This window comes from Cupressus sempervirens, chromosome 7 (assembly GCF_028749045.1).
Source record: "Cupressus sempervirens isolate cs-2001-9-10 chromosome 7, ASM2874904v1, whole genome shotgun sequence".
NCBI lineage: Eukaryota > Viridiplantae > Streptophyta > Pinopsida > Cupressales > Cupressaceae > Cupressus > Cupressus sempervirens.
The window spans coordinates 865,247,720-865,391,898 of NC_143124.1; the positions used below are offsets into that span (position 1 = coordinate 865,247,720).

At 33.2% G+C, this 144,179-nt stretch overlaps 1 pseudogene across 1 annotated transcript; it reads left to right on the top strand.

The window, feature by feature from the left end:
* The first annotated feature begins 116,678 nt into the window (after positions 1–116,678).
* Positions 116,679–120,558, top strand: LOC149550208 (delta-selinene-like synthase, chloroplastic; annotated as a pseudogene). Its single transcript, XR_016354511.1, has 9 exons — positions 116,679–116,838; positions 116,919–117,100; positions 117,625–117,740; positions 117,920–118,167; positions 118,208–118,298; positions 118,412–118,502; positions 118,918–119,275; positions 119,908–120,159; positions 120,260–120,558. The product of XR_016354511.1 is annotated as a delta-selinene-like synthase, chloroplastic (transcript).
* The last annotated feature ends 23,621 nt before the right edge of the window (positions 120,559–144,179 follow it).

The window sequence follows — 144,179 nt, forward strand, 5'->3', positions numbered from 1 at the left end:
GCTAGTGCAAATTAGATATTGGCATCATATTCAGAAGGTAAAAAAAAATCCCAAATCATCTTTTCTTTCATCAAAATCAGACATCTAAGGTGAAATCTAGAGTCAACTAATTTTTAGAGGAGCGACAGTGGTGATTTAGGAAAAATAATTATAGAGGTGATTTTCAAATAGTGATATCTCCTCATGCAAACTCCTTTTTCTAAGAATTTTTTTTTTTTTTCGGGTTGAATTTTTTGATTTACACATTGGTGCAAAATGTTTGAGATCTTTGTTCCTGAATTTTTATGCAAGTCATAAATCTCAATTTTTGTAACTTCAAATGCTTAGTATAGGTTCATTTGCACACATAATCAGGATCCATTTTTTTTCAAAGTGCTTAATTTTTCATCTACTTTCTAGATTTGCAATCAAATTATAGGCTTGTGTGGAAAAAAATATCACTTTTAGAAATAGGCCCTTTCTTTGCATTTTATTGCTTCAAAATTATTGTATTTCTAAGATACATTGTAAAGTTCCAAATTTGAACTATCAGAGGAGGTTGTAAAGAACAAAAATTGGAAGTCCACTAAGTCAATTTTGACAAAGTAGCCTATTTTAATTGCACTATATATAAAGAACCAAATCACACATTAGGGGGGTGTTGATTGATTATTTTTTCATTTTGGGGGGTGCATACATACATTGATCTCATGGATTTTTGTTTCACATGTCAGTTTGGTGTTAGATCGACATTGACAAAAAGAAACTATCACAAATGGAGTGCCTTAATTATTGATCATCTAAGAAGAGAGCATAAGGAAGTATTTCCTTATCTATGTTCCAAAGAACTGTCCTCTTCCATTGATTTTCCACCTGGTAAAATAATTTTAGATGTCATTTTCTCAATCTCAATGCTGATGGTTTAGCTATCACTAGAAAGGTAATTGAACCTTATGATGTTTGGATGGGACTTTATAAAGCATACAAAGATCCCACAATTCCTCCATTTCTAGAGGACATTCTACTTCTAGTCACTCCAATTATATTACCTCCAACTCTAGATGAGATCACACATCCTAATGCTCCTGTGGATTCTACTGATACAATTCTAGCCACCGACGCTCCCAATTTAGTATAGTAGGAATTACCATGTCTTCCTACTTTAGCTTCATGCGATGACTTCCTTCCAGACATTGATGATGAGGGAGACATCATTGATGACATCAATCTTCTCTTTGTTGAGGAGACTTCTTCACTTGTTGCGACAACACATTTTTACCCTCAACCACTTGATCATTTTGATATGATTGTGGCTTCTTTACATCAATTGGAGGAGGAATCTTTCACTTATGAGGTGACATATTAGTTTGTGGAATTGTACTCTAGTTTCCTCAGAGATCATATTTTTTGAGGATTCTTCCCACTAGTTGGGGAGCATTCTCTACCACACCTATGGCACCATTTCTTCCTACAAGGAGGAACATCATTCAGCCTTCATGGTGCAACTTCTTCATTCATCAAGGAGCTTCTTTCATCACTGTGCATTCATTATTGAGTGGAGGTGACATTGCTTCTCTTCCCATATCTTGCTATCAGGATGATTCATTGTTGTTGGAGTTTGATTCAGCATCGTACATGGACATGTTACCTTGTTTGCCACCTTCTTGACTAGATTGGTTCATTGCATCTTTATTCATCAAGGATTTGTCAACATATGAGTAGAATTTAGAGGCAACATCCACAAAATACTACATATTGATCCCTCTTCCATCTTCCTATCCATAGTGGGAAGCATACTTACAAATTACTTGGTGTATCTTCTTCCTAAAGGGAGAAATGTTGTCTGTAGGCACTAGATTCTTTTTTTTTCTTCAAACACTCACCATCAAGAGATCCTTCACTAAGGGGGGGATTTCATGGAGGGATTCTCTATTATATATGCATGATGTATGTCAGAATGGGGGGGGGGGGGGGGGGGGCGGGGTGGTGGTCTTGATTACTCCATTCATACATGCATCTTTCTTTATCATTCTTTTTGGAGGAGGATTTTGCCTCTTTATCCATTTCTAGAGAGATTGCATTGCATTGTATTTATAATTGGCTACCTAACATGGCCTAGTATTTGGGACATATTATGCATTTTATCATAGGGTATGTGCAAGATCATGGTGTACCAAACTATGGCCTTAAGTGGCAGTGAAAAATCAACAAATCAGGGTTATGTCAACTTGACACATAATATTAAAGTGGTAATGGACTTTGTATCAAAAAGTTGTAAGAAGATAATCTATAGAAAATTGAATGTAGTTTCTAAACTACTAGGACTTATGAGGAGAACAAAATAATTGATTGGTCAAAAGTTTAGATTTTAATGCAGTACTAGAAAAATTTCAAGGCAAAAATAAAAAGTAGGTGTATGTCTAACCACCTTAATCAAAATGAAATGATAATATTTTTTTATTATAATTATCGATATAAAAAGTAGACTCATGCCCAGATGTGATGCATGTTTTTTAGTATTTTTATTCCAAATAAATAACTAAATATGAATTTTCTACCAAAACTTTTTTCAAAAAAAAAAGCTCTCATGTCTGACCACCTTAACTAATAGAAAAATTTACCAAATTTATATTTTTAAAAAAAATTCTTATACATGGGAAGCATAGAATGTGACACAACTTTTAGATTTAAAAATATTTATATGGTTTGAAAGTTATAGCTATTTTTCAATCAGTATGTCGATCAACACTTTACAATAATCTTCATTGAAAATTAATTAATAAAAACTTATCAAACTCAAAATTTGATAGCAATTATATTGATGGAATCTCGAGAGTGATATTAAAAAAACCCTTTTCGTTTCATTCAATTTAGAGAAAAATAACATTGTCAGATGGCTACCCGAAGTCTAAGTGTCATTGAAACCCTCCTCAAACACATCTTTTGGGTTGACTGGGTAGGCTTGGTAAATACCAGGCCTAATGAGATATTGGATTTTAAATTGGATATCCAATTTCAAATTAGATATCGAATTAGCCTCGGTAAATTTAAACTCCTTTTTGGTTAATTTTTTGAGGGAATTTCAAAAGTGAAGTTTTTTAAAACATTAAATTTGGAGGGAGACAAATTTAAAGGGAAGTAAACTTATGAGAAGAACTTTACACAATTTTAGAGGAAAATATATTTCGTGAATGTGTGAACATTAATATTATTATTATAATTATTATTACATTATAGTAATATGTATGATTATTATTAAATATAATATAGTTCTAAATATAATATACTGATATATATATCACATATATTATTATTACTAAATATAATATAGTTCTATTTATACAATATAGTGTTATATCATATATATTATTATTATTAAATATATATAGTAGTATTATATGACAAAAATTATTCTATATAATGATATATATTGTTATTATTATTATTAAACCTATAATCTAGTAACATATATGATTATTATTATTCATTAATCTAATAATATATTATTATTATATTAAAATATACAATATAATATAATTATTAAATATAATACTATCTCTTTGACCCATAAGAAAGATTCTAATATGTCCCTAGGGGTTTTAGGACCCCTAGGCACATATGTAATCATTTATTGCGTCGAAGGGGGTCATAGGTCAACCTGTGACCCCTTTCGACCCATATGAATAATTCTAATACGTCCCTAATGGTCCTAAGACCTTTGGAGACATATGTCATCATGTAATGGGTTGAAGGGGGTCATAGATCAACCTATGACAACTTTCAACCCATACGAAGGATTCTAATATCTTTGTAGGGGTCCTAGGACCCCTAGGGACATATGTCGTCATGTAATGAGTTGAAGGGGGTCGTAGATGAACCTATGACCCCCTTCAACCCATAAAAAGGATTCTAATATGTCCCTAGGGGTCCTAAGATCCATAGGGACATATGACATCATTTAATGGATCGAAGGGGGTCATAGGTCAACTTATGACCCCCTTCCACACATAGGAAGGATTCTAATATGTCTCTAGGGGTCCTAGGACCCCTAGAGACATATGTCATGATGTAATGTGTCAAAGAGGATCATAGGTCAACCTATGACTCCCTTCAACCCTTACAAAGGATTCTAATGTGTCACTAGGGGTCCATATGTCATCATTCAATGGGTTTAGGGGGGTCATAGGTAACCCTATGATCTCCTTCAACCCATATGAAAGATTCTAATATGTCCCTAGGGGCCCTAGGACCCCTAGAGACATATTTCATCATGTAATAGGTTCAAGGGGGTCATAGGTCAACCAATGACCCCCTTCAAGCCATACGAAGGATTCTAATATGTTCCTAGGGGTCCTATGACCCCAAGGGACATATCTCATCATTTAAGGCGTCAAAGGGGGTCATAGGTCAACCAATGAACCCCCTCGACCCATAGGAAGGATTATAATATGTCCCTAGGTGTTCTTGGACCCCTAGGGACATATGTCATTATGTAATGGGTCGAAGGGAGTCATAGGTCAACCTATGACCCCCTTCGACCAATCTGAAGCATTCAAATATGTCGCTAGGGGTCCTAGGACTGCTAGAAACATATGTCGTCATGTAATGGGTCGAAGAGGGTCATAGGTTACACTATGACCCCCTTTGACCCATATGAAGGATTCTAATACATCCCTAGGGGTCGTAGGACCCTTAGGGACATATGTCATCATTTAATGGGTCGAATGGGGTCATAGGTCAACCTATCACCCCCTTCGACCCATACAAAAGATTCTAATATGTCCCTAGGGGTCGTAGAACCCCTACCAACATATATTATTATTTAATAAGTTGAAGGAGGTCATAGATCAACCTATGACACCCATTGACCCATATGATGCATTATAATATGTCCCTAAGGGTCCTAGGACCACTAGGGACATATCTCATCATGTAATGGGTCGAACGAGGTCATAGGTCAACCTATGACCCTCTTCAACCCATATGAAGCATTCTAATATGTCCCTACGGGTCCTAGGACCCCTAGGGACATATGTCATCATCTAATGGGTCAAAGGGGGTCATAGAATGACCTATGACCCTCTTCGACCTATGACCCCCTTCAACCCATATGAAGCATTCTAATATGTCCCTAGGGGTCTTAGGACCCCTAGGGACATATGTCATCATTTAATGAGTTGAAGTTGGTCATAGGTCAACCTATGACCCCCTTTGACCCATAAGAAAGATTTTAGTATGTCATTTAGGGTCATAGGACCCCTAGGGACATATGTCATCATTTTATGGGTCACATGGGGTCATAGGTCAACCTATGACCCCATTCGACCCATATGAAGCATTCTAATATGTCCGTGACCTATGACCCCCTTTGACCCATACAAACGATTCTAATATGTTCCTAGGAGTCCTAGAACCCCTAGCGACATATCTCATCATGTAATGGGTTGAAAGGGGTCATAGGTCAACTTATGAACCCCTTTGACCCATACGAAGGATTCTAATATGTCCATAGGGGCCCTAGGACTCCTAGGGACATATGTTGTCATGTAATGGGTCGAAGGGGGTCTTAGGTCAACCTATGACCCCCTTCAACCCATATGAAGGATTCTAATATGTCCCTAGGTTTCTGAGGACCCGTAGAGACATATGTCATCATGTAATGCGTGACCCATATGAAGCATTCTGATATGTACCTAGGGACCCTAAGATCCCTAGCGACATATGTCATCATTTAACGGTTCGAAGGGGGTCATAGGTCAATTTATGACCCACTTTTATCAATAGGAAGGATTCTAATATGCCCCTAGGGGTCCTAGGACCCCTAGGGACAAATGTCATCATGTTATGCATTGAAAGGGGACATAGGTCAACCTATGACCTACTTCGATCCATATGAAGCATTCTAAGATGTCCTTAGGGGTCCTAACACCCCTAGGGACATATGTCATCATGTAATGGGTTTAAGGGGGCCATAGGTCACCCTATGACCCCCTTTGACTTATATGAATGATTCTAATATGTCACCAGGGGTCTTAGACCTATGACCCCCTTCAACCCATATGAAGCATTCTAATATGTCAGACCCCTAGGGACATATGTTTTCATGTAATGTGTTGAAGGTGGTCATAGGGTACCCTAGGAGCCCCTTTGACTCATACGAAGGATTCTAATATGTCCCTAGGGGTCTGAGGACCCCTAGGGACATATGATATCATTTAATAGGTCGAAGGGGGTCATCGGTCAACCCATGACCCCCTTCAACCCATATGAAGCATTCTAATATGCCCCTAGAGATCCTAGGACACCTAGGGACATATGTCATCATATAATGGGTCGAAGGGGGTGATAGGTTACCCTATGACCCCCTTCGGCCCATATGAAGTATTCTAATATGTCCCTAGGGGTCCTAGGACCCCTAGGGACATATATCATCATTTAATGGGTTGAAGGTTCAACCCATACGAATGATTCTAATATGTTCCTAGGGGTCCCAGGACCCCTAGGGACATATGTCATCATTTAATAGGTTGAAGGGGACCATAGGTCAACCTATGACCCCCGTCGATCCATATGAAGCATTCTAATATGTCCCTAGGGGTCCTAAGATAGCTAGAGACATATGTCATCATGTAATCTATCAAAGGGGGTCATAGGTCAACCTATGACACCCTTCAACCCATATGAGGCATTCTAATATGTCTTTAGAGGTCCTAGGACCCCTTAGCACATATGTTATCATGTAATGGGTCGAAGTGACCTATGACCCGCTTTGACCCATACGAAGGATTTTAATGTCCCGAGGGGTCCTAGGACCCCTAGCAACATATGTCATAATTTGATGGGTCGAAGGGGGTCATAGGTGACCATATGACCCCATTTGACGTATGACCCCCTTTGACCCATATGAAGCATTCAAATATAGTCCTAGGACCCCTAGGGACATATTTCATCATTTAATGGGTTGAAGGGGGTCATCACCCCCTTCGACCCATAGGAAGGATTCTAATAAGTCCTTAGGGGTCCCAGGAATCTTAGAGACATATGTTGTTATGTAATGGGTCGAAGGGGGTCATAAGTCACCCTATGACCCCCTTCGACCCATACAAAGGATTCTAATATGTCTCTAGAGGTCCTAGGACTCCTAGGGACATGTGTCATCATGTAATGTGTCAAAGGGGGTCATAGGTCATTCTATGAGTCTATGACCCCCTTCGACACATATGAATGATTATAATATGTCCCTAGGGGTCCTACGACCCCTAGGGACATATGTCATCATGGAATGTGTCGAGAGGGTCATAGGGTAGGGTGTTCTATGACCCTATTTGACCCATAGGAAACATTCTAATAGGACCCCTAGGACCCCTAGGGACATATGTCATCATGTAATGTGTTGAACAGGGTCATAGGTCACCCTATGACCACCTTTGACACATATGAGCAATTCTAATATGTCCATAGGGGTCTTAGGAACCCTACAGATATATGTCATCATGGAATGTATTTAAGAGGGTCATATGTCACCCTATGACCCCCTTCGACCCATATGAATGATTATAATATATTCCTAGGGGTCCTATGAACCCTAGGGACATATTTGTCCCATATGAATGATTCTAATATGTCCCTACGGGTCCTAGGACCCCTAAGGACATATGTCATCATGTAATGTGTCAAAGGGGGTCATAGTTCACCTTATGACCCCCTTCAACCCATATGAAATATTTTAATATGTCCCTAGGGGTCCTAGGACCATTAGGGACATATGTCATTGTGGAATGTGTTGAAGGGAGTCATATGTCACCCTATGATCCTCTTCGACCCATATGAATGATTCTAATATGTCCCTAGGGGTTCTAGGACCGCTAAGGACATATGTCATCATGGAATGTGTCGAAACCCAATTTGACCCATATGAATGATTCTAATATGTCCCTAGGGGTCCTAGGACCCTTAGGGACATATGTCATCATGTAATATGTGGAAAGGGATCATAGGTCATCTTGTGACCCACTTTGACCCATATAAACTATTCTAATATGTCCCTAGGGGTCCTAGGACCCCCTAGGGACATATGTCATCATAGAATGTGTCGAAAGGGGTCATAGGTTATCCTGTGACCCCTTTTGACCAATATAAATGAATCTAATAGAAATAATATAGTAAAAATATAATAATATAGTAATAATAATATTATATATTTATAGATTATATATTATATCTTTACATATTTCATAACTCAAATTACTTGTATCACTCACAAATTTATTTTTTCCCTCTAATTTCTGTGCCTTTTCCCTCCAATTTTTGTGTCGCTGGTATTAGATATCTGATTTGATATCGGATATCTGATATGAGATTTGATATCCAATATGAGATTGGATATCCAATCTCATATCAGATATCTGATCTCAAAGCGGATATCCGATAAGGCTTGGGCCTTACTTTCCAAGTTTGGTACTTGGATAGGTGGAAAAAAGTCAGAGCATATTTTGAAGCGCCTTTAGACGTGTTCAAACTCTATTTTTTTCACATCGCCACTTTTTGGCACACCATGATCCTGCACATACCCCATAGCTTTTGTGAACTTAAGTGAATTCCCCTAAGTTGCATTTAAGGGGGGGTGTTAGTGTAATAATTATTATTTACACCTTACTTATGTTTACTTAGGATAAATGCATCATTTTAGTATTTCTTAGGTTAGACACCAAGGAGGTTGCATACTCATATGAGTTGTCATGTTGATAACACAGGAGTAAGAAACTCCAATTTAGCACATGGTGTCTACAATATAATTTTATGTGACACATCTATTTAGGCTTATCCTCTCATCATCACACTAACTCATGTGCTTAATGGAGGATAACACATTCCTAGTGGACACATGCTTAGTTGTGGACCTTATCATATTGCTAACTCCTAGACATTCTAGATGCATCATAGAGGCCTTTATAATAGGAACCTCTACTATAATATCAATCAATTAAAATGAATTGAATATCATATTGTTATTTTGATCATACTCTACTGGTTTATTTTGTGCTAGTTATTGTGCTTCTTGCGCTTTGGTGAATTTTTCCCTAAGGAACATTCTTACACCTAGGGCATGTCATTAAGTTTGTTTTCATTATACTAAATGTAATCACATATCACTTATGTTAATAATATTCCCCTTTTCATGTTGTGTTCATTTTGTCTTGGGTTGTGCCCTCATCAAGTTATATCAGAGCTAGTTTTCTTGAGTGTGTAAATAGAGTGTCGACTATGAGGTAGTTTGCACCAAGACTATGTGGTTGTGGATTTTGATATAGCAAGAAGATGCCTCCATGAAGGGAGCATGGTGGAAGGGTTAGAGTTATTCCTCCTGAGTTCAAAGCTCTCTAGAGAGAAGTTCAAGAATTGCAAGAGGAGATCCCTAGAGGGATGAATATTGTGGTAGGTGACAAAAGCGAGGAGGAAAATGAAGAAAAAGGAAATATTTTGTAGGAAGGGGAAGGATATGGGGAAGCCCTAAACCAAATGGTGGAGAATATTTTTAGGGCCATTTCCAAGATGGGAAAAAGACCAAAATTTTATTTTAGCATGTTTTTGGGAGATCTAAAGTTGGATGAGTTGATCGACTGGATCAATGAGCTAGAGGAATATTTTGAGTATGAGGATAATAGGGACCCTGATAAGGTTAGGTATGATAAGGCCAAAATGAAAGGCCATGCCAAAATGAAAGGCCATGCCAAAATCTGGTGGTAAGAGATATAGTTGGAAAGAAATAGAGGAGGAAAAGAGAAAATAACAAGATGGGATCACATGGTGGACAAACTAAGGAGCAGTTCATTCCTATTGATTACAAGCTTGATTTTGTCAAGAAGATGAAAGGGTTAAAGCATGTAGGAAAATATATCGAGTAATACACAGAGGAGATTTACCAAGTCCTTATTATGGTAGGACATGTGGAAGCAAATAAGGAGAAGGTTTCTCATTACATTAATGAGTTAAGACCTAGCATTTAGGACTTAAGTCTAGTTAGAATGACCAGCATTTAAGAGGCACACTAGTTTTCCTTGTCAGTTGAGGAGAAGTTAGAAAAAAGGTTTAATGCAAGGAAAAGAGGGTGTAGTCAAGGAGGAAAGGGTGGTGGCAGGTCATTTGGAGATTGAAATGAGAACTAAAAGAAAAAATAAAGATGTGGGTACTAGTCGAAACTAGAGGAACGAGGGTTTTAATTGCTCCCATAATCAAAACTTTAGAGATCGGAGAGGAAGAGGTATAGGATGTGGACAAGGTTCAGGAAGAGGAGGATTTTTGGGTACCTATTTTCATTGAAATGAAGAAGGTCATCATGCCTACAAACACCCTCAATGCTGAGGAAGGAAAGATTTGGGAAGTGATGGTCGAGCAAGGGTTGCTCATGTGAATGATGATGCACAATCATCACATTCAAGGATGTAGAAAGAGGAGAGGTTTTGGTTAATAAAAGGGTCTTGCTAAGTGGTGAGATTGAACCTTGACAAAGGAGGAGTTTGTTTTGTACTAGCTACAAGTGTGTGGGTAAATGTTGTGACGTGAGTGTTGATGGTGGGAGCACTAACAACTTGGTGTCAGGGGAGATGGTCTCAAAGCTAAAGTTCAAGAGGGAGAAACACCCCATCCCTATTGGATAGCTTAGGTGTAGAAGGGTCATAGGGTCCTAGTTAGTGAGCAATATTTGGTTTTCTAGGTATGATAGTCATACAAATACATACTCTCTAAAAAAGGATGGAGTTCACCAAAAATTGAAGCCCTTAATAAATGAGGGTGAAAAGGTATGTAGTAGTGCTAGGGTATGTCTTGTTGATAGAAGAAAATTTTTGGATGGCATGAAACATCAACACATGTGTTATGCTTTAATTCCTTGAAATGATAAGGAAGGTAGTAGTGAAGTTCCCATTGAATTTTTGAGTCTATTAAGTGAGTATGGAGATGTCATCTCTTATAATGTTCTACAAGGGTTGCCGCCAATAAGGCAAATCAATCATCAAATAGATTTAGTCCCTGGAGCTAGTTTTCCTAACAAGGCCACTCATAGGATGACTCCTACTGAGACTGAGGAGCTAAATAGAAAAGTCTAGGAGCTATTGAGGAAAGGTTTAATTTGAGAGAGCCTAAGTCCATGTGCAGTACTTGCAGTGCTAGTACCAAAGAAGCATGGAGAGTGGAGAATGTGTACAAACTCTTAGAATATAAATAAAATAACCATTAAGTAACAATTTAATTTTCCAATGATGGATGATCTTATGTAATACTTGAGCAGAGCTTAGTACTTCACAAAGATAGATCTCAAGAGTGGCTATCACTAGATATGGATATGAGAGGGATATAAGTGGAAGACTACATTCAAGACCATGGAAGGCCTATATGAGTGGTTAGTCATGCCATTTGGAATGGCCAATGTGACAAGCACCTTGATGTGGCTTATTTTCTATTTGGATGATTTTTTTTTTAGTATTTCCTTAGATGAACATTTATTGTACATTTATAGTGTCCTTGAAAGGTTGAGGAAAGAGAAATTGTTGATTAATTTGAATAAGTAGTTGTGTCAAAAAGGAGTTTGTTTATTTGGGATTTTTTGTATTAGCTAAAGGTCTCAAAATGGACCTAGAGAAGGTGAAGGTCATCTTTGAAGGGCCTACCTTAAGGTTTTCCATTGGGGGGGAGGTCATTCCCTAGTTTGGCTAGTTTTTACAAGAAGTCCATTTGGAATTTTAGTAGTATATGTGCACCCCTAACTGAAAAAATGAGGGGGGATAGAAAACAATTCAAGTGGACTATAGGAGCTACAAGGAGTTTTGAATTTCTAAAGAAGAAGGTGAAAAAGTAACCTGTGTTGGCACTTCTCAATTTCAAAAAAGTTTTCAAGGTGGATTGCAATGCTAGTGGCAATGTTATTGGGGTTGTGTTGAGCCAAGAAAGTAAGCCTGCATATTTGAATGAAAAATCGAATAATGAAAAGAAGAAGTATTTTCTTTATGATTAGGAGTTCTATGCAATAGTTTAGGCCTAAAAGAAATGGAGGCATTATTTTTAACCAAAAGAATTTGTGTTGTATATTGATCATTAGGCATTGCAGTACCTAAATAGCTAAGGTAAATTGAATTAGAGACATTTGAAATGGGTAGAGCTTATGCAAAGCTATACATTTTTATTGAAACATAGAAGTAGAAGGTCTGATAGGTTGTAGATGCATTAAGTAGGAAACTATTATTGTTGACATAAATTTAGGTTGAAGTGGTTGGGTTTGATGAACTCAAGAATTTGTACCTTGAGGATCCTAACTTTGCAAAGCCTTGGAAGGCTTGTAAAGAACCTGCTACTATAGATAGAACCATGTGCCTAGATTACATGATCTAGGATGGTATGTTGTTTAAAGGAAGCCAATTGTGGATTCCAAGAAGTTTCGTGAGGGAGAACTTGATCAAGGAGAAACATAGTGGAGGGATAGTAGGACACTTTAGTCAATAAAAGAGAATTTCCATTATTAGTGAACATTATGTTTGGCCTCAACTATCGTAGGATGTAAAGAAGTTCGTGCATATTTTTTGAGTATGTCAAACAGCCAAAGGATTTAGTAAAAATACTAGACTTTATCATCCATTGCCTATTCCATTGAAGTCTTGGGAGGACATAAGTATGAATTTTGTGCTTGGATTGCTGAGGAATCAAAGAGGTAATGACTTCCTATTTGTGGTGGTTGATAGGTTCTCAAAGATGGCACACTTTATACCATGCTACAAGACTCATGATGTAGTGCACATTGTAGATTTATTTTCTAGAGAAGTGGTGATGCTACACGGTCTCCCAAAAAGTATCATTTCTGATAGAGATACTAAATTTGTTGGGTATTTTTAGAGGACTTCATGGAAGAATTTGAAGACAAAATTGAAGTTTAGTTCTGCACATCATCCACAGACTAATGGAAAAAAAAGTAGTGAATAGAAGTCTAGGAAACTTGTTGAGGTGTTTAGTAGGAGATAAGCCCAAGGGATGGTATTTGATTCTACCACAAGCATAGTTTTCTTACAAGAATTTTGTGAATTGGAGTACTAGTGCATCTCCAATCTAAATTGTGTATGGGAGCAGTCCAAGAACTATACCAGAGCTAAGGAAGATGGAGCAGGGAGAAAAGACAAGTGTTGATGCAAAAGAATTTTTTGAACATGTTAAGAACCTACATGAGGAGGTATGTGCCCATATTACCAAGATGAACTAGCAGTATAAGGGTAGAGCAAATCAAAAGAGAAGACCTAAGGAGTTTCAAGTTGGGGATCTTCTTATGGTATACTTGAGGAAGGAATGATTTTTAGTGGATACCTACAACAAGCTAAAAAAAAATTAAAAAATTGGTTCCTACAAAATTTTGAAGAAACATGATTCAAGAAATGCATATGAGGTGGATTTACTAGATGGTATTCACATTTCTCAAATTTTCAATATTGTAGACTTAATAGAATGTCATGATGATGGTGTAGAGGAGGAGTTGATGTTGGAGCCATGTCCAATTCCTACTTCTAAGAAGGAAGAGATTGAAGAAACTCTGGATAGTTGTGTGGGCTAGAGTACCAAAAATAGATAGTATGAAGAATACCTAGTAAAGTGGAAAGGATGACGAGTGGAAGATTCAACTTGGATATCCATAGAAGAGGTTGCCCATTTGGGTTTTCCTCTACTAGCTATAAAGTGACAGGGTCACTTTTTGATCTACCTGAGGTGTCTAATATAGGAGCATCTAGTGGTGTAAGGGAAATCATTTATTACCCAAAAATATTCTTATTGTTAGTCTTTGTTTAATGTGTCTTTATTTTTGGATATCAATTTTGGTCAAATAGATATTCCAACTCGCATAGTTCCATTATTGGTTTTTTGGGTTAGTGTTTTTGAGCACCTGAATATGTGCCAATATAGAAAATATGTTATTTTGTAACTGAGCCATAATTATGATGAGTGAGAGGGTGTAATTTGGAGGGATGATTATAATTCTAATTTTAAGTGCTCCAAAACAAGAACTAGGTCAAAAGGCTTTATGGTTTGAAACTTATTACAATTTTAAGTTGCCTAGAGACCCCCTAAGAGTGCTTCAAAGTCATATTTGAGGCACTAAATCGCCTTTTATGGGCCCAAACCTGGGAGATAATCATTGCTCATTCATAAGTCTATAGAGAACTCGGAGGGCTTCCCATAAATGTAAATAGTTCATCAATCAAAATCTTGGATCAAAAGTTATGCCTCTTGGAAAAGTGTCTAGCATTTCTAGATTCTTCTAATTTTAAACCAACTTTGATTTATTTTCTAGAACCTTCATTTTTGGTGGTGGATACCAAATTTCATATACTATAATGTATTCCTAACCCTACACCTAATTTAGATTACTTAACATAATTTCTAGCATTGTAAACGTAGTTTTGGTGGAGTTTGGGAGAAGGTACTATGAGGAGGGTTTTTCTCTAGAATCAGACAACATTGTAAGCCCCTAGGGAATGTCATTGAGTCTATTTTCATTATAATGAATGTAATAGCATATCACTTCTAATAATAATTTATCCCTTTTCCTTTTGTGTTCATTTTGTCTTTAGTTGCGCCCTCATCATTTTCCTTCCTTTATTCACTACTTGAGGTAGCTTAATATCAAGCTCTATTCTTTCCTTATCCTCATCATATGTTTCGAGATATATAACTTTTAGATCCAAAAGATCATTCAGTAGAACCTCTATGATATCCTTGGTGTCATCAATGTTAACCTCATACTTTAGAGGATTAACCCATGCCATTCTAGGTCTAACTGCCTGAATGTATACTTTTTCACAATCCACCATGAAATACATATTGTCCTTGTAGTCTTCTACAAGCTTCTTAGAAATCCTAAATCTATTATTCATTTTCTTTTCTAATATTTCAAAGTATTTAACCATAATGTATTCAAAATTTTCACCCATCTCTAGGGGCAAGTACGGATTTGTCTCACCTTTGAGGGTAACTTTTAGGTTTTGGCAAGACCGGGTCTGGTCAAATGCATTTTGGGGGGACTGAATCTGACTAAAACTACATGGCACTAACTATATGCCAAGTAGCGTGGACACCTCCCCATGGGTCCGGCCTGAAGGTATCTAGTTGAACTAGGTTTGGCTAGATCCATTATGACCGAAACATCGTAAATTATATAATCCACAAAAAGACAAATCTACCTATCATTTTCATCATACGAGCTTGGGAGAACTACAAAGTGAGAAGAGCTATATGAGACATTTGGCTAGATCAAGCATGTTAACAATTCCCCCTAGTTTTTTAATATGTTTTAAGTTTTATTTTATGTTAGAAATATGGGTTTTAATGTGTATTTTTAATGGCGATTGTTTTAAAGAGTTCAATTTTATTATTATTATTATATGTTTATATTTTTAAGTACATTAATATTAGATGAAGTTTAGAAATTGTATTCAAAATTAGTAAAACTTAGAAATTAATAAAGAAATTGTAAAATATTATTTATAGAAAATAGTAGAAATTTATATAGAAAATTTAGAAACGATTATAATAGTTAGAAAATTTTGTAACTTTATAAAATATTACAAAATTTAGAAAATAGTACAACAATTAGAAACTTTTGAAACTTTAGAAAACAATAGAAAAAAATTATTAAATATATAGAAAATTAGTTAGATGTAAATTAGACAATTTAAATATTTTTCTTTACATTTTATTACAAATCATTAGAAATTTTTATAAAGGTAAAGGTGTCAAAACAACTATAAGTTGGTAACTAAAACCATCAAATTGAACTAAATTAGACTTTACCTCTTACTGTGAACACAAATAAATTCTAATTGAAACCTTAACATTGAACCTTAATTAAGAGAAAAACTTAACATTAAATGTAATTAAATCACAACATTAAACCTAATCAAATTCGAACTAAACCTCTCACATTTAATTAGATTAGACTCTAACTTCTATATTGAACTTTAAATCCAAATATGTTGACCTAAACTACTCTCTAAACCCTAAATTTCTCTCTAAACCCTAAACCACTGTTTAACCATATAATCTGAAAATCTCTCTCTCTCTCTCTCTCTCTCTCTCTCTCTCTCTCTCTCTCTCTCTCTCTCTCTCTCTCTCTCTCTCTAAACCACTCTCTAATCCCTAAATTTCTCTCTAACCCCTAAACCCATATCTCTCTAAATACTCCTAAACCCCATCTTTGTAGACCCTAAACTACTCTCTAACTCCTAAGCCCCCTCTCTCTAAACCCTAAACCACTCTCTAAACCCTAAACTACTCTCTAAACCCTAAACTACTCCCTAACCCCTCAACTGCATCCCTCTAAACCCTAAAATAATCTCTAACCCCTAAACTCCATCCCTCTAGCTCCTAAACCCCATCTCTCTAAACCATAAACTGCTCTCTAACCCAATTTAATCCCTAACATAACTTCATCTCTCCCACCTTATCTATCTATCTATCTATCTATCTTATATATATATATATATATATATATATATATATATATATATATATATATATATATATATATATATATATATATATATATATATATATATATATATATCATAACCTCATCTATCCAACCCTAACCCATTGTCCCTAACATAACTTCATCTCTCCCCTCTATCTCTCTCTAACTCCTAAACCTCATCGCTCTAAATTGTAAACCACTCTCTAACTCCTAAACACCATAACTCTAAATCCTAAATCACTCACTAACTCTTGAACCTCATCTTTGTAAACCCTAACTTCATATATATCTCTCTCTCTATCATAACCTCATGTATCTCAACCCTAAATCACTCTCTAAGTCCTAAACCCCATCTCTTTAAACCCTAAACTACTCTCTAACCCAATAATTTGTAAACTTCTTATCTAAATTTGATTTGTACCTATTACTAAAAAAAAATGTAATGTAGTTAACATTTCTTTATATGTTGTACAATAGGTTTGTTTAGCAAGATTAATTTAGTGTATTTTGATTCAAGTTGTTTATATAATAATGTATGTATGTATATATATGTATGCATGTGCAAATATCTATTATCATCTATCTAGTTTTGTTTGTTTATATCTTTCATCATTATTACATCATTATTGCATCGAGGGGTACTAATTCCTAGAGAGGCCAGTGTACATGGTAATCCTCATAGTGGTTCATCCCATAGATTGACTACTAGTACCTAGGATGGGAAGACATTATTCAATGATACTATTCAACACTTATATAGTGCACTTGATACTAATGATCAGAGTCTATAGGCTTCAACTACCCTACAACATAAGGATAAGGTGATTGTGATTAGAGATGAGAATATTAGCATGATGCACACTGTCGGGCATTTTAACACTTATGATAGTGTTAGTTTGGACACTTTTATAGTGCTCTATCCCATTCTATTAGTGGTGGTTTGCAATGGAGGGAGATAGATGAGATGGTCTCAGTGGAGAGTGTGAAGAACATGTTCCCACATTATCGACCTTTGAAAAAGGTCAAAGGGTACCATACTATGAGGTGTATTGATCTATTGATGGCACCTTTCATGTATCCTCATTAGTTGTCCGTACATCACATGTGGCCCCAAAAAGATGAATTCCCCTTATATTTTTGCAAACAATTGTTTGCATAATTTCATCTTCATTAAGAGGTTGAATGCACTGATATCCCTAGGCATACTGTGTAGGGTCAGCACAGGTTTGCAAATAAATTCAGACACCCAAATGCTCCTACACCAATTAGTAAATGGGAATTGATTGGTCCAAACCTTTTGGTGATGCCAAAATGTTTGGAATTAGCTACAACTCAAGATAGAGTGGTAGATCATACACACAAAGATGTGTATGAGAGTATTGCCACTATTGCTACCCAGGTGCATTAGATGTCTTTTAACTAAGTGCACAAATACATGACATGGTAATGATTTGCATCTACAAGTGGTCACACTGCTACATAATCTTTATGTGACGATATGTATCATGGGCTTGACATCTCATCTCCTATAGATGTCTTTGTAGAGTCTACAATGTATTGCTTGAGGGTTATGAGTACATGTTTGTCCACTGATCTACTTTCAACCTATCAAGCTATGCAATTGTTGACTAGACAACCACTTAGTGTGGTGCCATCATATGTGATTGGTATCATCAAAGGATATCAGAGGCATAGGGTGGTTAGAGGTAGGAGGACATATATGTTGCAGCTATAGCTCCACCACAGACCACTTATATGTCATATACATCAAATTTGATTAGTACATAACAATAGTATACCTAAAAATCCACGTTGCTGAAGTGCACACTTTACAAATGCTCCTGCTCAACCATGCTCTCCTTTTCCATGACCACTTTCAAAGAAGTTCTAAAGAAACATAACACTTTTTCTTCCATGTTATGTTACAAGCTAATTGAATGCTTTTTCATACTTAAATTTCCCTAGGAAAAAAATTTTAAAAAATTAATCAGTAATAAAATCTATATATAATTAATTGTTCCGTTAATTAAATATGTGCATAAAATTTTAAAGTTTAACTTTCAAATACACTTACCAGCACAACCATCAAGCCAAATCCAATTTTCTAAAGCATTCATCCCATGATTTTTGAGATCATCAAAGAACATTCCAAAACAATGAGCTAAATAGCTCCTACCATGAACCCTATCATCACTAAGATAAAAATAGACCTCCTTGATGATAATGTGTTCATCTAGATTGATACTTTCTACCCCATCCACCTCAAATTGGGCATGTCTATAGGAAACTTAAACAAAAATTTTAATTTGATTTGAGTGATCATATTTATCTTGAATTTCAAATTCTGGGGAAAAAGTATAGTTTATAGAGAAGTCTACAATTGATAGATTACATCCTAGTGGAAAACAATTTTTTGAATTGCAAAATTGTTTTGCTTGCCATCTTGCACCATGACAATGCTAGATGTGTGGATAAATCATAGCTCTAAGTTTATCCATAAAATCACCATACAAAAAATTGCTCTCCTTCAAAGATATTTTTTTTATTCTTCTCCATTCCTTGTTCGATAGATCTCATACTCAAATCTATTCCACGCAACTGGTGTTGAAACATCAATATTGTCCATTTGATATGGAAATTTTTGTAACCCTCCACAATTTGTGCAAGCATTTTTTATGCATTTTACATTGAATTCATCTGACTCTTTAGCATTATCACATAACAAAGACTTCGCAAATTGTGTTGTGCTTCTAGGAATTATCACATTTGGCTTAAGTGTTGCCATAACTTTTCTAAAAGATTACAAATAAATATGAAACTCAACATGATTTCAACAACAGCAAGTTTCATGTACCATATTTATGCATACAAAACATGGGCATAACCTCTCAAACATTCTTTGGAAAATTTTCACTTTTGAAAATTCTTTTTTGAAAGCTTCAAATAATTCACTTTGTGTTTTGTCTACAAAGTGTTTTGGATGTGCTATTTTCATACCTATCTCTTGGTTAATGCTTGATGTTGCATGTCGCGCCATTTGGCCGGATGGCATTATGTTTTCCTCGCAACATGATGCTGGCAAAGGTGGTGCAATTACTCTCCTGTCACCTTGCCTTCATTCTGCTATTATTTCACACGGTACTAACCCTATGCATAGAATTGTTTGGCTTTTCCTTTCTATTAACAATCACTCTTTTGGAGTCATTAATGTTTATGCTTCCAACAATGCTATTGAAAGAGCCTAGTTGTGGGCTTGGCTGACTGACAATTTGCCTCCAGCTACCTGGGTCATGTGTGGGGACTTCAATATGGTTGAAGTGGCATCAAACAAAGAAGGCATTCTACCTTTTCATTGGACAGCTAGGGAAAGAGCAGCCTAGTACCACATGCATAATAAATTGGGCAAGTTTGATCCCAACACTAACTGCCACTAGAGTAGTGGGGTCTGGCACACTTGGTCAAACTTTTGAGCTGGCCCATATCGTATATTAAAACGTCTTGATTGTGCCATGATTTTTGCGCAATCTTTTTTCTCCTTTTTTGAGGATCGAGATTTTCCTGTCATTCCCCTATTAGATGTCACTTTACCCAACCACTATCCTATTTATTTTGGCATTACTTGGCAAACAGTTGTCCCCAAGGTGGCTATCTCTCAATTTTACCTCAACACATCAGTGTTGATGCATGCTTCTGCCATCTCACATATCCTACGTGTCTGAAATTTGGAGCCACGTCCACACTCTCAAATGGGATGGATTCAATGGTGGAATGATTCCATTTGTAGAATTGCATGATTCCTATGCATCTATGGGTGTCAAGTCACCATTTTCAGAAAAAGGGCTTATGCAGCTAACAACCTTGCCCTCAGAAAAGCTTCTAAAGGCTCTCACTCTTAACACCTTTGATACAGATTTGCAAGTTCATCTTGCTAATATTCGACATAACAAGCAAGTTTTTGAAAACTATGCTGCCCATGGAGCTCAACTCAAGGCTCGTCTCCACTGGTTGAAGGTTGGAGACAAAGCCTCAAAGGAATTTTTTCATGCTATCTAAGCCTGTCATACCAAAGTTGGGATTCAGAAACTCAAACATGGAACGATAGTTCTATCCAGCCTCGATGACATCATGCAAGTGTTCATTCATCATTATGAGAACATCTTTGGTTCGCAGGGAAATTTGGTTGCCTAGGATGAGGCTCTCTAAAAATGCATCGTTTTTACTACCAATAGCCTTGCGGGGGAGCATCGTGCTTTCTGTGAGCAACTTCTTTCCCAGAAAAATCTTAAAGAGGTTGCCTTTTCTATGACAGATGAAAAATCCCCTGGGTGTGATGGATTTCCCTGTGAGTTTTACAAACACCTCTAGGAGCAAATTGCCCCTAATCTGCACAGAGTCTATCTTGAAGCATATCATTCTAAAAGCTTAGGAGCCATTATAAATAAAGGAAATATTAAATTCACACCTAAGGCTAGTAATCTGGAGGACATATGCAATTGGAGGCCCATCACCCTTCTGAATGTGGCTTATAAGATAATTGTCAAGGCACTCTCTCTCAAAATCAAGCACATGCTGCCTCTAATTGTGTGGTTTGAGAAAATTGGCTTCATCAAATCCAGATACATTCTTGATAAAATTATTGTTATCTGGGAAGGGATGGAATAGGCTCACAAATCCAAACAGAAGGCTATCTTTCTAAAGATAGATTTTTCCAAAGCTTATGACCACATTAAATGGCCCTTCATACTAGCCATGTTCAAGGCCCTGGGATTTGGCCCCAACTTTATTCAATCCATGGAGATGCTTTTTGGTGATGCTAATGCGTGCATTACCATTAATAATTTTCAGTCTAAGGCCTTTGGGCTCTTTCACTTCATTAGACAAGGTTTCCCTTTGGCTCCCGCACTTTACGTTCTTGTTACTGAAGGGTTTGGGTACCTGCTTGCTCATTCTACTTCCTCAGGATTGGTTCGTGGTATTACCTTGCCTGATTCTACTTCCCATCTTGTCAATGGAAATTTTGCTGATGATTCCTTCCTTACTCTTATTGAAGAGGAGGAATGCATCAACAATGCGCTATCTTGTTTGGAGACTTTTTGTCCAGCCTCTGGCTCTGCCATTCAATGGCATAAAATGCTCTGCTACCGCTAGTATTTTTTGCCAGCTCCTCACTAGTTCAAATAGTTTGAGTGGAAATGGTTTGCTCACAGTGAAGTTTTTCATTTTCTTGGCATCCCTTTTGCCTTTCAGGCTTCCCCTGTGGAGCTTTGGAATGTTGTCCTTGCTAAGATTGTGAAAAAGTTGGATTACTGGATTACCAAGCCGCTCTCTCTTGCTGGTAAATTTTAGATTTGTTCCAAGATTCTGGCGGCCACCCATGTTTTTTATTCTTCTTGTTGGGCTCCTTCCAAAGCTTCCTATCTTAAGTTGGAACACCTGCTTAGAGATTTCCTCTGGGCTTCTGGTTTTGATCATCATGGATTTCATAGAGTCACTTGGGAATCTTTTTGTCTCCCTAAAGAATCTGGTGGCCTCAGTCTACTTTCCACTCATAAACAAGGCCTTGTGCTTTTTTCCAAGTGGATCATTCAAGCTATTACTAGAGATAAAGCTTGGAAGATTCTGGTTTGCCATTGCATTTCTTCTGGCTTCCCTATCAACAAACCTGCATGGAAGGGGATTGGTTTTCAAACCCTTCTCATTATGCATGATCTTGTTGTCATATAGGGCTCATTTGTTATCAAGAGCATCTGGAAAGCTTGGGAGGCTATCAAGCCCTGGCTTCATTGGGTTGGGGATGAATTTTGTAATGGTCTCTCCTTGAATCAACATAATATTTGGTGGTCTCCCCTATTTTCCATTTAGGGTATCCCTCTTGCTCAGACCCAAGGAGCTAGTGCTCTTCATTTTTTCAAATGTGGCATTAGAACTATCAAAGATCTCTTTTCCAGAGTCACTATGAGTTTTATGACCTGGGAAGACATGCAGGTTTAGTACCACCTTGTCCGTGTAGATTAGTAGACTTTTGACCTTTTCCTTTTCTCCATCCCTGTGCATTTGGTTCACAAGGTTGGAATTTAGTCTGGTCGTCCTTGGTGGCATGACTAGAAGTGGTTTGCTGACACTCCTTTTTCCAACTACAAGCCCAATAAGGGATACCGATGGCTTTTGCCCCATCTTCTTACTGTAGACACGCTCAACAAGAGATGGCATTTGCAATCTTCACTTTCTCAATGGCAAAAATGCTTTGATACCATCTAGTATACTATTACTGAACCTAAGATTGCCAACTTTTCTTGGTGCCTTGCCTTCCAAGGTCTTCCCCTAGGGCCTCAACTCAAACACATAGGGGTTCCTGATCCTAGATGCCCTTTTTGTGGTCAGCCTGAGTCCTTTCTGCATATTTTATGGTTTTGTAAATGTGCGCAGAATTACTGGCACTAGATTCATGATTTTTTCAAGCCCTTTAGGCCCGAACCATTTTCATGGCACATGATCTTGTTGGGTGATTCCCCTAGAATTCCTAGAAAGTACTCCCAGATTTGGCATACATTTAGGATGGAAATTTTGTTTACTCTGTGGAAAGATAGAAATTTTTTTTTATTCACACACAACTTTTTGGATGTTAACATTGCAATGTACACTAAAGCTTGTAACAATGTTATTATGCAGATATAGGTGCAAGCTAACAAAGTTTCCCTGGAAGTTGCTCACCTGTAGGAGTTGCTCAACCACTGGGGCAATGCCCCTTGCATTGTGGCTTGAGTACCTCTAGATGCCTCGACAGACACCTTGACGCCTTATGGCCACTAACAGCGGTGCCACGCCTCAGGCCGCTACTCTCACACTTTGCACTTGCAAGCCTCCCGCCACTACTATCCCGGTGGTGGGGCTGGTAGCTAGAGGTTCCACTCTACCTCCCCACCCTGTGGTGGCTCTCGCTGGTCTCTGCCTCCTCCTCCTGGTGCTCATCGCAATAGTGTTGGCAAGTGGTCCCGCCTGGCTCTGGTGATTTCTCCTCTATAGCCTGAGGTCAAAGATGTGGAGGCTTCCACTGATCCCCCTACTGCTGTTGCTCCTGATGATGACTGGTCTATGCCCAGCCCACCCCCTAATCCAAGAAATGATTGGGGTTTTAATGACAAAGATGATCCTCCCCCCTTGGTTGCCACTGCTTTGGTAGCCTAAGGTTGCTATATATGTTTGTTTTTGATGAATAGTTGCTTTTTTTTGCTGGTACCATGTGTTTAGTTCCAGCTTAGGCCACTTGAACTCTCTCGCGGGGTGATCTTGTATCCCCGGCCCCTTTCTTGTGAATTGTATTATAAGTATATTTTTTAATAGAACTGGACTATTCATAGGAAAAAACCCTTAACAATTTAAAAATTAAAATTTACCTTTAAAATAAAAGAACCTATTTTATTGAATTAATAAAAAATTAAACAGGGTAAAAGCATAGATCTGTGTCACCATTTGTGATATCAAAACCTATTTTGGTCAAATTTCATTTCTCTATCAAAACTCAATTTTATTAAAAAACTAAAAATACCCTTTTATAGATATTAGATTCAATATCATCATTATATAAACTTTTGAGTGTTTTGATTAGTTATAATATGTTAGAATTTAAAAATATTATAAGTCAATATTTCAACATTTAAGAAGATGCTCAATTAAAAAAAGGGAAAAAATAGTAAATCATACCAAAAAAAATAAAAAATTATATTTATCTCTAGAGGAGAGAGTCCTCTTCATGAATATGTAATTTTTTCTCAAGAAGGTGTAGATTTGATTAGAAAGTTTTCATGGGAGGAAAAAATTGTTGGCTTCTGAGAAGGTCAAGCTTGAGTACTTATAACAAAGAAAATATAGATCAAAAATAATTATTTGTTTTTTCGTGCACTAGATATACATGTCATCTATAAGATATTTTCAAATCAAAACAAAAAAAGATGATTTGCATTTTATTTTTTGATAGGGACTACACCCTATATTTTTTATAGTTAAAAAAGGGACTTCAAAATAAAAGAAATGAACAAATTCTTACTCAAAAAAAATTTAAAAAATGATAGACATAAAGTTCATCCAATTCTACACATTTCATTAGTTTACATCATTTTCAAATTCTAAACACAAATACCATTTTTTTTGTCATTAATGTTGAACTGTCGCATTCTGATATCACATTTCTTCATAAAAGGTGACACAGGTTTGTGCTTTTAACCAACAATACATTTGAAATGCGCCCATGCATGTGACCTTGCATGAGCAATTTTTTTCTTGTACTGAAAATTATAAAAACACACTATTTTTACTTTTTAAAATTTTAAAAAAATAGCATACAAAAACTTTATCCTTTTATATACATTTCATTGGTTTACACCAACTTAAAATTCAAAATAGAAATATGAATTTTACATTGTTGAAGTTTAACACTTTTTTTGATGTTAGCCTTTTCCTTTATAAAAGGGTGACACATGTTTGTACTTTTACCCCTCTGCTATATACTCATTAATCTGATACAAAATATGAACATCTTTCCTCCATACTACTATATTTTTGGAAGGGAAAATTTTCTAAACAAAGAAGAATAAACATGTAAAAAGGAATCTGAACTTACATGGATTATTCTTTGATCCTCTAATGTTTTCCATATTCTCATTGAATTTATTCAATAGTAAGTCGGCAAGGTCAAAGGATAGGTTATTCTTCACAACCTTATATGCAAGATTGACAACTTCATATGATATTTTTAATCTACTAGAATTATAAATCTTGTGCATGATTACATGAATGCCAAACTTTAGCTCCATGTCTATTACACCGCTAATCTTCATAAATCTTCTATCCCACTGGGCAAGAATTCACTTTTCCACTTTGACCTGACCTAGGGTTTTGGTTATCTTCACTTTATTAAGCATTAGGATCCCAATGATTCTATGAATCATTTTCTTCATTATTGAATATATTGCTCAAACCATAACTACCCATTGTGTACATGGCTCAGAATATATCTCATCCACTTGACCTAAAAGTCTCTTGGCATATGAGAGATATGGATCAAGACCTTGGTTTCCAAATGTTGATGTTCAAGTTTAAATTCATCATCCATACGAAGTTCCTTGAATTCTTCATTCATCATAGGGTTTTGAGTTCTTTGATAGAACACTAATAAAAGGAACAAATGTCATGCACGAGTAATACCTTAAGCAGAATTTGTGACTATGCACTAGTTTGGGCAAGCACCTCTACAATTGTTGGACTCAACATGAAAATCAGTTGCCTTGCAATAAACTCCATGAACCAACATTTCAAAACCTTTCTTTACTTTGATTCTTGAAGATGTCATGCTTGGTAGGGTTTCTGAAAACTTAAAAAATTCTTGAACAACAAATGCCCAATTTTCTCTGGGGCTCTAAAATTTCTTTGCACTAATAGCTCTAGAAATTTGTAGGCAAAAAAATGCCTTCAATCTCTTTATTTTAACAAATATTCCTTGATCAATCAACATTAATACTTTGTATGTCACACTTTCTTGGTGATGAGCTATCCTCCACTCAATTTATTCATTAATGCTTGGAAGCTATCTACAACTCGGTAGAGTCACCATCACTAGGTAGGAACTACCATATTTATATATTTGCACAACAATATAAAACCCAACCTTTCTCGGTGAGATCTTATGACCCGACCTATCTCATTAAGGTCTCCTTCTTTCCATCCTACTCAGTGATCCTTTTGCAACATGAATGCTGATTTGGATCTTTCTTCTTGCTAGCTGGAACTATTGTTAGATTTTTTCTTTTAAATAGTAGCTCTAGTAATCTCCATAAGGATCTAAGTCTAAATGATTGAACCATCCAACTCATTAACTTGTGTTTCATTTACTTCATGATTTTGGTACCCATTGTTGCCTCATTTGTTTTATAATATTATCAGCTTTGGCTTTCTTTTCATCTTCAATTCTACTTGTGTTCATACAGTTCTTCGCAAGATGTCCAAGTTCTGTATAAATAAAATATCTTTTTTTAGTATCTCTTTTTCTCATATGATGTTTCACACATTTTTCTCCAATGTACAAATTTGTTATATTGGATTACATTGCTTTGTTTTGCACTCTGAAGATTTGTGTCCTTCTTTCTTGTAATTATGACATTTACCTTCAAACTTCTAGGTTTCTCTTTACATTCACTTGCTCTATGACCATGCTTATTGCAACTGTAACACTTTCCATTGAATTTTGCTTTACCATTACTCCAACATTATTTTTATGTATGACCTATCTTACCACAATGATTACAAGTAGGTCTTTGATTCTTTTGAGTTCCTTGCTGAGATGATTCACCTTCTTCTATTTATCCTATTCTAGGTTTTCCTTTGTGTATATATTGACTTTTTTCATTCAATTGATTCATGCTTTCCTGAGATTTTATCATTCTTTCATAGGTTTTCTTTTTATTGCTGAGATCAATCTGCAATCTTTATTTCTCTAATCTTAGATTCATAAGTTCTTCATTTGCATTAGTGAGATGATTAATGTAGTCTACTTGCCAAAGGGATAGATGGTGAATTTCATTGTTCTTTTCTTCTATCTCTTCTTTGGCTTTGTCTTTTTCTTCCATGACTTCACATAATCTAACTAATTGGATTTCTTATTCTCTTTTTAGCTCTCTAACTTCTTCTTGAAGATTACAATTCTTTTCTATTGTACCAAATGAGGAGACATGAAAATACTATTGGAAATATAATGTAGGCAAGGTTACTAAGAGAGGATGGGTGAATTAGGAACTAGTAAAACTTTGTCTTACTTCACCAATTAATCCTTAATTTAATATTCTAATCTAATTGCATGCATGAAAGAATAGAAGAAAATAAAAATTCATAAATCTTTCACACAAGATATGGTGAACGAAAAACCTTCCAATTAGAAAGTAAAATTGGGGTGGCCATGATACTCACAAGCTTAAGTACTATAGTATAAAATTAATCTATTAAGGCTTATAGTTGACCACTTCTAGTGATTTTTCCTGCTAGGAGCAATATGGACTATGAGGTCCACCTTGTGAAAGGATTTACAAACATACAATGAAGTATGAACTCAGTTAGAAGATATAGCAAAGACTGTTAAGTCTACCCTTTTAAAGGATTTGACTAATGCACCTGTTAGGATGAACCAATGGTGAATCTCTGGTCTGCAACTCTAATTTGCTGGTTCAAATTCCTTGTGTTCCAATGATCACATGACTGTGATAGATAAAAAAAATTGTTGTCCCTTATATTGCTTGTAGCCTTCTTTAATTAGTAATCTTCCTCATTACATCTCTTCACATATGTCTTATTTGGATATCATACAATGTATTACATTTATGCCAATGAAAATCACAACTTACTATAGTTAGATACAATACCAATTTCATAATAATTCACAAAATCAGCCCAACTGTTGTAACTTGGGTTTTGAAGATAAACTCGGTGATATTTTGATACATGACAAACGCTATCAATGCTTGGAAATCTTTGGCACTCAGTTGAAATTGAAGCTCAATCCATACTTATCACTTCCAAATAGCTTGAACTTGGTCAAAATTGTGTGACTTGGTGAATGCTAAGAAACTCGGTAGCAATTGGATCACTCAGTTGATAGTAGATGACTCAGTCAACACTAGATCCACTTTGTTAACCCTATGTGCTTAGTAGACATTGTTGGACTTGTTTAAAACTATAGAGCTCAGTTAACACTATGATCTTCTTCACCTCGACAAACTAGCTCAGTAGCCTCTACTATGCTTAGTTTGCACTAAACTTTCTTTCTGAAGCTCAGTAAACACTGTGTAGCTTGAAAAACACTACAAATTGACTCAAGTGTTTGGTAGACATTTTATCTGACTGCTTAGCTTGGGAACAACTGAATCAGTTCGTTAACACTTCAAACTAAATGATAAGCCTGGTAGAAACTATAGTTCTTGGTAGCAATGTAAGCAATTGACTAAGTGTTGAGTCACTCATAGACAAATTGACCTTTATGTCAACAATGACAATATCAATTGAGGATGAGAATCAGCTGGGAGAATTGAGAAGGTTAGGTTGCAACATTGATGCTAAAAAAATGGCTATATGGTGTTTAGCTCCAAAGCATCATAAGCCTACCCTTATTTAAATCAAAGAGACCCTAGGGGGGATGTGAAATTTTGGAATGTGCACTCTACCTCTAGTAGCCAAATATATGGAATGAAAACTTTAGTGACACTATTGGGAAAGAAAAAAATGGATATTCATGAAGCACAATCGCAAGGAGTCTATGAGGGGTATATCAAAACCAAGAGGCATTATAAGAAATGAATTTGGGTAAAAGTACAAATTTGTGTCACCATTTAGGCTGACTTATCAGAATGATTGAATTGGATTAAATTTCTATACCACATATTTTTTCTCAAAGATATGATCTAGATAAGTTCATTCTAGCTAAGATATATATGGTCTCACACTATTCTTATTGGAAATGTCTATTAAATGCATGTTTCATACTATTTCATATCCAATTACTAAAGAAATAAAATTATTTTAGAAATTTGACATTTCAATAACTCTTACTATTTTCTATAATATTTCTTTAGTAACATATAAACACCATTTTATAGAACTCAAAGTCAAGAATATTTATAGTGTTTTAATTAGATATAGTATATTATAATTAAAAAATTATACAAGCATTAAAAAATATGTCAATTTTGAGAAAGAACAAATATTAAATTATATAAATTTTTTTTTAAAATTATATGACATTCTAGAGGAGAGAATCCTCTTTTAGAATGTATAATTTTTCTTCTGGTTAGAATAGATTTGTTTTGAAAAATGTAGTGGGAGATGAAAAATATCAATTTTATGTGAGTTGAAATTTGAATCATTATAAAAGAGAAAATATAGGTCTAAATTCAATTGTTTTTTTTTTATTATTCTAGCTATATATGATATCTATAACATAGTCTAAGATCAAATTTACATAATTTTATTTCCATATAGTTTTGTGGTGGCAACTAAACCCTTACTTTTCAGCATTTTTAAGCAGCTAAAAAATTATGTATAAAAATTAGGAAAACATATCTATTCTTATTCAAATTAATTATTAAAAATTATAATCCTAAAATTCATCCATTTCTAAACATTTCAGTAGTTTACTTGATTTTCAAATTCTAAATAATAATACCAGTTTTATGTCAATGAAGGTGAACAATTATATTTTATTAGCCTTTTCCTTTACAAAAGGGTGAGACAAGTTTGTGCTTTTACCCAAGAAGACTTATGTCTTGTAATAGATAACCCTCATATTGGAAAATGAAATAGTTTTTTTAAAGAACGCTATCAAATCAACTACAAAAATTAGAGGCAAAGGCATCTAGATAGAGGAACAAGCATCTAAGATTGAAGACACATCAAGTCAGGTCATGATAGTTGATGAAGAATATTTGGAGTCAAGAAAGGATATTGAAATTGGAACCATCAAGAACTTGTTGGTTCACAAAATAAATGCACTAAAACTTGGCTTTTAGAGTGTACATAGGAACTATTTTGTTTTGCAAGGACTTGAATACAAGTGATTAGAGTCAATTGCTTTGTTATCTACTCCTTTTACCACACGTGGTCCTTACACTCTATTTTTCAATAATCTTTTACCTTTTTTGGCACAAAAGAAAGATCTACCAAAAGTGGTGATTATAAATACCAAGAAGATGAATAGCAAGGTAAAGAATTTGAGTGACTTTTCTATTGGCAAATTGAAATTGATTTAGAATAAAATGAAAACGATTTCCATAGGAACACCTAATTTTGTGCCTATAATTTTGGATAGTGGTAGAGTAGTTAAGGACTAGATGGAGTGGTCATTCTCTTTTCATAGCATTTTGAGCCATTCTATATTTCTAGCCTATTCTAATGATGAAGCAAGTATAATAGTAGTATATGATTTAATAGATATTCTTCAAAAGTTATATGCTTAAATGTAAATGATAATTGTAGAGGTAAAGGCAATAATAGATGCCTCTTGGAATTGAATGTAGTTAGAGATTGCACCTAGCTTGATGTAGACACAAATATTGCTATTTTGGAAGTCTTGCAAACATAAAGGCCATAAAATCTGGTGATATTGATTAACCAACTTAAAGATGTAGTTAAAGGTAGAAGGCACAAAGGACAAAGAAAAGGAAAGGACCGAAATGTGAAGTTGAAGACCAACAAAAATATGTTCAAAACACCTACAGAAAGTGCCACCTACCAATTTTGCAACTGCATTTTATTTTGTGTTCAAATTAAAATGAATATTTTCAATGTAAAAATATAATATATCTTTGTATTTTATTTCCAATAATATTTTGGCATTTGTCCTCCCATTTGAAGCTTGTTGCAGTCCTTTCTGTAAAAGGATTTCCAAGATGTGGAGTGATGGTTTGAAGTTTGTATAATATTAGTGTTTATGCTATTTTGCAGTTAGTCCAGTTAGTCTTTGTGTCAATTTATGATGTATTCAACTTTGCATTCTAGGAATAAAAATGAATCTTGAATGACAATATTATCATATCTTGAGTTATTCTTGAGTTTATACGAGTAATGTACTATTTTCAAGGAAGATTAATACAAAGGAAGGTTCTACAACATATGTGTCACTAAGTTTTGTCTCCATTTACATATATTTGTAATTTTGGACTTGAATGAACAAGGTTCTTTCACTTTAATGCAACTTGGATGGGTTGTGTATCTTTTCATTGATTGATTTTAATTTGAGTTAAGTAAAATTTTTCATGAATTGATAGTGTTTCTAGTATATGGGAGGGATATCATAATTTAATTAAATTCAGGGTTAACTACTGATAATTTTAATTGCAAGGAAATTAACTAGGTCAAATTTTGCTAGTGTGACTCTATTTAGGAAATGGATAAGGCACTAATCATCAATTTAGATGCAAATTGATAAGTTCATGTGGTTTCACAATGCACATTTAAAATCAAATCAATATTAATTTTTTAGTAATGAAGAATCAAACCATTGGTCATTACTTATTTGTAATAGTATTTTTCTAAATTATAGCTAGCTATTGTAATCAAGGAGTCATTACTAATCCAAGAAGAATTGTTGACCATTTTCTACTTTCTGCTATAAGGTTTTGATCTAAAAAGAAAAGTGTGAATGAAGTAGTTTTGAAGAAGAATATCTATCTAGTCATTTCCATCCATAAGGTGCACCTACCCTGGCCCTATAGAGCCTAAAGTGTAGAGAACCTATATACTCTTTTAATATTGGTCAAGATCTGAGATAAATTCAGTTGAATATAGGAAATAACTAACCCTTAGATAGAGATTTTTTCTTCTACATGTTTCTATTAGGTCTTTTGCAACCTAGTAGTTTTAAAACACTAAAATAATGGTGAATCTACTAGGGTACCTATGAAAGAAAGAACTTTGAAGTTATAGAATCTTTGATGTGAGTCACATATCTATAGTCATATTTTTGTTATCCTATAAACTAATGCTTTGTTATTGGTTAATTTTGAGTGACAAACCTTGAGAATTTATAAATATCCTAATACCATAGAAGTCATAAAACATGTAATGCTCTTGCATGTGCCTTATTTTCCCAATAGAGTTGCATTCTTGAAGTATACAATATTAAATAAATTTGGATTGGGTGCCTTTGTCAGATATATTTTTATAAAATATTTCCCATAAAGTTTTGTCTTTTAGCCATTATAAAAGTTATTTTCCCCTAGTGGGTGGTGACTCAGTCTTAGGTTTTGTTACTAGTTCTTTTATTAAAGTGAAAGATGGCTGATAGAAGGAAAAATATGAGAGCTTATGTGAGGGAAAACATTTTTATCCCATTGTATACAGAGTTACCAAAAGGTGGTTAAAAGAATTGGCCTAAGAAGAAAAGACAAAGTAGTCATTCCTGGAAACCTAGAGATAATTTCCAATTTAGCTTATAGTTGACAAATAATTCTTATCCCATAGCTTGAAATCTAAGAATACCAGCCTTCTAGGAAATCCTTTTGTCACACCTTTCCATGAAGAACATCCCTATCAAGATAATATTTTTTCATCTATGGGGAACACTATTTTTAAATCTAGTGATCTAGGAGGAATAAATTAGCATCCTAGACCTAGAATTGTTCAATCTAATTGGCCAAATCTTGGGCAAGATCCATACATTGAGAGAAATCTAAAAGATTCAGATGATCCTGTAGAATTTGAAGCAAGAACAATAGACCATGATGACTTGCTCACCAAGGTAGAAGTCCTTAGAAAAAGGGTTGCTAAAGAAGAGGGCAAACACATCCATTTTGGAAAGGAGAAAGAAAAAATTACCATGAACACTTTTATTGAGAGAGATAATTTTCTTAGGAGAATGGTTGGTCTTAAGGAGAAAAACAATAAGTTGGAAGAGAGATTTTCCAAAGTGCATTCAGATGTATTTGAAGATGTTGAAGATTTGACATCTAAAGTCTATGAATAGGAACATCTCCTAAAAGAAAAAGACTAGTCATAGCCCAAGTCCAATCTTATAGGCCTATTGAGCTAGAAGTCATAAACCTAATAGTGAAACACCTTGATAAAGGAAAGAAAATTTTTTTAAGAATACAGATAAATGGGCCCTAAGTCCTTCATAGAAAATCTACAACTCTTTTCATGACTAAGCTAGATCTAGATTTAGAGAAAGCAAAGAGGGAAAGGGAAGAATTGACCAAAGAGCTTGAAAAGGTTGAGAATAAAGCTCAAGCAACTAAGGCTAGAAGTAAAATATAGTTTATTAAATCTAATTATGCCTTAACATTTTGGCAAAATATATCTTCACAAGACATGCCCTCTTTTCCTACTTGTGAACTAGAAGTCACTAGCGAAAATATATCTTAGTCAGCTCTTGCCACATCTTCTACTGTAACTAGTCAAATACTTGTTGCTTAGCAAACTCAAATCCCTATCCAAACTCAAGCAGCTAGACCAAGAACATCTAATGTTGCTATTTTTCAAATAAGGCCCATTTATATGGAGAAGTATAAAAAAATGTTCTTTGTAGGTGTTCCTGGCTTTCCCCATCCTATTTCCAGTGATTTGCAAGATAAGGCCATAAATTTTTTTAGGAAACAATGCCATTATTGGTGAAGAGAACCTAAGAAAATTTACTGGTATGCTCAATGATTATAACCTAGAGAATGAGGATGTAGTAATGAATTTTTGTGTACATTCATTGATTGAAGATGCTAGTGATTGGTTTAGGAGATTGTCTGATCATAGTATCAACTGATTCGTGATTTTGACAAGCTATTCAAAGAGTAGTATGGTGATAATACCAATGTTGGGTTTATGTTGACTAATGTGAATAACATTAAAAAGAGCCCAAATGAGTCTACCTTTGACTTCAATGTGATATTTCAAAAGGGAATGCATAAATTATTCCAAGTGATGAAACTCGGTGAAGATGTGTGTCTCACTACTTACTTCAATGCATTTGAAGTAAGATGGCCTATACCCTCAAAGATAAAGATCCTAGGATGTTAATAGATTCTTATAAGATGGCTATGCATATTCAGAATAATATAAGAGCCTCTACTAAGTTGGGAAGAAGTGATGACATGAAATTGTTTAATCAAAGAAAAAACAAGAAAGAAGGTGAGAAGCCTACTACAGGTAAGAAACCTAAAGAGAATCCAATGGGTCAAGTTTTGAATCTTCTAAAAAATATGAATCCACCAACATACAATGAAAATAAGCCCAATACTAGTGAGAAATCCCCATTCAACAATTATTACAATAGGAATAATAGAATAAAAAACTTTCCCTATACCATTCAATGGATGGATGGGAAGCCTGTTGTTCCTCCTGCTAAGAATACTAGTGAAAAAGGTACACCTAATGCTCTGTAAAAAAAATCTATCAACATCGTTGATGACCCTCAGTAGTCTATGATTTTTCAATTACCTCATGTACAAGAATATTTTGTTGTTGCATTATCATTTGTTGTTGATCAAGAAAAGAATGAAGAACAAATTGGTTATGATGGTGGTGTGCAAGATGTTGGATGCTATATGATCGGGTCCTATTATGATAATGCTTTTGAATGTGATGATAATGATACTAATGTTCATGATAGAAGACAATTCCATAACTCACTACATCAGCAAATCTTCTCAAATGAAGATGAAGAGGATGGCACAACTTGTAATATGGTGTCATAAAAAAACAAAGTAACCCTAAGAACACCAACGAAAGAAGAAATTGAGCAATTACTATAGACATGGTTGCTCAAGTGCAGAAATGAGGTATGATACACAAGATTGAAGGAAACAAGATGTTTGGTGTTTTGACCAAGAAGACCAGTCCAAAGAAAATAGAGATTAGTGAGCCAAAGGATAAGAGAAATATTAAGGTTAAGAATATTAATAAGAAATGAGAAGACAAGAAAGAAGATAATGCAAAATCTTTATAAGTTTAGAAAAATGACAATAAGAAGGAAAAGGGATCATTGGTAATTACTACTATGAGTGATAAATAGAAAAATTAGAACAATCCAAGTTTATCTAACAAGAAAAATGAGGTAAAATGTATGTCAATTGATAATTCTACTACTCCTCCTATTCATATGTTATCATTATTATCACAAATCATAGTAAAAGTTCCTTTATTAGAATTATTAAGAAACCCTAAGAATAAGAGTAAAGCCATAGCATGGGCCAAGGTGTAGATAGCAAGATCAATCGAATGTAATACAAAACAGATCCCTAATGAGTCCAAGAACAAGTTAGAAACTGAGGTTGTTGTCTCCCAAATTCCCCCTATGTATTTAGATGATTCAATGAATCAATGTCTAGGAAGTGTGGATCCCTTCTTCCTCGGTATTATTGTAAATGGAAAACCTTGAAGAATTGAATGATTGACTCTAGAGTGTCTAATATACTCATTCCTTTTGAGCTAATGAAGGAATTAGGACTAAAAGTGGATACTCCTTAGTGTAGGAGTTGTGCTATGGATAAGAGGGAAGTTACTATCATAGGGACAATTAATGTGATTCCTTACAAACTACTTAGGTATCCTTAAAAGGAAAAAGCCATGAGTGTGCTAGTTGTAGATACCCTACCCTAGTATGACATGTTATTATCTAGAAAATGGAGTGTAGCAATGGGAAGAAGTCTGCATTGTGATCTATGATATGCGACTTTTCAAATTGATAATAAGTTGGTAAAGGTGATTAGAGAGCACAAGACTATCTATATGATTGAGCAAGAAGTTGAAGATGATATGACATGCTTTGTAGATACTAATATAGCTACTTTTAGGGAAGAAGTGTTGGTACTAGATATAGATAAAATCAAGGCACCTATTGCAAAGGAAGTGGAGTCAAAGTTAGAGAAGGGTGACTTGGGGATGATGTATTTTGATGGAGCTTGCTACAAGGAGAGATCAGGTGTAGGTATTATTTTGATTTCCCTTGATGGTTGCACTTATAAGTTCTCTTTTATTCTGAGTTTTCCATGTACAAATAACATAGTAGAGTATGAGCCCCTATTGTTGGAATTGAAATTAGCTCATAAACATGGAATTAAATGATTGTATATCATTGCTGATTCTAAACTAATTGCTTCTCAAGTTATAGGATTATTTGTTTTAAAGAATAAAAGATTGAAGAAATATAGGAATGTTGTATGGGATATGATTGAATGTTTTGATTCTTTTGGGATAGTTTGGAAGGTTAGAAGTAACAATAATATGGCAACCTTATTGGAAAATATTGCTATAATGCTAGATGATGTAACTTTTGATGGTCTATCAAAGGTGAAAATATAGACCAAACCTTTAGTCCCTGACAATATCCAAAATTGGCAATTCTTTGAAAAAGACAAAGGTAAAATAAGATTTCTAAATTTTGAAGACCTATTTTGGGGGCGAGAAATTGATTGTATAGATTATGTAGTATTGGAATTATGTTAGAATAAGTGAGAGGGGGGATGAATCAATTATTCAAGGTCCAGATATACAAAATAAGACTTTTTCACAATTTAGTGAACCCATAAAATATTCATACCCATGCATGCATTCATTGTGTATTTACTAAAACTTATAAGTTACTATCAAATCAACTTGCAAAAAAGTAAAGTGTGAAACACAACACATTCATCAACAGACTTGACACAATGATTTACATGGAAACCTAATTTGGGAAAAACTACTAGTAACATGATAGTCCTTTTCACTCTTTTGAAGTGATGCCCTATGAAAGGCCAACTCTGTTAAAGGTTATCATACACACTATTAAATGTGACCCAATTAAGGGATTTCAATCACCCTGTTAAAAGTGAGCCAGAGGAATTTAGGCCATTCAATTGGAATACCACCCTATTAAAGGATTTTCTCATCATTGTTAGGTAAACCTTAATCCAAAGGATTTACCCTAGACTAATATAATTATTAGAGAGTAATAGTAGAGCTTTGATCTAATACAACTTACAACATCACTTGCAGATTACAAATATATGTTTAGTCCTCAATTCTTCTTGGCTTTCATATTTTGTAGCTCTGACAACTTGTTCACCCTTCAAGCATTAATCTCCTTTAGCCTTCTTTCTTGGTATGCCATTGCATACTCTTCTCTTGTGTCACTTGATGAAGAAAAACCCTTGATTCCTTCTCCTCCTAAGGTTCTTGCACAGGAAACCAACATCTCTAACTCTTTTGCTTCATGACTAGACATTCCTATATAAAGGAAATTAGAATATTTTCTTACTCGATATTCATTGTCTAAATTAGGGTTTTGGATGGATTAGGTAGGATACAATGTATCTACCCCATATCTTGTCTATTATAGAAACTCCTCATAGAATCCATTTGAATTCACCTAAAAGTGGTTTATATCAAATTTGATGACACCAACTCATCAATCTTATCTTCCTCTTGGTTCACAAGTTCCAAGAAAATAAACTTTTCAGCTTAGATTTGGTGAGTCTTCAATCTTTATCATAATGTAGCAACTCGACATTATCAATCTTCTAATGCTTAGCACATACTATGTTACTCAACATCAATTGTAAAATCACTCCGTATCAACTAGATTTTACTGGTGCTTGGCATCAACTAAAATTTACTCGGCATCGACTATCTAGCTTGGCATCCACTAGAATTTTCTTTCACTTGGCTCCAATTGTTTTTCTGCTTGGCTTGCACTAACTTTTCTCGGCACCTACTATCCACTTGATAAAGCTTAGCAAACAAACTTTATTTAACTTACTCTTCTAAACTATTTAAGTGTAACCATCATTTTGTAACCTTAAGTATATCACCAATAAATTATGTCATCATTGTCTTAACTAATCCTTTTACTTCATTACATATTCATAACTCAACCTCTTCTCTACGTGCTTTTTTAACATCTTGTTCATCAAATCATCTTGATCAATCAACTAAATTATAGTACTTGAATATTATAATTAATTGTCTTACCAAAAAATAGTAGGTTTGACATCAGTGACAAAACAATGATTTAAACACATAATCTTCTTTGACAATCTCCTTCTTAACAATCTCTTTTCCAATGATCTTTTCAATCATATATCAACAATCTCCCTCTTTGGCATTGATGGAAAACCAAACCAATCAACCTCTATCATCAAATGATGAACAACTTGTTCAACCAAACTAACTAGGTTAAGATAGTAAGGAAATAGCAAACAAAGAACTTGTATACCTCTTTCAACGACTTCAATTTTTTGATTAGGTTACAAATTCTCTTCCCTAAAAACTCCCTCTGAGCTCCTTCTTGTATCTCCCTCTTACTCGGTAGATTAGGATTTCTCCCTCTCTCTTTTTTCCTCTCTAATCAATGTCTCCTTCTTTGTTCTAACTTGATTCTTGATATTTTTCTCCCTCTCTAATTAGCATATTAGTTTAAGACTTTCTTCCACTTTTCTCTTGCACTTGATTAGTAAAACTCTTCTTGTGATGATGATCAATTTAATGTACTTTCTCCCTCTTTGAAAATAATGCAAAACACTTATACCAAATAAAAATGGTCATCCTTAAAATATGTAGATATAAGCTTTGTAGATTCCTCATTTTCTCCCTCTATCACCTTACTTGTAAATGATTTGAAGTTTCACATCTATGATTACTTTAGGTAGTTCCTAAAGTAAGATCCACTGCATCAATTTGTATTACATGAACATTACCTTGTGTGATGTAGGGCATTACTTATGTTCCTTACATAGCCTTAGATAGAGGTATCACCCCTAGTTTATCTCTTAGATACTTATGAGCATCCTAAGGTAATGGTTTTATGAGGATATAAGCAATTTGCTCCTTTGGGTTAACTTATTCCATCTTCACCTCTTTGTCTTGAACTAACTCTCTTACATAGTGATACTTGATTGTAATGTGCTTTGTCTTTGTGTGCATCACTAGATTCTTTGATATATTGATAGCACTTGTATTATCGTAATAAACTATCACTGGTTATGTGATTTCTTACTTCATTCCTTTGAAAATTTGTTTGATCCATATAATGTTTTTGTAGTTTATAGTATCAACAACATATTCTATTTCAACATTAGATTGGGAAGTACAACTTTTTTTCTTTCTTGTCCATGTAACTAATCTCTTGCCTAATAAAAATGCTCCTCCTTTGGTGCTCTTTTTTCATCAATGTTTCTAGCCCAGTCAACATCAGTGTAGGCTCTCAAGTCAAACCTTTCATTCTTCTTGTAGTATAGACCAAACTCTTATATTCCTTTCAAGTATCTCATTATTCTTTTCACATCCATCAAGTCAATCTCTTCGGGATTAGCAGAGAATCTTGCAACTATCCGCATAGCTAATGCAATATCAAGTCTGCTATGTACTACATATTGCAATTTTCCAATCATAGACTTGACAGTGTTTGAATCAGCTCACCTGAATCATCATTCTTTGACAACTTGTATCCTATCACCATAGGTGTACTTACTGGTTTGGAATCCTCTAGTCCAAATGTCTTCAATATCTCTTTGACATACTTTGACTGAGTGATGTATATTCCATACTTCATCTAATATACATGCAATCCCACAAAAAAAATGATTTCTCCAAACATAGACATTTCAAATTCTTGCTTCATCTACTTTGCAAAATTGTTACATAAAGCATCTTGTCCTCTGAATATGATATCATCAACAAATATTTCAGATAGAAAAATACCTCTATCTTTTTCTACCTTTATGTACAAATTGCTATTGTCATTAGTCCTTTCAAATCCAATCCTCAAAAGATAAGTATGAAGTCTCTCATACCATGCTCTTGGTGCTTGCTTCAATCCATATAGGGCTTTATGCAGTCTACATACCATGTTCTTATTGTTATCATTAACAAATCCTTCTGGTTATTCTATGTATACTTCCTCTTCTAATATACCATTAAAAATGCAAATTTGACATCCATCTAATAAATTTTGAAACATTTGTATGCAGCATAAGCAAGCAGAGTTCTTACTCCATCCATTCTTGCAATAGGAGAAAATGTGTCACCATAGTCAATTCCTTCTTCTTGTGCATATCCTTTACAAACTAATCTTGCTTTGTTTCTTGTCACTTCACCATTCTCACCTAGCTTGTTTCTGAATACCCACTTGGTGCCAATCACATTCTTGTCTTTTGGTCTATGAACTAGACTCCATGTTTTGTTCTTCTTTATCTGGTGAATCTCTTCTTCCATGGCTGTGTACTATTCATCATCTTCTAATGCATCTTTCACTATTTTGGACTCCTTCATGCTTACAAAACACGATTCACTTCTCAATCTATTTCTTGTCATTGGTCTTGCATCTTTGTTTCCAATGATTTGATCAGTAGGGTGATGCCTTTTGACATATTTAGACAATCTTGGCTCAGCTCTTGTTTCTACAATTTGTCTTTCAACTTTATTGTCACTGTGTACATCTTTTTCAGGTATCTTAGCATCTCTTTCATGTGTACGGATCTTAGATTTATAATGTGCATTTTCTTCATTCTACAACTCAGCATCTAAATGACTCGATTCCTGAATGTAACTCGGCATTCACAAAATGTGATGCAAGAGTTACTGAGACTTGTTCTTGGTTTTTAACTTGATTCTTAGCATCTTCTTTAGTAGGAATTCCTTCGTAGAAGTATACAAATGATATGTATTCTTCTAGTTCTTTCATAGGTTCAGCCCCATGTACTTTTTAAAATTCATCAAAATTCACATTTCTAATTTCCATAATTTTGTTAGTGTTAGTACTTAAAAACTTATAGGCTTTTCTTCTTCTGGAGTATCCAAGGAACATACCTTCTTCACTTTTTGCATCAAACTTTTCATTCCTAACATCTTTAAGTATATAACACCTACTTCCAAATACCTAAAGGTATTTCACATTAGGTGGATATCCATACCATAGCTCAAAAGGTGTTCAATGAGTACCTTTCTTTACTTGCATGTGGTTCAAGGTATATATAGTAGTACATATAGCTTCTCTCTAGTATTTCAGAGTAACATTCTTCTCCATCATAGGTGTTCTAGCACAATCCATTATAGATCTATTTCTTCTTTCAGCAATTCCATTTTATGGAGGGGTCCTAGGTGCAGATGTTTGTCTTTTGATTCCTCTGTCATTATAGAACATCTCAAACTCATTCGAATTGAATTCTCCTCCTCTTTCTGATCCCAAAAATTTTAGACTTTGACCTATTTTTTCTCAACTCTTGCCAAGTACCACTTAAATATTTGAAAAGCATCACATTTTTGTTTTAAAAATATGATTTTCATCATCCTAGAGTAATCATCAAAAAATCACATTATGTACATATCTCCTATGTAACTTTGCAAATCAATTGGTCCACACAAGTCAATATGAACAATCTCTAGTATTTATTTAGAGGTATAAGCTTTACTCTTAAAGCTTGACTTTGACATTTTGCCTAGTTGACATTGTTTGCACACTATAATATTAAGTTTCTTCAACTTAGGCAATCCTCTAACTCTTTTCATGTTACTGATACTAACCAAATTATCAAAATTAACATGACATAATCTCTTGTGCCAAAGCCATACATCATCAAGTTTTGCAATAAGACAAGTAGCATCCTCTATATCTAGATAGAATAGATAACTTCTAGTTTGATCATCTTTTCCAATCAGTTTCCCATTTGTGTCATATATCTTGGTAGTTTTGTTTTTAAATTCAACCTTTCATCCTAGATTATTAAATTTTCACACACTTAATAGTTTATAATTTAATCCTTCAATATATTAAGCCTTGTCACATGAAATCTTGTTTGTGAGTTTGATAGACCCTTTTCCTTTTATCAAACATCATGCATCATTACTAAATCTTGAACTATTTTTATCATAAGAAGTTAAGGTAATGAACTTACTTTTGTCTCCAATCATGTAATGTAAGCATCCACTATCAATGATCCATATATCATTCTTGTTTACACAAGTCACAAGTGCAGTTGTCTCATCTTCATTACATTCATCCTTCGTTGCAACATATACAACTTCATCATCATGTTCATTAGAGTCATGTTCATCAACAATGTAGAATGACTTCTTGTCTTTGTCTTTTTAATCTCTACTATCATCTTCTATTCTATTTGTGTAGTTGTTTCCTTCTCTATAGTTCTTCTCCAGTGTACATCTTACAACAATATGACCAACTTCATTGCAATTGAAACAAATGATGTGTAACTTACCTTTGACCTTGCCTTTACCTCTATGAAATGTCCTTGCTAGTAGTGTTTCTAATTTTTCAATGTCTTCCTCATCCATATTATTGTCACTAGATGCTTATTTTATCTTTCCTTTCTTCTTCTTCTACTTCACCTCCTCAGAATCCTTCAATAACAACTTAGCTTTGAAAGCAGATTCAAGACTCTCTAGCTTGTAGTTGTCAAAGATAGATAGCTCAAAAGAAGTGAGTCTACCTTCCAAACCTTCAAGGGTTATATCATTTTTTGGAATACATCTCAACTCTTGGATTGCAAAAACTCTATTGGCATAAACATGCAGCAATGTTCTCAAGACCTTACTTAGCATAGTATCATCATCTATATGATCAGTAGCTCCTCTTATTGCACTAAAAACTTCCTTTATCCTAGAAACATATTGAGAAATATTTTCACCTTATTCCATTCTCATATCATCAAACTTATCTCTGAGGGTATCAGATTGGGCTCTCTGAACATTTTTGTCTCCTTCATAAATGGTGGTCAGAGCATCCCACATCTTCTTGATAATATTGCAGCCTTTGATATCATCAAATTTGACATAGCTTAGAGAAGAGGTAATCTTTAACATCACCTGATTCTATTCCTTTTTCTTCTTCATATCTTCAACAATTAGGGCTCCTGTTGGATCAACATGTTCCACTATAATGGTAGATTGTGCATGATCTTGAAGCTCTCCAAGGTGTAGCTTCATGAAACTTTTCCATACAGGAAAGTTATCTATGTTGATCTTGGGTACTTCTCTTTTAGACATCTTAATCTTTGTGCTTTTAGTACCTTAAAACTAGTCCTCTTAAGTAGATGGCTCTAATACCAATTATTGGAATTACTTTAGAACAATTGGGAGGGGGGGTGGCTGAATCAATTACTCAAGGTCTAGATCTACAAAATAAATCTTTTTCACAATTTAGTGAACCCATAAAACATTCATACCCATGCATGCATTCAATGTGTATTTAAGAAACCTTATATGCTACTATCAAATCAATTTGTAGAAATGTAAATCATGAAACACAACACATTTATCAACATGCTTGACACAATGATTTACATGGAAACCCAATTTGGGAGAAACCACCAGTAACATGCTACTCCTTTTCACTCTTTTCAAGTGATGCCCTATGAAAGGTCAACCCTATTAAAGGTTACAATACACACTATTACATGTGACTCAGTTAAGAGATTTCAATCACCTTGTTAAAAGTGAGCCTTGCTAGAGGACTTTAGGCCATTTACTTGGAAGAAACCCTATTAAAGGATTTTCTAATGATTGTTAGGTCAGCCTTAATCTAAAGGATTTACCCTAGATTGATACAATTGTTAGAGAGTAATAGTAGAGCTTTAATCTTATACAACTTACAACATCACTTGCAGATTATAGATCTCTATTCAGTCCTCTATTCTGCTTGGCTTTCATAGTTTGTAGCTCTGATAGCTTGTTCACCCTTCAAGCATTCACCTCCTTAAGCTTTCTTGCTCGGTATGTCATTGCAGACTCTTCTCTTGGGTCACTTGTTCAATAAAATGCATTAATTCCTTCTCCTCCTAAGGTTCTCACACATCAGACCAACCTCTCTAACTCTTTTGCTTCATGACTAGACATTCCCATATATAAAGGAAATTAGAATATTTTCCAACTCATTATCCATAGTCTAAATTAGGTTTTTGGATGGATTAGGTAGGATACAATGTATCTACCCCATAGCTTGTCTATTCTAGAAACTCCTAATAGAATCCATTTGAATTCACCTAAAAACAATTTATATCAAATTATGTGCCACCGGCTCATCAAGCTTATCTTCGTAGTTCACAAATTTTAGGAAAAAAAACTTGTCGGCTTAGATTTGGAAAATCTTTGATCTTTATCATAATGTAGTAGCTCAACATTATCAATCTTCTAATGCTTAGCAAATGCTTCATTACTCGGCATCAATTGTAAAATCACTCTGCATCAACTAGATTTTACTGGTGCTTGGGATCTATTGAAATTTACTTAACATCAACTATCTAGCTTGGCATCTACTAGAATTTTCTTTCACTCAGCTCCAACTAAATTTCTACTTGGCTTGCACTAACTTTTCTTAGCACCTACTATCCACTCAATCAAGCTTGGCAGAAAGACTTTATTTAACTTATTGTTCTGAACTTTCTAAGTGTAGCTAACCATTTTGCAGCCTTAAGTATATCATCAATATATCATGTCATCACTGTCTTAATTGATCCTTGTACTTCATTACATAATCATAACTCAACCTTTTCTCTAGGTACTTTTGTTACATCTTATTGATCAAATCATCTTCATCAATCAACTAAGTGATAGTACTTGAATCTTATAAGTAATTTTGTTACTAGAAAATAGTAATTTTGACATCAATGAAAAAATAATGATTGAAACACATAATCTTCTTTAAAAATCTCCTTCTTAACAATCTCTTTTCCAATGATCTTTTCGATCAAATATCAACATGTAGAGAATATTGATAGTAAGGCAACTATATTTGGACAAGATGTTATGCAATTAAAAACCAACAAGATCCCAAAAGGTTTATTTGTTTTGGAGATTGTCTTTGACAATCACGATAGATCTAAGGTGGAGAAAAAAGAATCTAGTGCTAAGGATCTGGAAGAAGTGAATCTATGGACTATTGAAGCACCCAAGAAGGTATATATAGGAAAGAAATTAGCCCCTAAAATAAGGAAAACTTTGAATGAATTAATGAGAAAATGTAGACATGTGTTTGCTTGGTCTTATGATGCCTTAAATGCCTAGAGAGAGGATCTCTTTTAGCATGAAGTCCCATTGAAAGGAGCCAAACCTTTTAGACAAAAAAAAAGTCCTATTAATCCAACTTTGGCACAAAAAATGCAAGAGGAATTGGTAAAGCAAAGAGATGCTAGAATTATTGAGCCGATTAGGCATTCCTCTTGGGTGTAAAGTTTAGTTCCTATGAAAAAGAAGAATGGTGATATCAGACATTGTGTTGACTTCAAAAATTTGAACATATCATCATTAAAAGATAATTATGGATTGCCAAAGATGGAAACCACACTGCAAAGAGTCACTAGATCAGAACTGATGTCCATGACGAATGACTTCTCAAGATGTAATTAGGTAGTTATGAAAAAATAAGAACAAAATAAATCAACATTTACAACACCTTGGGGTATGTATATTTATAGTAGAATGCCTTTTGGCCTAACCAATATTCATTCTACTTTTCCAATAGCTATGGATGTAGCATTTCTAGATATTATTAACAAATTTTTAGTAGTATACTAGGATGATTTGATAGCTTACTCAAAAGATGAGAATGATAATTGGATGTAGCTTGAAAAGGTATTCATTAGAGCTTTAAAATTTAGTATCTCTCTAAATCCTAAGAAATGTGCATTATTTGTGACTAAGGGTAAGTTATTGAGCCACATAGTTGGAAAAGAACGAGTTAGAATAGATCTAGAGAGAGTTGAAGCTATAGATAAAATTTAGAAGCCAATGAATGTAAAGTGTATCTAGTCATTCTTTGGGCAAATATATTTTCTTAGAAGATTTGTCACAAGTTTTTTTGAGATAAGTAGACCCATTTCTAAGATGCTAAAGAATGGTCCAAAGATCAAATGGGATGAAGAACCCATCATGGCATTTCATAAGATAAAACAAGATATCAAGAATGCCCCTATTTTAAGAGCTCCAAAATATGAAAAGGCTATGAATATATTTCCCTTTGTATCTTTTCACATAGTAGTTGTTGTTTTATTGAAAAAGAATGAGGATGATTTTGAATAGTCAATTGCATTTTTCAATAAATTTTTGCAAGATGTAGAGTTAAAATTTGATATAAATGAAAACAAGAATTATGCATTGGTCAAAGTTGTCTGGTGATATTCTTGAGCTAGAAATTCATGGATAGTTCTTGAAGAGGTGTTTTTGTTAAAACACTTATTTTTCCATGAACATCCGCCTAGGGTTTCTTGTACATTCTATAATTTTTGTAAAGACTTTGTAAGTCCTTGTATGGTCTACTTTTCCTTGTTATTCTATTATTTTCCCCTACTTTATTAGGTGTTGCTCTCAAAATTTATCATAAGTGTCATGTATGTAGTCTGCTCTAACCATAAATTATGAGTTCTTGCATGGATATAAGTTATCCATCATCCCTAGATAGAGCCACCAATGGCCTAAATTTTTGACTATGAAAATTTTGTGATTATTCTATAATAATCAAGAAAAAATATGTTCAAATTGTTTATGGTTTCTAAAAAATGTGTTATCCCTCATAAAAAACCCAAGGCAAAATTTTATGTCTTATGTCTTGTTGAAATATTTGTAGGTTGACATGCAAGTACTAAATAGGTATAGGTGAAAGTGTATTGCTTATATAGTTATATCCCTAAGTATTTTGATCAATTGTCACATTATATTTCATGCCTCTCTTATATTTTAAGTTGGATTTTTGTGAAATTCCTTTAATTGCAACATCACTCAATTTTGATACTAACCATGTTGACGAATTGTCTATCAAAATTTTCTGACATCATTCTATAAGGATGAAAAATTGTCTATCATTAGTTCATCATATCATCCAAGTAGTTAGTGCTAGCATTAAAGTTAAGGGTGTAAAGGAGTAATATATGGAGACTGTATGATAATATATGGAGCATGTATGACTATACGTCAACTCAGGCTTAAAAGAATTCAAGTCATGATGGTTTGAAGGGCATAAATAGTAGCAACACCAATTAAATTTTAAGGTTATTGCATGCTTGCAAGTGGTTAGGATAAACCTATGGTTAAGCTAGCAAGGTTGAAAAATCTTTAAATTGTACCATTGTGAGGCTATTTTTTGAGTTAAATATTCAAGTTGTGAAGCAATGATAGGTGATAAAACAATCTTGAGTTAAAAAGCTATTGCATGGTCACATGGTTGAGCCATGTAGAAAGATTGTAAGGTATGAAACCACAAAAAGAATTTGATGGTTAGAAGAAATAGTCTTCATAGAATCGCAAGGGTTTGAAATGAAATGAAGGCTTAAGTTGTAAAGGTGTGGAAATCTAGCATGCAGTTAAGATTTGAATCATCACAACATTACAGGAGCTTATGATTGACCAGAGGTTACAATAGTGGAGTGGCAAAAGATTGAAATTACATTGTCACAAGGTTTAGCTAAAGTTAAGATTTTTTGTTATAAATTTATGAAGTAAAGTGGTTCTTAATGTAAAAAAAATGGTCACAACATCACATAAGTAAGAAAGGCTTTATATCTGACAGATGTGAATGTTTGAATAGTAACCTAACAATTAAGGTCAACAGAATCATAGCATCACAAGGAGTAAAGGCTAGCTCAAGGTTAGAGCTATGAAATAAATAAGATCTCATGATCGCATCTTTGTAGGTCAAAAGTTGTGAGCATATAAACAAAGAAAATGTTAAGGTTAAAGGGCTTGCAAAATATCAGATGGTTTCATAGATAGTTGAAAGTTTGAGTTGTGTTGTTGCAAAATGAAGTAATAATTAAGGAAAATGGTTTAGTGCGACATCAAAAAGTTATAAAAAATATCATGTCTAGTGGTTATGAAGAGGTGACAAGGATAAGATTAGAAACATCACATCACTGCAAGTGACACAAGTGATATGTTCCAAATCACCGTAAAGTTGTGAAGTAGTAAACAAAGAGGTCATATCTAGACCACAACAGTCCAAAAGATAAAGTGGTGAGAAACTGTGAAGCAATGATAAAGAATAAAATAGGTGATCACCATTTTTCAAATCCATGCAGTCAATGAATAAATGAAGTTGCAAAGTAGCAAACAAGAGCAAGCACAACATCATAGGTCAGACATGGCAGTTAAGATAAAGAGAAGCAAAGTTGTGAAACATTAGAAAGAGCCTTCTTCGCATGATCATAACCAAAGATAAGGGAAGACAAAAAACCATGGTAAAGGAGTGACGAAAGAATTATCACTTTATCACAATGCTCAATTTTAAATGCATAAAATATTTTTCTATGACCATCTTTGAGCTAGAAGGAAAGATATGAGCTAGAAATACAAAATATAAAAAAGAAAAGATTTTTGTCAGCTTTTCAAAGATTGATAGGTTTGGAAGTGTGATGATTTAAATGTAATTAATGCCATGATCATGTTGTGAAGATAAATAAATTATAAAAGGCACGAAGATTTTCATCACCAATTCCATAGTTGTTTGAGTTTTTACATTAAAATTTGAGTTGTAGAGTGATTTTGAGTGATTTGCTAGCATAGAACATACAAAGTTGATTGAATTTTTTTAGAGAAATGGCTAATAAAGAAGCTAAATTGATTGCATAGATCCAAATTGAAGAATCAACATTACAAACAAAAGTCTTTAGTTCATTTGTAGAACAGTGGATACACATTCTACCTAGATCTACCAATGCACAATCTAAGAATGATCATGTGTTCATAGATCCATTTTTATTTTTTAGAGAGGGAAAGGTTCCTAATAGGAATGCATATGAATTATTTTTGTTAGACTTTTACAAGAACAGAATCGAGAAAGTCCTAGTTTGTAACCCTTGGGTTAGGAATTTGGGAAAACTAATTACGCCATAAGTATTTATGGATGTCGACCTAGTAAAGGTGTTAATAAAGTGTTATAATATAGTTAACAAGTCATTGCATAAGAGAGATAGAAGTATCATCTTGGCCCTAGAAAAGGAGACATTCATAGATGCATCCAATTTGGGAAGCCCAATTTCATTGCCTATTAAGATAGATGAACTAAATGACAATTTCAAGAGTTGGAAGAGATTTTATATATATAGGACAATGACAAGACACATCCCTCTATCTAAAAAAGAGAAGGGGGAAATTCCAAAAAGAAAGAGATAGAAAATCTTATGCCTCTTGAATTCTTTCAAAGGTATTTTCATAATATTATGATTCATCTCAATAAATTCCTAGGTTCAGATGGAACCATGAATGCACTAGGATGACATTATGTCATGACACTTAATATTCAAGACCCTGACACAAATCTTAGGTATGAGTATGTGAAATAAAACATCAACAAGATCCATGATGATATCATTGCTACATAGTAGGGACAATTAGAGAAATTTAAGTTCCATCATTATTCTTTGATCATGAATTTGATCATCTTAAAAAATGTTCATTTCTTTGATCATAGTTTCTTCAAATGCATAGAAGAATGGGGAGAAAGGTTACCAATACAAAGGTAGATGCAAGAATGGCAAAGATTCTACCGATATTCAAATGTTATTTCCTTTTATAATGACTTTGTGCATCCTATTTTGAAAATAATAGAACTGGTTAATGAAAGAATACCTAGAAATGTTAGGAAGATTCTTAAGCCTAGAGTGTGTTTTGATGCTGGGAAATAATTGGTGCATGATTGAGGAAGTGTTTTTGTATTTGAGGAATATATTGTCATTAGAATATATGGATGCCCTTAGTCACCTCACATTCTACCTAAATATGTCCCAAAGAGACTAGGGTCTGTACAAGTTTTTTGGCAATTGATCTCATTAAATAGGTAATATTTAGGCAAAACTATCAAGAGAGGGATATTTTTGTTTAGATGTACTAAAGTAGGAAATTTAGAGATAGTTAAAAATGTCATTGAGAAGACTAATGGCTTTTTGAGAAGCTACAAATTACCAATTGGACCAGGAATAACATATGACCCCTCCAATGTAGTCAGAAATTCCATAAAGAGCATGAGGGGATATACTCTACCTCCTATGAAACCTCTATGGGAGGAGCATGTCATTGTTGACATAGTAAACGAGGATATCTATAGAGAGACAATGATCAAATACATAGATGTTCTAATCTTTGAGTGGTAGATAAAAAGGGTATATCCATCCCTTAAAAGATTCTATCTTGAGGAAAATTATTGGTCAAAATGGGACAAATGTGAGCAAAATTTTGATGAAATATCAACACAATTTATTGAATAAATAAGAAGAAATGTTGACCCTGATTATTCTGATGGATACATTTTGGTTGAAGTCAATGATGATGAAGATGATCAACCTGAGAGTTAAGAGTGGACAGAGTAGAGGAATAAGAAACAAAAAATGGTTAAGATTCCACAAAAGGCTCAACAAGAAGCCTTGCAAATTTTTCCAAGGTGTAGCATGTACTTTGATGATGTCAAGAGAAACTATCTAATAGCTCAAGCTACTAAGGATGAGCAAAGGGATGAGAAATTGTAGCTACAGGCTCAGATGATCGATAATAGGATCATTTAAGAAAATGAATTTATAAATGATAATAACTTCATCAAAACATAAGAATTTAAGAGTTTTTTGTTAAAACTAAAACTAAATGAGTTATCTTTACAAATGAAACCAGGTGACTCTAATGAGGTAGTTGTTGCATTAATAGAGAAACTGCAAGAGCATGATGCTACTAGTGAAACCCTCACTGTAGAAGAAGTTATAGATCTAGTGAGGAGAAGTGGTATGATTGTCTTCCTACGATGGGATATCTATTCTTCTTTTCTATTAGACTAGATGAGGGGACAAGACAAGACAATCTCATTTAAAGATGAGAATCAACTAGGAGAATGAGAGGGTTATGTTACAACATTGATGCTCAAAGAATGGCTATATGTCCAGAGCATCAAAATCCTACCCTTAAGGAAATAAAAGAGTCCCCTAGGGGGAATGTTCTATTTTGGAATGTGCACTCTAGCTCCAGCAACCAAATATATGGAATAAAAACTTCAGTGGTACTATTGGGAAAAAACAAAATGGATGTCCTTGAAGTACAATTGGATGGAGCCTATGAGGGGTATATCAAAACCAGGAGGCATTGTAAGGAAGAAATGAAGAAGACTTATTTCTTGGAATAGAAAATCCTCATATTAGAAAATGAAATAGTTATTTTAAAGAAAACTATCAGACCAATTACAAAAAATGAAGACAAAGGCTTCTAGATAGAGGGACAAGCATCTGAGATTGAAGGCACATCAAGTCAAGCCATGACTATTGATAAAGAATATTTGGAATCAAGAAAGGAGATTGAAATCAAAACCATCAAGAACTTGTTGGTTCACAAAATAAATGCACTAAAACTTGTCTCTTAGAGTGTACACAACTACTATCTTATTTTGCAAGTAGCTAAATACAAGTGTTCAAAGGTAGTTGCTCTGTTATCTTCTCTTTTTACCACATGGGGTCCTTATGCTCCATTTTTTGATAACCTTGTACCTTTGTTGTTACAAAAGAAAGATCTACCAAAAGTGGTGATTATAAATACTAGGAAGATGATTAACAAGGTAAAGGATTTGAATGGCTTTTTTATTGGCAAATAGCAATTGATTCAAAATAAAATGAAAGCAATTTCCACAAGAACACCCAATTTTGTCCCTACAATTTTGGATAGTGATGGAGGAGTTAAGGAATGGATGAAGTGTTCATTCTCTTTTGACGACATTTTGAACCATTCTAGATTTTTAGTATATTTTATTGATGAAGCAAGTATATTAGTAGTATATGATTTGATATATATGCTTTAAAAGTTAGAGGCTGAAATGTCAAAGATAAATCTAGAGGTTAAGGCAATAATAGATGCCAAATGGAACAAATTCCTCAAGGAATTGAATACTATTAGAGATGCCACCTAGGTTGATGTAGACACAGATATTGCTCTTTGGGAAGCTGTAGCAAACATAAAGGCCATACCATCTGGTGACAATGATTAAGTAGCACAAAGGTGCAGTTAAAGGTAGAAGGGATAAAAGATAAATAAGATGTAAGAAAAGCCACAAGAAGTTGAAGACTAACATAAAATGTTCAAAACACCTATAGAAAGTGTCACCTATTGACTTTGCAACTACTTTTTATTTTTTGTTCAAAGAACAACTTTTTTTAATAATGTAACAATATAAAATATCTTTGTACTTACTTCCTAATAATATTTTGACATGTGTCCTCCCATTTGAAGCTTGTTGCAATAATTTTTATAAAAGGATTTCCAAAATGTTGAGTGAGGGTCTGAAGTCTATATAATTCAAGTTTTTAAATGGTATTTTATAGTCAGTCTAGTTAGTCTTTGTGTCAATTTACTTTGTATTCAATTTTACATTCTAGGAATACATATGAATCTTGAATGGAAATTTAATCATATCTTGAGTTATTCTTGAGAGTTTATACCAATAATGTATTATTTTCAAAGAGGATTAATACAAAGGAAGGTTATGCAATATCTATGTCTCCAAGTCTTGTCTCCATTTTCATATATCTGTAATTTTGGAATTGAATGAACAAGGTTCTTTCACTTTAATGGAAATTGGATGGGTTGTATATCTATTCATTTATTTCTTTTAATTAAAGGATTTAAGTAAATAATTACATGAATTGATAGGGTTTCTAGATATTTGGGAGGGATATCATAAGAATCAAATTTAGGTTTAACTGCTTATAAATTTAATTGCAATACAATTAAATTGGTCAAGTTTTTCTGGCATGACTCTATATAGAAAATGGATGAGGCTTTGATCATCAATTTAGATGCAAATTGATAAGTTCATGTGGTTGCACAAAGCACAATTAAAATCAAATCAATATTTACTTTTCTGTAATGAAGAATCAAAGCGATGGTCATTACTTATTTGTAATAGTATTTCTCAAAATTATCACTAGCTATTGTAATCAAGGAGTCATTGCAAATTCAAGAAGAATTCTTGATCATTTTCTTCTATAAGGGGTAGATCTAAAAGGAAGAGTTTGAATGAAGTAGTTTTGAAGAAGAATATCAAAATATCCAGTCATTTCCATCCCTAAGGTGCACTCGTCTTGGCCCTACAAAGCCTAAAGTGTAGAGTGTCTTTGCACTCTGTTAATGTTGGTCTAGATCTGAGAGGAATTCAGTTGACTATAGGAAATAACTAACCCTTAGACTGAGATTTTGTCTTTTGTATCTTGGTATTGGGTCTTTTGCAACCTAGAAGTTTTAAAAAACCAACACTAGGAATATATCTTCTTCACTTTTTGCATCAAATTTACTATTTTTGTTGTCCCTAAGAATGTAACACTTGCTTCCAAATAACTTAAAATATTTTACATTAGGTAAGTATACATACCATAGTTCAAAAGGTTTGGAATTTGTACCATTATTGACTTGTACTCAATTCCATGTATAGATAGTTGTGCTTATAACTCTTCTCTAGCATTTCAAAGTAGCATTCTTCTCAATCATTAGTGTTATATAAAAATCCATTATAGATCTATTCCTCCTTTCAGAAATCCCATTTTGTGGAGGGGTCCTAGCTGTAGAATTTTTTCTTTTAATTCCTTTTTCATTACAAAATATCTCAAAATCATTTGATGTAAATTCTCCATCTTTGTTAGATCTCAGACATTTCAATCTTTTATCGGTCACCTTTTCAACTCTTTCCAAGTACAACTTAAACATTTTAAAAGAATTAGATTTTTATTCCAAAAACATAACTATCATCAACAAACAGGAAAATGTACTTGCCAACTTTGTACCTTTACACATCAATTGGTTCACATAAATCGGTAGTAACTAATTCTAGAATTTATTTTCAAGAGAGTCTCACTTTAAATTAGATTTTATCATCTTGCCTAACTAATATTGTTTGTTAATCACATTATTAGGTTTCTTTAATTTTGGAAAACTTCTAACTATTTTCATGTTACTGATTCTAACTAAGTTATCAAAGTTAACATGACATAACCTCTTGTGCCATAGCCACACATCATCAAATTCTAAAATAAGACAAGTAGCATCATTCATGTCAAGATAAAACATATTAGCTCTAGTCTAAATTCCATTTCCAATTAGTTTTCCATAAATGCAATAGATCTTTTCTTTCTTGTTATCAAATTCAACTTTGCAACCTGAACTATTCAATTGTGATTCACTCAACAAGTTCTAATTAAGTCCTTTTACATAGAAAGCATTGTCACACATGATCTCTATCAGTTTTATTCATCCTTTACCTTTTATTAGACATGATGCATTAGTACCAAATCTAACACTATTTTCATTGTAATACTCAAATATAATGAATTTACTTTTTTCTCCAATCATGTGATGTGAATATCCACGATCAATGATCCATCTATCACTTTTGTTCACATAAGATATTAATTCAATTGCCTCATCTTTCATAGCATCATACACAACTTCATTGTTATGATCATCAAATCCATCTTTTTGTTCCTCTTCAGCAACTTAACAAGCCTTCTTTCCTTTGTTTTTATAGTCTTTCTTGTTCTCATCTCTTCTACCTTTGTAATTATATCCCCTTCTATTTTTCTTCTTCTCTAGATGCCTTGTAGCAATATGACCAACCTCATTACAATTGAAACACATCATAGGTAACTTACATTTGTATTTCCATTTTCCTCTATGAAATCTCTTATCTATCAATTCTTCAAATTATTCTACATCATCTTCATCTATGTTACTATCACTAGAAACATGTTTTACCCTTTTCTTCTTCTTATCTTTAGGTTCTTTCAGCATTAGTTTAGCTCTGAAAGCAGATTCAACATTTTTAGTTTTGAAATTATCAAAACTAGAAAGTTCAAAAGAAGTGAGTCTACCCATCATTAATTCAAGGGTTAGATTACTACAAGGATCATAACTTAGTTCTTGTATAGTGGAGACTTTAATAGCATAGATAGGTGGTAGGGTTCTCATACTTTGGTGATCATAGTCTCATCTTCAATAGCACCATTTGATCCTTTGATTGCATTCATGATATCTTGGATTATCATACAATAATGGACTATTGTCTCACCTTCTTGCATTCTCATGTCATTGAACTTTCCTCTTAGAGTTCCAGCTTTGGCTCTCAGAACATTCTTGTCTCCTCTATACATTGTCTCGATACCATTGCGCATCTTCTTATCATAATTACATCTTTTGATGTCATCAAACTCTAAGTAGCTTATGGAAGATGCTAGCTCTAACATTGCTTGATTTTTTTTTTTTTTCTTTCTTCGATCATTAATAGTAGTGGCTTAAATAGGATCAAAATGCTCAGTGTTAATGGTAGATTATGCATAATCTCCAAGTCCTCCTAGATGTAGCTTCATCAAACTTTTCCATGCAAGAAAGTTTTCCTTGTTTAATTTGGGCACCTATTTTTTGTACATCTTAATCTTAATCTTTTAGTACCTTCAAATTATTTCCTTACAAGCACCAATTGCTCTAATACCAATTATTGGAAAGTTGAGAATAACTGAGAGGAGGGGTTGAATCAATTATCCAGGGTCGAAACGTAAAAATAAAAATTTTCAATACTTAACAGATTCATATCCATAAAACTATATAATGCATGCATCCATTAGAACATCCAATACCTTAACTTAGTAGGTCATTATCCCAGGTCAAAATAACTTTGCACAAATGTAAGAATGAGATACGAAAAACTCATTCACACAATTTAACACAAGGATTTTATGTGGAAACTCAATTTATGAAAAACCACTAGTAACATGCTACAAATTTTCACTCTTCTAAAGTGATGCCCTGTCGAAGGCCAACCTTATTAAAGCTTAGAATACACAATAGTAAATGTGACTTAGTTAAAAGATTTCAATAACACTAGTAGGAGTGAGCCTTATAAGATGACTTTAGGACATACCATTAGATTGTCACCCAATTAAAGGATTTGCAAATGATTGTTAGGTCAACCTTAATCCAAAGGATTTATCCAAATTGATACAGTTGTTATAAAGTAATATTAGGACTTGATCTAATTATAAAACACAACTTTCTTTTAGATTATAAATCTCTTGTCTAGTCCTTCATTCTTCTTGGCATTCATACTCTTCATCTTTGATGGATATTTCACCCTTCAAGCATTCATCCTCTTAAGTCTTCTTTCTTTATATGCCAATTGAAGACTCTTCTATTTGGCCACCATATGAAGCAACACCCTAGACTTCTTATCTTCCTTAGGTTCTCCCACATCACTACTATTAAATGTGACCTAGTTAAAGGATTTTAATCACCCTATTAGGTGTGACCCTTGTTAGAGGACTTTAGAACATTCAATTAGAATGTCACCCAGTTAAAGGATTTACAAGTGACTGTTACATCAACCTTAATCCAAAGGATTTTGTTGGAAATGCAATAGGGAAAGTAAACTATGAGAGGAGGGGTGAATTAGTGCTTTAAAACTTTAACCATAAATTTATTCACCACACATCCATCTCACAATTTGCATGTAAATTGAAATAACTAGCTAAACATTTTTATCCATAATATTAAAGAAAATAACATTCAACACATGTATGACACAAGATATTTGGTTACCCAGAAATCCTCTAATGAGAAGCTAAAACTACAGTGGGGGATGACAACCACAAAGCTCCACTACTGTAGGAATAAATTGTATCTAGTGAAGGCTACAATTCTTGACCATGAAACATGATCTACCCTATGAAAGATCGGCCCTGTTAAAGGCTTATAATATTATTGGATCTTTACCCTATTGAAGTATTTTGACAACCTATTAGAAGTGTGCTTAACTAAAGGATTTTAACTTACAATGAACTAAGCACCATGTTAAAGGGTTTATGATAGCCTATTAAGAGATTGAACTAATTCACTTGCTAGATTGTATTAGCAATAATCTTACCATTAGCACTCGACTGTGAGATAACAAATCACCTCTTTCCTAACGTGTAATTGATCCCCTTTGATAAGATGTATCACTTATGTCCCCTAATTCCTTTCCTCTATTCTCTTCTAACCAATTCTACAATGTATCTCAATTCACAACTTGTTAGTGACCATGAATGCTTTATTTGCACGTGCAAACTTCTTTCTTTTCTCCTTCCACATTCATACAAAGTTTAGGGTTTACATTATGCTTAATAATATCTAAGTGATATAGGGCTAGGTATGAATCAAAAATTGTAATTCATCCATCTAGCCACTCAAAACATCCCTTCAATTGATCAGTTTAATGTACATCATAGAGATCCTCAAAAAATATTTTTCCTTATCATCTAAGAATCACAAAACAATCCTTAAGTTAGATAAAACAATGTTTTACATTAATTTTTGTGCCATTATAAACAACTATGTCCAAAACTATTTACTTGACACCTTAAGTGTTTGATTCTCAACATCTACTATCTCTTCAATGATGTAACTCGACCTTTGAATGACTCATCATCTACTAATCACTCAACATCTAAATGACTCAGCACTTACTATCTGCTTGGCACTTGAGTGACTCAACACTTACTAGTTACTCTATATATATTGTACATATCTCTCACTCAACATATATTATCTGGAAACTTATGCTCAACATTCATTACTTGTTCAGCATGAACTAAGTAAATGACTTAAGTATATTCTCACTCATATGTCAAAACCAATATGAGATTAACAATCTCCCCCTTGGACATGAGTGGCAAAATACTTGGTCATGCATGAATATCCTTAGCCTTTCAATACTAACTTAGATAATATCAATCTAGTATTTGTCTTACATAAAAAATTGCAAAAATTCAAAATTTTGCAAAACTTATGACTCATCAATCATACCTCAAAACTCAATAACTCCCCCTGAATTGATTATTCTGTTCTGATTTTGAATACTCTTTTTGAGTATATTTTTTATGCTAATTTTTTCTTTTTTTGGTCTCTCCCAAAACTTATCCCTCCTTTCATGCATTCTCCAATTTCTTCATTTTCTCCCCCTTTGACACTTATTTCATGGATTGTACACGAACTTTGTGTTTTTCTAGAATAAAGTTTTATGGACCTCAAGTATTATCTTTAGCTGCATCCAAATTAACACATGCTACTTCCAATGATTCAATTTGGATGGATAACTTGACAAGAAGGTGGAATAATCCTTCATCTATTGAAAGACAGGGATCTTTCTTCATTACCTGTTTCTGCAAAGGCTAGTTCTTGGTGTAGTATCTCCATGTGTGGGGTCAACATGGACTGGATATTGATCAATATTGCCCAAATGTTTGCATCTTGACCATGTGAGGAATCCAACCAACCTTGGGAGTTCATCAAATACTTGAAGTGCTTTTGACATTGAGCTAGAGAATTACGTAGTGTACTAACTAGTTAGCTTCATATCTCCTTGTAGAGTGTCAATATGTTGTTGCAATTCTTGTTTAAACAAAGTTATATCACACAACTTGGTGTAAAGGGAGAAAATATTTTCTAATACTTTCTTTACACCCTCAATGTTAGTTTCTAACTCAACCTAGTGTAGTGTAATGGCACTAGCTATCTATTCATCCACCTTGGTTTGAAATTTCTTCTCAGACCATTCCAATCATTTTATGTTGGTATCTAGGTGTCCATTATTACTTTTTCTACAATATTTTCCAACTACTCAATAATGGGTTTCACTTCATCAGGTGCAAGGAGGATGAATGCATCAAGAAATATGTCCTTGATGTCATGAAGTGCATGTTTCTTCTTGTGCTCCCTTCTGAGTAGTTCTTGGTGTTTCTTCCTTGCTAGAGCATCCTCCAATATGCTTATATGCTCTATTGTGATTGTTGTTAGATCATACTTTGGTATCTCAATAACATCATCTAAGTTGATGTCACCTCATGAACCCTAGATGTGCTAGGACTTGGCCTTGATGCTTGCAAAGGTGTAGCTTTAGTACTCATCCTGTAAAGTGCTTGAATAGGAGTAGAAGTAGAAGTTTCTGGTAAGGTAACCAATGTCTATATTTCTATTACTTCCTCTAGCTTTTTAGTCAAGACTGAATCTTTAGTCCTATTCTTCTCCTTCTCTTTGATCTCTTCCCCACCACGTGCTTGTGGTGTAGGTGTAGGACTCACTTCTTGATCTATTTGGACTATTTTCCTTTCTTTATCAATTATTATAATTATTGGTACCTTAGTGCCGATATGTGAAGGCAATGTGTCCTTCTTGTCGTATACTACCATATGCACGATAGGTTGCACCTTTATAGATTGAGAGGGAGAACTTGATAATGCTTGAGCTTTCTCCCCTGCAAATGTCAATTATGCCTTCTCAATCTCATCCACATTCAAAAACACATTATGAATTCATAGTTATTCCTTGGTGGTGGAATCGGTCAATATCCTCTGCATATCCTTCTTTATTAGGGGATTGATGTTCTAAAAGGTGGTGTTAGACACATCCTTAACCTTTACTACATATGTTTCAGGACTGACACTCATCATTTTTACTACTGACCTACATTTTGGTTTGTATGTTTCTCTTCTTCAACTATTTCCTCTCTAGTGCCTTCCCCATGTACTTCCATCATAGATTCATAAATTACCTTCAATATTTGTGTTCTTTTTTGGACAACAGATTCAATCTTGTTTTGTAAAATGTTGAAATCTTGGTCCTTTGGAGAAAATATTCCCTTATTAATAGATTTTTTTATCTTCGATTTTTCCAAATTTGGCATCGCTCTTGCAAGTGTAGTCTCTCAAATATTTCTCTATGTTTTAAGACTTTATTTCCACCTTTACTCAACTCTATCATATAGGTTCTTTGGTAGAGTGTTGTCAATCTCAATTGTAATCATCTTAAAATTTGCTATCATGGCATATATAAACTCTTCTACATTATCCATATCTAACTTCCCAAGTTTATCAAACTCAAGATCTATGAATCCACCTAAATCAATATTATTCTTAATATTTTCACATAGGTTGTCCAATTCGAAGAGCGAAAATGGATCACCACTTTGAATTTATTATTATAATCTAATTTGGTCTTCTCATTATATGATTCTGCTAGGACAATATACTTCCTTCTTTTCTTTTGATCAACTTCATCTCCATGTGTACTTGTACTAGCTCTCTTTCCTTTAGGCTTCTGAACTTCCTGAGTCTTCTTGGTAGTAGCTCTAGTACTAGCCTTGGTAACTATAACTTTAGACTTTTGTTATGAAAATTTTACAACCTTTTTAGGTTTTCTTTCTACTGAATTCTCTTCTTTAATCTTCTTTTCTCTTATGGAAATAGGTTCTTTGTTGGCTTCTTCTCCCTTGACACCTTCATCAATTTGTGCTTCTTCTTCTCCTTTCTCCTCACCTTGACCCTGTGTGAGAGCAAGTGGTGCTTGGGCAAGTGCATCTTCATCATCTTTGTTATCTTCTTCTTCTTCTTCATCTCCTTATGTACCTTCACCAAATTGTTCTTTGAGTTTCCTTGCAAGCTTATTCCTTTGCTCATCACAGAAGCTTTCTTTAAATCCATTGTGATCTTTGACTTTGCTATGTCATATTTTCCAAAAGCAATAGCATCCTTATCTACTTCTTCTACTAGTTAAGAAATGATGGTTGCAGATGCGTTGTCAAAATTAATCTCATATGGTAGTGGTCTAAGCTATCTCACCCTTGGAACAACAACTTTAACATATGTGAAATTAACATCAACTAAAAAATAAACATCATTGAAATGCTTTTCTACTAGTGATACTGGAATCCTCTATTTTTGTTCCATTGACTTCTTAAAGTCTTCAAACTAGCTAGTCATCACACTCTCAAAATTATCTCCAAGTTGCTCTATAATTCACCAATTTACAGTGCAACTAATCTATTGGTCTTCTAAGCTATTTTCATAAATGTAAGAAAAGTGTTTTGCACATAGAAAAATATACAGACAAGTATTGAACCAAATTTTTATTGTGCACTTTTTGTTTTCCTTATGGCTCCCAAGTTTTCTAATCACTGCTAGAGTTGTAACTCGGCAAGGTCATAAGAATGGTCTTTCTTCACTATCTTGTAACCCAAATCCATAGCCATACATGGTACACTATTTAACCTACTATATTGAAAGAACTTATGTGCAATAATTCTTACTACAAAAGCAATTAGGGGATCAAAAACTATGTCTATGGTCATTCATCTATTGTTCCATAGTGTCCCTGTATTCCTTTCAATTGACTCCTTTGCATCAATCCTTATTGTGTTAGGTATATCTAGTGTTGGATACCCTGTTACTCTATGAATGTTCCTTTTTTTTATTTTTATAGGGCCATCTTCCAACCATGAAAAATTGTCATGAATTCTACTAAGAACAATCTTAATTTCCATTCTACTTTGAACATGTTTGGAAAATCTAGGGTATGGGCTAACCCTTTTCTCTCTATAACCTTTAATTCTTCTTTTAATACTCTATTCTCACATAATTTTAAATATAAATCTATTATCTCCATGTCTCCATTACTTCCAACCTTACAAGTGTAGCAACACCTTACATCTTTTATCATCAAAACTTGTGGTGGTATCATCAATAACACTCCAGATGGGTGTCCTTTATATGCAATGTTAGGAATTGCTAGTAAATGTGGTTGTTTTATTTCATTACTCATCAATTAAAAATTGAAAACATCCTTTCCTTCCTTAACTATAGCAATAGAAGAACTAGTTACCATAACAACTAACTAGGTTTGCAAAAATTTAAATTTCAAAGCTTGGAAAAAAATAAATGCCTTGAAAAATTAGATGAATGGTGTCTAGTAGTAGTTAAATTTAGTTTTCAAACACTTGAATCCTTCTTTCCAATTCACCTTCAGCTTTTCATGCTATCTTCAATCTCGAATAATTGCAAATGAGCCAAAAATTGACCATATAGCCCTTAAAACTTCATAGTAAATGCTTAGTGCTTACACAGCTTTAGTTAAATTTAGTTTTCAAACACTAGAATCCTTCTTTCCAATTCACCTTCAGCTCTTCATGATATCTTCAATCTTGAATAATGGAAAATGAGCCAAAAATTGACCATATAGCCCTTAAAACTTTACAATAAATGTTTAGTGCTTGACTCCAATAGAAATTTTTACTCACTTGGTTTCCATGTAATTTGTTTCACGCTTGGAAACCACAACAAGATTTGCCAACACTAATGCCTTTGATAGCTCAGCAAAAAATAACTTTCACTCAACAACCATAGTGAAAATTTTCATGCTTGGCAGCAACATGAAATCTTATAGATTTATTCTAAGTTCTAACCAATACTTTGCATCTTACTTCATGCATATATGATCTCTTTAGAACTCAATGCTTAGAACTGATGTATAATTAAACTTTGAAATATCAGTTCCATATATACCTCTTGATTGCCTACTTGGGGATGGTATGATCACTTGATTCATTGGATAAAGTAATCCCATCTGAACTTGATGTGCTCCAATCTTCCTTCTTCTTCCATGTTTTGGTTCATCTACAATTTGACTTCTTCAACATCAACATTTCCTTTGCCTTTATTAAATTCATTGCTAGTTACTTTTGATTTTGTTGGACAATTTCTACTTATGTGAGGTCGGTCTTAAAATAGCTAAAACATATAGTTTAACTCAACCATCTTTTGTAGTCACTTATAAAATGTGTTATAATGTAATTTTTAGAAACATGTCCATACTCTTAACAATAGTGACAACTATACCTTGTATTGTAATCACAATTGTAGGATCTGCCAATATGGTTTACCTTAGCCTACTTGTCTGATGACCAATTAGGCTTTGATCTATTCTCATATTCTTTATGTCTACACTTCTTATAGTCCTATTAGTAGTAACCTTCAAATATTTATGTGCCTGATTTCCTTTCTTGTTGCAGTTGTGATAGTGACCCATGAACTTCTGCTTAGGATTATGATTTACAATCTTACTTTTGCAAATATTTGTTGTATGACCTATCTTACCACCATTATGACAAGTACATTTGTAGTTCTTACCATTATTGCTCCTTTTTTCACCATTTTTAGATGATTCTCCTCCTTCAGTACTAGTTTAATCCAATCTAGTAGTATCATTGTTGGATCTAGGAGATCTCATCAGTTTCTCAAAATACTTGGTAGCTTCACTAGGTCTGTTGAAACTTCCAATAAATTATTTTTCTCTTTTTAGATCATTTCTCAGTTGTTCATTCTACAACTTTAGTGTTGTGATCACAATATCTTTTCCATTCAATTCATGATTTGCAATCATCATTTGATTCAATGTTTCTAGTTGCATGTGAGAAATGCAATTCACCTTTGATGTCTTCTCTTCCAGTCTGTTGATAAGTATCCTTTTGTCATCCTCACTCATGATTTTTTCTTCTTCAGCTTTCTTTTTCTACTTGGTCACCTCACATAGTAATACAAATTGGACTTCTTGTTTTATCTTGAGATTTCTAACCTCTTCAGTTAGGGCTCCATTTTTTTCCACTAGATCTACTACTATTGCATCAAATTCACTTGAATATCCATTTACAAATAATTCAATAGTATCAATCTCTTAGTAGTGTGTATCATTCTCTTCAATAGCTATCTATTTCCTTCTCTTCAATGATCACTTTAACTCATCTCTTTCTTCAATGTGATAATGTAGAGAAAGTTGTTTTTCAATCTTCTAGTTATCAATAATCTTTCCCAACTTGTAGACTTCCATCTTAAAGATCTTTCCTCAAAGCTACAAAGTTTTCACTTCTAGAGAACCAAGGCTCTAATACCAATTCTTAGAAATAAAATAGGGGAAAGTGAACTCTAGGAGGAGGGGTGAATCAATGTTTCAAAATTTTAACCATAAATTTATTCACCACACATCCATCTCACAATTTACATGCAAACTAAAATAACTAGCTAAACATATTTATCCATAGTATGAAAGAAAATAACATTCAACATATGTATGACACAAGATATTTGGTTACCTAGAAAACCTCCAATGAGAAGGTAAAGCTAGGGTTGGCATGGCACCCACAAATCTCCACTATTGTAGTAATAAAGTGTATCCAATCAAGACTACAATGTTTGATAATGAAACATGATCTACCTTGTGAAAGGTTTTCCCTACTAAATGTTTACAAGATTGTTATATCTTACCTTATTAAAGGATTTCACAACCCTTTTAGAAATGTGCTTGATTAAAGGACTTTAACTTGCAATAAACTAAGAACCTTGTTAAAGGATTTACAAAAACCTATTAGGACTACTCTGTTAAGAAATTTACCTAATTCACATGCTAGAACATATCAGTAATAAACCTACAATTAGCACTATGTTTCTAGATAACAGATCACCTCTTTCCTAATATGTACTTTATTATCTTTGATCAAATGTATCACTTATGTCCTCTCATTCCTTTCCTATGTTCTTCTTTAGTTGATTCTGCAATATATCTCGATTCACAACTCCTTAGCCACCATGAATGCTCTATTTCTACATGCAAACTTCTTTGTTTTCTCCTTCTACATTCATACAAACTTTAGGGTTTGTCCTTCTTAACAAGAATTAGGTGACTTAGGGTTAGGTATGAATTAACGATTGTAATTCATCCATCTAGCTGCTTGAAGCAGCCTTTCAATTGATTGGTTGCATGTATTGCATAGGGAACCTCAATAAAGATTTGTTTTTATCATCTTAGAATTGAAAAACAAACCTTATGTTGGCTCAAAAATGGTTTAGATATAAGTTTGTGCCATTACAAAAAACTATGTCCAAAACTATTTACACAACACTTGAAGTGTTTGATGCTCAGCATCCATTATCTCTTCAATACTATAACTCAGCCTCTAAATGAATTGGCATCTAGTGATCACTCAACATCTAAATGACTTAGCACTTGAGTGACTCGATACTTACTAGTTACTCAACATATACTATATATCTCTCACTTGAAATATATTATCTAGTAACTTATGCTTGACATACATTACTTGTTTGGCATGAACTAAGTAAATGACTTCAGTATATTGTCACGCATATGTCAAAACCAGTATGAGATTAACAGATTTATCTAAACTGATATAGTTGATAGAAAGTAACAATAGGACTTGATCTATTAATAAAACACAACTCACTTCTAGATTACAGATCTCTTGTTCAGTCCTCCATTCTTCTTGGCATTCATACTCTTCATCTTTGACAGATTGTTCACCCTTCAAACATTCATCCTCTTAAGACATCTTGCTTTGTATGCCAACTGTAGACTCTTCTATTTGGTCACCATATGAAGCAATACCCTAGACTTCTTGTCTTCCTTAGGTTCTCATACATCACAATTGTTGCTTCTACCCAGCTATATTTATAAATAGAAAATTTATCTCTTTTGTCTCTTAACCACAATCATCCATTCTAGGGTTAGGTAAAATTCAATAAATCTACCCACTTTTTTAGATAGTCACTTATAGAAACTTCTTCTACAATCCTCTTTAAATTCACCTACAAATAATTTATCTTGAACTCAGTACCACCAACTCATCATAGAAATCTTCCACATGCTTCACACAATTCAAGAAATCAACTTTATCATCTAAGAGTTGTCAAATCTTCAATTAAATTATTTTTATTGTCACTCAACCAACACTATTATTTACCTAATGCTGAGCATCCATTATTTTTATTGTCACTCAACCAACACTATTATTTACTATTATTTACCTAATGCTTGGCAGTTGCTATATTTTCCTGATGCTTGGCACATATGGAATTTTCCTCGGCCTAAACTAATTTTTTTTGGCTTATAGTGTTTTCTTGGCTAGGCTTGGCAAACACTTTTAATGAAAACACTACTTCTAGGCTTGGCTAAAGTAACCATTCACTTTAGCCTTAAGTAGATCAACAAGGCAAAATATCATCAATGTCTTAGTTTTTATTAATGCTCCTTTTATACACCAAATAACTCAACCTTTGTCTTATTATCTTATCTTTACAAATCCTCTTCATCGATCAAACAAATGATAGCATTCAAACCAAAAAGTAGTTGTCTCACCATGATGTAGCAAGTTTGACATCATTAACAAAATAATGATTATTCCATGATATGTTCCCCACTATGAACAATCTCTTTCAACATGATGTAGAATCACTATTTAAATGTCAAAAGTATGAACCAAAGGAATTAATCAATACACCATCATATTCTCCATTACAATCACAACACTTTAATTAAAATAAACTTAATATAAATAAGGAAATTGAATAGAATAAGCAAGTACAAAGACACATTAAGTATTCACCAAATCTCAATGAAAACTCTATTATCTTAGTACCTCATAGAAATAATCTCATAAAGTCCTTCCCTTTACAAATGAGGAATGATTCCTTTATATAGGTTCTTGATTACAAAAGATTGCTTTGATGATCACAATAATTGATGGCCTAGACCATTCCATGTCATCCCTAATTAGGGTTAGGGAAAAGAAAATGAATCTACATTAATTTAATAGGAGATTTACTACAATAGTTGGTAATAAATTCCCACTATGTATGCTTGTATATAAAGAGATTGGGTTTTAGTATATATCCACTATGCATGTCCATTTGACTCGACAAATACTTAGGCTTCCTTGAATTGATTATTCTTGATTCCATTCCTTAAATGCATAGAAGTTTGACTTAGAGATGTAAACTTGCCAAAAAAATTAACTATGTGTCACAATATCATGATTAAGGCCATGTAAGCTTGATTCCTTCCAACCGTGTCATTTTTAAAATTAAGATCCAACTTTGATAGACTTTTTTGAACATCTCTACTTGAAGATCCCATCTTTCATATACTTGCTCAAAAATTGATCTCCCTGTAATGGATTGGAATCTATTGTGATGATTTTGTCACTTTTGAATTTCCTCATATTGAACTTCCTTTGTCATGTTCTTGGATTTTAGGATTTTAACTTTGATCTTTGAATGTTGAATGTCTAGGAATAAATCACTTAGTACATGGATCTTTTTGACATTGGTATTAGACTTCTAGATTTGAGTGTCTTTCCTAAATTATAAAATCTACAGCTCTCTCCTCCTTTCTCTTCAAATGCTTTAAATTCATTATTATGCCTTTTGTTATTTTTTTGAAGGATTCCCCCTTCCTTTTTATCATCATCAATCATTTTTCCAATCATGGTTACACACTTGAAGAGGGTTAAATTTAAGATCCAAAGAAGAATTTTTTCAACACTTAGCAAATTTTTCTTCCATGTAGGAGAAATTTTGAACACTTAGCCACCTTATCTTCCATGAAGGAGAAATTTCCAACACTTATCAAAATTTTATAGTTAACCAAATATTATCTATTCCTTGAAATGTGTTTGACGGAGAAGAAATTTTCCAAGACCTAATCACTTTTCATATTTCCATGAAGGAGAAATTTCAAACATGTAGCCACTTTTCTTTCATGAAGGAGCCATTTGTTTCTTCAATGAAGGATAAATTTTCCAACACTAGCCATTTTTTCTTCCATGGAGAAGAAATTTTCCAACACTTACCCCTTTTTTCTTCCATGGAGGATAAAGTTTCCAAACACAACCTTTTTTTTGAAGATTTCTAATTTTTTTGCTTGCGGAAATTTTGAATAGCCATGGATTTTGTCCATGATGGAAGAATTTTGATAGAAATATCTTTCTCCAAGGTGGATTTTTTTAGTTCTCATGGAATTTGTCCATGATGGAAGAATTATGTGATAGCCATTTTTCTCCAAGATAGGATTTTTTGAGTGATCATGGGTTTTCTCCATGATGGAAGAATTTGGTGATAACCATTTTTCTCTAGGATGGAATTTCTTGAGTGATCATGGACTTTGTCCATAATGGAAGAATGTTGCGAAAACCATTTTTCTCCAAGCTAAGATATTTTAGGTGGTCATGGAATTTTCCCATGCTAGAAGAATTCCACAACAACCAGTTTTCTCCAAGGCAAGATTTTTGAGTGCTCATTGATTTTTTCCATGATAGGAGAATTCCATGACAACCATTTTCTCCAAGGAAAGATTTTTTTGGGTGATCCTTGATTTTGTCCATGATGGAATAATTCTACAAAAAATATTTTTCCTTATGTTTTTATATTGTGTTTCCACTCTTTGATATTTCAAGGATGATTCCTAACTTAACCATTTTCTTACTAATTGTCTTTCTTGCTCATTCTTTTGGATATAAAAATAGATACCCTTTTGTCTCTTTATTTCAATTAGAACTCACTTATTTCCAAAATAGACCTTCCAAGAAAAGATTTTCTAGAAGTGTACAAATTTGTCTCAAATTCAAAATAAGATCAAACTATGAGGTACTGAAATTTAGTAAAAAAAGATTTACTAAAACAATACTTTCTAAAAATAGTAAGTTGTTCCAAAATCAAAATAATGTCAATCTAAGAGGCAATGAAATTTACTATAAATAAACTTACTAAAAATAGTATATCAAGACATTTAATTCTCAGATAATTGAATAGTTTCCATTTTTTAAGCTACACAGTTAGCATTTTCTAGAGTTGGCTAAGTTTACAAATTCTAATTTGAAAGAGGGGAGCTTAGAAGACCAAGTCCAAGACTACCAAGAACTAAATCCTAAAGGAAAAGACCAAGTGAAGAAAAGGACTCCCCATTTGCAATGGGAAAATGGTTTGAAAACCCCACAAATTCTAGAAATGTTCTTGAATATTTCAAGGAAAAACATGTATATAACCAAGAACATTTGACTAACTCCACTTCAACTTATCCAACAAATAGGAAATGCAGTCACAATGGAACAAACCAAAAATTGGGATAAACACCTTCATCCTTCATTACACATGCATGTGTATTTGTATTCATTCCTTGCTTTACAAGAACCAAGAATCTGCGATCTATTGAACTTGGCTATTTTTATATTCTCACTTCATGATAATTCTAGTTAAAGCCTCTCTTCTAGTCACACATCCATAGCCTCAAAGAGGTTATTTTTGTATTCAACCATGCGTATTTATCTATCTTTAGTGATTTTTTTGTAGCACTAGTAGAGATATTCACACACCCAGACCCAAACCATTGCATTTTTTTTTTTTTTTTCTCATTTTAATTTATTTTCTCAAATTTCAAACCTTTTTTTGGGTAACAAGTAGTGAAGATCATAGAGGGCTTGGAAAACTACAATGACAATGAAGAATACGTATGATTTTCACCAATCCCAATTTCACTTATAAAGCTCTCAAAGTACCAAGAGCCACTAAGTGTGTGTATTATGTTGTAATTGAAATACTTGGATGCTTCAACCCCAAAAAATGAAGTCAATCCAAATTTAGTACGAATCCTTTTTGGAAAGATAAGATTATTAGGAATCCAATCTCCAATTCAAGCAACCTAACAAATAAATATATAAGAAATATATGAAACAAATCCATTAGGAGACACACCTGAGTGTGTTATAAAATACCCCACCTTTCTCAAAAATTTGGATCCCCCCAACTAAACTAACCAAGCAAGCAACTAATCTAAAGGAGGCTAGACAACTAAAGGAAACAACAATCATTCTAGTCAATTCAAGTGACTTAAGGAAAACCTCTAGACTGACGCTATAAAGAAAAAAAATCCTCACAACTAACCAAGCCACTCAAAGAAATATCAAGTCAAATGACTTGGGTAAAATTAACTTCCTTGATTGATAAGAAAAAACTATTCCAACCACCATAAAGGACACCTACTTTGACCAAAACCCACTTTAAAAATGTACAAGAATCCTAAAGGGATGAAACACACCAAAATAATATATACACTTGATCTAGAATAGCTTCTCAATATATTCAAGAGTATAAGGATTGGGTAAGGGTGCTAGTTTTACATTTTGGTCCTTGTACTCTGAAAAAAATTATTACCCCATTTTAAAACTAAAGAGAATTATCATGCAAGACCAATATTTGAGACAATTCATGTCTTGCATGGTAAATCCAAATGTAAGTTTTTTCTTTCCCAAACATCCATAATCAAAATAATAACAATCAAAATTTTCAATATTAGAATCAAGGAAAGAAACAACATGGCATGTCTCAAGTGGTAATTCATGTTGAAGTCTTTATTGATTATTTGCAACTTTATGACATTGCAGTTGGTGGTGGACTCCCCCTCTAGTCGAAGCATCAAAATCATGGATGTTCAAGACATGATTACTATTGAAATTAATCCCTTGGTATACTTCTTTAGGTGGCTTGTCCTTATTTAGAACAAACCACACATCCTTGTGTGTATTGCTAAGTGCATCCTAAAAGCTCAAGGATTCCTTGATGAGGTCTCCTTCATATATCTTCCCAAGTTGTTCAAATTCTATATCCACTTGTGACATCACCCCAAACTTTTCTTCATAATCCTCACCCATGGTGTTCCATATAGATTTCTCTTTAGGAACACCTTTAAATTCTCTATGTGTAATCCCAACAAGCATAAGATCCTCACAACTAAAAGGAATATCATTCAACATCTTTGTGAAATCATCATCAAATTCAATATCAGATGGTAATGTTTTAGGAGGTCAACATTGATGGTGAACCATGTCACTTTTAGTAACTTGATCATCTTTCAATACATTTGGAAATTAATCACCTTCCTTCATGATATCATTTAGCACCCCCCCACCAAAAAAAAGGTTGCAATATCTTTGATAGTTTTTTTCAAATTGTTCCCTTTACCTTCACTTATTTATGATAACTTCAAATTCCTCATTCAACCTATTTGCCTAATTTCTTTCCCTATCAAGGGTATGTGAAATTTCTTGCAAGTCATCCTCAATAATTTGACTTTGTAGTTTGTGTGCAAGTTAACCAAGGACCACCTCCTCAAACTTGTGATTTTCTTCAAGCTCTTTATTATGTTGAGCTTTTTCTTACATGGGTCCTCTTCCTTTCACAAAATCTATTATGTCCTTAATTTTATTTTCAACACCTTCTTTTGAAGCGATGTGTTCAAAAGATCCTCCTCTTGATTATCATTTTTATTATACTCATCCTCGCTTCCTTGATGGAACTGATTTCTATCTTTGACCCTTTTCTTCCAACTTGAATGATGACTACTACTTTTCTTTAACATCCAACTTGGGATTTGGATGAAACCCTTTCCACCCCACACATATATATCCTCATAACAAGCAATGTATAACTTAATCAAGTCAATGGTATCTCAATAATATGGGAAAGTAGATTCAAAATGTGAAAGGTTGCTTCTTGGTTTCCTATTGATATCTTCTTTGAGCTCAAGGGAGTTCATTTCTAAATTTACAAGCACTACATGCTCATACACATGTGGAAAATTAATCCTTCCTCATAATTCCAAGTCTACCTTCGAAAGGAACACCAAACAATGCATCTCCTAATGCTTTGAGGTACCTTGTATCCTACATTGTCCTTAGACTACAAGCTGAGATAAATCACATGGATGGAGTCATTTATTCAACTCAAAAAAAATTGGGTGAAGATCAATCTATCTATCCATTAAGGAGCCTTTTGTTCTTCTTTTTGAGTTTTTTTTAAAAAAAGTATTCTTTTGGTTTTTTCAAATTTCCACATTTTGGGATTTTTTCTTTAAAGAGATCTTCTATCTCAGATATATTTGAAAGCTCACTCCCATTGATAGTTCCATGAACAAAATTTGTTTAACCCCTTACTCTAGCACCAATTTCTATTGATGGCGAGATGATGGAGGGTTTGTGTTCCAGTAATGATCTCATCTTTTAAACTTCTTTAAGAATAAATTTCAATTATGCCCTCCTTTTGACACCATTTTATGTTGATGTATATTTTGTGGCTCACCAAATTATAGAACAAAATATTGAAATATTTTATCCTTTCTTAAACAAAGTCTCCTAAATGCTAAGATTGCAAGATCATACGATGAATCCAAGGTTCCTTCAATAAGAGGTCTCGACAATGGATAAGCCTAATGGTTGATGTGATTTTGAAATGATCAAAAGGGGCCTTACATGTATGCTTACTTAGATTAATTTCAAGGCATATTGGATGTCAGAGCTATATAATTTTTTTTCAAAGAAGTACTTTTTTTTGGATTTTCACAATATATGTGAAAATGAAATGGGATTGAGTTTAGAGATTCTAATCTATTCCTAAGGGAAGTGATGAAAATAGATGGTATTCCAATGAAAAAGCTCCTCAATTTACCAAGCTCTTCTTTGCCAAGTTATACTACAACTACGCAAAAATTGGTGCTATCTTCAAGGGTTATGCCAAATAATTTCATATCACCACATACACCATCAAAAAGAAAAATGTATATGAATGAAAGATTCTAAACATATGCATGAAAAGAGTTTAGGATAACTTTGCACAATGATTTAGAATCACTAAAATGTGAAAAGTATGAGCTAAAAGAATTCATCAACACACCATCATCTTATCCATTACAATCACAACACTTTAACTAAACTACACTTAATCTGAATGAGGGAATTTAAGAGAATAAGAAAGAACCAAAACACATCAAGTATTCACCAAGCTTCAATGAAAATTATATTATCTTAGTAGCTCATAACAACAATCTCATTAAAATCTCACCTTTATAATTGAGAAGAGAGGCCTTTATATTGGTCCTTGATTACAATAGATGATTCAGACGATCACAACAACAAATGGCCTAGATCACGTCACATCTAACATAATTAGGGCTACGAAAAGGAAAAGTAATCTACATTAATACAATAAGAAATCCACTACCATACCAAGTAATAAATTTCCACTATGCATGCTTACACAAAAAGAGAGTTGGGTTTTTTGGTCTGATTTTTTAGAAAATAAAATTCTCCCCAGTCTAGGTATAAAAAATTAGAATCGAGTCCATGGCTTGCCCACTAGGGTTTTGGGTTTTTGGCCATACAATTTTAATAACCTGTAAAAACCCTATCAAACCCAAGTCTTATTTCTTTTTAAATTTATTCGAGCACAAAGTTTTTTTTATTTCAATTTTTCCTTGACCCATTTAAATCTTTCATTGTCCCAAGTACCTTTTTTCCTAGTTTGTTCCCACTAACTGATCTTTATAAGTTCTATGACAATCGCATCATCACTATGGGAAGATGCAAGTGTTTTAACCATAGCAACATAGCAACTACCATGAAATTGACTCATGATGTTGTGAAGTGGAGATGTAGTGATGGGAAAATTGCATTATTTCAAAGTTTCAGTCATGTGCTTCACAATAGTTTTATCAGAAACAAGAAAGGAACCAAATGTAATAAAGTACAAGTGGTGTCACCAAAATCCCATTTTTCTGATAAGTCACTATGTCATGATTGAAGAAAATTTACATCCTACTAGTAGCGACATAGCACCTTGATGGAAAGTATAGGAGATGGTAGCTTTTGAAAAATCCAGTGAGCATGAAAGTCCAAATTGATATTATAGATGTGTGCTTTTATTACTGTGTCAGAGGTATTCATTATTGTAATCATGTGTGAAATGTATAGGTTTTCAAGGCACCATATTTCATCTGTATTCATGAGGTTGCTATGTCATGACCAAAAAAATAATAGATCTTGCCAGTAGTGACATAACACCTTTTCGAAAAGCGAGGAAGATGAGAGATTATGAAACAAATAGGCATTGAAATTCTAGTTGTTTATATCGGTCATGTGACTTTATTTCTTTGTCAAAAGCATTGATTATGGTAATGATGGTGGAACTAAAAAAAATTATTGGCACCAAAATCTCTAAAGCCTTAAAGAAGTCACTATGTTGCGGTCAGAAAATGAAAGAATTCCACCGTTAGTGACATAGCACCTTGACAAAAAATAGAAATGTGGTAACAATTCCAAGAGGCATGTCCCAAACATCTACTTCATCAAACATGAATCACACAATTTTCTAGACATAGTGGCATCCTGCTAGAGACACGTATGCACCGAAAGTTTGATAACACTAGAGGTCGCTATGTTGAAACAGAAAAATCTTTTCAGTGCCATTAGCGACTTAGCACCTTGCCTAAAAATGTGCATATGGTTGGACCCAAATCACATGGTGTTATAGCCAGGATCAGAATATTTAGTCATATGCCAGCTTGATAGGATGTTCCCATGTCACCAGTAACATGGACCCACATCGAAGTCAGAAGTCAGATGAAAGATTGTGATCATTGGATCAAGATTAGATCAACGATAATTGCCAAGTTGCTATGAGAAGATATGCACTATTTACCCAATGCAACATGACAACCAAGGGACCCACCACAATTATATGGATGTAATGTAATTTCCTCACCTTTAGATGAAGCCCAGATCTATGACTGTCACTTCATCGCTATGGAGAGTTGCTCAAGCTTTAAGGATAGTGACATAGTGAATATGGAAAATAAATATGGGACCCACCATATTTGTATTTAAGTACTAAATGAAATTTCCTCCACTTAATGAAGATGAAATCAATAGTTGTCGCTATATCCCATAAACAATATGCTCACTCTGTATGCATAGTGAGATAGCAACTCAATGACATGCACCATCAAGGATTACTGGGTCCAGTTGGAAATGCCAGCAATGAAGGAAGAGTGCATATGGAGAATTTTTATTGGTTTGACTGCCAGCATGTCAAGTGGAAGATGAGTCATCCCTATTTTTGCTCCTTGATCGTAAGATTTTCTGAGATCAACAGTTTGAATTTAAATGTAGAAGGTGGTGCCACTCTATTTCCCTTAGAGTTCATTTATGAGGAATGAAAATTTCCCATGTGAGAAAAAATTAGAGTATATTGCGAAATATATCATCATTTTCATCTCATGCAAACAAGATTTCAAGCTTTCCAAACAAAAGAAATTAGTGAGAATTTTTGTTGAGCTTGATTAGTATGTGAAGTAGTTTCCCCTTTGTTCATGTGACATTGCAAGATTATAAAGCAAGTAAGAAGATCAAGTAAGTCCCGTATACTGTAACCTTTGTAAGCAATCTTAGTTTCTACAAGCTATATCTAGTATGCCTCCAAAGAAGGTGTTCTCTGGGTAGGAGGATTATTTGGCTAGAAATATTCATGATGACCTGCTTGAATTGCTTCCTGAATCTACCACTAAAACTATGCAAGTTAAAAAGTTAACTTCATTAAACCCTAGGCTCAAAGTCATAGATGGGTTATATGATAAAGGGAATTGGGTTTGAGATGTCAAAACCTCTCAAACTGGTCTCTCTCTATTCAAGAAATGGTTTTTAGAAGGAAATTTATTTGCCCCACATGCCAATATTTGGAATTTTGATTTAGGAAAGTTAGTTGTTCCAAGTGTTTTTATGGATTATGACCTCCTAGAAGCTATTGCAAAAAATTATGAGCAAGCAATTAGAGTTGTGAGAAGAACTAATGGAAAAATTCTAATCATAATAAGCCTAGAGGAAATTCAAGAGGTATTTGGTTTAGAGCCTCTAACAAATTATCATATGTCTATTGACCTACAAAATTTAGATAAAGAATATACATCAAAGGAGGATGAAATTAGGTGGGGTGCACTGAGGGCACATATTGGAAAAATTGGAAATCTGTCAGTAATTACAACATCCTCTTGAGAACCTTTCAAAAGGGCATATTTCAATACTAGGGTTGTGGAGGCATGTAGGACTCTATGAAGAGTTTTAAGTGAATATGAAGAGGAGTTTATGCCCAAAGGTTTTATGTAGATGATTACTCAGATTTTATCTTTTGGTGTGGACATTATTTTTTATTTTGCCTCCTATTTAGTAGAAGAAATTCACAATGGCCTAGTTAGGATTGCAAAGGGTAAGGTGGAGAAGATTTTTGGTCACTATTCTTTGTTAATGCATATGTTTTTATTCAAGGGAGCAACATATTTTGGTAAAGAGATGAAACTGAATAGGGAGTAGGATGGGGAAGCACTACCAGTCCAACTATGGAGTGTAGATATGACCTAGGAAGTAGAAAAATCTAGTTTTATTAGGTTTGATAGGTACTTTGCTTCAAAGTTGAGGTTCTTATTATTAAGTGACAATCCCAAAGTACCCAAGGCATTGGAAAGTCTTGTTAGGCCCCTAGAAAATCCTATTGGTTTGAAAGTTTCCATAATTGGGGAGACAACATTCCATATTCATACTCAACTGTCATTAGGATTTATGGTTTCAGAGGTACTCTCCATGTATTACCATACCAAGTGCCTTTGAAGGTAGGAGTAGCTAAATTTTTGTGGTAGCTAGGAGGATTAGAAGAAACTTATTTGTTGAAAAGGGGTAGGGATTCAATATTTTCCACTTGCACTATAGCCCACCAATTTGTGATTATAAAAGGGGGTTGGCTTTCTCTACATAAAATACTAGATCAGTATATGATGGTTTTTTCTCATCCCCATTTTTGTGATACTAAGAGATTCTACAATCTAGCTTTTAGGCATAGAATCAAGCTTGGAAAAATTGAACATGAGTCATATTTTCCCGAGGATATAATAAGAATAGGAAACTAAGAAAGAGAAATGGAGAGTGTTCTCAAGGGTTTTGGATTTTATTCATTGTTTTGATGAAAATTATAGTCCTCTAGGTAATACCATTATAGAGGTAGATAGAATAAATAAGCTTATAATTACTTTCCTTGAAACAATGGAAGCTATGAATGAGAAAAAGAAAAATTTTATTAATTCTTTTCCAGATAAGGCTAAGGAGGTGATCAGGAGATTGGGATTCAGTCCCAATCTAGGGGTAGGGCAATTGACTTTCTAGAAAAGGCCAAGGTACACTATGATTCAAAATAAGAAGCCCACTGTGGACATAGGCAAACAAATAATTGGATCCACTAGTGTTTCTTGGGAAGAGAGACCTCCTGAGCCCTCCCCTAAGAGGCAAAAAATAATAAGGGACAAAGTCCTTAGATTGAGGAATATTCATCTTCATAGTCCCCTCTAAGGATTGAAGAGGAACACCTTACTAGGGAGCAAATTGAACAACTAGGGTCAAAAGGAGGAATTTTGATTACCCAGGTAGAAATAGATGAAAGAAACCACTAGGAGCCTCCCATGCCAAGCTTAGAGTTGATAGTAGTAGATTTTAAACGAAGGGAATTAGACCCTATAATAGAGCAAGCTAGTCAACAATTTTTGTCTAATGATAGTTTTTTTAGTCCAGAGCTTTCTACTAGTTTGCATGGAGAAAAAACATAGGAAAGTTCGAAGAAAGATCTAATAAGTTAAGAATAGAGAATCAAGAGTTGGAGGAGGTAGCCTTGAAAATTTGAGTAAAATAAAAGATGATACAAGAATTCCAAAGTATAACTCCTAAAGAGGGGAGACATATGGTGAAAGCATCAAATATTCTACTACTACCCTTGAATTGGGATATAGCTAATGCTCTGATTTTTAATTCTATTTAAAATAAATTGGACCTACAAGAACAAAATAAAAAGGAATTCACAAGTACTGCTTTTAGTGAGGGCCAGGTCACTTAGATTATATGGTCATTAAGGAAAGGATCCAGGTCTATTTCATCATAGCCATACGACTCAGGATTAATGGAAATATCATTATAAGAAGAGTAGTAGATACCTCCCATGTACAGGAAGCTCACATGGGTGTTGGATCATCTCAATTTGTTTTGGCTACTACAAAAAAGGAAGAAAAGACAATGTTTGGACTGTAGAGTAAGTATGAGAGTGTTTTGGAGGATTATAATAAAGAAGTTTGGAAAAGAATTGAACTTCAAACTAAGGTAATGGAGAGGTCTTCTAGGCCAATAATCACATACCCTCATCCTCTAGTGGAAACTTTTAAATCCACTACTCTCATAGAAATGTCAGATATCCCACAAAGGCCACAATATTACACTACTAAGGACTTTGAAGAAGAAAAGAGAAAACTATGGGCATTACATGTAGAGCTAAATGTACAATATGAAGATAAACTGAAAAAGGCTCTCATGTATATGGGAGATAAAATTGAATGGCCATTATTTTATGATCAACTAGCAAGAAAAATAAACATATGGGATGAAATGAAAGCCAATGATGAGGCCTTGAAGCCTATTGTGAATAAGTGGGGAAAGAGGAGGAAAGAAATGGCATTCTTGTGCTATGTTATCATAAGGTCTTCACATGATCAGATTAAAAAAACCTATGATATTGTTAATGATCTTCCAGAATTTGATGATAAAAGAGTTCACCTGTAAATAAGAATAGTTGGCTACTTGAATAAGTATAAGAGTGAGAAATTTGATTTATTCCCTTGTGCTTTAGATAGAAAGAATAAATTAAAGAATAAAGATGAATGGGCTAAGGAATTAGATGATTTTTTTTTTTTTAAATGAATAAAATCATTAATGAAATAGGACATCCATGGTGGACCACCACAACAGAAGAAATGGTGAAAGCCCAAATATTCTTTGATTCTTTTAAACAAGATTTTATTGATATTTATAGAGAGGGTGAACATGTTATCAAGAAGCAATAGGATATTCCGCAATTCAATTGACCAGATGACACACTCTTTCACAAGTTGATGTCAGATATTGTTCTTGATGAATAGTTGGAAGAAGATGAAATAAATGATGATGAAGTGTGATAGGATGAAGTATAGATTATTGATATAACAGCACCAGATCAGGGAGAGGATGAAGATAAAGGTCAGCAATCAATTATAGTTACAACTTCAAAGGCCTAGGATGTGGACATGACAGAGGAACAAACAAGAGTAAAATTAGTTTTGTCAGTTTAGGATGAAAATAGTGAAAACTCTTTGGTAGAAATTGATTTGCAAGTGATGCAACAAGATACATAATTGGTCAATATAATAGTTGCATATGCCAAAGATTCAGAATAGTAGTGACAAACCAAAGAACCAATAGCTTGTGAAGATGTAATAGAAATGGGACCTACCAAAGAATTACTTGATGTATTAACTTTTTGTTACACACAATTGTATCCTTTTGTGGTTGTTTGCAAAGTTTAAAATATCTTTGCCAAAAGGACAGCTATGAATCACAAATTCCCTTTGCTTGTTGCAACTCATGTCTATATAAGTGAGTTTTCAAGGCATTGTGATGATTTGAGAATTATATTTTTTCTTTGTTTAAGAAAATTATTGTCGTTCCATGTGGTGTAATTGTTTTGAGTTTACTATAAATTGTGTACTTTCTGATGTTTCTATAGAAATGATAGAATCAACAAGATATTATGGGTTTTCCATTGATTCTCTATTGGTCATTGCATCAGTCTTCTAAAAGGATAATACAAAGGGGTACTTACATGATATCCATGTCACTAATTCTTGTCTCCATTTTATAAGTTTGTATACTTTGAAATCAATTAAATAAGGTTTAATTGATTGAATGCAATCTAGATAGGTTGTATACTAGTTCTATTGTTGCTTTTAATTCAAGAAATTAAGGAAGTGCTTTAGTAGATCAGAAGAGTTTATGAGTTTATGAAAATGATATTTCATAAGAATGGGAATGGGTGATTATAATTTATTAATTCATTTTACAAGCTATTTGAGTTGGATTTCTTGCTAATACTTGACTCTATGTAACAATGGATAAGGCACTGGTCATATAAATCAAAAGTAGATGAGAGTAAATTCTACCATGAAATCTCCAATTTATATTCAAATGTAAATAAATCAAAGTATTATATCAAGTGTATAAGGGTGGTCATCATCTATGTGTGGAAATTCATAAAGTATTGTTAGTTGTTGTAATTCATGTTTATTTTTGTATGCATCAGACAAAAGGGACCATATCTGCTATTCCTAGGGATTAAGGGTAAGAGTCAAGAAAGTTTTTAAATCCCTATGGTACTCCCACCTTGGTTTTGTAGAGCTAGAAGAGAAGGAAGCATTGTGCTTCATACTATTGGCCCACAGATATGATGTGTTATGCTAAACATGAATATTAGCTACCTTTGGGTATGATACATTTTGTTGTCTACTGGTAATAATAATCACTATTAAATCAGGAGCCAATAGGGTTCAATAAATATCCACTATAATGCCTCTCCATTTTTTGATAAATGCTCAATCTCCCTTTCATAGACTATTCTTGATTCTATTCCCTAAATACATAGAAGTTTGACATAGAGACCTCAACTCATCAGTAAAGATAATTGGGTACCACAAAATCATGATGGAGGCCACATAATTTTGATTCCTTTCCAAATGCCTCATTATTTTTTAACTAGGATCCAAATTTGACTGACCTCTCTGAAAATCTCTCCTCAAACATCACCTCTTTATTTTACCTACTAGAAAATGTATGTTCCAATAATGGATTAGAATATGTTGTGATGATTTTGTCACTTCAAAATTTCCTCATATTGAATTTCCTTCACTATTTTCTTGGATAATTAGATTTGAACTTTAATCTTGTTAAATTGAATGCTTAGGACTGGATCAATTAGTACTTGGTTGTCTTTGATTCTAGTACTAGAATTTTGGATTTGAAAATATTTCTTGAATTTCTAGAAATAGAGATTTCTCCTCCTTGATCTTCAAATTCTTTAAATTCATGGTTATACCTTTTCTGATGTTTTTGAAGAATTGTCCCTTTTTTTATCATCATCAATAATTTTTCCACTCATGGGTGCACACTTGAAGAGGATGGAATTTGAGATCTAGAGGAGAAATTTTTTGAACACTTCACCATTTTTTCTTCCATGAGGGAGAAACTTACAACACTTCGCCATATTTTCTTCCATGAAGGATAAATTTCTAACACTTCGTCAAATTTCATACTTAAGAAAATATTATCTATTCCTTGCAATTTGTTCGATGGAGAAGAATTTTTTTGAAGAAATCATTTTTTATCTTTGCATGTAGCATATATTTCAAACACTTAGCAATTTTTCTTCCATGAAGGAGACATTTTTCTCTTTCATGAAGGAAACATTTTCCAACACTTAGCCTCTGTTTCTTCCACGAAGGGGAAATTTTTTAACACTTTTCATTTCTTCGATGGAGAAGAAATCTTCTAACACTTAGCCATTTTTTCAAAGATTTCTAATTTTCTTGCCCAAGAAAATTTTGAGCAGTCATGAATTTTGTCCATGATGGAAAAATTTTGCAACAACTACATTTCTCCAAGGTAAGTTTTTTGAGTAGTCATGTATCTTTTCCGTGATAGAAAAATTCTAGAAGAACCATTTTTCTCCAAGGCAGGATTTTTCTAGTGAACATGGATTTTGTCCATGATGGAAGAATTTTGTGACAACCATTTTTCTCCAAGTTGGGATTTTTGGAGTGATCATGGATTTTTTTCATGATGGAAGAATTCTTCGATAACCATTTTTCTTCAAAGAAGGATTTTTTAGTGGTAATGGATTTTGTCCATAATGAAGGAATTCTGCAACAATAATTTTTCTCCAATGTGAGATTTTTGAGTGGCCATGGATTTTTTCCATGATGGAAGAATTTGCACCAACCATTTTCTCCAAGAACGGATATTTTTAGTGATCCTGGATTTTTTCCATCATGGAATAATTTTGTAACAAATATTTTTCCTTATTTTTTCATGCCTTTCTACTCTTGGATATATCAAGGATGATTCTAGACTTATCTATTTTCTAATTGGTTGTCTTTCTTGCTCATCCTTTTGGATATAAAAATAGATACAATTATGCCCCTTTATCAATTGAAGTTCACTTGTTTGCAAAGTAGACCTCCCAAAAATAGTCTTACTAAAAGTAGTAAGTTGTCTCAAAGTGAAAATAAGGTCAATCATTGAGGTAGTGAAATTTACTCAAAATACATGTACTAGAAATAGACTTTTTAAAAATGGTAAATTTTTCCAAAGTCAATCTAAGAGATAGTGAAATTTACTATAAATAGACTTACTAAAAAGAGACAAGCTAAAAAGAGTATTGTTGGAAATATTGAAGACTATGCTAAGTTACTAAGAGGGGAGGGATGAATTAGTGACTTCTAAAACTTCAACAATTTTAGCTCTTGATTTAACCAATCAATTAGCATTGAAATCATCATATATAATCTGATCTAATTGCATGCATAAGAAATTGAAAACATGAAAGCATTCATAACACTATGACACAAAGATTTGGTGACCCATAAACCTTCTAAACAAAAAGTAAAACTAGGGTAGGGATGATACCCACAACTTTAGTACTACATTATAAAGTTAGCATGTTAAAGCTTACATTGATCACTTTTGATGATCTACCCTGTTAAGAGCAATGAGATTTGCTAGGTTCACTTTGTGAAAGGATGTACAAACATACAATTAAGTATGCACTCAATAAAGAGATTTGCAAAAGACTATTAGGTCTACCTTGTGAAAGGATTTGACTAATCCACTTGTTAGGATGAAACAATAGATGATCTCTGATCTATAACTTGGTTTGTTGAATGAGATTCCTTTAAGTACTAATCACCTTGCTATGATAGATATGTCTTTGCTGCTCCTTACACTGCTATAGCCTTTTCAATTCACTCTTTCTACTCTTCTCTGATGATTACATTGATTTCACTCTCACTCTTCTCTGATGATTAAATCAATTTCACTCCTTTCTCTTCTTGTCTTTGGATATGAAACAATACATTACATATATATCAATGCAATTATAAAAATTAAAAAGTTGGCCACAATACAAGTTACCACAAATATTACAAAGTTGGCCCACATGAAGACACTCAGGTTCTGAAGACTAGCTCAGTGAGGTTTTGATACTCGACATCCACTGTCAATGCTCAGCATCATCATGCACTTGGTAGGCATAGAATCTTGGTCCATACTGATCACTTCCAAGTAGTCTTGAACTTGGTCTACACTTGTGACTTGGTAGATATTGTGAAACTCGTCATATAAACTAAATCACTTGTTTACCATGACATGATTCATTAAACATTCTCTCCAGGAGCTTGGTATAAACTGAGTCACTTGGGTAAAACTAGGAAGCTTGGTTAACACTGGACTCACATCACATACGCTGTGAACTTGGTGAATCCTGCATAGCTTGACTTGCACTAGTAAACTCAGCATATACTAAGATGTACGGTTTACACTGTTAATCTTCACTATAACTATGACTGCTCAATAACCCCTGCAATTTGTCCAATGGACTCAATAGAAATTGTAGAACTCGGTGAAAACTAAAATACTTGGCAAACACTGATAGTTGTACAAAGAGCTCGGTAGCTATATACAATCTAAATAAGTGTGTGTCACTAATAACAAACTTGACTAATATGTCAACAATTCCCCCCTTTGGCATTAATGACAAAAAAATATATCATTCAAAACTGAATTCAAAAAGATTCCTAAATACCTTTTATTCATCACCTTATAGTACTAGCTCAATAGAGTATGCTATTTTTGAGATTTTTCAAAAGGTATTTTGTAAGTGATATATTTGTACATGGTAAGGCTCCTTTATATAGTATACTATACATTTTCCTTCTATATACAATATATCCCTCTGTACATGTCTTACTTCCTTATTGATTTTTCAACTTATTGCATGATCTCCCCCATAACATATAATTTTCTCCATACATGTATATTTTCTCCCCCTTTTTGACATTAATGCCAAAGACTTATTCTATTTATTTACATAGTAACATCAAAATGAGATAGAAAATCTGAATGTACCTTGAGAATGGCCACCAAGGTGTTATCATAATTGTCTTGCAGGATCTTACATGTGTGAAGTGCAATTTGAACTTCTGCTGACAATTCAATCATATGATCCGCAATGGAGAAATTATTGTCATGGATGAGAATTTTTGAGTGTACAATATATTTCTATAATGCATAAATGATGGGAAGAATCATATATTGAATATCAATCAATGTGGATCTTATCCTTGCTTCTTCTCTATGTAATTTGCTTGCATATCTATCAAAAATCTTATCCTTTAAAAATGTGCAGAGCTTGAACTAGGATCAAATGGAAATTGTTTAGCACTAGCCTTCAAATCTTCATCTATTTTAGAAAAATTTTCCCTTTATTTGTTTACTAAATTTAGAAATATCCCAAAGCTTTCCAAAAAGTGATGACACATTTGTACAAGATGCTTCTAAACTGCCCAAAATTGTAGAAAGTTCTACTTGATGAATGGCTATCTACTGAGCAATGTGATCTAGCACTTTATTATCAAACTTTTTCTCTTATTTTTGTACTAACTTATCTTGTCCCTTGGTGTCTTTATTAAATTTTTGTACTGCCTTTCTTAGCTGATATAAAATTGGCTAAGAAGAGTCAACCTAAATACCTATGGCTTTTGCCAGAATTTTCTTTGCATCTTCAATTGTCTTAAATTCCTTCTCTCTCCTCTCTTAGTTTATGTTGTTTAGCCTTTTTTGGGAGTAGTTCACCAAATAATTTTATTTGGTCTGAGGTAAGGCTAGAAATGTCCCAATTTGGGATGACAATTTCCTCATCTAAATCAATATTTTCCTCTAGCTCTTTTCCTTTACTCACAAATTTTGTGCTCAATTGAACCTTGGGCTCCACTGTCCTTACACTTATTACTTTTGTACCTAGAATAGAAATAATGTTAGACATGTTAAGACTTGTTGTGAAAAATAATACTATACTTACTGAAGGAATATTTATAGAAATACCTAAAGAACCCAAAATTGGTGTGCTCAAAATTTAAGTGCTCAAAACTGGAGAAGTCAAAACTAAAGTACTCAACTTGGTAGATGAAGGAGGAATCTATAGCTCAGTAGATAATGTAGAGGTCACTTCTATCAGTGATGTGTTGAGTTGAGTAGGAGCATAGAGTAGTTGGATGATTGGATTGGTACTGGTGGTTGCAATCAAACTTGCTAGGGTTGTCTCTGTACTTGATGTGATTACTAGTTTGCTTGGAGAATGAGGAAGTGAGACAATGATAGCTACAACTATATTAACTGGATCAGTCTCCTCATCATCTAGCTTTGCTTACTTGGTAACCTCTTTTCCTTTACCCTCTTCATCTTCTTCATTGTTAAAATGAGTTACTTCTTCAACATTCTCTTCTTCATCTTTCTCCTTATCTTATTCATCACCATCATCTTTGACATTGACTAGAAAATCACTTGGTTTATGTAATAGATAAATATTCTTCCAAGTGTTTGTTGTGTTCATTACAAACATGCTCAATTTCCTTAATCAAAACTAGACAAGTATTAAACTTTAGAGTCAAATTTTCTTCATTTTTCTTCAATGGCTCTTTTACCTCAGCATTAGATATGCTCGATAATTGCTACCTCAAGGTTTACCCATATACATCTTTGACAATTTTCATGGAAAAAATCCATCTTGGCTTTATCTTTTCCAATAACTCATTAGGAATTTGAGAGGCAAGCTAGTCTAGTGAGTATTTCCATATACCCATCTTATTCATCACTAGGTCTTCAATCTGCTTCTACTCCTTTATTGTCTTGATCTCATATTTTAAAGATTTGAAATTTTTTATGTCTGCTTCTGCTTCTAGATATTTTAGTTTTTCTTGGAAGGCGGGTGGAGGTTTTCTGAATACAATGTCTCCTCCTTCCTTGTTAGACTTCTTCCTTGAAGATCTCCTTGTGAAAACTGTAGTGGATGGCTTGGTTGGCTTGGTAATAATTACCTTACCTTTCTTCTTTAATGGCTCTTCCTTAGATTCTTCATCCTCTGCTTCTTCATCCTCTACTTCCTCATCTTCTCATTTACCCTCACTTAACAAAAGGGTTGAACTAGATTTTAGTTTTGCAATTCTCTTCTGCCCTTTGTTTACCACCTGAGGAAGCTTTATCTCAAGTTCAATCTTAGCTTTTGCTTCATCATATGTTCCAAAATATGTAGCCTTAGGATCAACTAGCTCATTGACAAGGGCTTCAATAATATCTTTGGTTCCATCAATATTGACCTCATAACCAAGAGATTTTACCCATGTGATTCTAGGCTTAACTACTTGAATATAAACTTTGTCACAATCCACCATGAAACATATATCATCCTTATAATCTTCAACTAGTTTCTTGGGGATTCGAGACCTATTGCTCATTTTATCTTTGAGTACATCAAAATAATTTTCTATGATACTATTATAATATTCACCCATTTCTGCAATATACTCATTTATATTATAAAGCACAATCACATCGTTCCTCCATACTATAGTGCCTTTAGGAGGAGAGAATTTCTAAACGTAAAAGAATAGACAAGTTAGTAAGGAACTAGACTTACATGGTTTATTCTTTGAAGTTCTTATGCTTTCCATGTTCTTGTTGAACTGTCTCAGCAATAGCTCAGTAATGTCAAATGATAGATTGTTCTTTGCCACCTTGTATGCCAAGTCCATAGCTTCACATGACACACTATTCAACCTACTAGAGCTATAAATCTTATGTGCAATAATGTGAATACCAAATTTCAATTCCATATTAGAAACATTATTGATTTTCATTCCTCCATCATCCCATTCTGCTAGGGTTTTCGTCTCCAACTCTGCCTAACATAGGGTTTTTGTTGTTTTGGCCTTGGCTAGCATTGGGAGGCTAGTGATTTGATGAATCATCTTCTTTATGATTAACACTTGTTGTTCCAACCACAATTGACCATTATGCACCTAGCTTAGGATAAACCTAATCTATTTAACTTGAAATTCATAGGGCATGTGAGGGATATGTGTTAATCATTTGGTTTCCGAGTGTTGGTGCTTAGGTTTCAAAACTCCATTAACACATAGTTGGCCTAGGGCATCATCCATTTGCAATGTACCAATTTCTTCAATAACACATTTGAAATGAGTGCGGATATCATTAATCAAAAGTACCTTTGGAGGAATTTGAGATTGAGCTCCACTCAGATCTAGGGTTTTCAATGATAGTAGGAGTGAGCTAGAAATTAGGTGCTTTCCATTCCACTCAACAAACCAACATGTTAGATCATCACTTAACCTTGTTGCTACTGGATGTCATCTTCACTCAGTAGGGTTTGAGGGAATTCAAAAACTTTTTGCTAGAAATTCACTCAAATCACTTGGAAGCTTTGTAGATCACACTTTCGTAATAGCACTCAAAATTTCACAATAAGAAATGACTTTAATTTCATGCCTTTTGTTAAAAAATTTCTATAAATGCTCAGTACAAAGGTAGGTCAACTAGCATCACATTGACAGACTGTCATCCACTATGCTTGCATTGAACACTCGGTGAAGTCTTCCCGACTCAGTATCCATAAACATCTTTATCACTCCCGACATAGCTAGGTAGAGTCTATGACCCAACCTCACTTTGTAGAGAAGATAACTTAGTAAACATCTGTACTTGGTGATCCCTTTGTATCCGGATACTAATTTGAATCATTTTTCTCTCTCAAACTGGAATTGTTTTGGATGTCTTCTTTGATAGCATAGTTCCAATTTCTCCTATGAGAACTTAAGTAGAAATGATAGAGTCACCCAATTCTTGAGTGACTTGATCATCACTTGGACTTGTATCATCATTAGACTTAGGAACTCATTTTTGTCTCATCTACCTTTGGATGTTATCAGCTTTTTCCTTTTTCTCATCTTCAATTCTACCCGTATTCATGCAGTTCTTGGCAAGATGACCAAGTTCTATACAAAAGAAACATCTTTTAGTAGTTTCTCTTTTTCTTAAATGATGTTTTACACAATTTATTCCAATGTGTCCAAATTCTCCACAATAATGACATCTACACCAGGTGTTGTAGTCCCAACCAAATATTGCTTTCACAATTTTTTCTACTGGATTCAATAACTTGGTTTTCCATTCTAATGACTTGTGTCCATGTTTCTTACATTTGTGACATTTGCCTTCAAATCTTGGTTTCTCTTTGCATTCATTAGCCTTATGACCATGTTTCTTACATTTGCCTTATGACAATGGCTAATGTTGAACCTTTGGTTTAGTGCTTTCCTCTATGGAGTATCTTCAAGATGAGGTCTAATCTAAGAAAGAAAATGAAGAAAGTGTGACACAAAGTAAAGAAAGAGACTAAAAAGGGAAATGCTACTTTAAAGATTAAGGACCGCAAGAGCAATGTCCTTGTAAACAAAGGAAAAATAATTGAATTTCATGTTTTTGGTTAGTCCTTGTTAATGGATTTTTGTTAACTTTGTTAAAATTTGCGTAGTGGGGTTTTTCGAAACTACTTTTATATTGCGCTAAAAGAGTATAAACTTTATTAGTAGTATTTGCATATTGGTATGTTCTTGCAATTTGTGTTGTTAATGGGCATTTTTTATCAACTTGGGTAGTAATGAGTTAATCTTAAGGATGGTTTGGTTTGAAGTCTATAAGATTTTATCAAAATTCAACTAATAGTGGAAGATGTGCCTTTAATTATCATATTATTAATACAATAGCAAAATTTGTCAAATAAAAGTTTGTAAATATAAAATCATTCTTTCTAAAAATAAAGATAAGAATAATATAATATCATGTAATATTTACAATTGTAATTATGAATCATTTAGATTATTGAAAAGATAAATTTTTTTATTGTTCCATTATAATCATGATTTGAATTATTAATTTAGAATAATAAATAAGTATATCAGTCTTGACCTTTTGTTATAAAATAAATAAATAAATAAAACAAGATATTGTTTTGAATTAATAAAATAATAGAAAATTAAAACTAAATAATTTCAAAATTATTTATTTATTTATTTATATTTTTTGTATTTTTTTTTTTTATGAATAGTCCCTTCCTTATATAAAAAATAATACAATAAAATTACATATTCACAAAAAAATGTCCGTCTTTAATTTTTTAACTTCTCTGACCTAATAATCGTATCCATAAATCTCCATGGTTTAGAGTAAAGATTCGTTGAACTAGGCGAAAATTTCTCTAGACCAGACGCACAGTTGTCAACAATGCGAAGGCTCTGAAACCAATCAATAATGTTGACTCATAGCATTTGTGGGTTGTCCTAAACGACATAACTCGGGTAGACAATAGCCTTAGTTGTCGATGACAGTACCCTGTAACACTGCGACACGAGAAAAGTATTGTCAAATATGTCACTGTAGTACTGGAATTTCGAACCTCATCCCGGTAAATAAATAAGCACAGAAAAAGCTGACATATTCTTTACTTTCCACCAATATTAATTATTTGCGTGATCCACCCGTGTCAATGAGCAAGGCTTAAAACGTTCGTTGTATTCGTTAAGGAACTAAATAATGTCCTTAATAGATCATCAAACTTTCCATAGGAGCATTCACATTTAACAAGGTTCCGATCTGTTCGGCTATCAAATAACACATCTAAGGAACAGTTTCAATACATTAGGGTATCCCCTTGACAATTCAATATGCGTGAACCCACCTTCATAAACTACCTGCATGCTTTATTTAATTTCTGTCCTTTGTTTTTCCTGCCGTCTGACTTTGAATATCTGCCCTCTCTTTCTCACCATGTGAGAGAGAAACTACTACTAAAGAAAAGTTCCGAAGAATGAAACACTGAATGTTCAACAGACTTTACGCATGTCTGTAACTTAGCAGCTATATTAAAGATTTTTCTATAAAAAGACAAACATGTTATGTTAGAATAATGAATAACCAGTTATACATGTGGCAATTCAAACTTGAGTTGCCACATTTGTAGCTGGTTATTCATTATTCTAACAATTCATGTAAGATAGTGACATAATAAAACTTATCTTCCAATCACTCTCAAGTATATTTGAGATGGTGAGCTTAATTTTTTTTTAACAGAAGCATGACAATTATTTTAACATGTTTACTACACTATACATGTATTTATAACATGGAGGTATATTTTACTTTGTGCTAAAAATTTAAGTATAAATTTAACTCTTATTTTGATCACACATTTACAAGTTTATCAATTTCTTTCCACAATTTGCTTTTAACATTAGAACTCTTTTTAGTAGGCCCTTCATCTTTTAGTGGAGTTGAATGGTTCCAAACGAACCCACCTGAGGTCAAATATTTTTGGAGTCCAAAGACTTTGACATGATAAGGGATCAGGGAGGACCTTGGCACAATGGATACCCCTCAATATTTGACTCTTAACTTTTGAACTTCCAACAAATAAAAATATTAGAAGTCTTGATCATTGATTTAGAGTTTTTCATGAAGTGTCATGTATTTTTTTTTTAACAAATCCATTTATTTTGTTGTTGTTATTTCTTCTCTAAAGCATGACACTATTGTTTGATGAATTTTCCTCTATTACCTCATCTTAATAGTTTAAAATTTCCTTCAGAATTAATGCTTAAGATAGCATACAAACCACTTAGAACCATCAAACATTGCTTCAAATTTGTTAAAAAAGTAACCAAAACCTTTCAAATACATCCATTCATGAATATTGATTTTCCCTCAAGGAATCTTCTTCATTTCTTTAATTGATCATTATTTGTTTTTAAATTGTTTTGTAATGCCCCACTAAAATACCCTCCATGCAAGGAAAAAAATACACAATAAAATATGTAGAATAATTTTTTTTCTAAATTATTATTTATTTAATATAACACTAGAGACAAGTGATAACATAAAGAAAATTTACAACTATATTCATTTTAACCAACAGCCCAAACATTCTTATGCTCCATTGCATACATGAATTTCTCTTTCTTTTTCATTCACCATGTTTTCCAATACCTATAGCTACACATATCTCAAATCTAGATACAAGTAACAAGAGACAACAATAGTAATTTTGATTCATAAACATAATCTTTATCATAATATATTATGATTGATAATGAATCTAAACTCTAAGGGACTAGACCTAAGTCTTAGGGACTCATCATTGATGGCCTTACATAGGTTCAAATTGAGATACTTAGTAGTTCAATTATTGAATTTGTAAGCTATATTATACTGGTTCACAAGGGAAAGGGCATAAACTTTTTCATATATCAAATATCATAGATTTTTAAAATAGATCAATGAAAGTTCACAATACTTTCTAGGGAAGATCTCCAGATAGTTTTGTCATCAGTTGTGACCCACTATGTGAAACAATGACAAAACCATCTAGTTAAAGATTTTTCTTACCAATACAAATGTTCATGATGCTACCAAAACCCAAATCCCATAGAGAAATAAATACACAAGGAAATAAAAGCATACAGAGTACCACTCAAAGGTTATTTTCACAATTTGCAAGGGATTTACACCAAAGAGATATGTTTGACACTATCTTTATTCTTTCTTATACTAGACATATGAATTTGTAAAGATATAATATCAATCCAAGCCAATGCATAAAAGCCATCTACGCAAGAAAAAAATGCACACAAACACTAGTTAATGTGTCTTTGTACAATAATAAGATTATTCATCATTATTCCATGTATAACTTAAACTATTGCCTCAAAATGTATTATATAAATTTAAAGATATCAAGAATAGAATATAATACACTTGATAATTTTTTTGATAATATTCCACTATAGAATATTTCCTATACATTTAATCTATTATTCTATTACTTATGTATCATTTTACCATATATCATATATTGATATCAATTATATAATTCATTAGATTTAGTATCTCTTTATGTTTTTATTTAGATTCATTCCATAATTTAACTATGTTTCGTAACCTCTAAATTTGTACAAAATAAATAGCAACACATTACTCACAACTAATAATTTTCTTTGTATAAATTGTATTTAATATTCCTTATTATTGGAAAAAAACTTAAACTGTATTTAAATATTTCTTATCATTGGAAAATTTGCTTTCAAATCTACACAATTGTATACTAAACTCATATTGCAAGTGAGTGTCTTTATAGTCCCTTAAATATTTTGACTCTGAAGCCATCAGTAACTCGAAAGGGAAACCTTCCATTTAAAATGTTGACCCTAATCTAATTAGTTCAACAAGTGCATAGGTAACATTGTTAGTAAACATCTTGAAGGATAAGAGGGTGAATCTTAACCACTTACAATGAGACCACATCAATTCAAAATTTATGCATAAATATATGAGGGTAACAAAAAAGATTTGGATAATGTCTTGAATGAATTATATAGAATATATATTCTCTAGAACAACCGTGATTTTAACTTATTGAAACAATGAAATGATTATAAATAAATGATTTTAACTAAATGAATCAATAAAATAGAGTTGAAATAATTATAAAATGTATCCAATAAATTTATTAATAAATTGTGCCATGATTTTTCCCAAATTTACTATGAATAGAAGAAAATAGAACCAATCGATTGTAATGCAAGACATCTAACAAGGTCTCAATAAAAGAGGCATTTTAATCCAAGAAGATGAAATGTGTGACAAAATGCCTCATTGATATGTGCGGTCATGAGAATATAAGTGTTATATTTATGAGTGGAATGAAGTAATGCTACCAATATAAATAGAGCGCTGATGTTAGATAGACATGACAAAAAATTGCATAAAAGTTGACAAACAAAATAATATTTTATACATATCATCAATGAATTTGGTAAGGAAAATGAATTTTACTCTAGCATCTACATATAGTCTTTAGAATAAATTTAATGGTGAAAATGAGAACTAAACTAGATAAGTGAAATGAATCAAGAAATTCTTCCAACAAAAAAATAAAATTAATAAATAAAATCAAGAAGTGTCTCGCCCATCTTGTTTCTTACTTTCTCAACTATAATACATTAGAGGAATCTAATAATGAAATATTGTGAATTTTTATTACATATATTGGCATAACTATTTCCTAACCTCTCTAATAATATTAATTAATACTCTTTCAGTTATTAGCCATGTCTATTAATCCTATGTATAAATAAATCATATCATATTATATAAAATAATCCACTAAAAAAGATTCACTCTGATTATTGAATGCATTAGTTTGGAACACGTTCACTGTGTTGAATATGTTGAATAATAGAAAGGGGGTGAATTAATTATTCATATGCCCTTTATCAATTTTTTCTTCAATTTTCTTAAAAATATAATCTACTGGTAAGCATAGTAAAAATTCACACTAGATCCATACATGAAAGCACAAAAAAAAAACATAAAGAACATGTCGATATTCATGGGTAAACCCATACACGGAAAACCCATAGAGAATCTAATTATAATTAAATGAATACTTGTTAGCATGACATCAACTAAGGTGATTTTTAAAAGAGGCTCATTATTAGTTTTTCTCATTATGGTCTTGGTCACTATTGATAGTATTAGTGCTAATATGGACAACTAACAAGAAATGGAAGAAATGCTATGTACTAGTACAAATTAGGCTTACATGAAATAAAATAAATATTATAGCTAGAATATAATAAATGCCAATTAAATTTGTAAATGAGTATATAGACATTGATACTCTGTAATAGATTATTCTACTTATCACTTTAACACACATATTGCATCTTAGTAGATTCACACTCACTTTGTATATTAATTACATATAAGATTCATGTATACCTTTTTCAATAATTGAATTTCCTTATCTTTGTATGTACTCCTTTATGCCACCAAACCTATCAGTTAAAATATATTTCAAATAGGTCACATAGAGATATTTATGTAGTAGCAAGGAATGAAATGTCAACCTCCACAAACAAGACAACTCACATTGAGAAGTTAAAAAAAAAAATCTAACTCCTCAATATTTTCTACCAATAGTCTTGATGAACATGTGTTACAAATTAACTTCTAGGATCGAACTACATACAACATGCCCCAAAAAAGATCAAACAATAATATAAGACCATGTCCACCATATGTTGAAAACCAAATATATAAGACCTAAAAATAGTAAGGATAAGACATCAAAGATCATTCATTTTTTAATACCTCTATTAATGCGTGCAGGCTACCAGTGCATATTAATAGATACAAAAAAAAATGCAAAACCTACTAGTTCCCACAAACTAATACAACAAGAGGATGAAATATGAATATATTGATATTATTGAAATATATTCACAAAAATATCATAAATAGCATCAACTCCACATTCAAATAATATGCCCCTTTTGCATTGATGAAAATATTTATAAGAAACAGAGTGAAAAACGCAAAAAATGATATCTACATAAAGGATCACTATTATATAACTTTGTCCCCCTTTGATAATAATAATAAAGTAGAAAGAAACTCTAATTACCATGTTCTACTTCCCCTCAATAACATCACTAATATATGATCCAAAAATGAATACACATTTAAACCACTAGAACAATTCAAACACTAATACATACAGTGAATACTAACTTAAGGGGTACAATGCATAGATTCCCTCTAAGATAATCAAAAGTATTATAACACAAAGATTTGGTAAATATGCCCACAATTTTTTACTTTGTGGATACATACTAAGATTAACATCACCTTTTGACACATTCTCTCTAATAAAGTGATATTTAATAAAAATATGTTTTTTCTCTAGAATGCATTACTAGGTTCTTTGTCATACTTGTATTTGGGTATTTTTTTGGATTAAGGTAAAAAAAGATTTTAACTAGGTACCTAAGACCCCTTAGAAAATATTAAAAAATATTTTTATTGGCAATACCAAAGACTAAAATAATGCTAGCAAAAACACAAAGCCAATGAACTACCCAACAACCTATAAATAGAGAATAAAATAGAAAATAGAGAATAAAAAAAGCATAAGAATAAAACCCCTAGGAGTAGAGACAAGCATAAGTAAATACACTCCTTTAAATTTTTTGAAGCCTAGTCCTATTATACCTGGCATACCCATCCATACTTTTTATTGTCAAAAAGTTGGGTCCATTCTCTTCACATTATTCCTTATCTCCCTTGGAGGCAAATGTTGTATTCTTACCTTCATATTTTTGGTATCTAGTTTAGCATCCCTTTTCTATGGAGCTATCATCATGTTTATTTTTGGTAGAAAGGAATAGAAGTTTTTAGCTCTATGCCAAGGATGCCCCTAAAGGTTTTGGAAGGTAGTCAAATTTTGGATTCCTTGAAGCCTCTCGCTCACATGTTTCTAAACATAGTGGGAAGGGATTTTTAAATTCCCCAAGCTAATGCATGGTATGAGTTTAACTAAAAGGGTAATTGTAATTAGTGCAACCTAAATGCTATAGCTATTGGGCTATTTAAGGTGGTAGAATTTTTCTTTTACCTTACCCTCTAAAAAGTGTGCTCTATGCTCTTGTACTTGTTGAAATTCTCTGCTTCAATTGTATTTGTGCATTCCCAATACTACAATGGTGGTGTTTAGAGTGATTACAATGATGGTTAAAGAAGAGGTTCCCAATTCTACAATGGTGGTGTTTAGAGTGATTATGGTTGTGGTTAAAGAAGAGGTGCACTGGTTTTGATGGTTTTCAAATGCATCTCTTCAATTTATTTTAGTTTCCTCTCTACTACTACTTGTATTTTTTCTTTCCTTTGTCTAGTTGCTCTCATTTGGTCTTTTGTGTTTATTGCTACTGAGGTGGAGCCCTTTTTGCTCTGTCCTCATTTTTAAGAGGTAGTTGGAAATTGACATTGGAATTGTCTTTTATGGGACACATTTTTTATTGTTTTGAGAACCAAATTTGTGTCTTTGATGTAGCATTTACAAGGAAAATTTCCCTCTATTGAGTTTGTTTCGGTGCCCACTCCTTGGTTTTGGAACTTCGGCTCTTTCTAGGGGGTTCCACGGTAATTTTTTCTTGTGTTCAAGGGTTCATTTTTGGGTGTCCCTCCCTATTCGTATTCAATAATTTTCCATGGTGTGGGATTCCATGGGTTGAATTTGATGTCTTAAATTCAACCTAAAACTTGCAAGCACACTTCTATAGGTATCTCATTTGTCTCACTCCATTATTATGTGGTGAAATATGACCAAGTCGAGGAGAGTTGTTTGAATAGCCTCTATGTAGGAATTATTTATGGATGAGTGGTGATGGCCCCTTGACATCCCATCACTGATGCATTCATTATCTTGGTAGTCATAGGTAGTGGTCCTCTACTTTGTATTTCATTTTAAGGCTAATTGCTCTACCCGTAATAGGGCATCTTCCACCACCATCCTCAAACATACTATTTTTTTCTAGTCTAGATGGGTGTCATATTACATCCTTAATAATAGCACACACAAAATTTATGATGTTACATGCCACACATGTTGGCATTAAAATATTACTTTTACATGGAACTAGGAAAACTCAACAACATGATTGACATTACCAAAGTTTTCTTCTAGGTGATATAAGTTTCTAGTAAGGTAAGGAGAAAATTTCTTAGGGATTCTACTGCTTTTGAAAACATAATGATATAATTATGTTATAGGTTTTTGGGATTTGGCGACTTTAACCCATCCTCCATAAAAGGTAGTCATATGCTTGTAAGGTATGATCTTTTTTAATTCAATTTCCCTTTATGTTCACCCTATGGATAGGATGGGAGGGCATGTAACTAAAAATTGAAGAAACCATATAGTACTTGGTGAAATTAATTATTTCATTATTATAGTTCATGAAAAGTCCCTCCAGGTAACAATAGTATTATGGAGGGAATTTTTGGATGGAGGTAGCATAGGTCCCTCTATGAAGAAGATCAAGGCATAGAAGGAATTTGACAAGCTACCATTGGTTCTAAAATTGACGCATGAGAAACCAAGGTTACATTTCTATCCTATCGAGTTGCAATGCCTTGCACTGCCATGTTCTCTATGTTTACCGAGTTTGTTGTTATTGCTGAGTTCCTTTGGTTGCCAAGTTTGTTTGGTTATTGAGTTCCTTTAGTTGCCAAGTTCTCTTTGGTTGCTGAGTTCTGAGTGTTTGTTAAGTTTGTTTGGTTTTCAAGTTCCTTTGGTTGTTGAGTTCATTTAATTGTTGAGTTTTCTAAGTTACAACATTTTGTTTGGTTCTTCATTTGCCAAGTTGTGTGTGTACCATTTCTTATTGGAGGTGACCTTTGCATTTAACTTTGTTATATTTATTTGTTGATAGCTGAATTGTGGCTAGTTTTTGGCTTTAAATGTAAGGATTTAATTGGTTGGTATTTCCAAGACATTGACTTGTGGTCATGAATGTATTTAAAGGGGTCTTTGGTAGATTTTTAGGGGAGGAAGGGAGATGAAGTAGAGTAGGAAGAGTAAAAGAAAGTTGGGAATGAAAAGTTTATCATTGTGAATGAATCAGAATTGTAATGTTGGCCATAACCCATAAGGCCTTATAGCTGGGCATGTATTTTTCATTTTGATGAATATAAAAGTATTTTCTTTTCTATCTCCTATGTTTATTTTTGTTGTGTTTACTCTTGTAGGTGTTTTGGATAGCTGAATGTCCCTTTGGCCCTAGTTATCTCATCCCTCCCTACATTGGGCAATGTCAAAGTGGAGGTTCATCCTTGTGGAGATTGGATCGTGTAGAACCCTAAGTGAAATTGGTTGTAGGATTGTAAATCTACGGTTTTGACTTATAACTTGTAGAGGGTTATGATATTCTAGGAACCTGAATGTAAAGATGGTTTGAGGTATAGAAAATTTTGACAATGTTGTATTGGATACATTGAGACAAATTGCAGCCAGATTAGATATTGTAGAGACAGTCTAGAGGAGAGGAGTACATTTTGATGATGTGAGTGATGATGAAGAAACAATACCAAACCCTAATCTAGAACCTAAAAAAGATTAAGATGGGGTAAGACTATAAAGAGTATTATTTAGGGAAAATTCAAAACTTGTTGTAGAAGTTGTTCCTTATAATGGAAAATTGGATACTGATGTTGTGTTGAATTAGATCTCTAAAATGGAGAATTTTTTTAACAATGAAAACACTCCATATAATAGAAAGGTGAAGATTGTGGTTATAAGGTTGCAAGGACATGCCTCACTATGGTGGGAGCATTTGCAAACTAATAGAAAAAGGAGAGGAAAGGAGAAGATCAGGGCTTGGCCAAAAATGGTGAATAAGATAAAGAACAAAATTCCTTCCTATTGATTATCAAGTTAGCTTGTTGAGAAAGATACAAAATTTGAGACAAAGAGACATGATTGTGAAGGAGTATACTAAGGAATTCAATATTTTGGACATCAGATCTGGACATGTGGATGATAATGTTCAGAAAATTGTAAGGTACATAAATGGATTGAGATCAAGGATTCAAGATGAGATAAGTTTTATGTAACTAGAAAGTGTGGAAGAAGCATATCAATATGCCTTGAAAGCTAAGGAGATCTTGACAAACAAACATGAACGAAGACAAAGAGGTAGAGGTGGTAGATTCTAGAGAGATAGAGGTAGATCTTATAAAGATGATGGATCTAGAAATTTTGTGCAAGATAAGGGAAAATTTAAATGGAAGAATGATGATAAAGGAAAGACCTAGTGGAAAGGTGGTGATTCTTAGCAAGGAGGTACTAGTTCTTATTGAGTAAGAGGTAATTCTTATTCTAGAGGTGGTTTTCATGGTAACTATTTTAGATGTGGTAATGAAGGGCATAGATCTTTTGAGTGTAGATCCTGTAAAAGTGGGCAAGGTAACAAAAATGTTGTGGTTCAAGGAGACACTGAGGGTTCACTAAGTGTAGCTGAGGTTGTGTTGGAATTATTTTAGAATAACTGAGATGAAGGAGGGGTGAATCAGTTATTCAAAGTCCAGATGTACAAATAAAACTTTTCACAATTTAGTGAACCCATAAAACTTTCTTAACCATGAATGCATTCATTGTGTATTATCTAAAACTAATATGTTACTGTCAAATCAACTTGTAGAAATGTAAAGCATAAACCACAACATATCCATCAGGACATCTGACACAATGATTTAATGTGGAAACCAAATTTGGGAAAATCCACCAGTAACATGCTACTCCTTTTTAACCCTTCTAAAGTGATGCCCTATTAAAGGCCAACCTTGTTAAATTTTACAATACACATTGTTAAATGTGACCTAGTTAAGGGATTTCAATCACCCTATCAAAAGTGAGCCTTGTTAGAGGAATTTAGGCCATTCACTTAGAATGCCACCTTGTTAAAGGATTTTTCAATGACTATTAAGTCATCCTTACTCCAAAGTATTTACCCTAGGCTGATACAATTGTTAGAAAGTAATAGTAGAGCTTTGATCTAATACAACTTACAACCTTACATGCAAATTACATATCACTATTCAATCCACAACTCTACTTGGCTTCTAATCTTTGCAGCTCTGGCAGCTTGTTCAACATTCAAGCATTCATCCTCTTTAAGCCTTCTTGCTTAGTACGCCATTGTAGACTTCTTTACTTGGCTCACTTAATGAAGTGAAACCCCTCTCCTTCTCCTTGTCAAATTTTTGCATCAAAAACTCTCTAACTCTTTGTTTCATGACCAAAAATTCCTACATATAGGAAATTAGAACACTTTTCCTACTCATTATCGATCACCAAAATTAGTGTTTTTGATGGATTCAGTAGGATACAATGTATCTACCCCATATCTTGTCTTTTCTAGAAACTTCTCATAGAATCCATTTGAATTCACCTCCAAAATGGTTTACATAAGATTCTATGCCACTAGCTCATCAATCTTATCTTTCTCCTCATTCACAAGTTCCAAGAAAATAAACTTGTTAGCTTTTATTTGGAAAATCTTTGGTCATTTTCATAATGTAGTAGCTCGACATTATCAATCTTCTAATGCTCAAGACATACTGTGTTACTTGACATCTACTGTAAAATCACTCAACATCAACTACATTTTACTGGTGCTTGGCATTAACTAAAAATTACTCGGCATCTACTAACTTGTGCGGCATCTATTAGAATTTTCTTTCACTCAGCTCCAACTGAAATTTTTCTCAGCTTGCACTAACTTTTCTTAGCACCTACTATCCACTTGGTCAAGCTTGGCAAACAAACTTTGTTTAACTTTATTCTTCTGAACTTTCTAAGTGTAGCTAGTTATTTTGTAACCTTAAGTAGATCAACAATACATTATGTTATCACTATCTTAACTGATTCTTGCACTTCAATACATAATCATAACTCAACCTTTCCTCTACGTACTTTTGTTACATCTTGTTGATCAAATCCTCCTCATCAATCAACTAAGTGATAGTACTTGAAACATATAAGCAATTGTAGTACAGTAATTTTTTAGTGACGAATCTTCACCAATTGGCTATTTTGTCTCTTTGGGAAATCATAATTTGGCTAATAAAACCTACATATGGGGTCAACTATGTCGCTAAGATATTAAATAATTTGGGTCAAAATCCAAGGCTAATTGCTCATTAGTTTACACATAATTGGTTTGAACCTCACCCCAATCGCAAATGTAATCTACATTTATAACACAATTATTTTGAAAATTTTGCCAGCATTTCCCTAATGTTTTCTTATTGGACAATGTTATTTCGCCCTTAAAATAAAATAATATTTTCCCTCGGGTCAAGCATTGCCTACTATTTTACTGACGCGTGTCTCCAACTATCCCCATTTAGCCAATTACTTTATGTTTTGGTCTTTGGGACATGTGTCCTAATACTTTATGTTTTGGTCTTTGGGACATGTGTCTAACTATATTAATATTTTGTGTTATATGAAATACCTAATTCACTTCTTACATTACAAAAATGTTTATGAATGACAAAATAAATCACCTACATTTATTTGCATATCAAAAAAATAAAATTAAATTCACCATAGTTATTATTAAATTTTGATATGAAAAGGAAAATTTCACCAATAGAAAATAATTTTCTCCCTTGCCTCAAATGAAAAAATCACCCTTGACTAGAAATTTTTCTTGCATATTTAATGTTTAATTTTCCAACATTTTACATAATTTTCTTGGGAGGGGTTTCTTAGATCTATCCCTATTTTCTTACCAACATATAGCAAGTTTGACATCAATGAAAAAACAATGATTGAAAAAATAGTCTTTTTCAACAATCTTTCTACTCAAATGATCTTTTCAACCAGATATCAGCAATCTCCCTCTTTGGCATTGATAGCAAACCAAATAGATCAACCAATCAAACAAATGATGAACATCTTGTTCCATCAAACTAACTAGGTTAAAAAAATAAGACAATACCAAAAAGAAAGCTTGTGATTGAATTTTCTCAATCTATTAGCGACTCCCTCTTCTAATTAGGTTACAAAATATAACTCCCTCTTATTTCCTTTTTTATCTGAGTCTCTTCTTTCATGGATCAGCAAAATATTAAAATATCTCCCTCTTTTTGTTTTGATTCTTCCTTTGATTGCTTTATGCTTTCTCCCTCTCTTTTTTTAGTCTTCTGATCTTCTCATGGTGTACTCTCTCCATTGTTCCTCTTGCACTTTATTAGTTTAATGTGCTTTCTCCCTCTTTGACAATAATGCCAAAGACATACACTCAACACTTAACATCTTTGATATACGCAAATATAGAATTTTTTTCATTCTTCAATTTTCTCCCTCTATCACCTCACCTATGACTGATTTGTAATTCCAGTTCTGTAATTACTTTAGGCAATTCCTAAAGTAAAATACACTATATCAATTTATATAACATGAATGTAAACTTGTTTGATGTAGGGTACTTCCTCTATCTTTTACATAGCCTTTGATAGGGGTATCACCCCTAGTTTACCTCTTAGATACTCATAAACATCCTTAGGTAATGCTTTTGTGAAGATATCAACAATTTTATCCTTTGTGTTAATATATTCCATCTCCACCTTTTTATCTTGAACCAATTCCCTTACATAATGATACATGATTGCAATGTGTTTTATCTTTGTATGCATTATAGGATTCTTTGATATATTGATAGCACTTGTATTATCACAATAAAGTGTCACTAGTTCTATGATTTCTTCCTCCATTCCCTTAATTAGCTATTTAATCCATACAATGTTTGGGCAATTAATAGTAGTAGCAACATACGCTACTTCCTATCATCCCAACCCAATTAGCATCAGTGTAGGCTTTCAGTTCAAACTTTTCATTCTTGTTATAGTATAGACTAAACTCTTATGTTCCTTTCAAGTATCTCATTACCCTTTTCACAGTCATCAAGTGATTCTCTCTAGGGTTAGCAGAGAATCTTGCAATAATCCCTATAGCTAATGCAATATTAGGTCTATTGTGTACTGTGCATTGCAATTTTTCAATTATGGATCTATATAATGTTTGATTTACCTCAGCAGAATTATCGTTCTTAGATACCTTGAGTGCTATCACCATAGGCGTACTTACTAGGTTTGAATCCTCTAGTCCAAATATCTTCAATATATCTTTGACATATTTTGACTAAGTGATATATACACCATATTTCATTTGATAAACTTGTAATCCCACAAAGAATTTGATCTCACCAAACATTACAATTTCAAATTATTGCTTCATCTGATTTGCAAAGTCCTTACATAGAACATCTTATCCTCCAAATATGATATCATCAACAAATATTTTAGATAATAGTATACCTTTTTCTTTATCTGTCTTTGTGTACAAATTTTTGTTATCATCCATCCTTTAAAATCCAATTTTAACAAGATAAGTATGAAGTCTCTCATACCATGCTCTTGATGCTTGTTTCAATCCATATAGGGCTTTGTGTAGTCTACATACCATGTTCTTATTATTTTTATCAACAAAACTTTCTGGTTGTTCTATGTAGACTTCTTCTAATATGCCATTCAGAAATATAGACTTGACATCCATCTGATAAACTTTGAAACTTTTGTATGCAACATAAGTAAGCGAAATTCTTACTCCTTCCATTTTTGCAATAGGGGAAAATGTTTCACCATAGTCAATTCCTTCTTCTTGTGCATACCCTTTACAAACTAGCCTTGCTTTGTTTCTTGTCACCTCACCATTCTCATCTAACTTGCTTTTGGATACCCATTTTATGCCAATCACATTTTTGTCTTCTAGTCTAGGAACTAGACTCCAAGTCTTGTTCTTTTCTATCTTTTGAATTTCTTCTTCCATAGCCTTGTACCAATCATCATCTTCCAATGCATCTCTCACTATCTTAGGTTCCTTCATGCTTAACAAACATGATTCAATTCTCAATCTATTTCTTTTCATTGGCCTTGCATCTTTGTCTCTAATGATTTGATCTATAGGATGGTGTCTTTTGACATATTTGGACAGTCTAGGCTCAATTCTTGTGGCTGCATCATGTCTTACAACTTTAGTATCACTGTGTACATCTCTGTCAAGTGTTTTAGCATCTCTTTCATGTGTGCTAATCTCAGAGTCAAATTGTGCATTTTTCATATTTTGTGACTCGACATCTTAATGCAATTCATCATTCACAGGTTTTGACTCAGTAGTTGTTGAGACTTGTTGTTGGTTTGCAACATGATTTGTAACATCTTCTTTAGCAGGCATTCCTTCATAATAGTATACAAATTATTTGTATTCTTCTAGTTCTTTTTTATGTTCAACCTCATGAGCTTCTATAAATTCATCAAAATTCACATTTGCACTTTCTACAATTTTTTTAGTGTTAGTATCTAAATACTTGTAAGCTCTACTTCTTATGGAGTAACCAAGGAATACACCTTCTTCAGTTTTTGTGTCAAAATTTCCACTCTTAAGATCTTTAAGAATATAGCATTTTCTTCCAAATACCTTAAAGTATTTTACATTAGGTGGATATCCATACCATAGTTCAAAAGGTGTTGAATGAGTACCTTTGTTGACTTGCACATAGCTCAAGTTGTGTACAATAGTAGGTACAACTTCTCTCTAGTATTTTAGAGAAACATTTTTCTCCATCATGAGTTTTCTAGAACAATCCATTACTGACCTATTTCTTCTTTCAATAATTCCATTTTGTGGAGGGGTCCTAGGTGCAGATGTCTATCTCTTGATTCCTCTATCATTAAAGAACATCTCAAACTCATTTGAAGTGAATTTTCCTCCTCTATCTAATCTTAAGCATTTTAGACTCTTACCTATTTCCTTTTCAACTCTTGGCAAGTACTAGTTGAACATTAAAAAAGAATCTAATTTTAGTTTTAGAGACATGACTGTCATCATCCTAGAGTAATCATCAACAAACAACATTATATACTTATCTCCTTTGTAGCTTTGCACTTCAATAGGTCCACACAAGTTAGTATGAACAATTTAAGTATTTCCTTAGACGTATGAGCTTTACTTTTAAAGCTTGACTTTGTCATCTTGCCTAGCTAACATTGCTTGCACATTATAATTTCTAGTTTCTTCAACTTAAGCAAACCTCTAACTCTTTTCATGTTACTGATACTGATCAGATTATCAAAATTTACATGACATAATCTCTTGTGCCAAAGCCATACATCATAAAATTTTGCAATAAAATGAGTAGGATCTTCTATAATCAGATAGAACATATTACTTCTAGTTTGATCACTTTTTCCAATCAAGTTTCCATTTGTATCATATATCTTTGCTGATTTATTTTCAAACTCAATTTTGCATCCCAAATTATTCAATTGTGATACACTTAACAAGTTATAATTCAATCCTTGAACATAATAAGCATTGTCACATGAAATCTTGTCTATGAGTATGATAGACCCTTTTCCTTTTATCAAGAATGGTGCATCATTACCAAAACTTACACTATTTCCATCATAACAAGTTAAAATGATGAACTTACTTTTGTCTCTAGTCATGTGATATGAGCATTCACTATCAATGACCCATTTATCATTCTTGTTCACACAAGTCATAAGTGCAATTGCCTCATCCTCATCAAGTTCATTCTTCATTGCAACATATACCATTTCATCATCATTTTTATCAGAGTCACGTTCATCAGCAATGTAGCATGACTTCTTTCTTTTGTCTCTGTAGCCTCTTCCATCATCTTCTCTTCTATTTTTGTGCTTGTTTCCTTCTCTATAGTTCTTCTATGTACATCTTGTTGCAATATGACCAACTTCATTGCATTTGAAACAAATGATAGGTAACTTACCTTTGAACTTGCCTTTTCCTCTATGAAATCTTCTTGCCCGCAATGCTTCCAATTGTTCAATGTCTTCCTCATCTATGTTACTATCATTGGATGCATACTTTATCTTTATTTTCTTCTTCTTCTGCTTTACCTTCTCAAAATCCTTCAGTAACAATTTTTCCTTGAAAGCTAATTCAATGCTCTCTAGTCTATAGTTGTCAAAATTAGATAGTTCAAAAGCAATGAGTCTTCCTACAAGAACTTCAAGGGTTAGATCATTTCCTAGTATACATCTTAACTCTTGGATTGCAAATACTCTAATGGCATACACATGGAACAATGTTCTCAAGACTTTACTTAGCACAGTATCATCATCTATTTTACTAGTAGCACCTTTTATTGCACTAACAACTTCTTTTATTCTAGCAACATATTGACCAATATTCTCACCTTCTTCCATTCCCATGTCATCAAACTTATCTCTGAGGATCTTTGACTTGGCTCTTTGAACATTTTTGTCTCCTCCGTATATGGTGTCTAGGGCATCCCACATCTACTTTTCACTTTTAAGGCCTTTGATATCATCAAATTTAGCATAGCTTAGGGCAGAGGTAATCTCCAACATTGCCTGATTGTGTTCTTTCTTTTTCTTCAAATCTTCAATAGTTAGGGGTCCTGCTAGATCAACATGTTCTACTACAATGCAAGATTGTGCATAATCTCCAAGTCCTCCAAGGTGTAGCTTCATAAAAAATTTCCATCTAGGAAAGTTATCTCTATTGAGCTTGGGTACCTCTCTTTTTGACATCTTGATCTTTGTGCTTCTAGTACCTTCAAACTAATCCTCTTAAGTAGATGGCTCTGATACCAATTATTGGAATTCTTTTAGAATAACTGGGGGGGGGGGGGGGGGGGTGAATCATTTATTCAAGGTCCAGATGTACAATTAGAAATTTTCACAATTTAGTGAACCCATAAAACTTTCTTAACTATGCATGCATTCATTGTGTATTATTTAAAATTGATATGTTCTTGTCAAAGCAACTTGCAGAAATGTAAAGGATAAAACAAAACATATCCATTAACACATTTGACACATTGATTTAATGTGGAAATTCAATTTGGAAAAAACCACCAGTAACATGCTACTTCTTTTTCACTCTTCTAAAGTGATGCCCTGTTAAAGGTTACAATACACATTGTTAAATGTGACCTAGTTAAGGGATTTCAATCATCCTATCAAAAGTGAGCCTTGTTAGAAGAATTTAGGCCATTCACTTAGAATGCCACTCTGTTAAAGGATTTTTCAATGACTATTAAGTCATCCTTACTCCAAAGTATTTACCCTAGGCTGATACAATTATTAGAAAGTAATAGTAGAGCTTTGATCTAATACAACTTACAACCTTACTTGCTGATTTTAGATCACTATTCAATCCTCAACTCTACTTGGCTTCCACTGTTTATAGCTCTAACAACTTTTTCACCCTTCAGGCATTCATCCTTTTTAAGCCTTCTTACTTAGTATGCCATTGCAGGCTTCCTTATTTGGGTCACTTGACAAAGAAAAACCCCTTTCCTTCTCCTTGTCAAATTTTCACATTAAAAACTCTCTAACTCTTTGATTCATGACCAAACATTCCTACATATAGGAAATTATAACACTTTTCCCACTCATTATCCATCACCAAAATTAGAGATTTTGATGGATTATGTAAGATACAATATATCTACCCCATATCTTGTCTTTTCTAGAAACTTCTCTTAGAATCAATTTGAATTCACCTCCAAAATAGTTTACATAAGATTCTGTGCCACTAGCTCATCAATCTTATCTTCCTCCTGATTCACAAGTTCCATGAAAACAAACTTGTTAGCTTTTATTTGGTGAATCTTGAATCTTTGTCATAATGGAGTAGCTTGAAATTTTCAATATTTTGATGCTCGACACATATTTTTTTACTCGACATCTACTGTAAAATCACTCGGCATCAACTGAAAATTACTTGGCATCTACTAACTTGCTCAACATCTATTAGAATTTTCTTTCACTTGGCTCCAATTGAATTTTTTCTTGGCTTGCACTAACTTTTCTCAACACCTACTATCCACTTGGTCAAGCTTGAAAAATGAACTATTTAAAACTTTATTCTTCTAAACTTTCTAAGTATAGCTAGTCATTTTGTAACTGTAAGTAGATTATCAATACATTATGTTATCACTGTCTTAACTAATTCTTACACTTCAATAAATAATCATAACTCAACCTTTCCTCTAGGTACTTTTGTTACATCTTGTTGATCAAATCCTCCTCATCAATCAACTAAGTGATAGTACTTGAAATATATAAGCAATTGTCTTACCAACATGTAGCAGGTTTGACATCAGTGAGAAAACAATGATTGCAACATGATCTTTTTCAACAATGTTTCTAATCAAATGATTGTTTCAATCAGATATAAATAGGCTATAGAAAATATGATGGTGAGAAGAACCTTATGTAATAAGTGAAGTGATGAGGAACCTATCCTAATGAGAAATCTTTTCAAGACCAGATGTAAGATGGTTAGAAAATGTTGCAAGGTGATAATTGACCATCAAATCTCTACAAATTTGGTGTCAAAAGTGTTAGTCACAAATTTATAGTTACAAAGGTTGGAGCATCCTAAACCTTATCATGTTTCATGGATCAAAGATGAGCATAAGATATTGGTAAGTGAATAATGCATTGTGAAATTCAAGATTGGACATTGTTTTGATGAAGTTCTATGTGATATTATGCCTATGGATTGTTGTCATATTTTGTTGGGTAGACCTTGGCAATAGAATACATATGCTATACATGATGGAAGGTTGAATCAATATACTCTTTTGGTGAATGAGAAAAAGAAAATATTGTTGCCTTTGATTGAAAGTCTAGATGAGGTTGATTATACTTCTCTAAAAATTTGCATGGTTAATGAAAAGAAATTTGAAAAGGAAATGAAGAAGAATCAAAAGTATTTTTCCATAATCCCTAAGAGATAGAGCTATGTCAGTAGCAACTGAGTATCAGAAAAAAGTGCTAACTGAGTGCTAGTCCGTAGTGACTGAGTGATAGCAGAAACTAGTAGTATTGACCAAGTGCTAGTAGAAATTACTAAATTATTGAATGAGTATAAAGATATTGTTATAGAGGATATACCTAATGGTTAACCTCCAATTAGAAGTATAAGTAATTGCATGGATCTAATTCACGAAGCTAGTTTGTCAAATAATGCACCATATGGATTGATAGCTATTGAAAATGAAGAACTTAACAAACAAGTGCATGAGTTGTTGAAAAAAGCTTTGATAAAAGAATGTTTGAGTCCATATGTTGTACCAACCATATTATCACCTAAGAAGAATGGAGAATGGAGGATGTGTACTTATTCAAGAGCTACTAAAAAGATCATAGTGAAATATAGGTTTCCTATGCCGAGGATGGCTGACATAATGGATTATTTGAGTGGAGCAAAGTATTTTACCAAGATTGATTTAAAGAGTGGCTATCATCATATCAAAATCGGAGAAGGAGATGAATGGAAGACTTTTTTAAATACAAAAGATGGTTTGTATGAGTGGTTGGTTATGCCTTTTGGTTTAGCTAATGCACCTAGTACATTCATGAGACTGATGAATGAAGTTCTCAAGAGATTTTTGGGTAAGTTTGTAATTGTTTATTTAGATGATATTTTGATATTCATTAAGACCAAGGAAGAACATCTTGAGCATGTTAGACAAGTATTAAAAAGATTGAAAGAGGAAAATTTGATGATAAATTTGGAGAAATGTTCTTTTGTGCAAGAAGAGATTGTGTATTTGCGATTTGTGATTTCAACTAATTGTTTGAAAATGAATCCTGAGATGGTTAAAGCAATTTTTGAGTGGCTTACAATAGAGAATGTGGGTGATGTAAGATCATTTCATGGTTTGGCTAGTATTTTCTAGGGAGTTTATCAGAAATTTCTATTTTGTTTGTAATGCTATGAGTGACACAATGAGAGGAGATAAAAAGAAATCCAAGTGGACACATGGAGCTAATAAAAGTTTTGAGACTTTGAAACAAAAGGTTGTTGAGTTACCTGTAGTGGCTTTGCCTGATTTCAGTAATGTATTTCAAGTTGAATTCGATGCAAGTGGTAGTGCAATAGGAGTTGTATTAAGTCAATAAGGTAAACATGTTGTTTTCTTTAGTGAGAAGTTGGATGATGCTAAAATAAAATATTTTGTGTATGACCAAGATTTTTATGCTATTGGTGAAGAATTGAAGAAGCAGAGACATTATTTGATTCCTAAGGAGTTTGTATTGTATACTAATCATAAATCTTTACAATACTTGGGAAGTCAACATAAGTTAAAATAGAGACATATGAAGTGGGTTGAGTACTTCTAGAGTTTGAAATTTTTGATTAAGCATAAAAATGGAGTCACTAATTGAGTTGTTGATGTAGTAAGTAGAAGGAATTTTTTGTTGACCGCGATAAAGGTTTAAGTTCTTGGTTTTAATGAGATGAAGAAGTTGTATGAAACTGGTCTTGATTTTTTTAATATGTTGAGAGAGTGCAAAGCACCTAGTTTGACAAACAACCAAGTAAGTTTGATGAATATTTTATTCAAGAAGTTATGTTGTTTAAGTTTAATCATTTATCTATTCCTAAGGGTTCTATGCTAAGGTTGAATTTGATTAAGGAAAATAACAATGGTGGATTAGCTAGATATTTTGGAATTGAAAAGACATTGAGTCTATTAAAGGATAAGTATTATTGGCTATAAATGTACAAAGATGTTCAAAATTTTGTAAAGAGTTGTTGAGTTTGTCAAGTTGCAGAAGGAGTAAGTCAAAATAATAGTTTGTATACACCTATTTATATTACTGAGAAACCTTAGAGTGACATTAGTATGGATTTTGTTCTTGGATTACCTAAGACAATGAAGGGGTATGATTCTATATTTGTTTTTGTGGATAGATTCTCTAAGATGGCTCATTTCATACCTTGGAAGAACACATTAGATGCCAAAGCATGTTGCTGAGATTCTCTTCAAAGAGATTGTTAGATTATATGGATTACCAAAAAGTATTATTTTTGATAGAGATAGTATGTTTATTGGCTACTTTTGGAAAACTTTGTAGAAGAAGATGGGTACTGAGTTGAAGCTCAGTTCTACATTCCATCCATAGATAGATAAATAGACATAGGTGGTGAATAGAAGCTTGGGTAATTTGCTAAGATGTTTAATTGGAGATAAGCCAAGTAATTGGGAGATGGTATTAGCACAGGTTGAGTTTTCATATAACAGTTCTATAAATAGAACTATAGGGAAAACACCTTTTGTGATTGTTACTAGAATGCAACCTAAACGGATAAAAAAATTTAAGAGATGTTGTTGTTGAAGAGAAGAGAAGTGTTGCAGGAGAAGAGTTTATTGATTTTAAGAATTCTTTGCCTGAGGAAGTAAAGTTAAGATTAGAACAAAGTAATCTTAAGTATAAGGAGAATGTGGATAAGTCTAGAAGACATCATGTTTTCAAAGTTGGTGATGATGTCATGGTCTATTTAAAGAAAGGAGGATTTCTTGTTGGAACATATAGTAAGTTGAAGATGAAGAATTTTAGACCTTGTAAGGTCTTGAAGAAGTTTGATAGTGGTAATGCTTATGAAGTTGAGTTACCTAATGACATGGATATATCTCTTATATTCAATACTATTGATCTATATGGATATGGATATCATGAATTGGATGACGAAGTTTTTGTATTAGATAATTATCCTAAGAAGTAGATTGAAGAGGTTGAATAGATACTAGATCAGAGAGTTGGTAAGAGAAAAAGAGGGAAGGATTATTATGAGCATTTGGTAAAGTGGTAGAACAAACCAGTTGAAGATGCTTCATAGATTTCCTAGTCTAAGTTGGATTTAGCTCAATTTGTGACATCTCAATGACTTAGGAGAATCATTTATTTCAACCTTGGTTGTTTGATACAGGAGCATCCTATGATACATTATTATCCTTCTTATTTTCTTAATTTTTTTCGAGTTGTAATGCCTTGCCTTGTTGAGTTCTCTATGTTTTCCAAGTTCATAGTTGCTACTAAGCTCGTTTGCTTGCCATGTTCATCTAGTTTTTGAGTTCCTTTTGTTGGTGAGTTTAGAGTGGTTGTTGAGTTCATTTGGTTTTCGAGTTTCTTTGGTTGCCAAGTTCGTTTGATTATCAAGTTCACTGAGTTGCACCATTTTTTTTGGTTCTTCATTTCTCAAGTTGTCTATGTACAATTTCTTGTTTGAGTTGACCTTTGAATTTAATTTTATGATAAGTATTTTCTAAGAGCCAACTTGTGTCTTGTTTTGGCATTTAGTATAAAGATTTGATTAGTTGGTATTTTCAAAAAGTTGACTTGTGTCCGTGCATGTATTTAAATGGGTCTTTGGTAGAGTTTTAGGGGAGGAAGGGTGATGAAGTAGAGTAGGAAGGGTAGAAAGAAGTTGGGAATGTGAAGTTTATCATTGTGAATGAATATGAATTGTAATGTTGGCCATAACATAGAAGGCCTTATAGCTAGGCATGTATTTGTTGTTTTGATGAATCTTAAAGCATTTGTTCCTCTATCTCATTTGTTTGTTGTTTTTGTGTTGTTTTCCACTATGTTTTCTCTTTAGGTGGTTTTGATAGTTGGGTGTTCCTTTGGCCCTGGTTATCTCATCCCTCCCTGCATCAAAAATAGCAAGAGGATAGAGTGCTCCTTATTTCCAAAGTTGACACATCCTTTAGGTACATAATTGACATGTAAATCAAAGTATGTATAGAGTTCTACATGTTACATGATGACCTAATAGAGAGGATCAACAAAGGGGACCAGATGACCATGTAGATCTTCACTTCTAGCCTCTTGCAAGTTAATTGATTTATGTCGTGCAATTTTTGGAACTAATGGTTTTGTATGATTAAAGGTATGATTAGGACTAATAGATGGTTGTCCTTACTCCAGGAGGCACTTTCACTTCCTTTTATAAGGAAGCAATGCAATCATTCTTCTACTATCTAAAATTATGCAAAACCCAAGCTCCAGGAAAAAAAAGTACAACAAAAGAGTACAAGGTGGTGGAGTCACAAGCTCAAGGGAAAGTTAATGGAGGTTGGCTCAAGATCCCGACGAAGGAAATTTTGAAGATGTCCCTCACTTTTCCCCAAGTTGATTTCATCAAACCCATACAATTTTGCATCTATTTCCTATGATATATCTTTGGGGGACCTCACTCTCATGAGTTTTCACCATGGATGTATTACTTCATTACATCCATTCTGATTAGGACCATAACTATTGATTGGCTAGGGTACAAGAATATTAACTTTTGATTGGATGGGGTATGAGAAGTAATAAGCCTTGATTGTGTATTGTGGTATAAAGTATCACTACTTGAGGAAGTTAATATAAGATAGAGAAGTGAGATTGGAATATGTGAACACAAAGGAGTAGATAAATGATATATTCACTAAGGTATTACTTAAGGATGCATTTTAGTATCTAAGAGGTATGTTAGGGGTCAATCTATTATTTAAAGAAAACTAAGCGAAGATGCAACATTATATCAATTTTTATGATCAGGATATCTTACACATTGATTTAGGAGCTCACATTTTAGCATTTTCCTAAAGACGTGAAAAGATGGAAAGAAAAGTATGAGTAAACAAGGCTTGAAGTCAAGATGATGGAAGGAGTGATATTTTAAGGATCAGTCAAAATTGTGACAAGAGGATGATGTGTATATAGTGAATGATGCCTTTGGAATAGTTATCAAAGAGGGAGATGAAGATTATTTATCATATCAGTTACAAATAAAGAGTAAGATGGTGTGTTACCATCCAATTACAATAAGAGATGTCAAAGAGGGAGTCATTAATGTGCCAATAAAATTGGTATCAAAACAAAGAATTTGCAACTGGTATCATAAACGGGAGAACTGTAATAGAGACAAAGAGGAAGCATATTGGAGGTTGCATGTCTATGAGAATTAGAATGAAATTGAGGCTATTAATGAAGATCTAATACAAATTACAGAGGGAGCTGATAGAGTGAAAATCATGAGCAAGTTTTTCACATATGCATGGTAAGAAAAGGTGTTTCCATCAATGCAAAAGAGGGAGATTGTTGGGAACTGCAATTGGAATAATTACTATGTTGTCATTGATGTCAAACCTTATTGGTAAGACATTTACTAACAAAGTAGAGTGCTATGTTAGTTAATTGATGAAGAGGATTTGAAAAGAAGAGATAACAAGGTGAGGTAGTCAAGTTGTTGAGAAAAGAGGGTTAAGTATGATGTAACTACAATGGACATTTAATCATTTTGTATTTGACAACCAAATGTGTTGTTTGATCATTGTATGAAGTATAGAAGAGATGAGAAAAACATAAGTATGGCATAGTAAACTATGGTCAATGAAGAAGAAGATTAAGGAACTCAAGAGATAGCCAAGAAAATAATATTAGTTGAGTGACACTAATGAAAAAGAAGGATAAAAGGAAAATTCATAGTAGTCACTGAGTGTAGTGAAGATCAAGCAAGCCAGTGTAAGTTGAACAAGAAAAAAAAATAACGACTGAGCTACACAATGATGACTAAATATCATAAAATTAACAGTTTGTGAAAGATTAGAGATTTGAGCCTGACATATTTGATTTTTTGGGTTGGTCAAAAAGCATGCATGATACTAATTTATGAGCTGGCATATTCAATGCATGAATTGAGTTTGTTAAGAGATTTATGGTGAGGATTCAAGGAGAAGTTTTCAAAACTTTCAAGAGAGGAGTAGAAGAACAAAATGATGGATAGATTCAAAGCTACCTATTAAGGAGGAACAAGAGATGTTTTATGGTTGTTGTTTGGCAAATTTGTGAAGAATAGAGTTGCAAAAGAAAAGTGATAGGTAGATGAAGTGTGATTTCTTGAAGGGTTGCTAAGCAGATTAGAGATGGAGAGTATGATGATGTTCAATCAATGAACCAAGAATGAGGCAAATGGAGATCTAAATTTAAAAAGTGAGTTTTATTTTAATCTTTAAAACTTAGCTATTACTTTATAACCATTGTGACACTAAAATCTTTTAATCAAGGTTGACCTAATAGTCATATTATAAATCCTTTAATCAAGGTGACATTCTAATGGAATGATCTAAAGTCCTTGAACAAGGCCACTCAGGTAATAGGGTGATTGAATTTTTTAATTGGATCATACCTAACAATGTGTTTTGTAACCTTTAATATTGTTGGCTCTTAACCAAGATGACTTTAAAAGAGTGAAAAAGTTGTAGCATGATACTTTGTGGTTTTTCCCAAATTGGGTTTCCACATTAAATCCTAGTGTCATACATGCATGATTTTTTTTTTATGCATGTTATTTTCTTTTTTTTTTATTTCCATTATTCAACATATAGTAGACAAAGAAAAAAGTACTTAATGAATAAGTTAAGTTACTGATGAGTTCCTATATTAGCCAAATGGATTTATGAGCTTGAATAAGTTGCTAAAAGTTGAATTGGTACATCTAGACCTGAGAATAACTGATTCACCCCCCTCGCCCTCTTAGTTATTCTAAATATTGTAACAAAGACAAAATCCTCTTCCCCCAATTCATTCATCATAAATATGATATGGGATTGGAGTTGATATCCTTAACCTCTTTACCCCCACCAATAATAGAAACTTGTCACTCTTATCAATGATGGCTTTTGGAAGGTTAAAGAAAGTCCTAGGGATTTTGCCTCATGTTCAAGGGTTATAGAACCTATGGATTATTTCTATACTTTAACTAAGAAAAATGATCAACTATTACCCTCTTTAGACCATATGGTTTAAACATCACATACTAAGGCTTGATTGCTAGGCTAAGTATGTTAAATAGTAAAAGTTAATTTTTTTTCCAAGCCTAATTGTGTCATAGTGTGTAATGTCTAAGGATGGCCTCATAAGACCCATGTTATAAGAACTCATAAATAAATTCATCTTAAATAATAAACCTACACTCAATGGTTAAACTTTCAAATCGTAAGGGAGGAAATTGATTTGGAATAGATGTTTTCACTTCTCCCATGGATCATGGATCATGTTATTTTCCTCACATAGCCAACATGTTCACAAGCATAGTTAGATGACAATAATAAGTCACATTATTTTCTATCAATTTTTATCAAGTATACTAAGTAATACCAAAAAAAAAAGGTGATATAATCATTAATTTTGCATTGCCAATGTATCTAACCATTTACCAAAAAAGCCTATGTAAAGCTTTAGGGTTGTATTAGATATATGTTCGATAGAGTCTTACAATTGACACGACCATGGTGATAAATATACAACAGGGGCTACTTATCAAGGCAAATGATTTCTATTGATACATGTGCCTCTAGATTTGCAAGTGGGTGATGAAATAAATTATTTACTGTCATCTAAAAGATCAAATGTTTCATGTGTCTCAAAAGTTGAATTGTCCAATAAGAAAAGGAAAAGTCCCATATAGAGTTTGAAATGTGACTTTCCCGTTGCCCCTATTTCTTTCTTGATCTTATATCTTGAGTGAACTGTATCAACTAATAAATGGTTTCTAATATGAAATCATAAACAAACAAACCAATTAAAGATTCTTAGTTATAAGTATTACCATGATTGATCTACACACTATCCTACATCATGCACTACATGATTGATATCATTAAATTTGCATCACAACTACAAATCAACTCAAACTACTTTATTTTAACCTTCTTGAAATAGTATGAACTAATAACTTAGTGAATCCAATTTCATAATAACTTGCTTATTATATCAGCTTGAATTATGGTCCACCTGACTTGATGTAACCTTCTCTGAAATAGCCATGATATATATCATTAAATTTGCATCACAACGACAAATCAACTCAAACTACTTTATTTTAACCTTGTTGAAATAATATGAACTAATAACTTAGTGAATCCAATTTCATAATAACTTGCTTATTATATCACCTTGAATCATTGTCCACATTACTTGATGTAACCTTCTCTGAAATAGCCATGATGTACATCATTAAATTTGCATCACAACCACAAATCAAGTCAAACTACTTTATTTTAACCTTCTTGAAATAGTATGAACTAATAACTTAGCGAATCCAATTTCATAATAACTTGCTTATTATATCAGCTTGAATTATTGTCCACATGACTTGATGTAACCTTCTCTGAAATAGCCATGATGTATATCATTAAATTTGCATCACAATCACAAATCAACTCAAACTACTTTATTTTAACCTTCTTGAAATAGTATGAACTAACTCAGTGAATCCCTGCTTATTATATCAGCTTGAATTATTGTCCACATGACTTGACGTAACCTTCTCTGAAATAGCCATAATGTATATCATTAAATTTGCATCACAACCACAAATTAACTCAAACTACTTTATTTTAATCTTCTTGAAATAGTATGAACTAATAACTCAGTGAATCCCTGCTTGTTATATCAGCTTGAATTATTGTCCACATGACTTGATGTAACCTTCTCTTGAAATAGCTTTTTGCCGATGATGTAAAAATATTAAGCGCAGCACAGGTATGGGACCGCTGCTGACCAATAAAACGTCTCGTACTAAAAATTGGGGATTGTGACTCGACTTCAATATTTCAAAACTTTAAAAAAGGGCAAATAACGTGTTTGCTTTGACACTTCGTAACAAATACCAGCAATTAAGTGTGCGTACCCCAAAAGAGCCAAGTGTAAGAGCAATGTAAGGAGTCTTACATTGTATGACTGACGTAGGCAATGTAAGGAGTCTTGCAGTGTACGACTGACGTGTGGCCAACACAATTTCACGTGGTCTTGCCAAGGAAGACTGAAAGCATCGAAATTCGTACAAAAAGCTTCACGTGGTCTTGCCAGTTTTTCCCTATAAATACCATTGTAAGCCCTCGGCCAAAAGCATCCTTTCCTAAGTGTGAGGAAAAAGTGTTAAGCTTGTTTTTTATTGTTAATTAGAGTCTATAGTGCTTCGCCAATGGCCAGTTTGAAGGGAGGTGAAGCTGCTGTTTCTGATATACCAGAAAGATCTGTCAACCAGTGGGATAATGATTTTGTGCAGTCTCTGCAAACACCATACGCGGTAAATAACTTCATAGATATTTATATATCTTTCTATAATCTTCTGGCTTTTTTCTTCCGTGCTGATTGTATAGTTTTCAGGAACCTGAATACCGGGAACGTGCTGAAACACTGGTTAACGAGGGGAAAATCTTATTAAAAGAAATGCAAACTGGAGACGGCGATCTCATCGAGCGGCTTGAAATGGTTGATGCATTGCAATGCCTCGGAATAGATCGATATTTTCAGGCTGAGATAAAAGAGGCCCTTGATTATGTTTATGGGTCGGTTAAATTTCTCTTTTGACATTTAATTTGCTAATAAAAGATATAAACTGTTACGGAAATTCTAACATGTGATTCTATTATCAATGCTAGAATTTCTATACACCCCATAAATAAGGGAAAAGATCTAGTAGCACCTAGAATTAAATTATAAGTTAAATTTTGACAATTTTTTTGGTGTACTTCCATTAGGCAAGTGAAGAGGTTAAAGCTAAGATTTTGGCTTTTGGGTATTTACAAATCTTCCTGTAAAGAGACCATAGAACACAAAGTTGTATAAAAGTGTCATTTCAAAAAGTTCCCCTCAAACCTACTATATTCATGCTACTATATCAACTATGTATACTTGTATGATTGACTATTTATTTGCATAATTCATTTTTTTAAAGAGCTCTTTAAGAATGATAGTTATAACGAACTTCCTGTCTATTACTAGATCTCTTCTTCTATTTTAACACAGTTTTGAAATGGATTTTAAATGATTAGAAAAGGTTTAAAAAAGGTTTAGTTTACAATGAATACAGATGTTGGGATGGCAATATGGGCATAAGATTAGGATCCGGAAGTGTTACAAAGGATTTGAATGCTACAGCTTTAGGACTCAGACTTCTCAGGCTTCATCGTTATCATGTTTCTGCAGGTACCTGCTGAATATCTCTTTTCTTTGAGATGTTTTTCCATCCTTTAGTTATATATGCAAGTCACAACTATTAAAGAACATACTTTTAAAATGTCTTTTGTTTCATTATCCATTTATGTAGTATATTTCTTGTTGACTTATAGACATTTAATCATTTGTTTGTGTTGTTATGTGGGAAGATGTGTTGGAGAACTTCAAGAGCAAAACTCATGGGCAGTTCTTCTCTGAAGGAAAGTGTGATAATCTGAACACTATGAGGGATGAATATGTAATCAGAAGTATGCTTAATCTCTTAAGAGCTTCAAGTGTGGCCTTTACAAGATTGTGATCACAGATGCAAGGAAGGCTTTCTGAAAGAGGTAATACATTTCGATAATTTTTTTTAAACAATCAGAAAAAGTTGTTAAATAAGAGTTTAGGGGACAAAGTTTTTGTATTGACTAAATATTATTATATCTATTTTATAGGTGGGATATGGACTCTTGTACAATTGGACTCGCACCTTTTCTAGATGGGACGCAAGAAATTTCATCGAAATATATGAATTAGATAATCTCAGGTAAAAGTTGTTAAATATTATTAAAAATTTATCTTTTAAATTTATGAACAATAAATTGATGTGAATTTATTTAAGTTAATTGATGGATTCTCTTGTTTTTTTTTTTCTTTCTGGTTAAAGGATGTAAAAATTCTTGAATTGGCAAAATTAGATTTCAACATATTACAGTCCATTTACAAGATGGGAATGAAGCTAGTCTCAAGGTAATTATCATTATGAAATAAATTAAGCTTTCAAAAAAAAAATTGAGATATTAAATAATGTCAAAATAAAAGAAACCCAAAAATAATCTCATTAGATTATTAAAACTATCCATATGATACTTTAAATACATGAAATGAGTAATTAATTTCTTATTGTATTTTGAATAAACTTTACATATATAGAAGAAAAAGTAAATTCTCATAGCTCTCTATTTTTTTCCTTCATACTATATTTTACTATAATTAAAAGGTTGAGCTAAAGGTGGCCATATTACATACATTTTGTAGTCGATGAACATGCTTGAAAGAAGTATGTAGAAAATTTGTATTTTAAAAACAGTTTTCTATTGGTTTTTAATCTTTATAAGTTTAAATGAGTTTTTGAAAATATTAATTTGATTTATTTTTATGGTAGTTGGTGGATAGATTCTGGAATTGCTCAATTGATCTCAATTCGACAACGTCCAATTGAATATTATTTTTTAGGAGTCAGTACTACAGATGAAATGCAGTTTTATAGAAGTAGAATTGCTTTTACCAAATCAACAACACTTCTTTCTCTAATGGATGATCTTCTTGATGATCAATTGACATTTGAGCAAGCTGAACTTGTTATTAAGGCCATCACCCAAGGTTGGGATGTTTCTATTATACAAGATATTCCAACTAGTTTTAAGAGGATTGTAGAGTTCATTTTTGAAATAGTACATGAGATGGAAAGGGAGGCTACTCAAAAGCAAGGATATGACACAGTGACATTTATTACAAAAGCGGTATGTCTACTTTCCCAAAATATTGCTTCTTAAAAAATTACATTTATTTCAATTTCAATTTTTGAAATACTTTTCTCACAATTATTATTTTTATATCACTTAATTTTATTTCAAATTAATTTTAAGTGATTACATTGTAACCCTTTCTTACATCCATTGCAATTGCTTGCCAAAATTAGGATATGTCATGAATGAAAAGTTTTCTAAATTCTCTACTTAGAAATGCTAATACCTTTTACTAGAAAGGCACAATATCAGAACATGTTTATTAAATTAAACAATTATTAATAATAAGACAATTTAATATGTTCTATATGCATCAAGGTGAAGACTCAATGTGTGGACTGAAGTGAATGATATAATAAACTTATTTTCCTTTTAAAGAGATTTTTTATTTATTCTCTATATATATATATATCCAATAGAAAATAATATAATTAATATATAATATTTATTATTATATATAGATATTATTTTCTTTTATAGGACAATTAAGTGAAGCTAGATTAATGATATTAAATCAACATAGTAGTTTTAAAAAATTAGATAGATCGATTTTGATTATTTTTAAACATTTAATTAAAATGATGATTATTAAATGAAATTAATAGTTCAAATATATTGTGGTTTAGTGGGTGGATTATGTAGAAGCTAGTCTACAACAAGCACGTTGGAACATGAGTGGACATATTCCTACTTACAATGAGTACATAAAGGTTGTAGCCACAACTGCAGCAATTGGACCACTGTTGTTGCATCCTCTTCTCTTAGCAACTGATGATCTAGGAGGCAAGGCTATTGAAAAGACATTTAATAACTAATGTAGATTCTATGAGCTCATATGGTTATTGACACGCTTGATTGATGATGCTCATGATTACCAGGTTTTTATCTTTCTCTTTTCAATTGATATTTAGATCCAAATGCAAAAGATATCATAGTTATTATATTAACATACTAACATATCCTTTTATCATGATGAAGGATTATAAGCTATCTGGACAAATAGCCTCAGCAATTTCTTGTTATATGATGGATCATCCAGAATTTCTAGAAGAAGAGGCAATAAACCATGTCAATTATATGATTGACCAGTTACTTAAAGAGTTTACATGGGAATATTTGAAAGAAGATAATACATTGTTTGATTGGGAAAAGACAAGCCTAAACTTGAATAGAGGATTGCAATGTTTCTACGTATATGGAGATGGTTTTTCATATCATGACAAAGGGAACAAGGAACACATAATCAAAATTCTTATTGATCCAATACAATTATAAAAAGATGGAGTTTCTTATACCATCTAATAATTAAATTTCTATTATCTAGAAATGATTGAAAAGTTTCCTTCTAACTTTATATTTCTAAAGGATACACCTCCTTTATATTGTAATAGCATCGTATGCGAATATATATGTTGTTTTTAATTGTTACTATACTCTTCTATATATTGATTCTCTATTCAAATAACAATTGATATAAATTAGTTTATTTAAATATATGTTCAATTTCAATTGTTAATATTGTAGATTATTTTTCTTCATGAAATTACCCAGCATCTTTCAATTTATTTTAAAGAAAGAAATAATTAAATTAAAAAGTACAATATACCCAATGCTAATAGAATTTTATTATAAAGAATAAAGAACAATACAAACCGTAGGAAAATTTACCCCTAAAGTAGTATTGTAATTATCTTATTTTATTGGCTTCAGTAGTTTCTCATCTAAGAATGATTATTATACTTGATATGACTGAGTCAACTTGGCTTAAATGGAAAATGCAAAGAAAGATGTCTATACATATATAAAAATCATATTTATTTAGTAATTAAATTAAATTTACAATTACAATTTTCAATTGTTGATTCATTATTTTATAATTATTATATATAAATAATTATTTTTTATTACAAGATGTTTTATGCATGTATAATTTTAATTTTAAATGTAATTACTATAAAAAAATTAGTTTTTCTTCAACTCAATCTTGATCTCCAGAGTTCAATTTTTTTTTCCAAATAGACCTATACATAGACTTGTGGCTTTAATTGCATAAAATCGTCAAATTACATATAGTCTATTAACAACGTGACAAAATCTTTATATAGAATTAAAAACTCAAAAATATACAAACAAATTAAATAAATTTAGTCTATTTGATGCATTTTTTTTCTCTTACATATTGTTATAGTAGTCATAAATTTAATACATTTGTCAAAGTTAATATAACTAGCTTAAATATTAAAATAGTAACAAATTTAAAATATATCAAGTATTCTTCTTTAGGTACCCTATTGCACATTTAACTTTGATGAAAAATACCGCCTAGAGAAGGATCTATGTTGACATCTTTTAAATATTAAAAATATAAATTTATGCTACTAGTAGTCACAACATAATGTGAAAGATGTTATGGGTATGTGCAGGATCATGGTGTGCCAAAAAGTGGCAATCTGAAAAATATGTAGTTCTGAAATGCCTCAAACCATTTCAAAATCTATTCCAACTTTTTTCTCACCCACCCCAATACTAAATGAAAACAATTAATAGCTTTATAAGGTCTACTATATCTTTGGATACCAACCCTATATGGTCAACTTTAAAAACATCCTAAAAATGTGTTTTTGGCTTGTTTTTATGTGATTTTTACTTCAAACATGTAGCTAACAACTTTTTTTGGTCAAAATTTGATAAAATGAAAAGGGTTTCTTAAGATGTTCTTATCTTTCCATAAATGTAAGGTTTGTCAAATTATGAGTTTAGTAAGTCATTATTACTTATTTTCTAATGGAGTTATGTATAAAATGTTGACTAACACACTACTTGAAAAACTAGTATAACTTTCAAATGGTAAAACATTTTTTAAATCCAAAAGATGCATCACATTCTATGTTTCTTCAACAATAAGGGAAAAAAATGAAAAATTAAATTTTGCAGTGTTTTGAATTAGTTAAGGTGGTCAGACATGAGAGATTTTTTTATTCCAAAAATACTAAAGTCAAAAATAAATTAATTATTATTTATTTAGAAATAAAAATACCCAATTATATGTCACACCCAAGCATGAGTCTACTACTTATATCTAGAATATTATTAAAAAATATAATCATTTTATTTTGATTAAGGTGGTCGGACATACGTCTACTTCTTATTTTTGTTCTGAAATTTTTGTAATATTGCATTAAAATTCAAAATTTTGACCAATCATTTTTTTTTAGATAAGTACTAGTAGTTTAGAAAGTAGATTAAATTTCCTAGAGATTCTTCTCTCAAGTTTTTGATATAAAGCTAATAACAAGTAGAAAATTGCTCGTCAAGTTGACATAACCTTGATTTTTTCATTTTTTATTGCCACTTAAGAGCATAGTTTTGTTGACCATGATCCTACACATACCCTTATATTGAATTTTATTATATAATTATATCAATAGTAGGATTAGTCTTAGGATTTGTGTTAGGTTTAGTAGTATTTTTTAATGATAATAACTTTATGTTTAAGTCTACGGCTTGGGATTAGGGTTAGGGTTAGTAACAAGGTTAGAATTAGGGTTAAGGTTATCAATTTGGTTCTATTATCTAAATAGGATTAGGCTTTAGTATAGAGCTTGAGACAATATTTAAAAGACATAGCTTCCATAAGGATGGACTCACCCATCACCACAATATCATTAACCAATTTTTCATATGAAAAAATAAGATTATCCAAAGAAAATTTAGGACCTGCTACTTTATCATTCTTAACACATGCATTTAAAAACCTACCAAGAATCCCAATCATAGTAGAAAACAAGATAGGAGATAAAATGTTAGAAATAGGGAATATTGAGAGAGCAGGGGAATTAATATTCTACAAACTTTAGCCCAAAACTGAATATTATTAATTACCTTATAAATTTCTTATGAAAGAAAACTAATTATGTTGAATAGTAAACATAACCATGCAATAAGAGAACTCATAACACCATATTTTGTTAACTAGGGAACTCGACCATGGGAAAACCCTCGTGTGGATGATACCCACAAAATGATCCACTAATAAAAAGTATTTGGTTACAAATATTGACTCTTTTAAGAGTCTATTATGAATGGAACAAAGTTGCTGATTGTTTAGCCAAATGGGCTTCTAGTCATGATCTGGGTTGGAATATTATGGATAGGGGACAACTTTACTTGGAGATGGTGCAAAAATTTGATGATCTTATTGCTTAGGATCGAGCTCCTTGTTGTATTTCCTTCTATCTTACTAAATTTTTACCCCTCTTTTTCCAAAGAAATTAGGGAATGAACCTCTCACAATTAGTGTCAAAGAAGAATTTGTGTTGGAATATTGCAAGAAAGAATTTGTGTTGGAATCTAGAATATTCTAGAGAAGTATAATAGCTACAAAGATTTGTGATTCATTTCTATGCATCCTCTATTTCTAGTTTCTAAAGAATTTTTGGGTTTTCTTATACAAGAAAAGATAGTCCAAGGTGAGCTTAAGCCTGGTGTCTTAGGCAATTACGATATCTCTCACTGGGTGACTTTATTCAAGCTGAGAATTACTTATCTGAATGAAAATGGTTTTTTTTTTCATTTTATGTATTTTTTTTTTTTTTGGGTTGCCATGGAAGAATTTGAGCATTTCATGAAGTGTAGTTAAATGATTTATTTGCTACTACCATGGAAAACTTGTCACCTGCTATCATTTTTGTCATGGCTTGGGTTTTGAGGTTAGTAATTTAATCCCCTTCCTCTATGGTTAGTATTAGGACATATCATTTTGTTGAGTTTCCCTATTCTTTTGTGGTATATTTGGTACTTTTTCTTTCTTTGTAGATTGGAGAAAATAGACATTAAACATACCAACAACCAATCTAAAATGAACTTGGGGATTTTTCATTGCTTTGAAGGAAAATCAAGTGATTTGAAAATGTCTTTTAGCTGACGTTTCAAAGAGATCTAGACAATAAATCCAAATGATATGGTCAAGATTTCTTTGACTTTCATTGCCCTCAAAAAACTAAACATAACATGCATGAGATTTTATCATGTCACAGGCTTCATCAAGAATTTGTTAAATAAATATATATAACTGGGTGCCAACGTGACATGCATAGCATTGTCTTGGAAAAAAGTAAGGCCCTGTCATATTCTTATCACATGGCCTTCACTATTCCCCACCAGTCAAAAATCTTTGCATCTAAGAAATGTGAAGATTACTTCACCCGTTCAAAGAGGTATTATAATTCAATGTAGTTGTAGGTCATATTGGGCAAAGGTTATAAAAACATAAATTTCAATAGCCATACCAAATAAACACTATTTTTTTATTTCAAAAACTTGTTTACACTACAAGTTTTTTTATAAGTTTTCTACCTACCTGGAGTGATGAGATGGGTTGTGCCAGTGGTGAGTGATAAGAACCCATCCCTGAATTTAATGAAATAAAAAAAAGGTATGACTACCAAACCCATAGTAATGTAGGCTTTTACATAAAATAATTACTCAAAGCTCTTTTCCCAAATGTCTGAAAGAAATCTGGAATGGATCTGATTCCATGAGAGATCTCTTTGTGGCATCTTGTCAAACAGTTGTCTTGCTTGAATAGACCCCATGATTGTTATGTTGCATGAATAGACCCCATGATTGTTATGTTGCAGCATTGCCAAATGTGTGCTTTAGCTATGGTCTAGTATGGGGGACTGAAATCTTAGGGGGGTGTTTTTTCTCCTCTCTACCATGCTAAACCTTGGGGAGGCTATTGACATTGTTTCACATCTTATGGGGTAAGGCTGGACAACCTTCTTAAGATTTTATATTTTAGGTCATGACTCGTGTTTGATTAGACCCTATTGTTGTGATGTTACATTGTTTCCAAGTGTGTGGTAGAGTTATGGATTGTTGGGACAAATTGAATTCATAGTTCAATAATTATAGAAATAGGATATCAGAGATTGTTTTCCAATGGGTTTTCAAATAAGTATGTTTTTTTAATGTGCAGGTTATTTCCTCCAGTCAGCTCCTACATCCATACATTTATGGCAATAAGTGTATGTGCTTAGGTATCAATTTTATTGTAACTGAAAGTAGATATTAGGTTTCCTACCTATGGTGTCCAATGAGATTGGTACACCTATTGGAAGTAGCCTGGGATAATATTATGTCTCATATTGCATTATTCTTAAAGTTATGACTTTCATGTCACACCATTATTGAGTAAAACCCTAACTCCATTATACTGGGGTATTTCTTTGTTTTATTTTTCTCTCAAATGAAGTTGACACATCTTTTGGAAATGATCTTATTAATGATAATTGGAAGCAACTAGTCATTAAATTATGTGTTGTATTGACTCATCTTATTGTCATGGAAATGTTCTCATGAATTGCACAATGAAATAGATAAATTTAATATAATGTCTTATATTCTTTTCTCATTTTGTAATGGATGAACAACCGTAAGTACTGTTCTATATAATATTATAATGTCCAACTCTATTAAATCTAATTTTAAGGAGCAAAAGGAAAAGGCATCACCTACTTCATAATTAAAAATTGATAGCTTCATATCAAAATACTTTGCCAAATGTGGAATATATGAGCATATAATTTATTTTACCTTTTAGAAGCTAATATGTTTGTCACAGTAATTTTAAAGTTTTAAACCTTGGTCAAATGCTATATTTATAACTCTTTGGTGTGTTTTAGAAAAACCATAAATTTCTATATGGATAGGGAAATTAATTCCATATAAAGTGGTTGATTTATTTCTCAGATTAGTTACTTCACTTCTAGTTATGTATTTTCATTACTACATCGAAAATAGTCCTCAAATAGACTACCTGTCAGAGATCTTTCAACATGTATTGAAAATTCTAAAGTATTTTCTTGTTTTTCCAGGTAACTTCATAGGCATGTAGATTGATATTGAATTAATAGGAATGTAAACTGCAATTGAATTAATAGGAATGTAAACTAATAATAATTCAACGTAGCTTCATGGCCCATAATTTATGTATGTTCAGTGTCATCACTCAACATGAGAGCTTGAGCTTTAAAGAAATATGTGGTCTACAATTTGATTGTAATACTTTTTTTGTTTGGTTTCTTGATAAAATCTATGACATGCCTTGCGTAATGGTCTTTTCAGCTTTAGCTTAGGTTGCACTTTAGCAAGAACTACTCCCAGTTAGATTGTTTTAAAGATAACGTTCTCAAGAATCTCAAAACCATATGAAGAGAAATATATCAGTTTCTTATAATATATTTTATATGATTCCTAGTTTTCAGCTATGACTGTTGGTTCTTCATCCATCAATAGTCTTTTGATGTTATCTAGCTCTACTACAAAGTTATTATTGGTGTAATTGTGTTGGATACATGATTCTATGATTCTGGATTACATATTGTAATAATCAACTATTTGTGCAATGTAGCAAAGACCCCAAATAATGACTGTTGTATCAAAAATTGTAGAAATGGCAGATCCTCAAAAGGATAAGTTCATCCAAGTTGAACGTTTTTATGTACAAGACTTCTTACTACATTGAAATATGTTTGAAGATCAAAAATTTTAGACACTTCTTTTTATTAAGTTAAGTTTCATTTAAGCTTTTAAATCAAACACCTATTGGCGTACCCCTTGAACCTTCATTGGGTGCAGGTGCTAGTTATATCTTTTCTCCCTTTTGGTTTGGTATCTTTTTAGACTGTTATTAAATGAAAGATTATTATTTATTTGTAGGTATTGTTATTTCCAATTTCTTTGTAGTGGTTGTGAGACATGCTATCAATTTCAAATGGAACTTGCTAGTTAGTTTTTGATTTTGGTTTAGAAGTCATGGTTGTTATTGCAAGTCTCATAGGTTTGGAATCCTTAGGGAAATCCTTTATGGTTGGGGGCCCTCCTAAATATCCTACAAGGTTTTAGGTTTCTTTCAAAACCCAGAGCACAATTGTGGAAAAGCTTGTTTCCTTAGCTAAGCCTTTTTTTGCTTTTCTTTCGTAAAGGTTTCTATTTTTTTCCAAGATTCAGGGGCATGATAATCCCTACCTTCTTAATAAAAACAATACTTTGGTATTTTACAAGCCAATATTTCTCTTTGTATCTCAATTTTTTAGAATCCCCTTTCTTTTGGATTACTAGTTGAATTTCATCCATCCCAACCTTAATATGTTTTTTTGAATAAAAATAACACCAAAAGTCTCATTATTCTACACTTTCACTCTATCCTTAATAAACTAAACTTTATTTTCAATTTTAAATAGTGTAGATCACTCAACCATCACCTGCAACCATTCTTGAAATATTTTGTGTAGCTGGTGAACGCACGTCCTTTGAAACTTGAAATGGGAAATTTTTATTATCCTGACCAACTGATCAGCCACAAGAGAAATTACAAATTTATTAAATCTAATTTTAGTAATAGCTGATAGAGAACAATTAAACTAACTTGTCCATTCATTTATAACCGACACTCTATCTAATATCTTTTGAAGTAAGTCCTTACCCATCTATGATCAGAACAAGTTAATATTCCCCTTAGAGGTCCACATCCCCCAAAGCCTACCAGTTAATAAAATGTATAATATCCATTCTACCATCTAGATGGGATTGAGAGACAATTCCTATAGCCTTATCACAAACTCTCTTTTTGAGGGGACTCAAAGTCACCCATGACAAGCCAAGGCTCTTGGGAAAATGAATTCTTACTAGAATATTGCCCTTCCTAAAAACCCACTCTACCATTTTTAGAGTTGGGAGCATATATATTCAACAAGATCCAAGAGAAATTGTGTCTAAGATGATTTATCTTTACAAAAATGATAATATTTTAGGAGTAAATCAACTTACATTGAAACAAATAGTCATTCTAGAACACCAAAAAACTTCCTAAGGGACCATCATAAATACACCCAACCACTTTCCCATTTCATATTAAAAAGAACCTTTCAAATTTTTCTTTGAACAACTTAGTTTCTAAAATTAATATAACACCCATTTCATTATCCTAAACCACATTTCACAATACAACTTTTTTGTTAAGTCAATTCAATCCCTTAATATTTGAGGATGCTATCTTCATTAGAAAATTGGAGATAAGATCTCTTGGATGGTCTTTTTTCACCATCTACAATATCATGTTTACTAGTCATCTCTCTCAGCTCCATTTTCAAATTATTACCTTATTTGTGCTTCTTACCTACAACATCAGGTGTTAGAATGTTATGGGTAACCTTATGAATAAAAGAAGGCTTAGGGAGTTATTTCGTCTTCTTTTTTTTGTTTGAAAAATCCAATTGTGATTATTTTCCTAGATTTGAAAGAAAACTACCCCCATGAGATGAATTACTCTCTAGTAATGAAAACATAGTTTTAAGGATGGAAGACACTTTGTCAAAAGATAGGGGAGATAATAATCCAATTGTGTGCCCCTTCTTTTCAAAATAAACCTAACAACTACCTCCAGACTTGTACCATGAAGGATAGTGAGGACCACTGAAATCGTTCTTTGTTGTCCCCTTGGTCTGAAAGTGAATAGTGGAAAAAGACCTAAATCTTTACGAGATATTTGATCAAAAAAAGGTTCTACAACCTTATGATGAACGATTTCCTTGACTATAAGTTCCACTTCCTCAAAATCAAGCAAGTTTGGGCCATTTATTCTCCTATGAATTTTATATTTAAAAAGGGATGGATCAAAAATCAATCTTTAGAGTCAACCACTGCCACAAATACAAATGCCATTCGTATTTCCTTTATCTTCTCTAACAAAGTTATCTCCAAAATGTGCAGGGTAGGAGGACACAACTCTATTCAGTTCTGCAACCAAAACCTTGGGAGTGACCTCCACTAGAAATATAATAGACTCCTCCACTAAGGATGAGGAGATGAAAAGTGTTTTAGCATTCTACTAGATTTCCAAAGAAAGAAATAGAATGACTTCCAACAACTCACTTGATCCTCTATTGCTTCTAAATCCAAGCCTATTTTTGCAGACAAAATGAAAGTGAAAAGTCAAATACCAAGGCACTATGGGCCTTCTCCACCACCTTCTTAACCTTCTAGTATTTATCCCCAATGACCAATAATATTACAAATCAATAACACAAATATGATATGTCTAAATTGAGTATCATGTTTCAATGTACCTTATTTTGAGTTAATGAATATTTCAAATAGCATGTTTTCAAATCTATAGATATTAATAGAGATTTTGGAAAAGATTAATATAGATCTAGATGTTGTACTCTGATCTATTGAAAAAAAATCACCAAAGAAGGTTACAAAACCCTTAAAAAATTCCTCATTCTATAACTCAAGGGCCAGGTCTAGAAATCTTACCCTAAGAAGGATCGACACAAAAAATTATTATTAAATTTTCATTTAGGAATTGACTTATCAAATGATATAACCACATCACTAAATATCCAAGTCCCCTCACACAATACCATATTAGAATCCTCTTTATTATAGAGTTCAAACAATAGCAAACCCTTAGGGATGATAGTTATCTCAACGTGGCCCTTAAGATGTTAGTTCTTTTACTCAAAGACACAAATCACTTCAATATTAGGGTTAGAACCTATAAATTCACTTGTTAGTCTTAGTTCCTTAGCCAAAATCAATGAGTCTAGAAGGTGGTTAGGAATACTGATCAAATACTTCCCATTTTGACAACCCATGTTAAGTATTTCCACCAAAATAGAAGACTTACCGTGTGGTTTTACTCCAAACAAGCTGCACCAAATCTTGGGATCCCCCTTAGAAGGATTGATAACTAGGAAGACAGCCTAACAAGAAGACACTCTTGACCTCACTTTTAAGGATCCTTGATAGGATAAATAAAAAGTGAGTCCTAAGAACCACTACTCCCATCGGAAGAACACAAGAACCCACTATCAAGAGCTACTAACTTAGTACAATTCTTTTCTACTAAAACACCTATAGATTTAGGGAAAAGTATATTATAAGGGATTTGACAATCATTTCCAAAAAATGCCAAACTAGGCACTTCATCACTTTCCATGTCTACCAAAAATCCACTATCGTTCTTCCTACCAAAGCTCTTCAAATTCAAACATGTTCTACCCTAGGCCATAACTTTTAGAAACTAACATTATCAAAGGTAATAAATGATAAATTTATTAAAATTATTCTAATTAGATAAATTGAGTGTATCTCAAGAAGTACAAAAGATTACATTATGGGTGTGTGGTGTAGTATAAAAAATAAATAAAAGTTCCAAAATGTTGGTCTAAGATTGGTTTTGAAAATTAAGCGTCAACACACTTAACCAATTCTAAAGTTGATGTCGAGTATAACATAGAAGCTGAGCTATAGTGTGTGCCAAGCCAGTGATTCAATAGGTGCCGAGAAAACTTCAGGTGTCAAGTGAACTTCAGGTGCCAAGCGAAGTTCAAGTGCTAAGTGATAAGTGATGCTGAGTCACTATAGGTGCCGAGAAAAGTATAGATACCGAGTGAAACAGAATTAATATAAGAGCCGAGTGAGACAAAATTCATATATGTGCCAAGAATCAGCAACTAGTAAGTGTTGAGTAACACAGGATAAACATATGAGTTTGTATCTTCACAAACTTAGATGTAAATAATTTTTTAGCTGACTTAGGATGAATCTCAAAGGATCTTGAAGATAAGATCAATTTTTTTGAATTATCTATGTAATTAGTGTGCAACCAATAAGAAAAATATAGAAGGCATGCAACCAATAGGAAAAGTGAAATAATTGAGTAGGAAATGAAGAGTGAATATTGATTGTAGATTCATACCTAACCCTAAGTCTTTGAAGCCTTTAAAAGGTGGATTAAACCCCATTACATATGCGCATATGTGACAAGTGTATGGAGAAATTATAGTGAAGTTCAAAGGGGTGTTTAAAATACTTAGAAGGAAGATCAACATTATAGAATTCAGTTGGGTAGAATAGAGCATCCAAATTTCAAGGAGAGACATATTAGATCAAGTAGGGATTAAAATAGATATAGTATAACAAGGATCTAGAATTAGCAATTGAAGATTGCAAGTCATCAGGTCAAGATTTTATAATACTCCCTAGTCATTATATTAGAAATGAAAATCCTATGATGATAGGTTGGTCTAATAGCTATGTTGTAAGCCTTTAAACAAGGTGCTAAATCCTTTAATAGGGTAACATTCCAAGGGAGTGTTTGTATATCCTTTAACCAGGTCACTTTCAACAAGGTATAAAGTCTTTAACAAGACATGCTTTTTACAGGGCAGACCATTGAAAGTGGTCAAACTTTGTAACCTCAAACAGTTACATATTGCTATAGTGATACTTTGTGGGTGTCATCCCCACCCCAGTTTTACCTTCTCATTTTGGAGGGTTTCTGGGTTACTAAATTCTTGTGTTGTCTATTTTCATGCATGTCTTTACTTTCATGTTTATTAGATGAATTAGATGCATGTGAATGATTTCAGCTAAAAGGTTTTGAAAAGTGTAAAGTTAGTTACTTCTCATTCACCACTCCACCCCACTTAGAAGTAAATCTTCACACCTATAAATTCCAACAATTGGTATCAGATCCAAGTTCTCACAAGGAGGAGCCTTATAGCTTGGAGAAAAGATCTAAAATTGGAATTCTACAAACTTGGGAAGATCATAGATAATTAGGCAATTGACATAGTACTTGATCTACAGACTTTGGAAGAAGCTAGGTAGGAACTGAGAAAATCTATAAAGAGAAGAAGAGAGATTGCCATAGCTGAGAATGATACACAATACTAGGAGATTGACAACTTAAAGCTATTTGCAAATGGAGATTCCAAAGAGTTTGATGTAGCAATAGTAGACCTAATTTAGAAGAATAGAGCCCAAGTAGAAGAAATAAGAACACTCAAGCTTGAAAAGGAATCACAAGCCATGATGCTTTGTGAGGTGACTGAATAGAAGAAAAGAACCATTGAAGATAAGGTTATGATAGAAGAAGACAGGAGAAACCTTACCAATAGACTGCAAGAAAAATCAATTGAGCTTGCAAGAATTTCAAACATGTAGCTAGACACCCTAAGCTAGATGATGAATGCAAACCATGAATTGAATATCAAGGACATTGAGATCTCTACACTGAAGATGCAAAATGACCTAAAAAGAGAGAAGGAAATTGCAAAGAATTTCAACAAAACCAATGAGGCCATCAAGTACCTTGAGCAGCTACTAAAATCACGAAGGGCTAGCAATGATATTTCAAGACTAGGATACACCAGCACTGAACAGGAAGAGTCATCCAAGACTGCAGAAAAAAAAAGTAACAAAGGTAAGAACACTAAAATTACTTGTCATTGTTGTGGCAAAAAGGGACATACCTCTAATGTATGTAGGAGCAAGAATGCTCATCAACATGCCAAACCTAAGAATGTGAGTTACTGTCATAAGTGCAACAAGCAAGGACATCAAGCATATGACTATAGGACTAGGACTATCAGAACACCAAGATTTGAAGGTCACTACTACAATTGCAAGAAGTATGGACATAGAGCTTTTGAGTGCAAATGAAATCCTATATGGACACCTAATCAGCCAACAAGAGGAAATAACCATGGACATCACTACAATATGGACTACAACACCATGTATAGCTATCATTATTGTCAAGAATATGAACACATTAGCAGATGCTTATGTCAAACTACATGCTTCAGTTGTTTGAAGACAAGTCATATCAGCATGAATTTCCCAACAAGGTGAAAGGCACCCAATTCAGAGTTCAACAAAGGAAAAGAAAAGGTGGATGTTGAAAACATCAAAGGAGAAACAAGTAAGAAATGGAAGAAGAAAGATGGAAGCAACACATCAAATGAAGGGATCACTTCACCTAAAAGGTCAAGTGATCACACTTCATCAAACTAAGCAAAGAGAAGGAATGAAAAACTGATATACAAAGCTTTATCATACATGAGTTCCTAAAGAAGCAAGTACTAAAAAAAAGAGATCAACATGAATAGAGATGCAAAGTTAAAACCTTAAGATTTAATCAATGTTTTCGAGTTAGCAAAGTTACCTTTAGATGTCAAGTAAAATCCCAGTGCATGTTGAGTTGATTGCCAAAGTTAGTAGAAGCCAAATGGACATTTGCAACCAAGTTGGTAGTGGAAGCCGAGTAAAGATAAATTTTAGTTGAGGCTGAGTGAGGGATACTTCTATGGATTCCAAGTGATGAAAAGGCAATGGAAGTTGAGTAATGCAGAAATGCTTAAGAAGCTGAGTGGATAGTTGTAAACGCATTAAGCTTTAAATGCAATGGAAATAGGGTATATTATCATATTTTGAATCATTTTTATTCATTGCAAATGAGGAGAAAAGATAAAGAAGAGTGCAGCATGACTTCAAAGTAGAGAATCCAGTGTTTAAGTAGATTTCAATAGTAATTCAACACAATTTCATCAAATTTGAGGTATTTACATTTGTGCTGAGTTATGTAGTTTCATATTTTCTTTGTGTTAAAACCATAGATCACACAAATGGCTTCTAGCTCTAGGAAAACTTAGGACATAGAGTTGTTTGATGTTCAACTAGTGTCCAACAAAGTGAAACAACTACATTTTTGGCCAATCCCTAAAGTGGCATATAAAATGACCCAGCCGGAGCCCTATCTTTCATACCCACTAAGGTAGTTATTGTTTAGGATGTTAGGAGATGTTAAAATTGTAAAATTAGAGCCATAGGTGATATGGAGATGAGGGAAGCTTATGAGAGGTTGTGTGAAAATGGAGTTTTCAAAGAGGACTACCAAATCATTGAGAAGAAGGGTTTGACGTGTGCCCTAGAATCCTGTACAGTTTTCAAAATTGAATGGATCAGGATAGTACTTAGTAGGATACATGTTGGAAGTTTATGGTTGGAAGATCGTCCAATAAAAATAATAAAAAGGGTTGTACATAGAGTGACAGGGTACCCAACCCTAGATCAGCCAAAGACCCTTAATAGTGATTCTAAGGAAGCAATTGAAAATAATACTAGTGCCAAATGGAACAAGAGAGGTGTGAAAATAGACACCATTAAAGACCCTCTTGTTGACTTTTTTGTTAGAGTTATTGCACATAAGTTCTACCAATCCATAAGACTTAACAGTGTGCCTTGTATTGCAGTGGATGTGGGTTACAAACTAGTGAAAAAGGATCATACTTATGATCTTGCAGAAGTGCAACTGCAACAAATTAATGAGAATTTAGTAGCAATAAGGATAACTAAGGGAGCAAAATACAAGTTTGGTGTTATTTTGATTTGCATATTCTTCTATGTACAGAATGAGTTTCCTTCTTTTGGTAAAGTTGACTAGAAAAAAAATAGGTCTATAATAGCCAAAGTTAATGAATACATTGAACAAATGGGAGCTAATTTTGAGACTCTTATGACAAGCTATTTTGAAGATTTCAAGAAGACCATGAAGTAAAGGATAAGAATACTAGTTTCATTAGTTGAACAACATGTAAATGATGTATGTTTTCTTGTAGATATTGATTATACATACATAAAAGCAGCTACACCAACAGTTAGATGGTTAAGACCTCTTGGCTATGAAATAAATATAGATGAGGTATCAACAACTATAACTACACTACTAGTTGAGGAAGTGGACAAAAGTGCACCACATTTCGAGACTTTTGATGTGGTGGGGTCAAAAGTGGATATGGAATTGAAGACTACCTCCACACTAAAGAAGAAGGATAAACTTGTAAAGAAGTTAAAGGCCAAATTTGGTGAGGGCACTGCAGAAGGAGAAGAAGAAGATGAAGAAGTAGAAAATGATGAAGAAGAAAAAGGACAAGAAACAATGGTTTTGACCCAAGGTATGGGTGAGGATGCAGAAAAAGAGGAAGGTGTCAAGCAGGAAGCATCCAAGGCTGAACCAAAGAAGAGAAAGGCATAGAAACAACCAACTACACAACCCAAGGGGAAGAAGAAAACAACAAAGTTGAGCCTAGCCAAGCGAACTACAAGGGTAGATAAAAGGGTAATAAAACAAATGACAAAGGAACAGGGAAATCAAAAAGCCATAGAGCAAGGAGGGCTTGGAAAAAAAAGAAAAGAAGAAAGTATGTTGCACCTCCAGAGTCATATGAAGAAAAGACTAAATCTGACAATGAGCAATTTACATCGGTAAGACATTCTACCAAGTCTAATTTGGAAAATATCTATGATAACATTAGAGATAATGCAGATTTAACTAGTTTAAAGACCATTGATTTTAATAAATTTTGAAGAGAAGAAAAAAACATAGTGGAAGAGTCTATCTACACTATGATGGCCAAGTTCAAGACTACCCCACTTGAACTGGACAATTCTATGACTAAAGAGCTAAGCTCCATTGTATAAAATAAATGGCATTACTGCCTTAAAATGGAGAAGGAAATAAGGGAGTCAACATTGGCTCATTTGATGCATGACCTAACTAAAGGTCAAATAAGTAAGGCTAGTAAGAAACATGGGGGCAAATTTGCACAAAAATATAGAGCTTTCTGTATTCTGCAAAATCAAATTAAAGATGTTGTACAAAAGTCCACACAAATGTGGAAATTGATTTATTGATTGACTACTATCAAGGAATGGTACAAAGATCCCTTTGAGGGAATAAATGGTGACGAAGAAGAGGAGAATGAAAAGGAGGAGGAAGGAGAGAAAGAAAAAGAAGAGGAAACAATGGAGAAGACATGGCAAGGGAACAATTAAGGAGTAGCAGCCAGAACAAAGTGTCCAAGACACCCAATTGCCACCACCAAGTCCTCCACATAAAATACCTGTAGAAACTATAATTGTCAAGGATGTTCCTAAAACCTTAGGTCAGAACATCAATCCATTGACTACAAAGGATCTCAAAAAGATCCTTCACCAAACCACATTGCAATCACAATTGTGCACAAATCCTATTTTGTTGAGTGTGGAAGAATTGCAAAAAGTTCTAGCAGAGGTTACTAGGGAGAAGGTGAACAAAAGAGAACCACCTTCAAAACCTTCCACAGCTATAGAAGATCAACCAAAAGAGCAGGAAACACAAGACACAACTGCTAAGGTTGATCATACAGTAATAGCAAGAGCAACTATCGAGGAGCTAGGAAAGAAGCAAATAGGACAAGATGTTCCTACATTACAATGCCAAGGTGCACCTCCTAAAATCAATATCATTGATCAAGGTACTAGATAAGAAGAGAAGGATAAGGAGAAAACCCCCAAGGAAAGAGAGTAGGAGGCAATATAGACACTAGTAAACTTGCCTACTACAAGGACTCCTACCAAATAGCCAAGCATTGATGCAGTACCACTACAAATCTTAGCATCAGGCTCGAGCTCCACCAAGGTAGCAAGGGCACTTCAGTATGGAGACCCTACACTTGATGAGGAAATAGTCATACCCAACTATGACTACAAAACAATGAACCTGACACAAATAAATGAAGTGCAAAAGACACTTGGAAGGAAGAAAAAGCAAGAGATACTTAGAAATGAGTATACACAAAAGAAAGCATTGGTAGAAATCAAAGACATATTCCTTGATGCATTTAGGTTGCCTGTACTTGATGAAACAAAGCCTATCATGGAGCAATTGTCCAACATAGTGGACTAGGTACAAAATGAAGACCTTGACATTAATGTTAAATTATTAGAATGGTCTGAAAAGAAAATTTAAATGAAAGTTAATGAGAAAATATCTAGTGAAATAGCACTATCACAAGTTTAACTAGCTAAGAAGATTGAAAAGGTTAAAATGGTTTTTGACAACATATTCTCATTGTACTCCAAATTGTGTGACTCATCATATTTCACACAAGAAACTAGCTAGAGAATATTGATCTTGGAGAGAAATCTGTAGATATCTAGCACACATCTACCTAAATATCTAGCTCAAAGTGAGAAGCATTTTGCAAAAATGCTTCACACTCAGAAGGAGTTAGTTGTATTGATAGTAGAAGAGGCCAATATTAAGGCCAAATTGATACAGATTCAATCTACTATTACCCCACATCAGGAAGTACTACATAAAGAAGTGCCTATGTAGAAAATGTTTTAAACAAAGTCCCTAATCTTTCTACATTAGAAGGCCTAGTACATCTTGCACTAGACACAGCCATCCAGCTCAAAGCATTAGAAATTGTCTTAGACAATTGGGATGCTTCTTTGAACATGATAATGGAGGTAAATGAAATATTTTTGGGTAAATATTCCATTCATTCTTAGGACCCTTTGACATAAGTGTCAAAAAGGGGAAGATATAATATTTTGGGGTAGATAAAGATAAGAAATAATAAGAATGGGGGAATAATATATTATGTAGATTTGGGGAAGATTTGCCCAAAGGGGGAGACAATAAAATTTTTAACCTTGGAGAGATAAGGAAATAAAGCCAAAGGAATAAAAAAACTACAAGAAGATGTGTGAAAGGAGGAGAAAAAATAAAGGGGGGGTTCAAATAGACTAGGAACAGGGTACAAAAAAATAGAGACAGAGTATCAAACTGATCAACATGAGACAAATTCAACACAAGAGTTTTTGGTTACAAAAATGCCACATCAGCTCATGGGGAGTTACAAATTTTTTAGGTATATAGTCTTCCACAAAATTTTGAACAAGTTTTTGAATGTACATATGCCGAACAAAATGTGTACTATACTCATAGAGATAAGATCCATAATGCTTAGTTAAGTGTTTTTTCCAGTCATGTCAAATGGGGAGATTGTTGGTCTTAGATTGGTTTTGACAATTGAGTGACAACACACTTAACCAATTCTTAAGTTGATGCCAAGTATAACACACAAGTTGAGCTATAGTGTGTGGCGAGTCAGAGATTCAATAGGTGTCAAGTGAACTTAAAGTCCCAAGTGAACTTGAAGTGTCTAGCGAACTTCAAGTGCTGAGTGATAAGTGATGCTGAGTCACTATAGGTGCTGAGCAAAGTATAGGTGCTGAGTGAAACAGAATTACTATAAGAGACGAGTGAGACATAATTCCTATATGTGTTGAGCATCAACAACTAGTAAGTGTTGAGTAACATAGAATCATCATATGAGATTGTATCTTCACAAACTCATATGTAAACTATTTTTGAGCCAACTTAGGATGAATCTCAAAGGATCTTGAAGATAAGATCGAATCTTGCGTATTATCTATGTACTTAGCTTGGAGCCAATAAGAAAAATGCAAAAGGCATGTAACCAATATGAAAAGCGAAAGAATTGAGCAAGAATGAAGAGTGAACATTGATCATAGATTCATACCTAACCTTAAGTCTTTGAAGCCTTTAAAAGGAGGACAAAACCCCATTATACCAAAGTTTAGAGGGGTGTTTAAAAGACTCAGAAGGAAGATAAAGATTGTAGAATTTAGTTGGTTAGAATAGAGCATCAAAATTTCAAGGAGAGAATTATCAGCTCAAGCAAGCATCAAAACAAATAGAGTAGAATGAGGATCTGCAATCAACAATTGAAGATTACAAGTCACCAGGTCAAGAATTTCTAATACTCTCTAGTCATTGTATTAGGAATGAAAGTTCTATGATGATATCTTGGTCTAATATCTATGTTGTAAGCCTTTAAACAAGGTGCTAAATCCTTTAATAGGGTAATATTCTAAGGGAGTGTTTAGAAATCCTTTAACCAGGTCACTTTTAATAGGGTGTAAAGTCTTTAACAAGACAGGCCTTTCACAGGGTAGACCATTGGAATTGGTCAAACTTTGTAACCTTAAACAGTTACATATTGCTACAGTGATACTTTGTGGGTGTCATCCCCACCCCAGTTTTACTTTCTCATTTTGGAGGGTTTCTGGGTTACCAAATTCTTGTATTATCTATTTTCATGCATGTCTTTACTTTCATGTTTATTAGATGCATGTGAATGATTTTAGCTAAAAGGTTTTGAAAAGTGTAAAGTTAGTTACTTCTAATTCACCCCCACTCTCAGAGCTAAATCTTCCCACCTATAAATTCTAACATCAAAATAGATAGAAGAAAATTACTCCAAGGATGATTAAACATAAAAAAACGTATTCATCCCTACATTTTCTATAGGATGACATCTTTAAGGCTAGAAGGAAACATGAGGAGGGGAAACCCTTCTACCTTTTCCTCTAGGGCCTCATGAATAAATTTTTCATCCAGTACCTGGCTTAGAATCTCCCTCTCGTAATTAACCCCCTGGCTTCTTTCACCCCTTTGACTTCCCTCAACCACAATGCTAGCTTTACTATTAAGAGGCCTAAGAAAGGTCATGCTAGTGAGGTCAAAATTAATTGTGAGTTTAAAGTTAGCATTATTGAGTCAGACTTAGATAATAAGAAGGGCAAGTAGTGTTCTAGGAGAACCATCACGCATCTCCAGATAGAGAAATTTAAGACCCCCCAAAGTAGGAATCCAACTTTGACTCCTCTGATAGTGAGGAGAAACCTACTAAAAAGAAAAGAATCCACTAGGACATTAAACCTAACCCCATGTCTATCAACCCATCCCATTTCTTTAATACCCTGGAAGCTACCCCAACTCGTAGTGGTGGGGAGAGGAAGACATCACTTCTCCTAGGAAGGCTAACCCCAAGCTTACTAGGAAGAAAGTAAAACATAGCCACACCAAGATGTAGTTGAAGAGGCTTGAGATGGCTATGAGGGACCTAGTAGATAACCATACCACTATTTTTCGTAGGTTCAAAACCCTAGTGGAGTTCTCTACCAAGGTTATGCACACTACAGCTATGACCCTCTACTTTCTACAAGTTAAGAAAGAGGAATAGGACATGGGAAAGGATACACATTTGATTCAATCCATTTATGGGTTCTTGTTGGAGGATTGGCTAAAAACCATCCTAGAAAAACCAGTGAAAGTGGAGGAGGAGGATGTGGTGGGGGAAGCTACTGAGGAGTAGAAGAATGGTATCTAGGACAAGGAAGAGGGCATCTAGCCTAGGTTGTTTTGTGTTTTATTTTACCTTATGATTATGTCTTTGAAATTTACATTCCACAAGGTTTTATGGACTATGTTGATTAAGTGGACCAATAGCAGTGATGTCTTTAAACGTTGCTAGTTTATTATTCAGTTTCTTATGCATTGTAGTTTAAGGACTATGGTTAATAACAATTCAGATCTTAAAGTTTTATGGTTTTGGATGTTTAAAGTTAGTATAGGTTAGACAACTAGGAGTTAACCTCTAGTAGATTCTTAGCCCTTTTGTACTTCGGGGTCAACCCCCTATCTTTCTAGCTGCTATCAACTACTTAAAAAAAAAACCTATTCACCAAGGAATTCAACTATATTTCCATCTTGATTTTATTCCATTTTAAAATTTTGGTCGTGGAATACAACTCAAGGTTCTCTATATAACTATTATCTAATTATATATTCTTTATTTTGTATTATTGGGTATGTGGTATGGAAACACACTCGTTTATTGCATTACTATATAATTGTACCATGCCATTACTTATGGTTACCATCTTAAATATTTTCACATCCTAATTAGACCCAACTTAGAAACTAATATTAATAGTATCTTAATAATTATCAAATGTCAAATAAGAAAATTTTCCATCCTAGTACATGCCTACTAAACAAATTTATTTATCTTAGGATGACTAGGATATCTTGTTTCTTTTATCCTACAAAAATGGTTCTTTTTCTTGTCTTTGAGGATCATAGTAGTGGCACTATCCATTGAAAATACTATCTAAATAGACAAGCTAGGAGAGATCAAGAACCCTTAATGAAAAATAACATTGAAAATACCAAACACAACAAAAAGAAAATTGACAATAAGTAAAATACATAGACTAACAACCAAAACTAACCAAACATAAATTTAAACTAACAATAATAATAAAAATGATAGAGAGATCAAAAACCAATTCTAGCACAACACAAGAGGCTAGTACGTAGCATGAGGACTAGGAGACAATCAAAACCATAGCTCAACTAGTAAAAAAATAATTATTCAACTCCTTGAGCTATTCCATCTCTACATGAATATTGTTGATGGAATTTTTGGTGCCTTCATATATTTCTCTTTCTACGTAGTGTGATCTAGAAATTGGTAACTCACCAAAAACAATGACTAGGGTTTTTTAGGATTTTTATTTTATTTTATCTCTCTAAGAAGGGAGCAATAATTTTTAGCTCCATTATCTAATCCTATATGATAACCTAATAGTTTAGTTTATGACCAAGTTCAATCACAACCTCCTAGGGGCTATTGTTACCTTTTTGTTTTACTTAATTATTATCTCTATGTTTTTCTTAGACAATAGCCTCAAGCTTGTTGATTTTCCTCCTAGAAATTCTCAACTAGTAGAGAAGACACTTCAAAATGGATTTCTATCTATTATGGTAGACACACAGTTCCTCAACTTTACAATTTAAATTTTGAAATTCAATTCCATTGCCTAACTTAGGAAGAAGACTAGAATAAGAGGATCTCATATTTATTTTGTCTTGTGGGTATATTAATTGAACTTTGAGAGAGGGAAAAAAAAGGAAGAAAAGGGAAAATTGGGAACAAAGTTTTTTTCGGTCCACTTAAATTCAATGGATTAAGTAGAGGAATAGTCTTCAAATAACTTAACTGGATCTTTAACAAGATCAATTTTATTTTCATAGTCTTGGATGAAGGATTGATTCTAGTTGAGATTGTAGCAGATAAATTGATCTAATTCTTAGGAATAGACATGATATGGGGCAATGTAGGAGCATTGACCTCAATATATAGAGTGGAAAATGGACTCATCTAAGGAGTAATGCTCAAATGAAAATTATATAGCCTAGTATAGGATTAATTCCTAGTGTAAAGGGGCCCCTCTCCCCAACTCCCCAACTTCATTTACTTTTATTTAGTGAAAAATTGAGGTTATTATTAAAAAATACAATACAAGAAGAAGAACTTAGTATCCCAATGAAACTTATTAAATATACTAAACATGAGGGAATGAAAATATCCACACCTACACTTGAGTGAAACAAATTTGATAAGGATAGTCATGACAATTCTCTACTCTAGTGTGAACTTCTCTTTGTTGAAGCTATTTTTCTTTTAAGGAACCCTTTCACTTGGATTAATAAAACATAGAAAATATTCTTTGAGACAAAACTTAGTGACTCTAGGAATATAGGTTCAGACCATACTATGCCTCATGACAGTAACCATGGTTCTGGTAGAGACCATAAATATCATACTACCAATAAAAGGTTTACCCACATTAGATGACACTCCAATTTTTTTAAACAAATCAAGGTGAAAATTATCAATGTCCTCCTTTTAATCCACATGACCATAAGAAATATTTCACTAGACCTTACTATTTTCTTTGAACTCATTGCACTTATCTATTTCAGCTTGGTCTAAATCCCTCCCATAGAGACATTATGGGTTGAAAATAGGAGACCAAATTTCACAATTACCTTCATAAAGAAATAGAGTTGAAGGAAGAAACTAAGGATTATAAGCTAAGGAGGAAAAAAAAATTCTTTATTAAGTTCATTTTAAAGTAGAAAGTCCCACCAAGTTTAGATGAGTTAGATAAGAAGGGCATGAGAATGAAAATTAGTACTTTCTATACTAAGAAATTAAAATTTTGGGTATTTAGGTCATGATTTTCATTACTTGCAATATATTTATTTATCTCCACATGAGAAACTATAGGAAGATAATGTTCCCCATGATAAATAATTAAATTGATCATTCTTTTACCATCTTTTGCCATCTTATCAATGGCATGATTACTCTGATGTAGGATGTGTTGACACATATAGCATTTTTCCATAGAGAGATTCCTTTTGAATAAGTGGATGATCTATCTTCCAACCTAACTACAAACCATAATTTAAGATAGTGATAACATTTTTTTCATCAACTTTGATGATAATTTTTTTAAACACATTGTCCTTCACAAGTATGATACCATGATACACTACCAACACTTTAGCCATGTGTTTATTTTTGATACCAAAGTTAATAACATAGGAAATAATCACATTCACTATCATATCTATCTATAAGGTTACACTCAATCACCTAACTTAGGATGCCCAAAAGGGACCTCCTAAAATTTAATTTCACCCATCTATGATTGGGGGAACCTATTGGACTAGACCCTTGATTAAAATCATCAAGAAATTATAATGTGAAAGGAAATTTACAAAAGCCCAATTTCTAGTGATCTCCAAATCAAAATAATTAGGAGCATAAAAAATATTCGAGTGGTGGATACAAATTATATTTTATTTCATGTTTTTGAATACTAAAGAAAAGTATGACTTGAAATTCTTATCTTTATCCTTGGACACTATATTATTTATTTATTTCCATATAGCACTACTCTCCTAGAGGAGGGAATGCCATATTAACTTCTTATTGAAGGGATATGTAGATTAGGATTCCAAGACTATCTTAGGTTCATTGGATTAGGTCCAATGAAAGTTGACAAGGGATATTATATGCAATTAAAGGGCACAATCAATTATATAGGATTACAAATGATGATTGATTAACTCCTTATTACATTCACAAAATCATTAGCAATTGATCACATGAATACTTATTTTCTATAAATTAGCCAGTGTAATAATTTTCCTATGCAAATTTATGTACTAGAAGAAACTAAATCTAGGCAAAACCTAGTGGGATCACATTATGGACTATTCAAAGACACAAGACTACCTTGGAGATAATAGAGAGAATTTAAACTCGATAGAGTAAGAGCTTGAATGATATATTTTTTCAAATGAGAGAATATTTTTTGTGCAATATATACAATATGAGGGACTGAAGATCCTGGGCGATCTTAGCTAGAATATCTTGCAGCTAAACATCAAACCAATACAAGTGCATTTTATATGTGATGGGAGTGGGGGAATACTCAAAGGTCCCATTAATCAATAAAATTATCTCCTAGATCCTCCTTAAGA